The 144,179-nt window shown below is 42.9% G+C and overlaps 2 protein-coding genes across 2 annotated transcripts in view; both read left to right on the top strand.

Moving 5' to 3' along the window:
- The window catches only part of LOC126418220 (prostaglandin reductase 1-like), a 22,019-nt gene extending 1,200 nt beyond the window's left edge, over positions 1 to 20,819 (top strand). Inside the window, exons 2-3 of the mRNA XM_050085176.1 lie at positions 5,135 to 5,493; positions 20,367 to 20,819. Coding sequence (XP_049941133.1) covers positions 5,135 to 5,493; positions 20,367 to 20,819 — 812 coding nt within the window. The remainder of the gene's footprint in view (positions 1 to 5,134; positions 5,494 to 20,366) is intronic.
- A 4,842-nt stretch (positions 20,820 to 25,661) lies between these two features.
- On the top strand, positions 25,662 to 137,574 carry LOC126418203 (prostaglandin reductase 1-like). The gene is made up of 4 exons (XM_050085175.1): positions 25,662 to 25,975; positions 52,724 to 53,071; positions 127,965 to 128,312; positions 136,998 to 137,574. The coding sequence occupies exons 1-4, from the start codon at positions 25,775 to 25,777 to the stop codon at positions 137,448 to 137,450; spliced, it is 1,350 nt and encodes a 449-aa protein (XP_049941132.1). The 5' UTR covers positions 25,662 to 25,774; the 3' UTR covers positions 137,451 to 137,574.
- Positions 137,575 to 144,179: the final 6,605 nt, after the last annotated feature.

Here is a 144,179-nt window from a genome sequence, read left to right as displayed (position 1 = left end):
GTAGCCAAATAAAATAAGTTTGGGAACTAGACGGCTGAAAGGTGTTTGATTTGACATCGAAACTTTCAACATCGGCAACCATATGTCTACAGCCTGTAATCGTACATTAATTGTGTATATTCCCGTACAGGGGACACGGTTAACTTGAAAGTCACTTGCCCGATGTCGGAGGATAAATACGATACTGCGCAGCGATATCGAACTGTAGACATGTATTTAGTAACACATCTAAGCCACCTGAACGCTAGCTCGATTTTGATTTACATTAATATTTACTAAAAACGAGTTTTTCTGTTGTACGGGGGCTGGAACTTTGGTAGTGGCAACTAATTATTTATAATTCATATAGAACCGATACATTTTTTCAAAGTTTTACTGTTTTCAAAATTAGTCACCAGCATTGTAAATAACATGTTGCCAGCTATGTTGAAGTTGTAGAATACCCTTAGCATCTCTAGTAGCGTTGATAGAGTGGAGCGATCTATTGCCCTTCGATTTCTGAAGCGAGTGTCATGAAGCGCTTTCTTCAATTTGGAAACCAAGTTCAAGTCACAAGGGCCTAAGTCCGGGGAATTTGTTGTGTGCTACAGTACGTCCTAGCCCCATCGATCGAACAAATCGGTACCAACTTGCGCCATATGTGACCGAGCATTGTCGTGCGTAACGGTCGGCTGGTCGTACAGAAAGTACCACTGCTCCTTCCTCTCAGATGGCCGCAGGCCGTGTTCCAACAGCTTAGAAAAAGAAACGGCAACACTTTCTGTACGACCATCCCATCGTTTTGTACGACAAGGGTCGGGCGGGTATGGCAAAAGTTGTGACTGATTTATTCGGTCGATGGGACTGGAAAGTACTGCACTACCCAACACGTTCCCCGAACTTAGGCCCTTGTGACTTCAACTTGATTCCTAAACTGAGGAAAGCACTCCAAGAATGTTTCAGACCGCTCCACATAACTGGCGGCGTTTCTAAGTTATCCTACGACTTCCACATAGCAGACAATGAGTAATATTTAATACTGATGATTACTTAAGGGATAATAAAACTTTGAGAAATGTATCTAATTTATAAATTAATAGATATCCCAATTAAAGTTCCAAATATGATTTAGTGCTCATAAATGTGATAGCGACCATACTTCAGCCCGCTATTAAATTATCAAAACTCCAGCCATCTTAACAAAATAAAGTAAGTGACGTTTTTAAGAAATTTGAAAGTTTGAGAATATATGCTTGAAGTGTCTCATATTAAAAAAACTGCTCTAAGGATTTGCGAATCTATTCTGTTTCTGTCTTTCTTGATTGCTGTTGTATGTATAATAGAGATATTTTATCTCCATGTACCTGTTGAATAAATTTCTGCTTTCGTAACAGTCATTTTATTGCATCTGGATATCAGGCAACAGGTTCTTTCTTGTTATATGTGACACAATTTCCGAATCCGCCACATGACTTGATCTAACATTATCCTCCTAAAGTACTTAGTTGCAATCGATTTTTAAATCGATGTAGCAACTTGTGGTGCGATTAAATAAACTCGTTTCCACTTTTGTGAAATGGATAACTCACAGGAATTCGGAAATGCAATTACATATGCACTGTAGGAAGTGTTCCAGTATTTCTAGGGAATCCAAACTGATCTTCTCCGAGGTCGGCTTCAACTAGTTCTTCCATTCGTCTGTAAGGAATTCGCGATATTATTTTGCAGCTGTGACTTATTAAATGATAGTTCGGTAATTTTCACATCTGTCGACACCTGCTTTCTTTGGGATTGGAATTATTATATTCTTCTTGAAGCCTGAGGGTATTTCGCCTGTCTCATACATCTTGCTCACCAGATGGTAGAGTTTTGTCAGGACTGGCTCTCCCAAGGCTGTCAGTAGTTCTAATGGAATGTTGTCTACTCCCGGGGCTTTGTTTCAACTCAAGTCTTTCAGTGCTGTGTCAGACTCTTCATGCAGTATCATATCTCCCATTTCATCTTCATCTACATTCTCTTCCATTTCCATAATATTGTCCTCAAGTACATCGCCCTTGTATAGATCCTCTATATATTCCTTCCACCTTTCTGCTTTCCCTTCTTTGCTTATAACTGCCTGCAAAAGGTGTAATCAGCGTACAATGCCATCTTACTGCGACAACCTGTATGCCCCCATGGCACCACTCTACTGATCGACGTCGGAGTCATGGCTCGCTGCATCATACACTGACTGCTCCCCGTGGAGTGCGTCCTTCATTGGGCCAAACAGATGGAAGGTTCGAGATCCGGGCTGTAGGGTGGACGAAGAAGAACACTCCGATGAAGTTCTGTGACCTCCTCTCTGATGCGCAGATTTGACTGAGGCTCTGAATCACCATGGAGAACGAGAAGTTGGTTTTGATTTTTGTGGCCATAAACAGGCTGAAATAGTTTTTTCAATTTCCTGAGAGTAGCACAATACATTTGATCTCTGCACCGTGAGCACACATTTCCAGTGGTGCTGCAGGGAGTTTCATTGTGATCCATCAATAACCTCGAATGAGAGTGCCCACATGTTCCAACGTTGCAGAAGGCACAGCTGTGTGTGGCCGATTGGCTTTGCAGGCTTCGGACAGTGCTTTTGTTCAGTGATAGGTCTCCGTAGACATTCTGCAAGCGCCTATGAATATCTGTGAAGCTCTGGTTTTCCGCCACATGAAACTCAATGGCAGCTCTCTGTTTGGGACGCACCTCTGTTACAGACGCCATTTTAAAGGCTACTTGTAGCGCCGTCACGTGTGGAAGCTTCATGAAACCATATGAGCTGAAGAAGGGATTTTCCAAGATGTTCCACAGCAAATTTCGCTTTTTTTTTCAAACGTAATTGGCTGAGACAAAAAAGTGTTGCTTTACTTATTGCACGTCTGTCGTACATTAGTGCTGTGTCTGTGTTTGATACATCGCATTGTTCCTTCGGACGTGCAAGCATGCATGTCTGCAGCCCACATGTAAGGGATATTCCACCATCCTGCAGTAGTTCTGTGATACACTTATCAATCGTGGCTTCTCCTGGTTTTTGGAGTTTTTATATTTATTCAACTGACATTGAGTTAAAACTTAAATTGTGATTCTTCAATTTCTCCTTGCGTACTTTATGATGAAAGAGTTCACAGGTGAACAGCCGGGTGTTTGCGTCCAACGGGCACAATGTTTCGGCAAGCGACCATGTCGCCATCATCAGGTGCGGTGACGAACTGCCCGCCAAGGCACCGGCGCCAGGTTTATCTTCTGCCCCCGCTCCCTCTCCTACCGTCGAGGTGTTCCGAATGCGATCCACGCCCAGTTCTCGAAGTCTTTCGTAGTGGGGTCACTTCTTTCATTAAAATGAGAAAGAAGACGTACTACCACGAATTGTGTTCGGGCACAGGCAGAGATACTAACAAGACGCCGCCAGCACGCTCCCCTGCGCACTGACCGCGAAGTGGGGGGATGCTGGACGCCCCGCGCCTGGTCCTGAACCACGTTCGGAACACCTGGAAGGGGGAGGAGATAAAAGCCCGGCCCCGGCGCCTCAGCGGTCGGTTCGTCACTTACATCATCAATATAATAGACTGGCCCTGACGTCATTTTCGTGGCTCCAACATCTCTGGGCTAAAGTCACGTGAATGTTGGCACAACATGGTTGTTTCGTGTTGCGCTTATGGCTATACTCAGCGTTTTGTCGGGGGAAATGGCATTACATTTCACGTGTGTTTCTATGATAGTGCAGATGCGTTTAGTGACATCTGATGAAGTGACTTTTATATGATTTTTGCACTTGAAATAGAGTATCACGTAAATTAAAGTGTTGAAAGTGAGGCCTGTAAAGTCAGACTCATATTTCAGTTTGGAAAGTATCTGTGATAATTCGGTTACAGAAGTAAATATAACTGTTTATCGTTCCTATTCATAGGTTTACTAAGGATGAAAACCGAAGGCAGCTTTGGATACAGGCCCTAAAACGGAAAAACTTTAAGCCATCTGCACATATGCGTCTTTTTGTATATACAAGTGAGATTATAATAAGATAGGAGCACCTATAGTCGACACATGAAGAGAATATTTTTCTGTCTTCTAATACTATTAAATAAATGTAGGCTCCAAAATTATTTACTGAAACTTCAAAGTCTCACCTTTCATCTAAAACATCTTTTTTCTTTAAACTGATAGTTTAAACTTTTGTAAAAATAGTAGGAACTGAACCTTTGAAGTGCACCTAAAATTGATACTCTAAAATGGACCTGCTCCTAAAGTCGACAAATTTGCCACCTATAGTTGACATAATTCCCATATCTCATTTTCTTTTATAAGTGACTAGAGCTCAAAACGCGGCGAATCCAATATTTAAAGTTTTGACACGAGCCCACTCTTAGAGTTTAAAAGAATTTTAACGACATTTTATTTTAATCGATAGTTTATAGTAATTTCGTCCCGTTGCACACCAGAGGGGCGTTCGATATATTTGTTAGATTTTATAAATGGTACTGTGAACAGATCCAAGTCAAACGTAGTTCTAACATAAGTTTTCGCAAATAAAAAAGTAATTTATGTTGGAAGCGTTTGGTAGTCAATTGAGAAATGTGGGTAGAATATGATACAAACATAGGATGTCAGACCGCTGATTTGAAATCCCACCACGTTTTGCCAACAGTCACATGGTTTACGTTGGAGCCACACCAGCCCTATAGCTTCTGCACAGCAAGGCCAGTCTATTAGTGTCAATGGTCGAAGGTTCGTCAGCGCACCTGATGATGGCAGTGTAGTCGCTTGCCAAAATATTGTGCCCGTTAGATACTTACACCCGGCTGTTCACCTGGGCACTCTTTCGTCAACACTTAAATTGTTTGCACAAATCGAGTTTTCTCAATTTATAAGGTTCAGTCTTGCAACATCTCTTTCCGTTTCGTTTACATGTTTAATTATCTCATATGCAAGCTGCTGATGTCAGTGGAAACTATCAGGGTATGTCTAAGCAAATCAGCACACTCTCCCCATGATTAAATTGAGGCTATTACCAAGGCTACACAACATATTATGAAACATAGGAATGAGACCTCAGGGGGTGAAAATGTTCTCCTCATAGTGCTTAGAATGAGCGAACGTTTCCACTCCTGACTGATTGCTGATACATCTGCAGTCTGGTTACGGGTGGCACGTATAGTTGAGAGCCGATCGCCACAGCACCCGGCAGGATGGCATGTTGTCGGCACCTGGGGCTGGCGCGACCGCACAGTGGTGGATCCGACGCCGGCGCCTGACGACATCCTGCCACTGATGCTGGTGCCGGACTACAGGGACCTACCTATGTCACTGGCAGTGGGGGTGCTGGGAATGCCAGGAGCCTCCGCCTACTTCGGACTGCTCAACATCTGCCACCCCAAGCCGGGGGAGGTGGTGGTTGGCAGTGGCGCGGCGGGCGCCGTGGGCTCCATAGTGGGACAGATAGCGCGCATCAAGGGCTGCAAGGTCATCGGCATCGCTGGCTCTGACCAAAAGGTAATCTTTATGTGTGTTCTCCCCATTATGCCTCTTTCACTCAACATCTTCCAAAGACTAAACACTTCCTCATCGTGGATCACGGACCCTGAAGATTGATCATCGACCTTACTACATTTCTCCATAGATGATTTTGTGCGCTTTGGATCCGGTTCTCATGGAGACCCAACTGCTGAACGTCCTCCTCCAGTTCATCCTCCCATCACTTCCTTGGTCATCGAATTGGATGAGTTGTCATATTTTCCCACAACTACAGCTTCAACCTGGCATGTATATCCTTCACGGCTGTGTACTCTGCTAGCTCATTCTCTTTCACTTCCATTTTCTGTATGGTGTTCGTTAGTTTCATTAGGTATTACAGTTACTGATTCCTTCTATGTCTCCACATGTTCTCTTCGTGGACTAGTCCAAAAATCTTTCTCATCATTTTTCATCAAAAAGTCAACAGGTTATCATGCTTTTTGTGGTACCTAACGCTTCTGTTCAGCATAACAACACTAATACTATCACTTCATTATGGGCCTTATGTTTGGTGTTAACTGATAAATGGCTCTGAGAACTATGCGACTTAACTTCTGAGGTCATCAGTCGCCTAGAAAGTAGAACTAATTAAACCTAACTAACCTAAGGACATCACACACATCCATGCCCGAGGCAGGATTCGAATGTGCGACCGTAGCGGTCGCTTGGCTCCAGACTGTAGCGCCTAGAACCGCACGGCCACTCTGGCCGGCAACTTATAAATTTTTCGATTGCTACAAAATGAACTAAGTTTCAGATCTATTGAAAATATATTGATTAATTTCCTGTTTTAGGTTATGATGATGGTTGAACCAGGTGCCAAGGTTATTCAAATTTTCCATTCTGGTTATATTCCATATTTCAACCAATAATGGTGTGTTATTAGGGTCTCCTCTGGAAACTTCCATCATTAGGGGCTTCTCTGGATGCTTCTATCACTTCAATCTTCTCTACGTTAATCATCAGTCCAACATTACTGGCATTCTTTCGTAAGTACTCTTTGGTTTCCACCATCTCTTCCTCTGATTCCGATCTGGCTGCAATGCCGTCTGCATATCCCAATAAGTACGGTCTTAGACTTCACCCCTTTTCTGTCTTTATTCATTTCTCAATTTACTTTCTCCAGGAACAAATTATAAATAATTAGAAGGCAGCGGTGAAATGGCATCCGTTTGTCTGACACCTGTCCTGATGCTGAAGTCCTTGAAAAGCTCCCCTAGTATGTTACCATGCCTTTTGTCTTTGCTGAATACACCTTCATCAAGTTAATTAACTTCCTTGGTATGCGAAGCCCGCTAAGGATGTTGTACATACTTTACTGTGCATGTTATAATACGCCCTCTAAAAATTTACAAACCTTACCAGGAACCGATGGCTGAATTTCCAGCACTTGTCCCAGATTTGTCACATAGTGCAAATTTGATCCATGGTTGATCTTGCTGCCCAAAAATCACCGTGGAACTCTCCAACAATATCTTCAGCAAAATTCTTTGGCTTTTCAAGAATTATTAATGATAACACATTATATGGCAAGCATAACAGAGCAATACTTCTATAATTACAACAGTTCTTTTTAATGTCAGTTTTGGGCAGTGGGATAATTGTAGCTGAATTCCACTCTTCTGGGATCTCTTCCTTTTTCCATAATTATGATATCATATATCTCTTTCTGATGTGTGCCACCTCCTGCTTGCAACAGCTCTCCCGTTGCCCTGTCTTCTCCTGGTACCTTATTATTCGTCAGTTTCTTAACTGCTCTATCATGTTGATGTACCTCAATTTCTTCTTCCTTCTGGGAAGATATTTTCAGGATCCCAGCATTCGCCAAATACTCAAAATATTGTCTCTACCTGTCCACCTGTCCTGAATCCTGTGACTGCCCGTTAGCATGCCTCGTTACAGGGCCCAAAAAATTCCAAGCCTGGCGATGGAAGACGTAGTTCAAAACTGGTTGGGGCACATCAGCAGAAGGAAATTCATATCCTTACACTTACAGAATGAAAACAGAAACTTGAATCCACAGCATCGCTATGTCATTTTATTAAGTAATATATCCCTCGTAAATGGTTATTTTGTTCTGTAATATATCTCTTATAAAGGATTACACTAAACAAAAACACTCTGAAGAAGGTCGCTTGCAACAGGGATCGAAACGTCAGTAGTTTTATATACATTGACAATGTGGTAACAAACCCTGAAAAATTTAATCGCAGCATGAAGTTTCCAATTTATTGTCAATTACCAGATAGACACTTACTGCCAAATCGTAATACATTTTGAATTTTATAATGTCAACATTCACACATAATCACAGTCACTCTTAAAAGTAAGATGATGGTATGCGGCTTAAAAAGTCACCGGAAAGTAAAGATAGGATTATTTATAAGATAGAAAGCTCACTCAGTATTACACAAAGCTGTCACTGTGAACAGTGAGTTCTTCTACAAGACTTGTACAACCCGCTACGCCGATTTCAGTTGTTCAGAATGTGACGGTTCACAAACAATATCCGAAAGTTCCTCATCCGACTTTATTTTTAGCCGGTAAGCACTTTTCGACATTCGGCGATCGATTTTAGACCATAACTATGCAAAACTAAAATATCGTTTCAGAGCTCCATGTAAATGCTTCCGATCATGCTCCGAATCTGATCAAGACTATCCAAAGCAGCTATCTATCACAAAGGATGCGCACAAATGCTATTACTTCTGATTGGCAGACTACCGTGCGTCTTTTACTTTGAACCACTCAAAATATTAATATCTTTTAAACCTTTTTATTAAATGAACTATCTTTGAAAACCCGCACCTATCAAAACAATCCCCTCCTTGCCTAATTGAATTGTTGTCTGAGTATGCTTCTCGTTTCAGCACCACCGTAGGCTGCCGAATTACCCATACCAAATTTCTCGGCAGCGTATGACTCTCACATCATCCAGTCACATGTTCTCGCGCTATCATTCATTCATTTCATAGAAATGAAAATACAGTATACACATATCACGTTACCTCACATTTATAGCTTCTGTCATTCTAATAACAAAGCACAATAAATCAGCAAGAATTAACAGGACACATAATACTAGGAGCACATAAAAATTATTGACACAAATGCTCTGTTTTGACCTTTTAGAACTTCAGTGCTTGTATGATAGTGACATCTGTTAGCTAGAGCCGTAACTGATAGCACGTAGCAGGGTCCTAAGATCATATATCTGTCACGAGACAACCTTAAAATCGTCGTCTGTATGATGCTACTTGATATCGTCCGACTTCAGTAGGAATGATGCATGGCGCTCCACCATGGACTTAAATATATTTTCATATTTATTTCTGAAATTACGGCATTCACTTTATGTGCGCTGCAGTATTTTTTTCTGAAATTACAGATATTATTCCAGAAAGAAGATCGTGCAAGACCGAAGAAGTATGGCTTCACCTCCCACATGTTGTGTAACTAGTTGTAACCTAACCCAGACTTTTACACAACATACAACTCTGTTGCTGAAGAATTAACAATAACTTTCGAATAGATGGTAGAAATTAATCATGCGCGAGACCATAACTGTCTCTTCCGGGTTGGACATTTCCAAAGATTGCTACAGGGTGTATGCTTTCAGATGTTTCACACCGTACACCCAGAAATTCACCTGTCATCTGAAAAGGCCACTTGGCGGCACCCAGTAGATGTCCAGTTGGAGTAATGGCGTGAAAATTCCAACCTTCAACGGCGATGAACAACTGTGGATGCATGATCCAGATGCCTGCTGCGGAGGGCCGCACATACCAACATTCGCTGAACGGTCTTCGTGCAGTCACTGTTGGTAGTCCCTGGCTTCATCTAGGCGGTCATTTACTCAACTGTTGCACCGCTATTCTCCACTACACATCTCCGGAACCGTCGAATACCCCAGTTATCCATGGCCGGTGGTGCATTATAGTTTCTCAAATCACGTTTTTGATTAGCGTTGCCATGCTCCTTATACTCCGGATTACTACAACGACTGTACTGTTGGCCACGTCATCTGCAGCTCCCCATCCCCCCCCCCCCTCTCGACACGCTTTATACACTGAAGAACCAAAGAAAGTGCTACATCTCACTCATAGCGTGTAGGGCCCCGCGAGCACGCAGAAGTGCAACAACACGACGTAGCATACACTCGACTAATGTCTGAAGTAGTGCTGGAGAGAATTGCCACCAAGAATCCTGCAGGGCTGTCCACAAATCCGTAAGAGTGCGAGGGGTTGGCCATCTCTTCTGAACAGCACATTGCAAGGCATCCCAGATATGCTCAATAAGGTTCTTTTCTGGGGAGCCTGGTTGCCAGTGGAAGTGTTTAAACTTAGAAGAATATTCCTGGAACCGCTCTGTAGCAAATCCGTACGTTCAGGGTGTCGCATTGTCCTGCTGCAAGTTCTCATGTCCGTCGAAATGCGCCATGGATATGAATGGGTGCAGTTGATCAGTCAGGGTGGTTACGTGCATGTCAACTGTCACAGTCGTATTTAGACATATCAGGGATCCCATATCACTTCAACTGCACACGCCCCACATCATTGCAGAGACACCACCAGGTTGAAGGGTCCCTGCTGACATGCACGATCAATGAATTCATGAGGTTCTCTCCATACCCGTACACGTTCATACACTCGATACAGTTTGAAACGAGACTCGTCCAACGAGGCAACGTGTTTCGAGTCATCAATAGTACAATGTCGGTGTTGACGGGCCCAGGCGAGCCGTTCAGCACAGTGTTTTGCAGTCCTCAAGGGTACACGAGTGGGCCTTCCGCTCCGAAAGCCCATGTCAGGGAAGTTTTGTTGAATGATTCGCACGCTGACACTTTCTGATGGCCCAGCATATAAATCTGCAGCAATTTGCGGAAGGATTGCATTTCTGTCGCGTTGAACGATTCTCTTCAGTCGTCGTTGGTACCGTTCTTGCAGGATCATTTTCCGGCCACAGCGATGTCGAAGATCTGATGTTTTACCGGATTCCTGATATTTAGTGTACAGTCGTGAAATGGTCCAGGGGAAAACCCACACTTCATCGCTACTTTGGAGATCCTGTGTCCCATCGCATGTGCGCCGACTATAACGCAACGTTCAAACTCACTTAAATCTTGATAACCTGCCATTGTAGCAGCAGTAACCGATCTGACAGCTGCGCCAGACACTTTTCTTACATACACGTTGCCGACCGCAGCGCCGTATTCTGTCTTTTTATGTATCCCAGTATTTGAATATGTATGCGTATATCAGTTTCTTTGGCGCTTCAGTGCATAGCGTCCACTGCTAATGCTGCCAGAGGACGTCTGTGAATGGATATTGCACATTTATATCGCAGATAGACGGTAGTCACAATTAATGCGACTGAACAGTGTATTTATGAACGCTGCGCAACGCGTAACCTCACAACAACAAAAAGAGCGTAATATGCCGGGAACTCATTTTGGCTGTTTACAATATGCGTTTCTCGATGTGATGTCACCGACAAGGAAGCATCATATCTTCTTAGATTCACTAGCATCCATGTACAGCAGTTTCTCCTGCCTGCGAGGCACCAGAAAGCTCAGATAGAACTTCTTACTCCGATTCGTAACACTCGCCGTGGCGTAGTTGCGCTAGGTGGCAGGAGTGTCAGGACCTGTAGATGAATCTTCCACTCGGTCCTGTCGCGTCGAATTCGTTCGTCTCTACTGGCAGACAACACAGTCAACGGATTTTGAAAGTGGGTTAACTGTCGCACCTTGCCGCGCAATTCATGTCACAGACGTCAATGATTTTCATGCACGTTTTGACGCATACTGCGTCAGACACTGTAGCTGTATTTAGCAAATGTAACGTGAGTGAAAAAAAATAAGGATAAACTATAGGGAAAGGCGAACAATACACAGCGGAGAGGAAAATATGTGAAGAGTGGTAGTAATGGGATGGTCGTGTTTGACGGTCAACAACGCAGGTGAAGCACGTGTCACGTTGGACAGTGCGTGTTCAATACGGACTGGGCATCAATGCAGGTTGTTTACGAGTAGTGCACACTTCGTATATGCATTCAGACGAAGAGGTCAACGTGCAACGAAAGACCTAACACCGTTCCAAAGAGAGCGGATTGTGGGGGCCCGATTAGCTGGAGCACCAGTAACCAAGACAGCCAACTTTTTGGATGCTTCAAGAGCAACTGTTTCAACAGTCATGACAGTCTACACAAGACGTGGAAAGATATCATAGTGTAATCGTAATAGTGGGCGCAAATCAAAACTAAATTTTGTACTTCGTCTACATCCATAGTATGCATTCTGAATCGATAAAACGTCAAGGTACCTTAATCTGGGGCAGTCTTATGCATCGCCAACAAGAGAAATTCTTAGTCGTTGAAATGAAGAAACATAAATAATAAATTGTAGACCTATGATAATCGTACAATATTTTCCCGCCTTATTTTTTGAACTTTCTCTGTATTATTATTTTCACGCCACATATTTGTACATTCTCTGTATTATTCTGGCTGTTTCTCTCCTTTCACTAGATCCACTTTATGGTTCAAAAGTTTCCTAACGGTTGGATTATGTACTAAAGAGCGAAAGAAACTGGTACACATGCCTAACATCGTGTAGGGCCCCCGCGAGCGCGCAGAAGTGCCGCAACACGACGTGGCCTGGACTCGACTAATGTCTGAAATAGTGTTGGAGGGAATCGACACCATGAGTCCTGCAGGGCTGTCCATAAATCTGTAAGAGCACGAAGGGGTAAAGATCTTTTCTGAAAAGCACATTCCAAGGCATCCCAGATATGCTCAACAGTGTCATGTCTGGGGAGTTTGGTGGCCAGTGGAAGGGTTTAAACTGCGATGAGTGTTCCTGGAGCAACTCTCCAGCAATTCTGGACATGTGGGGTGTCGCATTGTCCTGCTGTAATTACCGAAGTCCGTCGGAAAGCAGACTGGACATGAATGGATGTAGGAGATCAGACAGAATGCTTACATACGTGTCATCTTGTCAGAATCGTTTCCATATCACTCCAACTGCACACGCCCCACACCATTACAGAGCCTCCACCAGCTTTAACAGTCCCCTGCTTATAACCTTACCACTACTATTGTCCTTTAGTATGCCTTTACCTAAGTAAGAGAAAACCCTTTCTTTATGTTGCCACGTATAGCCCTCTTATTACACTTAGTTTGGTTACCAAATAAACTACATTGCGTGAGGATAATCCTGTGAATAGGAAAAGCTAATCAGTAGAATTAATCTTTTCACCGGATTTGACCGTGTGTTGTGTCTAACAGATAAGTAAATGAGATTATTCTAGTCTTTTCCTAAGATCTTACCCAGCGGTTAGAAAGAAACGCAGTATGAATACGCGTAGTATTGTATTGAAGCTAGGACAACTCAGTTCCAACTTCATTTAGTGATTTCAGATATGTACTAATGGTCGCCAACCTATCCAGACAATGAAACAGTGAAGTTCTGGGAAAAGTATGTATTTTGCCTACTATCTTGGTACTGTTTAGGTTGCTTCTTCAAATAAATATAGCTCCAAGTAAACTTTGTTGGTGCAGACACTGGAATGTCTTTTTGACTACTACACCCTTATACATTACGTTTTCAAAAGAGAGAAAAGACTAGTAGATAATTTCAAGGAAGCCAAATTTTTTTCCAGGGGGGGACCTTTAGAAAAGCACTTTCTATAAACATCCAACTTAAAAACTAAAATACTTAGATACTAAAGCACAAATTTTTATGCTGCACATTTCATTTCAAGAAAACGTCTTTATTACTAGAATTTACTTTCATAAGCTATTGCTCTCATTATTTACACAATAACAATTTAAATTCAATTAATACCTCTTTATATTAAGCTGGCACTTCATAAGTCTGTAAAACAGGATTCTCGGGTTAATCAAACACCTGGAGCAACCCTATATAGGTGTAGGTGAAACAGTTTCCTTAAAGTTCAAGAATGATTATTCACTAGGACACACAATTTCAATTAATGGTTCACGCTCTACAAAAGTAGAATACCAAAAATATTTTATCTGGTGGCTGTTGGCTTGCGTGTGGCGAACAATTATGGCGGCTACACTACTAACAGTACGACATACAACTACCTTGCCGTATGGGCTCAATTTCTCTTCTTGACGTCGATCAGTTTCACATACAGTAGCCCAAAAACTCGCAGCTATGCCGTAAGCCGTTTGCAGTCTTCATCCGAGGCCTTTTTGTGCAAATTCGCAGGCAAAGATTCTCCTGCTCCACAAAGGTGTTGCCTCAATCACTGCCTACTGTGTGACTTACTTCCCGCGCTTGCTCTAGGTAGCGCGCCAGTTCGCCGTTTCCACCTTTTCCACTCCCCAGAACCACTTTCGTTTCAAACAAAAGCACACTGTCTTTTGCATAACACCTATTTCCTACAATGTTCCTAAGCGTGACCATTTCTTAAATTGTCAAATTTATATCAACATGAACAGTTTATAAACACAAATGTTTTTAAATAGGAAATGTCATCAGAAAATTGTTTAACGTAATAAACAGTGTACCTAGAAGGTTACATACATTATTCCCATACAATGCAAAGAACTTCAACCTCCGGTAGAGCTCACTTTACTTTACATATGCAGTAAATATAGTAGCAATATGCGAAAATTTTAAAGCAAAAAAATTAACAAAATTTAAACGAACTATAAACACACAGTGCTATATGCTGACTTGCAGGGTCCATGGATTCATAAGAATGTCTCCATACCCGTACACGTCCATCCGCTCGATACAATTTGAAACGAGACTCCTCCGATCAGGCAACATGTTTCCAGTCACCTACAGTCCAATGACGGTGTTGACGGACCCAGGCGATGCGTAAAAATTTGTATTGAGCAGTCACCAAGGGTACACGAGTGGGGCCTTATCGATGATGTTTCGTTGACGGGTTCGCACGAAGTTATTTGTTGATGGCACAGCATGATATCTGCAGCAATTTACGGAAGGGCTGCACTTCTGTCACGTTGAACGATTCTCTTCAGTCGTCGTTGGTCCTGTTCTTGCCGGATCTTTTTCTGGCCGCAGCGATGTCGGAGATCTGATGATTTATCGTATTTCAGATACTCACGGTACACTCACAAGATGGTCGTACGGGAAAATCCCCACTTCACCGCTGCCTCAAAGATGCTGTGTCCCATAGCTCGTGCACCGACTGTAACACCACGTTCAGACTCACTTAAATCTTGATAATGTGCCAGTGTAGCAACAGTAAACGATCTAACAACTGTGCCAGACACTTGTTGTCTTATATAGGCGTTGCCGACTGCAGCGCCGTGTTCTGCCTGTTTCCGTATCGGTGTATTTGAACACGCAAGCCTACACCAATTTCTTTGGCGCTTCAGTGTATATGCGGTTAACTTAGTGTCTATTTCACATTATTTGTGGTTTTATGACTGATTCGTCACGAATCCAGCTACTTTTAGTTAATTTTTTATTACTTTTAGTTCACGTTGTCTCCGTCGCCGTGCAAGATAGGAGTATCCCCTTTTCCTCCATTTGTATCTAACTGATTTCTTTCGTGTTCTTTTGAACAATCTGATGATGCCCCAAAAGGATGAATCACCTCATTGACATTAAATGATTTCTCAACCGAGAGTGTTTTTGTTCTGAAACATTTTATATTCTGTTGGTCGCGACGCGACGCGATTGTGCCTACAAAGAAACAGTAGGGGACCTTTTTGTAGGAATTTTAATGTAGTTAAATTTTGTACTGCCATAAATTTTCGCTGGAGGCCACGGTTTTAAAGTTATTCAAGATAAAACGTATAAAAAGGATCTTCAAACGCACCTAAACCCCTCACTCATCCCTCAAGATACGATTTCTGCTCTGTTGTTCGTGGGACTCCCTCCTACCACTGTACAAAAATTTCCGACTAGATAAACTATTACCGATATTCGACATTTTGTGAACTCTCTTGATTGGGCTATTATGCCACCACTATTGTCGGACGATTCGTTAACATGACCGTTAGAGCAGCTGAAGAAAAATTACTTCTTTAAACTTTCGGTAACGTACTGATGCGAGCCAGTTAAGACCAAAATAGGCCAAATATGGAAAATAATCCGTGCAATCTGAAATATTCATACAGTGGTTCAAAGGATTATCGTGAACAGCAAACTTGAAATTCTGACCAGTGGGGACGGAGTGCGTTTGGACGTCACTTTTGTTCGTTTGCCTCGAATAACTCGAAAACTACGGCCTCTGGCGAAAACACTGAATTTCCTACAAAAAGGTTTTGTTTCTTTTTTCCATAGGACTAATAGTTTCCGAGCAGCGAGCGAAAAAATATGAAAATCTCGTTCGTGGCTTACGAAGGCCTCCTATATCACATTGTGTATTTTTTAGTGTCAATGTATTAACGACCAAAACATAAAGGCAACAACCGTTAATCATCCTCAAGCTTCTACCCAGGTCAGATAGCTCAGGCCAGGTAATTCTCAGTCACTTTCAAGTAGTAATTATCGACAACAAAGTGGCTTCTTTTTTCTTCTTTGCCTGTTTCAGATTTCTGCCTATCGTAGAGGTCCCTTATGTGCAGCAAAAGTCAGTCAAGAGGGTTCTCGACTGGGTATATCTAGAAGATTCTCATGTTACCTTAGTACCTTGAAATTTTCCCCATAAATCGTTGTTAAAGGCGAGGCTAGGAAATGATTTTGATTTATAGCTAGAACAGTTTTCTTTCAGCTAAAAACACTTGCGCCTAGTTTATGGAGCTAGTAGGAGGGTGGGCAGATAATAATCATTGGTTTGTGGGGCTCTCAACTGCCCAGTCATCAGCGCCAGTACAAAGTCCCAATTTTTTCACAGTCCAAATTAGCCACTGTCACTAATGATGAGGATGATGATGAAATGATGAAGACAACACAAACACCCAATCCCCAGGCAGAGAAAATCTCCAACCCAGCCTGGGATCAAATCCGGGGCCCCGTGATGCAGAGGTAGCAACGCTAGCCACTTTTTTTATTATTCTGATTTTTGTGCGATTTGGTTCGTTGCATTTGTTCGGTGCGGATGTCCCATGACACCCTTTCAAGTTCAATGTTGCGCCGTTGACGTTGACTCAGTTTTTTATTACGGAAGGCAGCTAACCCTCTGACCGAACACGCTGAGCTACTGTGTCGGCGTCACTAGACCACGAGCTGCGGACTGCGTGGGGAGAGAGTTAGTGTGTTGCCTAAAGAGATGAGTCGATAGATTGTCCGACATGTTCTGGGCTAACGATTGGTGTGCAGTGTGGCTGTTTTTCATTACACATCCAATGACAGGTATCAATGATAGACGTTAGTATATGCAGATTCCTTGACAGATGATAATTATATGTGTAGCTTACAGTCTGTTAGAAATTCATCGATTATTTTGAAAGCTTTTTACATTTCTATATTCTCTGATACGAACCTTGCTTTGATATTGATATAGAAAATACGGGGTTGATAGAAGTCTGGAAACACCACAAACACAACACCTTATCATGTAGGAAACCAGTTGACATTCCATATAGCTTCCAGTCATCTCGGTATCGATAAATATAGGTCCTGTATGGTCCTCAAGGGAATCGTATACTATTCTTCCTTCAAAAAAGTGGCAACCCTAGATAGCGATGATGGAGGCAGATAGGGATCAAACACTTTTCTCTCCAAATGTAGGCCAAATTGGCTGTGGTGGCCAGGGGAGACGCAGCAATTCATGCTCTAGCTCACAAAACAAATCCTGGCCGATGTAAGCTGTGTGAACAGGGGCCCTGTCGTATTGGAACAAAGGGTCACTTGGTCCTCGGCAGTAATGCGACTTTTCAGAGTACACATATTACCCTCGGAATACAACGATGTTGTTGCCCAGGTCATCACCGACATCCCGCCATATTCCACTCTTGACATGTAAACTCGGTCAGAAGATGGAAACAGTGTGCCACAAGACTTCATCAGATCAAATGACTCTTCCATTACTCCAATGTCCAGGTTTTAAGGCTTCGGCACCACCTTTTCCTGTTATAGGCATTTGCATCACAGATGAATGGTTTTGGAATTCCAGCTCACCCAGCTTATGGAGCTCCCGTCGTATTGTTTTGATGTTGACAAACTTCATCTTTAGAAATTTCTCGGATGCCAGAAACACCGACTGTATCAGTTCATAACTGTTACTGGCTGGAGGCTGCTACGAAATTATACATCACCCCATCATATTCCAGATATGCTCTATGTTTGTTAGATCGAGGTTCTGGCATGACTATCAGGAATCCCCGCAGACCCCAGTGTTTTTGTTGTGTGAACCGCGCTGTTGGTTCCTGTTTTCTCCGCTGGAGTGTGTCATTTGGCACACTCATCCAGAATGGTATGACAGCAGATTTCGCCAATCAGGAAAAATACAGTCGAGCAGTAAGCAACCCCTTCAATGAATAGTAAATCAATTGAGTGCTTGTATCCAATAGCTGTTTCCTCACATATTTCAGCACATAGTCTACAGACACATTGATCTGACAGCCACAAGCAAGACTCACTGTTGAACAGCACAGAATGCGACTTATTCTTCTAGTTGCGTTTAGCTCTACATTATGGAAGACTGCGTTTTTTATGGTTTCGTGTAATCGATAAACGTCACGTGGCGAACCGAGATCTCAATCCATCTGCAAGCAATCGGTCCCCGAAGATTCGCAGTGACACTCTGCTAATACGTAACCTCCGCCTGGATTCATTACAGCCACCTCGCTATTCGGATCAAGTCGGATGCTATCACTACCTTGTCATGGTAATAGTCCTTCTGGTAGCACCGCTGATTAACTGCTATCATGATTCCATCTCCTCATCTCACATTCTGCAGTGTTAACAATGCAGCCAACTACCTGTGTAACCTTTCCGATACAGGTAGTGGAGAAAAATAATGAACCACCAAAAACACAGGATAATCTATGGCTAATGTGCTGTCAAGAAACCGCTGGCATTCGAAACATCATTGAGTCGTGTCGCAATGGATAAAAACTGATCCCCTATGGTTTTCAGCTGACAGACGTGGTCATGGGAGATCCGGCGATTTATTCTCGTGCCAAAATAACCAGTCCTGGACTACGCCAGCTGCGTGAAAAAGAACCCTCTCGTACTGGAACACATCTGTATCGGGGAGCAAACATTGTATCATGGGATGGACCTGATCAGCCAAAATGGTAGATAACCCTCGGCAGTAATGCGACCCTGTAAAGTAACCACGGTGTAGGTGGAATACCAGGATATCGCAGACCAAATCGTCACCGAACTACCGGCCTGTTTAAGTTTTGGGACGTAGACTCGCTCAGAAATTGGAAACAACTTTGGGAGAAAAATTTATCCTAAAACTTCCTGGCATATTAAAACTGCGTGCCGGACCGAGACTCTCACTCAGGATCTTGTCTTTCACGGGCAAGTGCTCTGCCATCTGAGCTACCCAAGCACAAATAACGCCCCGTTCTCACCTTCCATACTTCACAGAAACTCTCAAGCGGACCTTGCAGAACTAGCACACCTCGAAGCAGGAATATTGGGGAGACATGGCTTAGCCACAGCCTGGGAAATGTTCGAGTCAGTCCGGCATACAGTTTTAATCTGTAGGAAGTTTCATATCAGCGCACACTCCGCTGCAGAGGGAAAATTTCATTCTGAAAACTAATCCTACCAAGTAGCTTACTTCCATTGCACCATTTTTTCAGGTTATACGGTCTTGGTAATAAGTTTTCCTTTTAAGGACTTCCTGTTTTTTGCTGACAGGTTTCACAATGATTATGAAATTATTTCTACAGTGACATTTTCAGCCGTCATCCTCTTCCCTTTCGTCAAAATCCTCTTGAATGACCGTCTGTTATGGTCACTCGACACACACTTTCATCCGCATTGACTTAGCGGACGATCTTTTGCCGCTTTCCCTATATGTATTATAAATCTTCCACATCTACATCTACATCCATACTCCGCAAGCCACCTGACGGTGTGTGGCGGAGGGTACCTTGAATACCTCTATCGCTTCTCCCTTCTATTCCAGTCTCGTATTGTTCGTGAAAAGAAAGATTGTCGGTATGCCTCTGTGTGGGCTCTGATCTCTCTGATTTTATCTTCATGGTCTCTTCACGAGATATACGTAGGAGGGAGCAGTATACTGATCGACTCCTCGGTGAAGGTATGTTCTCGAAACTTCAACAAAAGCCCGTACCGGGCTACTGAGCGTCTCTCTTGCAGAGTCTTCCACTGAAGTTTATCTAACATCTCCGTAACGCTTTCGCGATTACTAAATGATCCTGTAACGAAGCGCGCTGCTCTCCGTTGGATCTTCTTTATCTCTTATATCAACCACATCTGGTACGGATCCCACACCGGTGAGCAGTATTCAAGCAGTGAGCGAACAAGTGTACTGTAACCCACTTCCTTTGTTTTCGGATTGCATTTCCTTAGGATTCTTCCAGTGAATCTCAGTCTGGCATCTGCTTTACCGACGACGCCTCTTCAAACATCAAATATTTGATCTACCTTATTTACGGAAGGATCCACCATACGAGGACCAACAAATTTCCCTCGTTGTATTTCACTTATCTCCGCCATAATGCACTCAAAAATACACTGAACACCTTTGTAATCACGACTGACAACTGCAGCGTATTGGGTACATTTCACACGTGCCATTCTCGGTCAAACACAACAGTGCAACATGCAGGCTTGGCTAGCATCCGAATTTATGATCAAGCACTCATTAGTGTTTTTCCCCCTCGTACGTACTTTGTGCTTCTAAGCATCAACGCACCATGTTTTCACTTTTACTGCAGTTTAATAATTTTCTCCCTGTGTCTTATCCCATTTGCAGGTCAAGTGTCTGAAGGAGGAGCTAGGTTTCCACCACGCCTTCAACTGCAAGACGGCAAACATGGACAAGGCGCTGAAGGAGGCCGCCCCGGACGGCGTCGACGTCTACTTCGACAACGTGGGAGGGGAGCAGAGCAGTGCGGTGATCGCCAACATGCGTCAGGGCGGCCGCATATCCGTGTGTGGCTGCATCTCCGTCTATAACGAGACGAAGGTGGCCATGGCACCCGTCGTCCAGATGCACATGGTCGGAAAGGAACTCGTACTGGAGGGTTTCATGGTGATCCGGTGGCTGGACCAGTGGGATAAGGCCTTCCTCGAGATGGCACAGTGGATCAAGAAGGGAAAGCTCAAATACAGGGAGGCCGTCGCGGAGGGCTTCGAAAACACCCCGAAAGCTTTCATCGGTATGCTCAGGGGTGAAAATCTGGGGAAAGCCGCCGTCAAGGTGTGACGTCATTCGTATGTTTGGCTGGAATTCGAGGATTAGATCGCCGATTTAAGGAAACTGAGAGGAAATACTTGTGCAAAATTAGGCACGTACTACAAATGGAAAGACAGTCGCCAGCTAATGTTACAGTGGGTTTTCAGCAACATTGTGAATTTTGTAAGTAAGCGACATAGGTCCGCAGCTCGTGGTTGTGCGGTAGCGTTCTCGCTTCCCGCGCCCGGGTTCCCGGATTCGATTCAAGGCGGGGTCAGGGATTTTCTCTGCCTCGTGATGACTGGGTGTTGTGTGATGTCCTTAGGTTAGTTAGGTTTAAGTAGTTTTAAGTTCTAGGGCACTGATGACCAGAGATGTTAAGTCCCATAGTGCTCAGAGCCATATGAACCATTTTAAGCGACATAGTTGATTACATTAGTCCTTTGTGAGGATGTAAATTTGTTATTTCTCTCTTAGAATAAAGAGTAACTTTGTAATAACAAGCGAGTCATTTCCGATTTGTTCCGCACATTATTTTGTCCCTCCGTTCTCCCTATCTAAAATTATTTACTTCTTTCCTGCCCATTTATATGCTCTTATTTTAGAACGACGTTTTCAGTGAAAGTGGAGAGTTATTACTTTTAAATGAACCATTGCTTACACTTTGTTTAAGAATCATCAAGGAAGATTTTATGTGTAGAAGAGACCTGGTGACACTGGAATGTTTCAGTTTGATCATATAAAGGTTCGACCGAGATTTCGAAATCACACTTTTAACTTCAAGATATTTTCAGGGGCAAATGTTGACTCTCACCATAATTTATCGCTCATTAACTGCACATCTGAACTGTGGAAATTGCAGAAACGTAGGAACGTAAGAAGATGAGACCTAGATAATGTGAGGGAAACGTTGTTGAGAGTTTCAGAGGGAGCATCAGGACAGGATGGGCTGAAACGGGGAAAGGAATACAAAAGAAGACGAAGGGTTGGTTATCAGAAATTAAATAGGAAAGTCAGCAGAGGACAGATGGAATCAAATCAATTTTTGGTTGAAGTCCACGACAACAATAACAGCATCTACAGTGGAAAACTATAGTATATGGTTTTACAATTTGTGTACAAATACTTCCAGATTTAGCAAACAAAAGTGAGACGAAAAAAGCCGCTACGGCATTACGCTAGTACCTGTTGTGACTCCCACGTGGTTCAAAAATGGTTCAAATGGCTCTGAGCACTATGGTACTTAACAGCTGTGGTCATCAGTCCCCTAGAACTTAGAACTACTTAAACCTAACTAACCTAAGGACATCACACACATCCATGCCCGAGGCAGGATTCGAACCTGCGACCGTAGCAGTCGCACGGTTCCGGACTGCGCGCGTAGAACCGCGAGACCACCGCGGCCGGCCCCACGTGGTCATTCACACATTTTTAGGGATATATTGCTCGCAAAAGGTATATCGAAAACAGAAAAATCAAGCAAAATAACGCTACTCTATCCTCTGAAGCTACTCATAGTATAAGGTTTCCCCATTTTAAGCACCCGATGTAAATAACTAACACTGGCAATAGTGCAAAAATGTCCTGTCACGCAGACACTATGAAGTTACCAATAGCACTGGACGAGAATGATGGTATACCCCTCCCATCCAAGAGATACGAAGCTCTCTGTTCAGCTCATTTCCAAAAAGTGTGCTTGGCCTACGAAGTTGAAGAAATCTGACTGGATGAGCTGTTGTTGGGATTTGTCTGAGGTAAACATATGCACTGGCTTAGAAGCTCTCTGACTGGTCTACTTCCAATGAAGAGTGCGGAGTCTAGAGCTAAGAAATGTAATTAAATAGTGAAATATTGAGATGTTATTGACAGAGCATACACAGGTACCAGGAAGGTATCTGCAAAGAAATAACACCGGTAACAGGAGAAATACTTCACTTGATCAAGGAACTACAATTACAAAAATATTGACTGAAATTCAGAAATACAGAAATATACGCTACTCAGGAATATAGTGTATACAAAATGAGGGAAGCTAAGGCTGAACGGCTAAGTGAAAAATGTGAAGAAATCGAAAAAGAAATAACTGTCGGAACGACTGACTCAACATAGAGAAAAGTCAAAGCAACCTTCGATGAAGCTAAATGAAAGGGCGGTAACATTAAATGTGCAATGGTATCTCCACTGTTAAATGCAGAGGAGAGAACGGATAGGTGGGAAGAGTGCACTGAAGACATGTCTATGACGGGGAGGGGGTGAGTGGAGGGGAAGACCCAACTGATAACGTGATATAAGAAGAAACAGGAGTCGACAGGAAAGAGGGAGGGGATATAGTATCATAATCGAAATTTAAAAGAGCTTTGGACGACATAAGATAAAACAAGACAGACGGGATAGATAACATTCCATTGGAATATCTAAAACCATTGGTGGACGTAGCAACCAAACGACTATTAATGATGAAGCGTAGAATGTTTGAGACTGTCGATATAACACGAGACTTCCGAAAAGGCACCATCCACACAGTTGCGAACATAGCAAGAGTCGGCCAGTGCGGAAAGTATCGCAGTCAGTGTAACACCTCATGCATCCAAGGTGCTGACAAGAATAATATACAGAAGATTGAAAAAAAAGAAAAAAAAACCACCGGTAACAGACAGTCAGTCCCGTCACTGCTCGTGATTGTGGTAAGGTAGGCGAATTGTCGACTTCGGATTACTGGGAGAATTGTAAGAAAGTTTGGTTTTTCGGTAAAGGATCCCGTTTATAGGACACTGGTGCGATCCGTTTGTAAGTACTGCTCGACGGTTTGAGACCGGCACCAGGTCCGATTAAAGAAAGAAATAAAAGAAACACACAGGCAGGTTGCAAGATTTGTACCGTACGTTCGGACAACACGAAAGTATTAAGGAGAAGCTTCGGGAGTTCAAACTGGAATGTCTGGAGGAAAGCGATGTTCTTCTCGACGACCACTGTTGAGAAAATGTAGATAACTGACGTTTGAATCTGACTGCAGACTGATACTACTGTCGCCAACATACATTTCACTTAAGGACCACGAATATAAGAGAAATTAGAGCTTGTACGGAGGCATAAAGGATGTTGGAACATATATTATTTTCGAACATTATGAATTACCTCGAAGTGAACGTTTATTGACACACAGTCAACACGAATTTATAAAACATCTTTCTTGTAAAACACGACTAGCCCTTTATACACACAAAGTGTTGAGTGCTATTGACAAGGAATTTCAAATTGATTCCGTTCTTATAGATTTCAGAAAGGCTTTTGACTCTCTACCGCACAAGCGACTTGTAGTGAAATTGCGTGCTTAGGGGAATATCATCTCATTTTGTGACTGGATATGTCATTTCTTGTCAGAGAGGTTACAGTTCGTAGTAATTGACGGAAAGTCATCGAGTAAAACAGAAGTGATTTCTGGCGTTCCCCAACGTATGTAACAGCCCTCTGCTGTTTCTTATCTATGTAAACTATTTATCAGGCATTCTGACCAGCCGTCTTAGGTTATCTGCAGATAATGCTGTCGTTTTTCGTCTAGTAAAGTCATCAGAAGATCAAAACAAACTGCAAAACGATTTAGAAAGAATATCTGAATCGTGCGAATACTGGCAAGTCACCCTAAATAATTAAAAGTGTGAGGTTATCTACATGAGTAACTTCGGTTACACGATAAATCAGTCTAACCATAAAGCCGCAAATTCAACTGAACACCTAGATATTACAGTTTCGAACAGTTTAAATTAGAAAGAACACATAGAAAATGTTGCGGGCTAGGCGAACCAAAGACTGCGTTTTATTGGCAGGACACTTAGAAAATGTAACACACCTAATAAGGAGACTGCCTAGACTACCCTTGTCCATCCTCTTTCGGAGTACTGCTGCACGGTCTGGGACCCTTATCAGATATGATTGACGGAGAACATCGAAAAAGTCCTAAAAAAAGCAACACGTTTTGCATTATCACGAGATAAGGGAGAGTGTGTCACGGACATGGTTCAGGATTTGGGATGTACGCTATCAAAATAAAAGGATTTTTCGTTGCGGCAGAATTCCCCACGAGTTTCCAATAACCAAGTTTCTCCTCTGAATGCGACAGTATTTGGTTGACACCGTTCTTCATGAGGAGAAATATTCATCATAATAAAATAAAGGTAGTCAGATTTCGCATGGAAAGGCATTTGTATCCGTTTTTTCCGTGGGCTGTTCGAGAGTGCAGTAATAGTGAATTGTTGTGAAGGTAGTTCGATGAATCCTCTGCGAGACACTTAAATGTGATTTGCAGAGTATCCACGTAGATGCACATGTAGTTGTAGATAACTACAGTCGTTTTTCCCTCACTCCAACTGAGAGTGGAATATCAGAGGAAATGACTACCTCAAAAGACATGACGTCTTAAGCATTGAGAAGCGTGAAAACTAGCTTCTCTTAAATCGAAGGGCGAATTACAAATACCATACTCATCCAGTGTTTAATAATGAGAGCACTTAACGACTTCCAACAAACTTTAGAAACGGTGTTTTATATATGGGAGATGGATTCTTTGAAGAACTGGCGGTGATGTGGTACTACTGCTAACAATACATCGGAGACTGAACGAGATATCATCACTGCGGTACAAGGAAGTTGTTCGAAATGTTACAGCGCTCAATACGGCACGTCGCAAGGGGACTTCGGCTTGTGTGGAGGACTTGGCTCGCTGATATGCTCGAATGACGCAGTGGTTCCTTCTCTGCCGGTCCGTACACAGATGGCGGGCGCCTCGCAGCTACCCTAGTGTCCTTGACTACTGCATCATCAAGCCACCTGATATAAGAGACCTGGCTCGGCGTATAACCTTGCAAAAGACTTGGCGTCGGCAGCAGCTGCGTGAGCGTCTCAGCTACGACAACATCCGATTCATTCCATCTTAAGGCCGCTAAAGAAATCGCGAATATTACCGTACTTAACTGACGAAGCAGCTACCTATGTCGAAGGCACGCAAGTTCGTCATTGCAAGGCTCTTCAAAGGAGAGCCGAAAGTTGACGACTTCAGTATCGAGAAAGAAGAACTGCCATCATTGAAGAATGGCCAGATACTGTGCGAGGCGGAGTACATCAGCGTCGACCCCTACCAGAGGGCGTACACGCAATGGCACAAGGTTGGGGCTACCATGATCGGATCACAGGTACGTACTATTTACACTTGTTTGTCAAACTCAGCTAACAGTAGCACTAAATTCCTATTCATTCTTCTGTCCCATCTGACGTCACCTACATAACTATTTCACAAGCCCACCTTAAGGTTTCCTCTTTCATAATGTGATGAATTCGATGGCAGCATTCGAATTCAGGTCCGTAATCCAGAAGTTCAATTGTGCTATGACTGTTGTCACACTTATCAGAATTTTCTGATTACTAATACTGGGTACGGAAACTATCAAAATTGACATTAGTCTCACCTCCAAATATCATGTGAGGGTTAGCCCGTTTACACGTGCATGCCTTCAATTATAGATCAGCCTGGCCTACCGCAACACTAACTCACTGTCAACTGAAGCTTGCCGTCTACAAAAAATGTTTTTAAAGACGTGTCTCTCCCCACCAGTTTAAGGAAAGCTTTGTCACAAAACAATGTAAAGACAAGTATTAAATAATATAATTAACCTACTTGAAGGCTTTTTTTATTTGTATTAATATTTACTTTAGTTTTTCTGTTGTATATTATTATTCATATATAATAATGTGGTAGTAACCATAGTTGATTCTCACTTGTCACGTTATATCAAAATTTAAGAAGTGAATATCTCTCGAAATTGAAAGGGATCCCAATTTACGACTGAAGTGCCTCATCTTAAACGAATTTCGGTGCTGATTCCAAAACAGCTCTTGGATTTTGAGAGGCGAAGCTATATTAATTCATCTAGTGTATTTGGATTACTAACAAATGTGCACTGCATGATCTTTTTGTCTTCCAGCATCTGCTGAGTAAATGTTAGGTTTCATATCAGGCTTTTAATTCAATTTGATATCATGTAATAATTTCCGTTGGTTTGTATGTGATATAATTTACAAATGAGCCAAATGAGTTGGTCTCACATGCAACTCATTATCATACTAAGGTGTTAGTTGCAGTTGATACTCAGTTCAAGGTAACAAGATATGGGGTGATGAATTAAACTCGTTTCCACTCTTGACATATGAACGCTAACCACTATTTCATAATAAATTCGTATAAATTCAGAAAATCTCGTAATGACTTTACCTAACAACAAACATTTCTACTATGCCAGTGTTACTAAAATCAAAACACATGAAATGCTTGCGAACAGGTTAAGAAGTTTGTAATAGTCACTTTAGTGAATTAAATGTTCAATTCACCAGCAATTTGAAATTATTACTATTTTGCTCATTTTTACTTAGCCCTGGGTGTCCCAGTATGAGCACTGCAATGCACATTGAAGTTTAGTTAGTTAGCACTGTATCTAGTTTTACGAACTGACTGAATTTAACTTAAGTGTGTGGAGAAAATGAGTCAGTAGTGTAACCAAATTAAGCCCTAACATGCTGCATTCCTTAGTCCTGTCGCAAACTGAGCCATATGTGAAGAAAATGGTTCTCGGGGATCTACTTTTCATGACTTTGACAGTGAATTTCGATAATTTAAACTAACAAAAAATCGTTTTCGTTTCAAACTTAACGAAAGTAACCACGCCAAAGTTTGGTAACAAACACCTAAATAACGTAAAACACGAAAACTCCCACAAATAAATTCGTATTAAATAAGGAAATGCCTATAATTTTTTACAGTTATAACTACAGCAGCCATTTAAATCCGCACTTGCTTATGAGTAGGTTGTAAAATACGGTCTTCTTGAATGTAAACAGCTGTCAGCTGTCAGATTGGAATGTCCCACCACTACCGTACTTCGCAACAATGGCGGACTAGCCGCCTAACCGGGACTGTTTAGCCGGCCGTTGTGACCGAGCGGTTCTAGGCGCATCAGTCCGGAACTGCGCTGCTGCTACGGTCGCAGGTTCGAATCCTGCCTCGGGCATGGATGTGTGTGGTGTCCTTAGGTTAGTTAGGTTTAAGTAGTTCTAAGTCTAGGGGACTGATGACCTCAGATGTTAAGTCCCATAGTGCTCAGAACCATTTGAACCATTTTTTTGGGACTGGTAGGGGCTCAGAATTTAATGGTAATGTCCAGCACAACATAGGCGGACATACCACAACAAAACACGTAAATGCGCCAGATGTGCTCGATAAAATGGATACACACAAGCATGAGAACACACCCCACGAAAATAATACATGATACACCTTCAGTAACAACCACAATAAAATTTATAAGGAAGGTGTTGGTAGTAAGTGGCAACAGCTAATATTAATTGTGGATCAAGAATGTCAGTCATAGATAGTAAACACACTTCACTGAAATTTCTAAGGAAAACAATATTGCGAAAAGTTTATCGCAACAGAGAAAGACATTACATTTGAAACTAAACGAAATTCTTTTTGTCTTTACAGGGACAGAGAGCTTAGCGTTGCAGCTTATCTTTTTGTAGACGATGCACTGTGACGTCAGCAGCCACTCGGTGATGCTGGCAGCCTAATTATTGTAGCCTCATCAGCAAAGAAATTTCAATGGATACATCTTCAGTTTATGATTATATTATCTTGTGCTGCATCTGTTTTATCATAAACCAGTTAGACGTATTTGTTGCTGTATAAATTGACATTAATATGTGTACGATTACAACATTCTTTACACCCGCGTTTCTGTTTCTAACGTTCCGTATACAGATTCAAAACAGTGTAGAAAGCACATTTACTCGCCGATGGCGAAGTTACAGTCCGTCCGATTTTAGCAGTAACAATCGCAAATTCAAGGTCCTGGCGGAAACAGTATCATACGTTATAAACACTTGAGAAGTCCCCACGACAAACAGCCCTGCTTTAACGCACGAGGCAGCTCATTAAGTTCCACACAAGATAATAAGTTCAAAGTACATTAACTCGTGGAAATCAGTTACGTGCAAAACAGTACTGTTCTAAGAGCGATATTTACATTTCATTCGCTTGAGTATTATCACTGCTGTTTATACACTCCTGGAAATGGAAAAAAGAACACATTGACACCGGTGTGTCAGTCCCACCATACTTGCTCCGGACACTGCGAGAGGGCTGTACAAGCAATGATCACACGCACGGCACAGCGGACACACCAGGAACCGCGGTGTTGGCCGTCGAATGGCGCTAGCTGCGCAGCATTTGTGCACCGCCGCCGTCAGTGTCAGCCAGTTTGCCGTGGCATACGGAGCTCCATCGCAGTCTTTAACACTGGTAGCATGCCGCGACAGCGTGGACGTGAACCGTATGTGCAGTTGACGGACTTTGAGCGAGGGCGTATAGTGGGCATGCGGGAGGCCGGGTGGACGTACCGCCGAATTGCTCAACACGTGGGGCGTGAGGTCTCCACAGTACATCGATGTTGCCGCCAGTGGTCGGCGGAAGGTGCACGTGCCCGTCGACCTGGGACCGGACCGCAGCGACGCACGGATGCATGCCAAGACCGTAGGATCCTACGCAGTGCCGTAGGGGACCGCACCGCCACTTCCCAGCAAATTAGGGACACTGTTGCTCCTGGGGTATCGGCGAGGACCATTCGCAACCGTCTCCATGAAGCTGGGCTATGGTCCCGCACACCGTTAGGCCGTCTTCCGCTCACGCCCCAACATCGTGCAGCCCGCCTCCAGTGGTGTCGCGACAGGCGTGAATGGAGGGACGAATGGAGACGTGTCGTGTTCAGCGATGAGAGTCGCTTCTGCCTTGGTGCCAATGATGGTCGTATGCGTGTTTGGCGCCGTGCAGGTGAGCGCCACAATCAGGACTGCATACGACCGAGGCACACAGGGCCAACACCCGGCATCATGGTGTGGGGAGCGATCTCCTACACTGGCCGTACACCACTGGTGATCGTCGAGGGGACACTGAATAGTGCACGGTACATCCAACCGTCATCGAACCCATCGTTCTACCATTCCTAGACCGGCAAGGGAACTTGCTGTTCCAACAGGACAATGCACGTCCGCATGTATCCCGTGCCACCCAACGTGCTCTAGAAGGTGTAAGTCAACTACCCTGGCCAGCAAGATCTCCGGATCTGTCCCCCATTGAGCATGTTTGGGACTGGATGAAGCGTCGTCTCACGCGGTCTGCACGTCCAGCACGAACGCTGGTCCAACTGAGGCGCCAGGTGGAAATGGCATGGCAAGCCGTTCCACAGGACTACATCCAGCATCTCTACGATCGTCTCCATGGGAGAATAGCAGCCTGCATTGCTGCGAAAGGTGGATATACACTGTACTAGTGCCGACATTGTGCATGCTCTGTTGCCTGTGTCTATGTGCCTGTGGTTCTGTCAGTGTGATCATGTGATGTATCTGACCCCAGGAATGTGTCAATAAAGTTTCCCCTTCCTGGGACAATGAATTCACGGTGTTCTTATTTCAATTTCCAGGAGTGTAGTACTCAATGACGCTCACAGTATTCATTGTCCACCACTTCGTTTCGTAACGTCCACGGCGAAATTTAGTTTATACAGTGATCGAAAAAATAAGAACGGAGCCATAGATTTTCAACTGTTTCTTTCTAGAACGATTGCACAACCCAGGCGCGCACACAACGACGATGCACTTAATGTCACTCTTCGATTGCAATCTATCGATATTGCTCCAGAAACACAGCGCACATAGCTGTGCTGCATATTACGTACGTTTTCACGCACAGCGCATTTCACAAAAGCATTACAAAGAAGACCAGATATATGTTGACACTTTTGCATACTCAGGTAAAAGAGACTGATGTAGCAATATTAATTTAAAAAATCAATTTTTCGTTTCGTATTATCGAAAAAGCAACAAATATTCTAAATCATCAAAGACTAAACGAAGTAGAAGGAAGAAAGAAGAAAAAGATAAAAATATATCTCTCGTAATTATCAATGCAAAATAAAATTACGGTCTTTGGTGCAGAGATTTTTATTTTCTAACTTCAGTTACTCGTTTCGCGAATGGTAGACATCTACCACACCCGTGGCCTAGGGGTAGCGTCTTTGATAACTCCTCGCTGCCGGCTTCGAAACCCCCCCCCCCCCCCCCGATAAAGTTTGATTAATACGAAGCATTGGCGACCGAAAATTTCCAGCATAAGAAGTCACCCTCATGCTGCCGTCGTCCTTGTCAAAGAGGACGGAGGAACGGACAGAGGTTCAGTGCACTCTCTTTTCCTAGGTGTGGGAGATTCCCCTTAAAAAGGGAAGAATCGGCAGTGATTAATTCGAAGCGGGTGCAGGAGGCTATGGGAACCACTGCAATAAAGACGCATAGTGCGTATCTACAGGACATTTGTGATTCGAAAACTATCATGATGATCTCTCCATTGGCAAAAGACAACGGAATAGTAGCCCATTCAGATCTTCGGCAGGGGCTTGTCAGCGGTGAGGTGACCATGAGAAAAAGATTGAATAACCAACGAAAGGATAACTTTCTACGAGTCGGAACGTGGAATGTCAGAAACTTGAACGTGGTAGGGAACCGAGAAAATCTGAAAAGGGAAATGCAGATGCTCAATCTAGATATAGTAGGGGTCAGTGAAGTGAAATGTAAAGAAGACAAGGGTTTCGGCAGATGAGTATAGGCTAACAACAACAGTGGCAGAAAACAGTATAACGGGAATGGGATTTGTTAACAATATTAACATAGGGCAGAAAGTGTATTACTGTCAACAGGTCAGTGATAGCTTTGCTCTTATAAGAATCGAAAGCAAACCAACACCGACGACAGCAGTTAAGGTACACATGCCGACGTCGCCAGCTGAAGACGAAGATATAGAGACAGTAAGGAGGATCTATTAAAAGGGTAATACAGAACGTAAAAGGAGATGAAAATCTAATAGTCATGTGGGACTATTGTAGGGTAAGGAGTAGAAAAAAGTTTACTGAAAAATTTGGCTTTGGGCAAGGAATGAGAGGAGAGAAAGAGTAATTCAGTTCTGTAATAAAATTCAGCCAGTAATAGAGAATACTCGGTACAATAACATCAAGAGGGGGAAGTATACTTGGAAAGCACTGGGTGATGAATGAAGATTTGAGTTAGATTATATCATGGTCAGACAGAGATTCCGAAATCAGATGCTGGATTGTAAGACGTACGCAGGAGCAGATACAGTCTCATCACAATGTAGCAGTGATGAAGAGTAGGCTGAAGTGATCAGTCAGGAAAAATCAGTACGCAAAGAAGTACTAAGGAACAACAATATACGCTTGAGGTTCTCCAAGACTGTAGGTACAGCAATAAGGAACAGCTGAGAAAGCAGTACAGTCGAAGAAGAAGGGACATCTCTAAAAAGAGGAATCACAGAAGAAGAAAAGTAAAACCATAGATACAAAGAAGGTAACTGCGTAAAATGGCTCTAAGCACTACGGGTCTTAACATCTGAGGTCACCAGTCCCCTAAACTTAGAAGTTCTTAAACCTAACTAACCGAAGGGCATCACACACATCCATGCCCGAGGCAGGATTCGAACCTACAACCGTAGCAGCAGCGCGGTTCCGGACTGAAGCGCCTAAAGCCGCTCGGCCCCAGCGGCCAGCAAACAGTGGGTAAGAGAAGAAATATTTCAATTGGTCGACAAAGAAAGGAAGTACGAAAATGTTCAAGAAATTAAGGAATACAGAAATACAAGTCATTGAGGAATGAAATAAAAAGGAAGTGCAGAAAACTAAGACGAAGTGGCCACACGAAAAACGTGAAGAAATGAAAAGAAATGGTTGTCGGAATGAGTGATTCAGTCTGTAGGAAAGTCAAAACAACCTTCGGTAAAATTAAAAGCAAAAGAGGTACCATTAGGAGCGCAACGGGAATTCCACAGTTAAATGCAAAGGAGAGAGCGGATAGGTGGAAAAATTACGTTGAGGGAATCTATGAGGGTGAAAAATTGTCTGATGTCATAGAAGAAACGGAGACGATTTGGAAGAGATGACGGGGTCCAGTATTAGAATCAGAATTTAAAAGAGCGTTGAAGGACTTAAGATCAAATAAGGCACAAGGGATGATAACATTCCTCCAGAATTTCTGAAATTATTGTGGAAGTAGCAATAAAACGAATATTCACGTTGGCGTGTAGAATGTATGAGTCTCGGGACGTGCCATGCGACGTTCGGAAAAATATCCACATAATCCCAAATACTGCAAGAGATGACAAGTGCGAGAATTATCGCACAATCAGCTTCACAGCTCATGCATACAAGTTGCTAACAAGAATAATATACATAAGAGAGGAAAAGAAAACTCAAGATGTATTAGACAGTTCGGCTTTAGGAAAGGTAAAGGCACTAGAGAGAGAATTCTGACTTGGCGGTTGATAATGGAAGCAAGAATAAAGAAAAATCAAGACACTTTCATAGATATTGTCGACCTGGTAAAATCGTTCGACAGTGTGAAATGGTGGAAGATGTTCTGAATTCCGAGAACAATAGGGGTAATCTATAAGGAGAGACGGGTAATAATATACAAAAAAGCCAAGAGGGAAGGATAAGAGTGGACGACCAAAAACGAAGCGCTCGATTAAAAAGGGTGTAACACAGGGATGCAGTCATTCAACCCTCCTACTCAATCTGTATATCGAAGAAGCAATGGTGGAAATAAAAGAAAGCTCCGGAGTGGGATTAAAATTCAAAGTGAAAGGATATCAGTGTTACGATTCGCTGATGACATTGATATCCTGAGTGAAAGTGAAGAAGAAGTACATGATCTGCTTAATGGAATGAGCAGTCAAATGAGTACGGAATATGGATTGAAAGTAAATTGAAGAAAGACGAAAGTAATTAGAAGCATCAGAAATTAGAACAGCAAAAACTTAACATCAAATTGAAGGGCAGGAAGTAGATGAAGTTAAGGAATTCTGTTATTTAGGCAGCAAAATAACCAATTACCGACAGAGCAAGGAGGACATGAAAATCAGACTAGCATTGGCAAAAAGGGCGTTGTTGGCAAAGAGACGTCTATTAATATAAAACATAAGCTTTAATTTGAGGCAGAACTTCCTGAGAATGCACGTTTGGAGCACAGTATTGTATAGTAGTGATGCATGGACTGTGGGAAAACTGGAAGAGAAGAGAATCGAGTCATTTGAGATGTGGTGCTACAGACGAATGTTGAAAATTAGCAGTATTGATAAGGTAAGAAATGAGGATGTTCTGCGCAGAATCGGAGACGAAAGGAATATGTGAAAAACACTGTGAAGAAGAAGAGGTAGGGTGATAGGACATTTGTTAAGCCATCAAGGAATGTCTTCCATGGAACTAAAGGGAGCTGTAGAAACCAAAACAGTACAGGAAGACAGAGATTTGAGTAAATGCAGCAAATAAATGACGTAGGTTGCAAGTGATACTCTGAGATGAAGAAGTTGACACAGGAGAGGAGTTTGCGGAGGGCCGATCAAACCAGTCAGAAGACTGATGACTCAAAAACAAGAAAAACAGAGAAAGGCATCTTCACATTACAGAAACTGGTCACTGCACACGCAGTCCATAAGAACGATTATACGATGCGAATAATTCGGCAAAATGTGATTAATATACAAAAAGATGAAATATAATCCTCCGCAACAAAGACCGTATTTTTATCTCAGTTCTTACACTGTTTACTGTATCAGCGGCAACGATGTAAATGAACGGATTATCAATATCTTCACAAATTTCAAGTGCTATTAAATATCTTCCAGTTGCAATAATATTATCCCTTACGTGGGGGAGTGTTGTGATCATACAGGTTGCGTGCCGTGTTAGTCACTTCGTCGTATAAAAGGAATCGTTAGCGCCGAAATACAGTGTCGAAGCTACGGTCTACATTTGGTTTCTTTTCTTATAAAAGACATCTCATTTCAGTTTGATTCTACACAACCAAATACTTGCGAATGTGATGGTGATTTGCATATTTAATCTTTAGTTTCTCTTCCTCGGTCTTTTCTGATACATTATTAAGTCGTCATCCTAAATAAAGTGGTGAACACGAAATTAAGTACCACCGAAAATGGGAACGTAGGTGGAGCTGGTTGTAATTTCAGCGCGATCGGGGTGGGTCTTTTTCCAAATTCTGTGAAATGCATTTGAAAAATAATATCGAAGCTCTGCAAGAAACTAGGAAAGTGTTCATTTCTGTACCTTTGACTAAATTCCTAAAAGCTACTGAAGCAGGGGAAAACTGGAAAAGCACACCAAGTCAGAAATACCTAACAAACCCTTTGCATCTGAAAATTCTGAATTACAGGGATTAAACGCTCCAATTCGTGAGCATATAATTAAATCAAATGAAACTGAGAAAGTGTTACATCGCCAAACAGTGTCTTCTTTAGTCCGAAACGTGTATCTTGCCAGTAAGGAAGAAATTCTCCACAAAACAAAATATAAACCTCCAGTTCTCAAGATAATACCAAAAAGCGACATTAATCTTGAAAAGTGAATTAAATTTTAAAATGAAAGATCGACGTATATTAGCAAATATTCTGTTTCAGAATTGGTAAACTGGATTGGTAATGTTGTAGATAACCAATATGAAATAATTCTCCATGATAAATACTTTTACTTAATGAAAAACGAATCAACAAGTGTTTCTAATCGGAGTGACCAATGTTTGATAGTTTCTTATCTTGTGCTGTCTCCGTCTTTTGAAGTGGAGTAGAGGTTTTAATCTCTGGTTTAATTGAAGAGTATTACAGTTGAATCTATGTTTACAGTAATTGTCAGTGAACTGCATTGAGGAAAATTTTCTAACGGTACACTAGTAACATGCCCTTCCGATGGTGCTGCTAACTTTAATGGATCTGCCGCTGGGGGTCCGTGTTCGGTTATACTAGAGAAAAGGAGGCACGAGCGCCGCACATTCACTGCGGAGCACACTTTTTCTCAGCTGCTGCCACCAACTGTAATAAGAAACCTCCTATAATAAAATGCTCATAACATATAGTAAGGTCATTTATTAAATTTTTTTTCATGTTTCTAAACGAGAAAATGTAACACATGAAATTCAGTGTGCTTGAGACCGAACTCTCTTCAAAGTACCGGAAGCTGTCGACATCCACTTGCTGACTACCAATCGGACATTTCATTCTATATTCCTATGCTACAAGTCAATTATCATCTCACGAGAATATATACACAAGGATGCGGATTTAGCAGGCATTGCGGGAGGAATCCTGTTAGAAATGATATGTTACAGTGTCACTGCAGCTTTAGTGAATTAGGGTAATACTTTAAATGCCGTTTCAAAGTAAAGTTTTGCAAAACAGTCACTCTCAAAACTCCGCAATTCCTTGTGCTTCTTTTCTACAACACTGGTACATTAAAGCCACATAAGCTCCCTTTGCTATTGCGATGAAGACAAAATGGGAAATGAGACACCAAACAAAATCAAAAATCTACATGTGGAGGCAACGGAAGTTGAAAGTGTGATATTCACGGAGAACAAGAATCAACCTATGAAAAATAAGGAAATCTGTGGAAAGTATGAGAAATAAAATTGAGCAACTGGTTAATGACAAGGATGTGAAAGTGACAGCACTAAGAACATGTTTTGAAATTTCAAGAATTCTGTGATAAAGATTGCAAAGAACGATGCTTGATGTTAGGACTTAAAAAATAAATATAAACGCTGTTAGTGCAGACTTGCGTTCTTTTAAGTATGTTGTTCATAACAAATCAGAGGAGTCGTCTTCTGATATTTCTTCTTTTATCTGAAAGTACGTCATCAGTTATGAAGTACCAAGCACAGTCTCTGAACGTGTTCTGTGTATTCCCATTTCCACTTCCAGTGCATCATTAATGATATCAACACATAAGCCGTAAGAATGCCTCAGCTCATTGTTGTTGTTGTGGTGCTCAGTCCAGAGACTGGTGTGATGCAGCTCTCCACGCTACTCTATCCTCTGCAAGCTTCTTCATCTCCCAGTACATACTGCAGCCTACATTCCTCTGAATCTGCTTAGTGTATTCATCTCTTGGTCTCCCTCTACGATTTTTACCCTCCACGCTGCCCTCCATTACTAAATTGGTGATCCCTTGATGCATCAGAACATGTCCTACCAACCGATCCCTTCTTCTAGTCAAGGTGTGCCATAAATTTCTCTTTTCCCTAACTCTGTTCAATACCTCCTCATTAGTTACAATGATCTACCCATCTAATCATCAGCATTCTTCTGTAGCACCACATTTCGAAAGCTTCTATTCTCTTCTTGTCCAAACTATTTATCGTCCACGTTTCACTTCCACACATGGCCACACACCGTACAAATACTTTCAGAAACGGCTTCCTGACAAATATATACTCGATGTTAACGAATTTCTCTTCTTCAGAAACGCTTCCCTTGCCATTGCCAGTCTATATTTTATATCCCCTGTACTTCGACCATCATCAGTTATTTTTCTCCCCAAATAGCAGAACTCATTTACTACTTTAAGCATCTCATTTCCTAATCTAATACCCTTTGCATGACCCGATTTAATTCGACTACATTCCATTATCCTCGTTTGGCTTTTGTTGATGTTTATCTTATATCCTCCTTTCAAGGCACTGTTCATTCCGTTCAGCTGCTCTTACAGGTCCTGAGCTGTCTCTGACAGATTTTCAATGTCATCAGCGAACTTCAGAGTTTTTATTTCTTCTCCATGGATTTTAATTCCTACTCCGAATTCTTTTGTTTCTTTTGCTGCTTGCTCAATATACAAATTGAATAACATCGGGGAGAGGCTACAACCCTGTCTCACTCCCTTCCCAACCACTACCTTCCTTTCATGCCCCTCGACTCTTATAACTGCCATCTGGTTTCTGTACAAATTGTAAATAGCCTTTCGCTCCCTGTATTTTACCCCTGCCACCTTCAGAATTAGGCTGTTGTAAATGCACATTACTGCAACAATAATCTTGTATTATTGATCTTTATGATTTTATTCTGTAAATAATTAACTGTTTAGTACTTATTCGTAATGGAATTAAATATCAGAGATTAAGGTACATTTTTACATATTAGTACCATTGCTGCTTTCTCTACCATCACAAAAGTTTGAATCTCTCTCTCCCCCCCGCTCCCCCCATCACACTACCGTCAGGATTAATAATGGTGGGAGGAGGAGATAAGTGTTTAGTGTCCCGACGACAACGAGGTCGTTGAAGTGGAACACGAGCTCGGATTAAAGGAGGATGGGCAAAGAAAGCGGCCGTGCTCTTTCGAAGGAAACATCCCGGGATTTGCCTTAAGCGATTTAGGAAAATCAGGCAACACCTGAACCAAGATAGCCGATCACCGGTTTTAACCGTCGTCCTCCCTAATTGCAGTCCAATAGTCCAATGTGCTAACCACTGTGCTACCCTGCTCGGTCGTCGAGCTTATTGTCTCTCCGCGCAGAAGAAAGCAGAAGCATTCATCGCTGCAAGCAGAACGCAGCACCTGGAAGTGGATTGTCCCACGTGCGGCTTCGTGGTGAAGCGTCGGGAAAGAATGATTGGTTCAGTAAAACGATGCCATCGTTAAGCACTTAGGCGAAGCAGTCTGGAGGAGGAGTGGTTCCAAATATTTCTTGTAAGTCCTGAAGTCGAACTTTGCTCGACACCCGCCTCCGAGATTGATGACGAAGGGCTCACGCCAGCGCACTTCCTACCATGGTAGATGGGAGAGTTAATATTTTCGCAAGAGGGATCGAGCTCTCAAACTCAATTGATTTGGTGAAAGAATTAAAGCTCCAGCAGAAACTAACAACAGACTTCTGGAATCTTTAGAGCAAATAGTAATTCATGAGCTACACAGGAACTCTCATTACGAGCAAGAGGATTAGAATAGTCGTCATCGACCAAGAAACGTTTCTCCAACATACGCAGCAAAAGACGAGGACAAAGGACTTACGAATTGCCCGGCAAGAAGTTTATCGGACTTTTATTCTCACTACTTCGGACCGAAGAGAGTTTTTGAGGCTAATCCAACAGATTATATCTTGCGAGTTGTCCAGTGTAACACGATAGCTTATTATAAAGGGGAGAGACACTTTATTCAGTAACAAACATGCGACCGTGGACCCACAGGCGGCGGCTAAGATCTGGTCATACTCGTGTTGACAGCTGAAATCAGCTTGGCGAGAAGCACGTGGAAGGCCAGTTTCACACTGTGGTCCACTGATAGGGTTATCTCTGGACGTCCACCGGCCGCTAAGGTGACCGCGTGACTGGGAAAACCCTTCTGTTGGGCAGCACAACGGCTGCTCGTTTCTCACGGCCGCTTTTCTAGTACAGCGAAAAAAATAAAATAAAAAAAAAAACACTTGCCCCAAAATTAATAAATATTGAACCATATACGTGTGAAGACGCGCCTTCGATATCTGCGCAGGTTTATAAGTTATTGCAAGTTAAATGCTATAAACAATTCCTGAACCGTGGAAGTGAATACCTCGGCAACGCATTATGCGACTGAAGCTAACGAGGTATCTACGGGTACATCTGATACAACTGTATCGGACTGTGATAGTAAATAGTGAAATTATTCACACATTTAGATGAGAGGCCGAAAAGTGGATTTCACACAGTTAAAAACAGCTTTTCTTACTGAATAAGCAGAGAAACATTAAAAGTAGCGGCAGTACTGTAAATTTTGGATACATGGGAAATTATTTAAAGAATAATTTAAATTGCTTGTTAATACTTACACTTATAAACTCGAAAACGGAGGAAAATCATAGAAATTGTTTATAAGCAAACTAAGGCAGACAAAAGATAACTGACAAGAGCATAATATTTATCGGAAAATTTCCGTGTGATCTGATGAGTTGTGTGTGTATAAAAGGTTAAAATTAAGAATTTCAGCAGTTTTTATGTTCAGTAGTTGAACCGACTACCTGGGTGACCAGCGGCATTTTGTAGGGCAGTCAAGCTTCGGACGCCGTTGGACGTTGTCAAGCTGTGTTACTCTGTGCTTCGAGAGAGTTTTATCTGATGAACTATAAAATAGTCACTAGTTCGCGTTTGTGAATTATTGAGAGTTCCTGCTTTCGAACATAGAAACTTTTCAGCATCTAATGGACTTGTCATTTTTCGGATTGCATGTGATACAAGCTACACTTAGAATGTTTCAGTGTGCAGCCATTGTGGAATTTATAGTTTGAGACACTGCGGAACTTCAACGGTTTTCTAAAGAAAACTCACGCAATTAGACGTGTTTTATTCAACCGCCTCCAAGATCTTAAGAAACGAAGTCAGGCTCTGAAATTAATTCACTGTGAACTGTGACTTCCGCTTTTCATGTGTCCTTATTGGAAATAATCTCGAAACTGTCATACTTTAAAAAATACGTGAACGTGTAAGTGAATTTTGCATAGCAAATTCCGCCTGCTTTCATATTAAATACTTTTGTCGAACATTGTGTACATTGCGACGAATGTGATTTGGTGCCCCATAGACAAAGCCTAGCCAAACTTCTGAAGTCCAACAACATCTATGGGGGCTCATTGAAGTGTTCGCGCTGTGTAGTTTGTGGGTAAATATTTTCGTGCAATAGCACGTGGGGGCTCAAAGCTCATAGATCACCTGTGAACAGTTTAGAAATTTTTCAACAACTTGGTGAGAGATATTGTGTTTTATTTCGTCACCCATACCACTTGCAGATTCCAATACAGCCCACCAGGGTGCGAAGGATGTCGCAGCCCATTGAGGTTAAATATTATTTTGCGTTACCCAGTATTGCACGGGTATGTACTTATTCAAATCTTCTAACCCATCTCCTTCTTCCCACTCTGTCCATATTCACTTCTCAGCTCTCTCTGTCCATTTCCTTCTGCCCTTCTCCCCGCTTATCTGCTCCCTCCTCCACTCTCTCCCCATCACCTCGATCCCACCTTTAAATTCATGTCGCCTTCAGCCCTCTTAAGTTCATCTCATTTACCCCTCACTAAGTTTCTCAACCTCAAATCCCTGCGTCACTCTTCTCCTCCCTCTTCTACCTATCAATCTCCTCCTCCCCCTCTTTCTGTCAGCCTCCTCATCCCCACCTCTCTCTGTCCATCTCTTTCTGCCCTCCCTCTGTTCATTTTCCACTCGCCCTCTCGCTGTGCGTCCCAACCTCTTCCCTATCACTGTCCACTTCCTCCTTCCCCTCTCTCTGTCCAACATCTCCTCATCCCTCACGAAGTTATCACACCCACCACAACCGCAGGCTTATGGTTATTACGCGGACAGTACATCTTTCCAGAAGTAAGTAATAGGTGTACCAACTTTGGTTCAAATCAATGGAGAACATTAGGAGGAGCTTCTTTCCCATACCTTGCCAAAGTGCACACATGCCACACATAGAGGATGACAATTACTCAATTAATCGTTTACGAAAAAAAACGTAAATTTGTAACAAACTACGGCGTGCACACATTTTATTCAGTATGTAAACGACATTACATATATTCGGATTTGGGTTATGACATGTTCGATATGGCTGCCAACATTGGCGAGTATGTGGCGCAGACGAATAGCGAAAATCTGCATGCCCTACGGAAGTATCAGAACATCGATGCTGTCGATGACCTCCTGAATAGCTGTTTGAAGCTCAGTAATACTTTTGGGGTTATTGCTATAAACCATGTCTTTAATGTAGTCCCACAAAAAAAAGTCACATACGTTCGGATCCGCAGAATATGGTGGCCAATCGAGGGCCATGCCAGTGGCCTCTGGGTACCACAAAGCCAGAATGCAGTCCCCAAAGTGCTCGTCCAGGACATCACTCTCCTGCTTCGATGGGGTCGAGCTCCATCTTGCGTGAACCACATCTTTGAGAAATCAGGGTCACTTTGAATAATGGGGATGAAATCATCTTCCAAAACTTCGCGTACCATTTGGTAGCAGCTGTGCCATCAAGGAATTTCCCACCGATTATTCCGTGACTGGACATCCCACACCACAGTCTCCCGTTGAAGGGAAGAGGCTTTTCGATCGCGAAATTCGAATTCTCAGTCACCCAAAAGCGCCAATTTTTTTTTACTGATAAACCCATCCGAATGAAAGTGGGCTTCGTCGCTGAACCCAACCATATTGACATCAAAATCTTGTTCGTCAATTCGGTGGACAACAGTGTTGGCTAAACACAACTGCTGTTCCATGGCCCTAGGGCTTAATGGCTGACGGATTTGAATTTTGTGTAGGAAGAGTTGCAGATCTTCAACAATAATTTGTCGCAGTGGCTCCCAGTTGATTCCAATCTGTTGTGCAATTCGTCTGATCAGTTTCCTAGGGCTAGTTTCAAACACAGCGTTTGTCTTCTCGATGTTTTCAGGCGTTTTCACCCTTTTTGGTTGACTGACCTTGCCAACACTGTCATCATGAACGCTACCCATTCTCTCAAACTTGATTGTTAGCACACTTGTACCGGTTGTCTTCAGCTTGAACTCGGTTGCAAATTTCCTTTGAGCCGCAATTAGTCTGAGGCGCGTTCTGCCGTGACACTTTCACGTTCAAATGGCCCAAACAACTAATTCCCATCGTGCCCTGCGGCCAATGGTATAGTTAGAACGTCCTAGTACACTGTTCAGAAGTTATAATGATTTTATTTCATATAGTTCAATAATTGTCACGCTATATACCTGATCCGTAGCGAATTTCACTGTGCTCTTTCGTCTTCGTTTGCTCAACATTTATGACGTCATATTTCCTGAACAATGCGTTGCACAATGATATACCATAAAGCCATGCATGATGTGCAGTTTTTCGTCCATTTCAATTTTTGCGACGTAAGATCTCCTGAACTAGGTGCCGTAAAATGACGTAATTTTGTTGGTACATCTAGTGGTATGTCTGGGTACCGTCTGAGCAGTGTGTTGGGAATAGAGTTAGTAGTAAACAAGTAATACATTAAAACGTTGTGCACGATGCCACACTTTGTCAAACATGTCTGTATTTGACGTCATATCTCCTCCACTACTCGTCGTACTATGATTACTTTCGTAGGTACATTCAGCGGTGGATGTGTATACTGTCTGCGAAAAACGTTGTGTATAGAGTAAGTACCAATGAAGTAAGAAATTTAAACGTCTTGCGTATTGCTGCAGTTTATCACGCGTCTCGGCGTTTATGAAGTCATATCTTCTGAGTTATATGCTGTTTAATGATATAACATTTCTGCTGCATTCAGTGGTATATGTGAACACGGCCTGCAAAACGTGTCACAAATATAGACAGTGGTAAAGAACTTATAAATTAAAACGTCAAGCATCATTCGGCAGTTTCGCTGCATGAACAGTGGAAATGTAGTGAGCGATAAACTTTTTCCTTTCATCATTTTGTGGAGGGTTTTCGGGGAGAAATAGTTTCCTAAACGTTTTAAATGTTGTACAAAGTTAGTTGCAAGTCACTAAGCGTTCTCATTCTCAAGTAATGCATGACCAAGTTAGGGATATATCCGCGTCGTGGGATACACTTGTTTTTCATCCTCATCCTAGACCCTCTGAAAGCTACATTGTTCTAACCCCCACAGCGGTTCTTTCCAGACAGTAAGTGATATCTGTACCAAGTTTGGTTGAAATCCGTTGAGTGGTTTAGGGGATGTGGAACATACAGACATACATACATATGTAGGATATTTCACAGCTAACTTTGTAGAGGGGACATAGCAGAGAAAGGTTGTCATACGAACCCACATCCAGAAACGTCATCCATCGATACTACAGAGCATCAAAGTTATTGGCCCAGTCGCCTGTAAATGTATGTATGTACAGGGTGATACTGTGATGATGTTATAAACTTTCTAGGATGATGGAGAGGGATAAATGCATCACTTTGAGGTAAGGGTCTCACTAATAGAAACGAACGAGGCGAGGGTTATAAGCGGAAACGTTGTCATACCTCTGACAGTGGAATACAGGGGATGGGCAAAATAATGTGAACACCTGTGCTTACTTGGGATGTTTTATTAACAGGCTGTTGGACCTCCATTTGCCCATAATACAGCTGCGATTGTTCTGGGAATACTGGCATATAGTGATTATATAATCTCTAGTGGAATGTTATGGTGCTCTTCAATCAGAACCTCCTGCGCTCCAATGTCATCCACAATGGTTCGATAATGTTCAAGTCCGGGAACAGTGCTGGCCAGAGAAGACGCTACAGTTCAGTTGCACGCCTTCATACCAAGATTGTACTGTCCTGCCTGTGTGAATGCGAGCATTATCGCCCTGAAATATGGCATCATTGTTGGGGAACAACATTTGAATCAAGGGGTGCACCTGGTCACCTAAAATGCTCACATAATTGCTGGCTGTAAAATGTCCTTGAGAGTAATGAGGAGACCAGCTAAATACTATGATATGGCCACACAATCACGCTTCCACCTCCATACTTCACCGTTGGAATCAAGGAATCAGGATGGATGGGATTTTTTGGCGTTCTCCAGACGTAAACCCGGCCAGATGTTGGAAATATCTAAAACGTTGACTCGTCGGACCGTATGAAGTGTTTCCACGAATCAGCTGTCCAGGATTTATGCCCCTGACACCATGTTTTACGCGTCTTTGCGTTGGTTGTCGTCGCTAATGGTTTCGGTATAGCAGCTCGTCCACGAATATTCGTTTTACGGAGTTCTCGGCAGACAGTGTCGTTAGGTACAGGGTCTCGAAAAAGGCTATTCAGTTATGCAGTCACTTTAGCCGCCGTAGTTTGGTGTCGTTTTCACACAATTCGTGTTAGCGTACGACGAACTATGTCATTTAGTTTTGATTTGCGCCAACTATTACGTTTACCTGATGATGTCTTTCCATGTTCTGAGTAGATTGTCGTAACTATTGAAACCGGTGCTCTTGAAACATCCAATAAGTTGGCTTTCTTGGTTACTGCTGCTCTAGCTAATTGGGGCCCCACAATCTGCCCTGTTTTTAAGTCTGTTAGATCTTTCATTGCACGTCGACCTCGGCCTCTGAATGCAAGTACGAAGTGTGCACTACTCGTAAACAACCTGCACTGATGCATAGCGTCTACTGAACTTACACAGTCCAGCGCGACACGTGCCTTACCCTCGTTGTTGACTGTCAATCACAACCATCTCATTGCTACCATTGTTTTTGCATTGTTTTGCATATCCCCTGTACATGTTACGGTACTGTTGTTGTTTATGTAAGGTATGCAACTTTCAGAGGTGATAGTATGGACCAAGCCAAGACAAAATATTTGGGAAACATGGGCTCTAAAAGACATACCTTAAAGAGCTATTTGCACTTCTTTAATAGAGATGTTTCACACTAGCGAAGATGATCAAGTGTTCCTCAGGTATACATTTTAGAGCGATGTTTACTGGACACCTTTTCTTCTTTTGGTCCATATTAGCACTTCTGAAAGTCTCATACCTTACATTCTTACTGACAACAGTAGCGGCGGTACATTGTCGATGACCTCCTAAATGGCTGTTTTCAGCTTATCAGTGGTTTTGGCGTTATTGCTGTACACCTTGTTTTTTAATACAGCCCCACAAAAAGGGGTCGTTATCTTCAAACCATCCTTCTCGACGAACATCCGCAACAGAACATTATTCTAGAGGTTGAAAATACCGCTTCAGTTGTAAATTACTTTTACGAGGGTGAGTCAAATGAAAACCTTGAATTTGTAATAACAAATTGAAATTTCATTCCGCTATCCTGTAAGTTGGTAAGCGTGCTACAAACAGCTTGCAGAATGGCCTGTAGGTGGCAGTATAGTGTAGATGCACACATACCGCCGCAGTGTCGGTATAAAGATGGCCGCCGCACTTGCGACTCTCACCAGTGAAGAACAGCGCTCTGTTATTAGGTTTTTGCGTAGTGAAGGTGTGAAACCTATTGAAATTCATCGACGAATGAAGGTACAGTACGGTGATGCATGCTTGTCACAGCAGCAAGCCTACACATGGAGTAGGGAGTTCGCAAACCCTGTGACTTCAGTGGAAGATGCTCCTCGTCCAGGTCAGGCACAACGAGTTGTGACTCCACAGAATATTGCAACAGTTGAAGTCATAGTGAAGGAAAATCGCCGAGTGACACTGAATGACATTGCAACATGTTTACAGATTAGTCGTAGGTCAGCACACCACATTGTGGATGATGTGCTCCAAAGTATCTGCAAGATGGGTGCCACGGCAGCTGACTCCTGAAATGAGAGAACGACGATGCTTGTGAAGAATTTCTTCGGCGCTTTGAACATGAAGGTGATGGCTGCCTTACTGGGGACGAAATCTGGGTTCACTTCCACCAGCCGGAAATGAGTGTCTTCCTCATCCACCATACTCACCAGACCTTGCCCCAAGTGATTTCCATATGCTTGGATCACTCAAAGACGCAATAGGAGGAAAGAAGTTCCGTTCTGATGAAGAGGTACGCCACGCGGTGCATGAGTAGTTGCGCGGACTACCAAAAGAATTTTTTTTCTAAAGGTACTGATGCACTTTGTAAGCGCTGGAGCACTTGCATTGAGAGTGGGGGAGATTGTGTTCAAAAGTGATACAGCTTTGTACCATTTGTGCGCAATAAATAATATTTAAAAAATATTTAAGTTTTTCATTTGAATCCACCTCGTAGTATCACGACCGGTTCCGGACTATCGTAAGCCCATCCTCAGGTGTCGCAACTGTACTATGGCCCCCGAGCCCCACGGTGGACGCGTAATAGGTGCGGCTTGCTACATATGAGCGCAGAACAGGCAGTCACTGTTCTGCAATCATAGGTAGCAAACCGCATACCATAGGATAGTCTTATGAGAGCCCGAAACCGGTAGTGATAATAAAGGAAATTTATTACTGAAGCGGTATTTTCAGCATCTAGCGCTTATGTTCAGTTCCGGAGAATACGGTGGCCAATCGAGGTCCATGCCAGTGGCGCCTGGGAACCCCAGAACAAAATTGCGGTCCCCAAAGTGATCCTCCAGGACATCCCTCTCCTCCATCGATGGAGTCGAGCTCCGTCCTGCATGAACCACATCTTATCAAAATCTGGGTCACTTTGGATAATGAGGATTATATTATCTTCCAAAACCTTCACGCACTTTTCGGTAGTCACCGTGCTATCAAGGAATATCGCGGCGATTATTCCGTGACTAGAAATTGCACACCACACAGTCACTCGTTGAGGGTGAAGAGACTTCTCGATGGCGAAATGCGGATTCTCAGTCCCCCAAATGCTCCAAATTGGCTTGTTTACGAACCCATCGAAATGAAAGTGGACTTCGTCGCTAAACCAAACCATAGAGCGCAGACTAATTCCCATCATGTGCTACTGCCAACCGTGCAGTTTTAATTCCCTAATGCAAACTGTTCAGAAGTTTTGACGATTTTTTTTTCATATTGTTCAATAACTGTCACCCTGTATATATCTGTGACGTTTCTGGACATGGGTTACTATGTACAACTTGATGTACTATGTCCTCTCTACAGCCTGGGTAAGTGTGTCGCATGAATTGTAAAACAGCCTGTTATAAATACATATGTACTTACTTTATTATTATTACGAGGGGCGTTCAGAAAGTAAGATCCGATCGGTCGCGAAATGGAAACGACTATGAAAATCCGATAAAGCTTTGCACAGATGTGTTGGGTAGTGTCTATAGTACAACCCCAGTTAGCATCACGTCGCTCTTCTCATTTCTGAGCTCGCAGTGAGTGCGTAAAGATGTCTAGAAAATAGTGTCTGCCGCCAAGTACGAGGGCCTGGTGAGAAATTTCGCCTGAAGCTATGCACCTAACATTACATAACTGTCGTGCTGTTTCTTCTTCAAGACAATTCTCAGCCGCATTCTGCAGGGGCAATGAAGATGGTCCTGCATCGTTTTCAAATGGAAATGTGAGATTACCCACAATACATTCCGCAATTGTCTCCCCCTGAGTTTCATCTCTGGTCACATGAACCGCTGTCTTTGAAGACAACATTTTGACACAGACAACGAGGTGTAGGCCAGCGTGGAGAATTGGCGGAAAGCACTGGCGGCTGCCTTCTATGATGAGGCTATTGAAAAGTTGGTACAACGCTATGACAAAAGTCTAAGTCAGAACGGTGACTACGTAGAGAAGTAGCTGAAAGGTGTAGCTAATTGTTACAAGTAAAACATTTCTGATGTTCACTGTGGTTTCAATTTGGCAATCAATCGGAGCTTACTTTCTGAACAGGCCGCGTATTATCGTATGCATCAATTACAGTAATACACATTTACCAAAACACACACACACACACACACACACACACACACACACATATATATATATATATATATATATATATATATATATATATATATATACAGGGTGAGTCACCTAACGTTACTGCTGGATATATTTCGTAAACCACATCAAATACTGACGAACCGATTCCACAGACCGAACGTGAGGAGAGGGGTTAGAGTAATTGTTTAATACAAACCATACAAATATGCACGGAAGTATGTTTTTTAACACAAACATACGTTTTTTTAAATGGAACCTCGTTAGTTTTGATAGCACATCTGAACATATAAACAAATACGTAATCAGTGCCGTTTGTTGCATTGTAAAAAGTTAATTACATCCGGAGATATTGTAACCTAAAGTTGACGCCTGAAACCTCCGACGTTCAGTTGCGTGTTGTTACAAACATGGACATCGTCAGCGCTTTCACCCGTTTCATGTGTCGCTACATCAGCAATTACATGGTGATGACTTTAATCATCGAGTGCAATTCTGCCAATGGGCATTAACAGAGAATGCGTTGCAGTTCTACCTGTTTACCGATGAAGCGGGTTTCACAAACCACGGGGCAGTGAATCTACGGAACATGCATTACTGGTCCGTGGACAATCCTCGCTGGCTCAGACAGGTAGAGCGACAGCGACCGTGGACTGTAAATGTATGGTGTGGAATCATTGGCGACCACCTTATTGGTCCTCACTTCATTGCAGGGGCCCAAACAGCCGCAACATACATCGAGTTTCTACAGAATGATCTGCCAACGTTGCTCGAAAATGTCGCACTGCAAACGCGTCGGCGTATGTGGTATCAGCATGATGGTGCACCTGCACATTCCGCAATTAACACTAGGCTGACCCTTGACAGGATGTTCGTCGGGCGTTTCATAGGACGTGGAGGACGCATAAATTGGCCAGCCCGTTCTCCTGATCTTACACCTCTGGACTTCTTTCTGTGGGGTACGTTAAAAGAGATATGCCTACAACCCCAGAGGATATGAAACAACGTATTGTGGCAGCCTGCGGCGACATTACACCAGATGTACTGCAGCGTGTACGACATTCATTACGCCAGAGATTACAATTGTGTGCAGCAAATGATGGCCACCACATTGAACATCTATTGGCCTGACATGTCGGGACACACTCTATTCCACTCGGTAATGGAAAACGGAAACCACGCGTTTACTTGTACCTCACCCCTCATGGTAATGTACATGTGCATTAGTGAAAAAGACCAATAAAAAGGTGTTAGCATGTGGACGTAATGTGCTGTTCCAGTCTCTTCTGTACCTAAGGTCCATCACCGTTCCCTTTGGATCCCTACGTAATTCTGTGTTCTCCGATACACCGAGTGGAATAGAGTGTGTCCCGATATGTCAGGCCAATAGATGTTCAATGTGGTGGCCATCATTTGCTGCACACAATTGCAATCTCTGGCGTAATGAATGTCGTACACGCCGCAGTACATCTGGTGTAATGTCGCCGCAGGCTGCCACAATACGTTGTTTCATATCCTCTGGGGTTGTAGGCACATCACGGTACACATTCTCCTTTAACGTACCCCACAAAAAGAAGTCCAGAGGCGTAAGATCAGGAGAACGGGCTGGCCAATTTATGCATCCTCCACGTCCTATGAAACGCCCGACGAACATTCTGTCAAGGGTCAACTTAGCGTTAATTGCGGAATGTGCAGGTGCACCATCATGCTGATACCACATACGTCGACGCGTTTCCAGTGGGACATTTTCGAGCAACGTTGGCAGATCATTCTGTAGAAACGCTATGTATGCTATTTGGGACCCTGCAATGAAGTGAGGACCAATGTGGTGGTCGCCAATGATTCCGCACCATACATTTACATTCCACGGTCGCTGTCGCTCTACCTGTCTGAGCCCGCGAGGATTGTCCACGAACCAGTAATGCTTGTTCAGCAGATTCACTGCCCCGTGGTTTGAGAAACCCGCTTCATCGGTAAGCAGGTAGAACTGCAACGCATTCTCTGTTAATGCCCATTGACAGAATTGCACTCGATGATTAAAGTCATCACCATGTAATTGCTGATGTAGCGACACATGAAACGGGTGAAAGCGGTGACGATGCAGTATGCGCATGACACTACTTTGACTCAGTCCACCGGCTCGCGCAAAGTCCCGTGTACTCATGTGTGGGTGCATGGCAACAGCAGCTAACACACCAACTGCACCCGCTTCTCCTGTGACGGGCCTCTTACGGACCCGTTTGCGTGCTACGACCATACATGTTGCATACAGTTGGCGGTAGATGTTTGCAATGTGCGGCACTTGGATGCTCTCTGTCCGGGTACCGTTCTGCATACACCCTGCGGGCTTCAGCTGCATTTCGTCGACACTCGCCATAGATGAGTATCATCTCCGCCTTTTCAGCGTTAGAATACACCATGGTCACAGTTCCTACAACACTACACTATCACAGACGTCTGGTAACACGGTGTACTACACTTGGTCCGCGTGCGGAGACGAATGCAGAATAACAATAGCAGCAAGCGCTACATGCGGACACTGCGAGATCTAGACCAAACCACAACAGTGCACTACAGCCACGGTCGTCATCGTAACCATGTCCCTGCAGATGTTGCTCGCCGACCGTGGCCCGTGTTTGTTACAACACACAACTGAACGTCGGAGGTTTCAAGCGTCAACTTTAGGTTACAATATCTCCGGATGTAATTAACATGTTACAATGCAACAAACGGCACTGATTACGTATTTGTTTATATGTTCAGATGTGCTAACAAAACTAACGTGGTTACATTTTAAAAAAACGTAGGTTTGTGTTAAAAAACATACTTCCGTGCATTTTTGTATAGTTTGTATTAAACAATTACACTAGCCCCTCTCCTCACGTTCTGTCTGTGCAACCGGTTCGTCAGTATTTGATGTGGTTTACGAAATATATCCAGAGGTAACGTTAGGTGACTCACCCTGTATATATATATATATATATATATATATATATATATACAGGGTGAGTCACCTAACGTTACCTCTGGATATATTTCGTAAACCACATCAAATACTGACGAACCGTACATAATTTTGCAGGTTCATATATATATATATATATGGACCTGCGAAATTATGTACGGTACACAAGTTTTAAAATGGCTCAGACAACACTCGGAGTTTGATGGACTCGATCCAGCGGAGTGCCTCGTGGGATGCTTGACGGAGCTTCTCAATGCCACCAGGGAAGCGTTTGATTGGACAGTCATTCACAATGTGGCTCATTGTTTGGGTGTCACTACAGTCACTCACACTGTCACTTGAAAAGCCCCACTTGTGCATGTTGTATCTGCACCTACCGTCTACAGTTTGATATCTGTTTAACTGCACCCACACCGTCCTTGGTTGGTGGAAGCCTGGAACTTGAACTGTTGGATTGTCTACAAGTTCGTTGTTTCAGGTTCTTGTAGCTTGCCACTCGCGTTTCCACTCTGCGTCCTGATCGAATTCTGTGGATAGCATTTGGACTCCCATTTCATATGCTGGTCTTCTACGTTTAAGGCGTTTCCTGGGCACTGATAGCAAATCGTCATGAAGAGGGAACGAGTTGTTTTCAGAAACTTGCTGACAGAGGTTGTAAAGAGCAGCCTTTCGACGGAGGTCTGGTGGACAGATGTTTTAAAGCAATGGTATCCGGCAAGTAGGTGTAGATCGGACTGTACCACTAATTACTCTCATAACTGAGTTCAGTTGGATGTCTACTTTCACTACGTGGGCGCTTCAGAGCCAAACTGGTGCACAGTATTCAGTTGCAGAATATACCAGTGCAAGGGATGCTCCTCAGAGGACTGATGTGGTTGCCCGCCATGTACTGCTTGCCAGCTTTCTCACATGGTTTACTCGTGTTTGCCAGGTTGGAATGGTGTTTTATGTACGTTAAAGTTCTGTCCAGAGTGCCTCCCAGGTATTCTGGGCTTTCGTTATATCTGACTGTGCCAAGAGGGCCGAACTGTGATCTTTGCTGATGAAAGGCGATTATAGAGGTGGAACAGGCTTACCTCGGTTTTAGAAACATTTGGTCTCAGTCGCCATGTCTGAGAATACCCATAAAGCTTAGTAAAGCTGTTCGTCAGGTGTTCTTCACATTCAGAAAGGTCTTCACTCTGATATGAAATTGCGAGGTCACCTTCATATTGAAATCTTCGGCGGGTCAAATTCGGCAGGTCAGCTGTGTAAAGGTTGAATAACACTGGCTCAAGAACACACCCCTGAGGTAGACCGTCACTGAGTACATGCCATCTGCTTTTCTCTTCTCCTTGATGTACTTTAAACCGCCTATTGCTTAACATGTTACTTAAGAGGTTGCCTAGAGTTCTGCAAGGTATTGATAATTCCAACAGTGATTACGAAATTAACAACAATATTAAAGTTATACAAATGGCACTGTTCAGGGCCAACTGGAAACGTACTTACTATATAACTGTTATAGTACGTATGGGTAATATGGTCTCAGTAAGCGAGCATGTTGTAAATGTAAGTGGCGTGTGTTACTTAACAGGGAGCTATATCAAACAGAGGCCATTTCAAAAGCCCAATACCGTATTATACAGATGTGTGGTCTCCTGCAGTTGAATTTTGTTTTTCAGGATTGGTTACACTGCTGTCAGACTGGCAGCTAGTTTTCGGTCTGGTTGGTTACAGGTGGCGCGCATCGTCGAGAGCCGTTCGCCAGAGTACCCGGTTGGACGTCACGTGGTCGCATCATTAGGATGGCGTGACCAAACAGTGATCAGCGTGGCGCCGACGGATGACGACACCCTGCCGCCGGTTCTGGTGCCTGACCTTGGAGACCTGCCACGGTCGCTGGCGCTGGGAGTATTGGGCGTGACGGGAGCCACCGCCTACTTCGGACTGCTCGACATCTGCGACCCCAAGCCTGGGGAGGTGGTGGTCGTCAGTGGCGCGGCGGGTGCCGTGGGCTCCATAGTCGGGCAGATAGCGCGCATCAAGGGCTGCAAGGTCATCGGCATTGCGGGCTCCGACGTAAAGGTAATCATTTAGTGTGAGTTTTCCCATTTACTTCTTTTCCCTTTTTATTTGGCAATTTCCTAAGAGTGAAGACTACTTCGTTAAGGGCCGAACAAATGACAGTACCATCCATGGAAGAGATATTTCCGGTGTGAAATTTTCACTCTGCAGCGAAGTGCGCTCTAATATCAAACCTCCTGGCAGATTCGAGCTGTGTTAGGGACTGAGACTCGAACTCGGGACCTTTGCCTTTCGCTGGCAAATACACACCCAGAAGGGCGTCTGTGAAGATCGGAAGGTAGGAGTCGAGGTACTGGCAGAATTGAAGCTGTGAGGGCGGGTCGTCGATCGTGCTTTGGTAGCTCAGTATGTAGAGCACTTGCCTGCGAAAGGAAAAGGCCCCGGGTTCGAGTTTCGGTCTCTCACACATTTTAATCGGCCAGGAAGATTCATTTCAGCGCACATCCGCTGCAGAGTAAAAATTTCATATTGGAAATGTCCCCCAGGCTGCGGATAAGCCATGTCTCCGAAATATTCTTTCTTCCAGGAACGCTAGCTGTGCAAACTTCGCAGAAGAGCTTCTGTGAAGTATGGAAGATATGAGACGCGGTACTGGCAGAATTGGAGCTGTGAGGGTGGATCGTGAGTCGTGATGGTGAGCTCAGTCGGTAGAGCACTTGTCCGCGAAAGGGAAAGGTCCCGAGTTCGAGTCTTGGTCCCTCACACAGTTTTAATCCGCTTTAACTATCATGGAAGAAGTACTTTAAAACAGGGTGGGGCATATCAGCAGTAGGGAGTTCGCATTCTGGTAATTACAGACTGGAAATGGAAACTTGATTCCATTGTATCGCTATGACGTGTGGCACACTGCGTATACCAGGAGGAATCAATAATATTCCGGGGTACAAAGGGACGACCATTTGAATCGAAAAACTTCACCTGGACATATGCCCAGTTCCGAATGGTTTCCAAGATTGAACACATTTATCGTCCATGTTTCGCTTCTATATATGCCTACACTCCTTACAAATACTTTCAGAAAAGACTTCCTGACACTCATGTCTATACTTGATGTTAACAAATTTCTTTTCTACAGAAACGATTTTCTTGTCATTGACAGTCTGCATTTTATCATTTTATATTCTCCCTACTCAACCTTCATCAGTTATTTTCCTTCCCAAATAGAAAAACTCGTCTTCTACTCTATGTACTTCATTTCCTAATCTAATTCCCTCAGCATCATTTGATTTTAATTCCACTACATTCCACTATTCTCGTTTTGCTTTTGTTCATGTTCATCTTATATCTTCCTTTCAAGACACTGTCCATTCCGTTCAAATGGTCTTCCCTGTCATTTGCTGTCACTGACAGAATTATGATGTCATCGTCAAACCGCAATTTTTTTTCTTCTTCCTGGACAATAATTCCTACTCCAAATGTTTGCTGCTTGCTCAGTATACAGATTGAATAACATTGGGGATAGACTACAACACTGTCACACTCCCTTGTCAACTACTGCTTTCCCTTCGTGCCCCTGAACTCTTACAACTGTCGCCTGGCTTCTATACAAATTGTAAATAGCCTTTCTCTAAGTCTACAAATGCTATAAACGGAGGTTTGCCTTTCCTTAACCTATCTTCGAAGATAAGTCATAGGGTCAGTATTGGCTCAAATGTTCTTACATTTCTACGGAATCCAAGCTGGCCTTCTTCGAGGTCGGCTACTGCCAGTTTCTCCATGCGTCTGTAAACAATTGGTGTTAGTATTTCGCAACGGTGACTTATTAAACTAATAGTTCGGCAGTTTCCACACCTGTCAGCACCTGCTTTTATTTGGAATTGAAATTCCAGTTATAATTTAAAAATATTTTGAGGCAGTACCTACTCCCAGGTAACATAAATTTCCATTTTCAGTACACGGAAAAATGGTTAGACATCGGAGAAACATAGTTCATTTCTAAGTATCATATGTTCCATGGTAAAAAGCCTACTGGCATTTCAACATAGAAGATGCTGCACGTCTGAGGAAGTATGGATTAACCACCCAAAATATGGCTGCCCAAATCATAACCGATCCCCACCATGCTCCACACCTGGGACGTAAACTTGGCCAGAAGCTGGAAACGATGTGCAACCAGACTCATCAGTCCGAATATCATTTTTATCTTGCTCTATTGACAGTGTTTTGAGGTTTCGGCTGCATATTTTCTGTTACGGTAATTTTATTGTGACTGATACCTGGTTTTGGAACTACGGCTCGCCCTACGAGTCCCTGAATATGTTGTTTTGGTACTGACAGGTTTCGCGAGTGGGACATGCAGTTCTGCAATCCATTTTCCGTCACAGTTTTCTTCAATATCACAAGCTGCGACATTGTCGCGAGTAAAACAATGATTCGAATATATAATAAATTTCCTTCACTTTAGAACTTTTAACATCGCAGCGCGTCAGCAATCGTGAATAATTTAATGATTATAAAGAATGCGCCTCGACTGCAAATTGAAACCGGATGTTAACCTAGGTTTCGGCGCGGATAACCACGGTTTCATCGGAACACGCTAAAACTACAAACTGCCTATAGAGGCATGGTCCAACATGAACACAGAACGCCCAAAAGGCAAAAGACTCGCATAAGATGTAAAATAAACGGTACGTGTGTACCATGTCAATAGCTGTACTTACAAGGGAACCTCTCCATCGCACCCCCCTCAGATTTAATTATAAGTTGACACAGTGGATAGGCCTTGAAAAACTGAACACAGATCACTCGAGAAAACAGGAAGAAGTTGTGTGGAACTATGAAAATAATAAGCAAAATATACAAATTGAGTAGTCCATGCGTAACATATGTAACATCAAGAAGGGTCTGAGCTCAGGAGCGCCGTGGTCCCGTGGTTAGCGTGAGCAGCGGCGGAAGGAGAGATCCTTGGTTCAAGTCTAACCTCGAATTAAAAGTTTCTTTTTCAGACAATTATTTTGTGAAGCTGCACAGGTAAACAAAGCAGTTTTGTTTACGTGATCGTGTGTCAATTATCAAACTTCAGGCACTCACACATAATCAACTTCGCTCTCCAAAATTCCAGGCCATGTTCAGATTTGCTTGGACATATGCAGCATTTGACGGTCTACACACGGAAAAATTTGAAAACGATAAAGACATATGTTTTGACAGAGCACAGGGAAAACTGTGCGACTGTGAAACTGTTGCTTTCATTTGTTGCAGTTTATGTGACAAACTCTTATGTTTTCATCACTTTTTTGGGAGTGATTATCACATCCACAAGAAAACCTAAATCGGGCAAGGTAGAAGAATCTTTTACCCATTCGCCAAGTGTACAAGTTACGTGAGTCGACAACATATTCCTGTCATGTGACGCACATGCCGTCACCATTTTCGTATAGAATATATCAGACGTGTTTTCCTGTGGAGGAGTCGGTTGACCTAGGATCTTGCAATCAAATGTTTCCGGTTCCCATTGGAGAGGCACGTCCTTTCGTCTACTAATCGCACGGTTTTGCGGTGCGGTCGCAAAACACAGACACTAAACTTATTACAGTGAAAAGAGACGTCAATGAACGAACGGACAGATCATAACTTTGCGAAAATGAAGAACGTAAATTTTTCACTCAAGGGTAGACTTGAACCAAGGACCTCTCGTTCCGCAGATGCTCACGCTAACCACGGGACCACGGCGCTCCTTAGCTCAAGGTATCCTTGTTTTTGCCTATCTTGCGCATGGACTACTCAGTTAGTATATTTTGCTTATTTTTTTCATAGTTCCACACAACTTCTTCCTGTTTTCTCGATTGATCTGTGTTCCGTTTTTTAAGGCCTATCCACTGTGCCAACTTACAACTAAATCTGAGGGGGGTGCGATGGGGAGGTTCCCTTGTTAGCTCAAACGTCAGAAGCGTGCTTCCTCACCGGAGCAAACGTTCGGTGGGCCGCGGGCTCTCAGGTAAACTCTACCTGAGAGCTAGTACAGCTATTGACATGGTACACACGTACCGTTTATATTACATTTTAAGCGAGTCCTTTACCCTTTTGGGCGTCCTGTATTATTGTTGGACCATGCCTCTTTAGGCAGTTTGTAGTTTTAGTGTGTTCCGAAGAAGGAGTGGTTATCCGCGCCGAAACCTAGGTCGACATCCGGTTTCAATTTGCAATCGAGGGGGATTCTTTATAATCCGTTACTTTACGTATATGATCACAAACTTTTTTTCAACAGATTACCGGTTTCGGTGTATAATAACCATCTTCTGATCTGTTTTATAAAAACAATGTCCTATGGCAGCAGTACATTAGGACACTGTTTTTATAAAACAGATCTGAAGATGGTCATTATCGACCGAAACTGATAATCTGTTGACAAAAAGGTTGTTACCAAAGACGTGAAGTAAGGAAATGTTTTCTTCAACGACCATTTGTCACGATCAGTCACCACATACATTAGTCCGCGTTGTCACTTAGCAGACGATGTTTCTCCACTTTCCTTGTATGCGGTATAAATCCAGAATACGGTACCTCTTGAAACTCCAGCAACTTTAAGTATGGAAGCACCCATCATACAACCACAAACAGTTTGCCCACTTTCAATTTTACTCATCTCCAGCACAATCCACTCGCAACTACACAGACCAGTGGTTGTGGTCACGACTGTCATTTGTAACGTTTTGAGGAGATTCACAGGTGCCGTTCGTGGCCAAATACAACAGCGCAACAAGCGGGTTTCGCTAGTACTTACACTTAAGTTCAAGTATATATATTTACATGTAAATAATTTTCTTTCTCTGTTGCATCCTATCTGCAGGTCAAGTGGCTGAAGGAGGAGCTAGGTTTCGACCACGCCTTCAACTATAAGACGGTGAACGTTGAGAAGGCGCTGAAGGAGGCTGCCCCAAATGGCGTTGACGTCTACTTCGACAACGTGGGAGGCGAACAGAGCAGTGCGGTGATTGCTAACATGCGGCACCGCGGCCGCATATCCGTGTGCGGCTGCATCTCTACCTACAACGCCACCAAGGTGGCCATGGCGCCCGTCGTCCAGATGCACATGGTCGGAAAGGAACTCAAGATGGAGGGCTTCATTGTGACCCGGTGGCTGGGCCAGTGGGACAAGGCGTTTAAGGAGATGGCACAGTGGATCAAGGAGGGAAAACTCAAATACAGGGAGACGGTCACAGAGGGCTTTGAGAACACGCCAGAGGCTTTCATCGGTATGCTCAGGGGCGAGAACCTGGGTAAAGCTGTCGTTAAAGTGTGACATCACTTGTCCGTGTATCTGGAATTCAAGAGTTGGAGCTCTACATTAAGGAAAGTCAGAGCAAACACTTCGCCAAAAGTGGCACATATTATAAATTGAAAAACAGTCGCCAGCTTATATTACAGTGGGTTTCCAGCCATATCACGACTTTTGTAAATAAGTGGGATTGTCGATTTCGTCAGACGTTTGTATCAGAATTAATTTGTTATTTCTGTGTGGATATAAATAGAAACTTTGTAATAACACAGGAGTCGTTACTAATTTACCCCTCACACCACTTAAACCTACATTCTACATATACTATAATTTATTTACATTTTCTTCACCATTTAAAAAATGGTTCAAATGGCTCTGAGCACTATGGGACTTAACATCTGTGGTCATCAGTCCCCTGAAACTTAGAACTACTTAAACCAAACTAACCTAAGGACATCACACATATCCATGCCCAAGGCAGGATTCGAACCTGTCCCCACAGCAGTCACGCGGTTCCGGACTGAGATTACTTTTTAAGTGCTTTATTGCCTGGCACAGCCACACGAGTTGTAAAACGAATTACGGAACAGTACAAAGCTTTATATTTGAGCTTTGTGTTAATTCTTCACAAATGCCATTATCAATGTGATTTATTAAGATACTTGCTGGTACGAATGAGTTTGGGCTTTTGCTCTGACTCCTTCCATTTTAAGTGGATAAGTTGCTAAACTGAATTTATTTTCGCTCACGTGGTTATTTTCATGATTTGAATCAGTTCCTTGTACTGGTATTTGGTGAATTAGGGTCTCTTGCCAGCTGCTTTTGTATGATGTTGATTGTGTGGGATTAATGTGTACATGTTGGGCATCAAAAGATATCAGTTTTCACATTTTAGATCTATACGTCTTATATATTGTGGCTTAATTCGGCAGAGTTTTAGATACTTCCGTTCTTCTCTATTTTTAATGTGCAGCTAAATTAAACAGTGGACTTTGCAATGTGGTGTGTTGGAGGATTACTGGATCTGATAAGTAGGCTCATGGGGCTATTGCTATCACGCAGTTTGGGCAGGTTTCTAAGTATTTGTGGTGTTGACCTTTATTTGTGACTGAGACACTTCCATTTGCTGTGTTTTTTGAGTTTCGTTTGGGCTCTAGTAATAGGATCAGAATTTATTTCTCAAACATTGTATTCTGAAACAATCTTTGTTTTAGTCATGTATTCATGTGTATTTATGAACAATTCTGTGTCATTTTGTCATATTCTGTGGCTGTTTACTCTCTTCCCTGTAGCTTACTTTTTCCTTATTAACTTTATTGTTAATGCTTCTTTGTTTATCTTCCTGAATTTTTATTTCAGTTTTCTTCCTTTTGATGAAGCCATTTGTGTTGACTATTTCAATGTACAGGTGTGAGGGTTATAAGTGCCGATATTTTTATTCATTACTGAGGACTGTGTAATGAACAGCATAACATCGGTATTTACTACATTCACAGACTAATAATTATAACTCTCAGGAGTAGTATGTTTTTAGGTTGGTTAGTACCTCTGAGTATATGTGGCAATATCAAGCCACCAGTTCTTATTTTCCCCTGGACAGCAGGTAAGTTCTTGAAGTGTGGTCACGTGCAAGCAAATATTGTGAGTCTATACTGCCAGGTGTCGTCCACTTAGTGGCGAAGTTATGTCCATGCAGAAAACATCAGGAAGTAGTGGCGAAGTTATGTCCACGCAGAAAATATCAGGAAGTAAATTATTTAACATGTTGGCAATAGAACTTTTAGACACAGAGAAGAAAGAGCTAACAAACTGAAGTGGGTACATATTAGCATCCCAATGATCGCAATATCTCGGCCTGTGCCCCAAACGCAAGCGCGCGCACGCGTGCGCGCACACACACACACACACACACACACACACATACACATACACACACATACATACATGTCTCTTCGAAAAAAAGTGTGGCCCGATGGCAAAATTTTGCCGTACACCTGCACCACAAAATGACCTTTTCAGGATGAAGTGGTACTGGTTGATTTGCGTTTGCATTTTCCGTTGCCCATATTCGAAAGTTCTGTTTGTTGACATATCCTGTCAGATGGTAGTGGGCTTCGCCTGTCCACAAAATCTTCAACGTCCCGTCATTATCCACTTCCACGCGAGCAAGAAATTCTGAAGCAAAGGTCTCTTGCTGGCAGGTCAACAGGAAGCAACTCGTGCACATGGGTAATTTTGAATGGATAGCGACGAAGGAGGTTTCGTAGGATTTCACGAACCGTGCTTACGGATGTGTCTAATGTTCGGGCAATTCTCCGTGCACTACACGTTTACACGTCACCATTCGTCTCCTCCTGCATTGCTGTAACCACTACTTACACTGACGTCGAATAAATTCGATTCCTCCCTCTATCAGGTTGCACACAAAATGAACACGTCATTTCTAATTTCCGAATCATTTCCTCCAGACCCACGGCAGTCATCGGGCAAACACCTTTTTTCATACCCTTTGCTGTCCGGAACTTCAGCAGAGCACGTGTACTCAGTCATCATTCTTGTAATACAACTTTACGAGCACAGCGCTATACCGCATTGAGAGAGTCATGGCGAACGTCACAGACGCGAAAGAAGGAAAAGCCTTGTACCTGGCGTGTTTATACCAACTTCAATGTTTCGTGCGCATGACAGGTGTTTTCGTTTACGTATTCTGACACATACAGCGCCATCTGTTGATCAATTTTCACGTTTTTTTTTCCTATGCCATATGTTTTCCACCTTCTCTTATAATATCCGTTGAAATTTGCCTTCATTGAGACCAGTGGTATTATCTCTACAGCGTTTCGAAAGTTTAACATTAATTATAATCACAAAGTTGATCTATAGATCTCTCTGCTCCTAACTTAGCTTTGTGATGCAGGGAAACGCTAATTACTTTTACGTAAGTACAAGTTGGATCTGAATGATTTTGATTGCACATTTCGTTGTTTTTTGCCCTGTGGAGTCTGATGATGATCTTCTTGTAGGTATTGTAGGGCGGCAACGGAAATGCTTGACAGGCAGTATTAACATTGTCAATTTCTGCATCTTCTGTTTCTTAGTTGCTACTTTAATTATGTATGTTTCTCATGTCGATAAGAATAAGACGTTAACCATCCTGGTGTTCCGTAACTTCAGGTCGGACTAAAATCGATAGTAACGAAGTAATATTAATGTGACCACCTGTCAAAAGCCTAAAAGCCACGTTTGTAGCGCCGATCACGGAAGGATGTTCAGGAAGAGAGTCAGTTAGGTTTTACAAGATACCAACTGGAATGTGAAGTCATGCCGATTCTAGTGCCGTGGTCAACTGCGCTCGATATCTCGGGTGAGGACCTATGTCGTGAACAACCCACCGAGGTGGTCTCAAATATGCTATTTATATCTGGGGAGTGTGGTGGCCAGGGTTGTACGGTACAACCACCCTAGTACTCTACGAACCACGCCAATACACTTCGAGAAGTATGACGTGTTGCACTGGGCCGCTTGCAGATGCCATCGTCCGGAAGAAAACAATCCGCATGTAGTGGTGGGTATGGTCGTGAAGGATAAGTGCATGCTTGTGTTGATCAACCGTATCTTCAGAATGACGACATCACCGACTGAACGCCACGAAAACATTCCCCAGGCCATAATTCTACCTCTTCCGCCATGGACCCCTCCGAAGGTTGTGGCGAGTTGTTTTCTTTTTCCGACGGAGCATAAAAAGTGAGTCAACTGAGAGAACCACCTGTCGCCACTCTGCGCTACTGGCGCGCAAATTCCAACCTTCGTCGGCGATGAACGCCAGTCAGCATGGGTGCATGATCCGTGTGCTTCCCGTAAAGGCCCGTGCGCAACAACATTCACTGATTTGTCGTTGAGGAGACATTGTTGGTAGCTTCTTGGTTCATATGGGCGTCACTTGCTCAACATTTGCTGGCCTCTTTTCGTGTACACATCTCCGCAGCCGTCATTCACTCTTGCCATCTTTGGTCCTCAGTGTTCCACAGTTGACTCGGTATCACTTCTGGACAGCGCCATTTCACCATGGACGGTATACTTTAACCATGGCTGTACGTGAACAGTTTATAAACTTAACCGTTTTGAACGTGCTTCCAGCCTTTGCCCGAAAGCCAATGATCAAGCCTTTTTGGGCTTCACATATATCGCTCATTTTCCACAATATCACAACGATTGCACTGTTTTACGTGTCGTCCAGGCACGCTTTATATTCTCCATTGCTAGTCCAGCCACCTGCCTTCTGTCAGTGGTTACTACACGCTGACGTCAAACATAGGCGGACTTCATATTAATGTTCCTCGAACTTGTATGTTAGCCAGTCAACAACGTCAGTTATATTTTTCTAATGTGGAACATGATGTATCAGCTTTTCTCCCATAAAATGATGTTTGGTGAAGTTAAACTCTCTTGGAAGACTTCTAAGAAATTCAGGCATTTATGGTTCCTTGAATATTACGGGGGCTATTCGGAAAGTAAAGTCCGATCGGTCGGGAAAAGGAAACCACTTTAAAAACGAAATTTGTTTTATTTGCAACAGTTAGCTACACCTTCAAATTACTTATCTACGTAGACATTTGTCGTAGCATTGTACCCACTTTGAAAGACCCTCGTCATAGAAGGCAGCCACCAGTGCTTTCTGCCAATTCTATATGCACGTCTACAGGTCTGTGCCAGAATGTTGTCCTCATAGCCAGCGGTACAATTACAGGCTGTATTGTGGGTGATCACACTTTCCCATCGAAAACGCTGCAATAACTTCTTCTACACGCCTAGAGCGTGGCCGAGAATTGGCAACATTTCACAGTTATGTTATGTGGGTTACAGAACATCAGGCGAAATCTCTCACCATGCCCTCATACAAGGTGGGAGACACTATTTTCTAGGCATGTTTACGTGCTCACTATGCGTTCAGAACTGAAAAGAGCGATGTGACGCTATCGACACATATACTGGAGACACTGCCCACCACATATGTGAAAAGTATCGTAGGATTCTCACAGTGGTTTCCATTTCGCGCCTGATTGGACCTTACTTTCCGAATAGCCCTCGTACGTGAAAGAACAGACTCTGCAAGCACATAGCAGACGACATTTTCATCAAATTTTATCGTATTTTACTTGGAATACAGTAACTTAACAGTGCTAATATGTGTTGGAAGTGCTCAATATTTGTGTGTGTGTGTGTGTGTGTGTGTGTGTGTGTGTGTGTTCTCCTGCATTTGTTCTGTCATGAGCCCATTTAAAATGTCTTTATGATTTCTACTGTTCTTTTGATATTTTCTTAACAATCTGTTCTGGTTCGTTTACCATGTATCATAGGATTATAGCACTGTTGCATGAACCATGGAACTTACTGAGGAGGGGACGCACACACATCTCTTTGACTCAGGCAACCATATCACAGGTGCATCTACATTAGTGGATTATCAGCAGATAACCCAGACACACCTGTGGTTCCTGAAGCAGGAGCCTTTTCAGGGGCTGCAGCGGCAACAGTCTGAATAGCTGATTGATCTTCTCTTGTAACATCAGCCAACATAGCCTTGCTGTGTTTGTACTGTGAAAGGAAGAAAGTAAGGGAAAACTGAACTCATTATTATTTTTCCCGAGAGCATGAAACTCTATCATATGGGTTAACGATTATGGCATCCTCTTTGGTAAAACTTTCTGGTGATTAAATAGCCTCAAATTAGGCTCTCCGGATAGGGACTACTATGGAATATGTCGTGACGAGGAAAAAATTGCCTTGTAAGGATCATGGCATGGAATTTTAGAACCCTTTATCGAGTAGGTAGGTTAAAGAATGGATTGGTTGAAGTTAGATATATTGAGAATCAGCGGAGTGTGGTTGGGGGGAGAATAAGTCTTTATGTCAAATGAGAAAAGGGCTATATACACAAAACCATACAGGGACAGTGCAGGAGTAGGCCTAAGACTGAATAAGAAAATGGGTAATCTACTAAGAACGGCATAGTGAATGCATTATCGTAGCCAAAATAGACAGGTAGCCAACACCCACCCCTACAGCACATGATTTTCCAGTATAAGTAGCTCTACAGAAGTTGAAGAAATTGACAATATGTATGATGAGATACAGAAAAATATTTATGTAGCTAAGAGAGACAATAATTTAATTGCGAGGGTGACTGAAATTCGATAGTAGGGAAAGGAGGAGAAGGAAAAATAATAGGAGAACGTCGCTTGAAGCAAAAAGAATAACAGAGGTAGCAACATCCTAGAATTTTGCTCAGAGCCTAAATTAATCATCCCTTATAAGAAACATAACGACACGGGAATGTTTCAGTTTGATTACATGACGTTTCGACAGAGATTTAGAAATCACATTTTGAACTCCAAGACTTTTCCAGTAGAAAATGTGGACTCTGACCATAAATTTTTGCTTATCAACTGTAGATTGGAACTGATGAAACTGCGGAAATAAAGGAACGTAAGGAGATGGGACCCATTATTAAGTTTTTGTCGCATTAGGTTGCTTCAGAGGGCCCATCAGGATAGGATAAGGTAAAACATGGGAAATGAATGCAAAATAAGTAGAAGAGGTAGATGTGAGAGACGAAATAGGAAACGCAGCAGAGGGATCACGGAAGTAAAGAAGCAGGGCATTTCAAAGCAGGAGATATTGAATTTAACTGATAAAAATCGGCAACATTAAAATGCAGCAAATGAGTCAGATGAAAGAGAATACAGCCGCCAAAAAAGTGAGATTGGCAAAAAGTGCAAAATGGCTAAGTGGGAATGTCCAGAGGAGATATGATAAACTGCAGGAGGATGCGTAAATAGGAGAAACATAGATTGTCCACGCACATTAGTGAGACCGCCGGCCAAAAGCTGAAAAACCACCCTCTGCAGCGCAAACAGCTGCGTGATGTGCAGGAAGAGAGTCATTGAGGTTGTGGAAGGTAACGACAGGGATTTGGAGCCATGCGGACTAGAGTACCGCGGCCAGATGAGATATTTTACTCGGTTGATAGTACGCGGCACGAGTGGCCCAATAAAGGATGTCCCACAGATCACGAATCTGGTGGATTTAGTGACCAGGGAAGCACTGTAAACCCACCCTGATGCTGCGAACTGTGACACGTTGCATAGTCCATCTTGCCAAGGAAAAATAAACTGCATGTCGGGGTGTCATAGTTCCAAAGGATAGACGTAGATTTGGGTTCATCCATTGTGCCATCCAAAATGGTATGATCTCTCAGGGAATGCCACGAAAACATTCTCCATACCATAGTGCCTCGTCCTTCGGCCTCGAACCTTACGACGATTGTTGTGGGATGTTTGCTTTCAGACGTTTCATGCTTTGCCCGCCAACGGCCCTCTGTGCCGTAGAGCATAAAACTTAATTTATCTGGAAATACCCCATGTCGCCACACAGTGGACTACCACTTGTGGTATTGGAGTGCCAATAACAGCTTTCATCACCGATGAATAGCATTCAGCATGAGTTCATCAGCCATGCACCTGCTTTGGAGGTCTGTATACAACATTCTTTCATCGGTCGTTGGGGAGATACTGTTAGTTGTTCCTTGGTTCATCTGGGTGGTCAGTTGTTCAACAGGTGCACGTCGCCTTTGTTCATCCTTGCCATCTATTGAGCGTGGTGCATCAGAATTGCCTAGCGCCGGTTTTGAGTAGCATTATTTGCCGTGTGCGGTGTATTTTAAGTACGGTGGCTGTGAACAGTTTAGAAACTTGGGCGATTCTGAACCTCTTGCACCCTCGGCCCAGAAACCAATCATCATGGCCCCTTATGCGTCAGATAAATAGCTCCGGTTCAGAATTACGACGACGGTTGTAGTGTTTTTCTGTTGCCTCAAACATGCATCATTAAATCTGGCAGAAAACCCAAAGAGATTCTCGTCATTCATAAAGCACAACAGTGGCAAGACGCAATCATTACCTTCACTGCGTTATAACAACGGTGAAGTCACTGATGTCACTAACACCAAAGCAGAGCTATTAAACACGGTTTTCCGAAACTCCTTCACCAAAGAAGACGAAGTAAATATTCCTGAGTTCCAATCCAGAACAACTGCCAAGATGAGAAACATGGAAGTAGATATCCTCGGTGTAACAAAGCATCTTAAATCACTTAACAAAAGGAAGGCCCCCGGTCCAGATTGTGTACCAGTCAGGTTCCTCTCAGAGTATGCTGATACAATAGCTCCATATTTAGCAATTACATGCAACCACACGCTCACAGAAAGATCCGTACCTAGAAACTGGAAAATTGCTCAAGTCACGCCAATACCCAAAAGGGAAGTAGGAGTAATTTGGAGTAGGGTTTTGCAACATACACTGCATTCGAACATTATGAAGTACCTCGAAGAAAACGATTTATTGACACATAGTCAGCACGGGTTCAGAAAATATCGTTCTTGTGAAACTCATGAATTAATAAGTGCTATCGACGGGGGATGTCAAATTCATTCAATATTTTTAGATTTCCAGAAGGCTTTCGACACCGTTCATCATAAGTGTCTTCTAACCAAACTGCATGCCTACGGAGTATCGCATCAGTTGTGCGACTGGATTTGTGAATTCCTGTCAGAAAGATCACTGTTCGTAGTAATAGACGGAAAGACACCGAGTTGAACAGAATTAATATCCGGCGTTCCCAAAGGAAGTTCCTGATTTATATTAACGACATAGGAGACAATCTGAGTAGCCTTCTAAGATTGTTTGCAAATGATGCTGCCGTTTACCGTCTTGTTAAGTCATCAGATGATCAAAACGACTTGCAAAATGATTTAGATTAGATATCTGTACGGTGCGAAAAGTGGTGATTGACCCTGAATAAAGAAAAGTGTGAAGTTATTCACATGAGTACTAAAAGAAATCAGCTAAATTTCGATTACGTGATAAGTCATACAGATCTGAAGACTGTAAATTCAACTAAATACTTGGGGTTTAAATTACAAATAACCTAAATTGGAACGATCAAATAGATAATATTGTGGGTAGCGCAAACCAAACACTGCGATTCATTGGCAGAACACTTAGAACGGTCAACAGGTCTACTAGAGAGACTGGTTACACCACGCTTGTCCGCAATATTCTGTAGTATTGCTGTGCGATGTGTGACCCGCATCAGGTGTGACTGATGGATGACATCGAAAAAGTACAAAGAAGGGCAGCTCGTTTTCTATTATCGCGAAGTAGTGGAGACAGTGTCACAGATATGATACGTGAATTGGAATAACAATCATTAAAACAAAGGCGTTTTTAGTTGCGACGGGACCTTCTCATGAAAGTTCAATCACCAGTTCTCTCCTCCGATTGCGAAAACATTCTGTTGCCACACACCTACATAGGGAGAAATGATCATCACGATAAAATAAGAGAAATCATGGCTCTCACAGACAAATTTAAGTGCTCGTTCTTCCCGAGTGTTGGTCGGGAGTGGAACGGTAGAGAGACAGCTTGAAGGTGGTTCATTGAACCCTCTGCCAGGCACTTTGTTGTGAATAGCAGAATAATCACGTAGATGTTTAGATGCATTATCTACGTTAATGACTGGACCATGTAGATGTCAGGTCTCGAAAAATTAATGAGACCTATGGAGAAAAGAAAAGCATCTGTACGAACATTTAGGGCTCAATCGACAAGCCAGTACCAAGCAAAGGAGGGAAAGCTGTAGAGAGAAAGGAATATATAGAGTCCATATAAGGGAAACAAATTTGAAGACAGTGTTGTACAAGAGGAAGCAGGTGACGATGAGAGGAGACACGATCGTACAAGGAGACTTTGAAAAAAGACCGAAAGATCTAAGTTGAAACAGGGCCCATGGGACAGATAACATTCCCTCAGAATTGTTGGGAGCGACGGCCGTAATAAAATTAATCCACATGGAGTGCAAGATGTGTGAGACAAACAATACACCCTCCGTCTTCAGGAAAAGCCTAATAATAGTAATTCCACAGAAGACTGCCGGTGAGAGGTGTTAATACAAGCAAACCATCAGTTTAGTAAGCTGTGGTAGCAAAATATTGACACGAATTACGTACAGAAGAATGGAAAAATTACGTCGAAGCAGAATTTGGGGTGTATCAGTATGGGGTCTGGATAAACATAGGAACACGAATGACGATACTGACCCTATGACTTATCCTAGAAGACACGTTGAAGAAAAGCAGACATTAGTCCACAGCATTTTGGAGATTTAGAGAAAGCTGTTGACACTGTTGACTGGAGTAAACTCTTTGCAGTTGTGAAGAGAGCAACAATAGAATGCAGGTAGCTAAGGATTATTTACAAATTGTACAGAAACCAGACTGAAATTATAATTGTCAAAGATGTTGCTAGTGAAGCGATAGTTCGAACGGAGTGGGACAGGCTTCTAGTCTACCAGGCTGCATGATCATAACTAACAGAACTGTAGGAGAGAAAAGCGTATTGTGACAGCAGCCACTGAAGAGGCTTTTTAATAAATAGAAAGGCGTCTGGTCTTGATAAGACTCTTACTACAGTTGCAAAAGACTGACATTAAGCTGTACAGACTGTCAATAGCACGAAATCATTCTAAGAAATATTACTTTAAATTTTTTTGTTAAAAAAAAATCATTACAGCCATATTTATGAATGTACAAATCTAAAATTTTGCTTATATAAAGCCAAAAATTTGTATCATAACGGAAAAATGTAATAAAATATGTAAGATTAATATTTTTCCCGCAATTCCAATTACTAATTTTTTTATTGTCTATTTCATAAACCCCCCCCCCCCCCCATGAACCATGGACCTTGCCGTTCGTGGGGAGGCTTGCGTGCCTCAGCGATACAGATAGCCGTACCGTAGGTGCAACCACAATGGAGGGGTATCTGTTGAGAGGCCAGACAAACGTGTGGTTCCTGAAGAGGGGCAGTAGCCTCTTCAGTAGTTGCAAGGGCAACAGTCTGGATGATTGACTGATCTGGCCTTGTAACAATAACCAAAACGGCCTTGCTGTGCTGGTACTGCGAACGGCTGAAAGCAAGGGGAAACTACAGCCGTAATTTTTCCCGAGGGCATGCAGCTTTACTGTATGATTACATGATGATGGCGTCCTCTTGGGTAAAATATTCCGGAGGTAAAATAGTCCCTCATTCGGATCTCCGGGCAGGGACTACTCAAGAGGATGTCGTTATCAGGAGAAAGAAAACTGGTGTTCTACGGATCGGAGCGTGGAATGTCAGATCCCTTAATCGGGCAGGTAGGTTAGAAAATTTAAAAAGGGAAATGGATAGGTTGAAGTTAGATATAGTGGGAATTAGTGAAGTTCGGTGGCAGGAGGAACAAGACTTCTGGTCAGGTGACTACAGGGTTATAAACACAAAATCAAATAGGGGTAATGCAGGAGTAGGTTTAATAATGAATAGGAAAATAGGAATGCGGGTAAGCTACTACAAACAGCATAGTGAACGCATTATTGTGGCCAAGATAGATACGAAGCCCACACCTACTACAGTAGTACAAGTTTATATGCCAACTAGCTCTGCAGATGACGAAGAAATTGAAGAAATGTATGATGAAATAAAAGAAATTATTCAGATTGTGAAGGGAGACGAAAATTTAATAGTCATGGGTGACTGGAATTCGAGTGTAGGAAAAGGGAGAGAAGGAAACATAGTAGGTGAATATGGATTGGGGGACAGAAATGAAAGAGGAAGCCGCCTGGTAGAATTTTGCACAGAGCACAACATAATCATAACTAACACTTGGTTTAAGAATCATGAAAGAAGGTTGTATACATGGAAGAACCCTGGAGATATTAGAAGGTATCAGATAGATTATATAATGGTAAGAGAGAGATTTAGGAACCAGGTTTTAAATTGTAAGACATTTCCAGGGGCAGATGTGGACTCTGACCACAATCTATTGGTTATGACCTGTAGATTAAAACTGAAGAAACTGCAAAAAGGTGGGAATTTAAGGAGATGGGACCTGGATAAACTAAAAGAACCAGAGGTTGTACAGAGATTCAGGGAGAGCATAAGGGAGCAATTGACAGGAATGGGGGAAATAAATACAGTAGAAGAAGAATGGGTAGCTTTGAGGGATGAAGTAGTGAAGGCAGCAGAGGATCAAGTAGGTAAAAAGACGAGGGCTAGTAGAAATCCTTGGGTAACAGAAGAAATATTGTATTTAATTGATGAAAGGAGAAAATATAAAAATGCAGTAAGTGAAACAGGCAAAAAGGAATACAAACGTCTCAAAAATGAGATGGACAGGAAGTGCAAAATGGCTAAGCAGGGATGGCTAGAGGACAAATGTAAGGATGTAGAGGCCTATCTCACTAGGGGTAAGATAGATACCGTCTACAGGAAAATTAAAGAGACCTTTGGAGATAAGAGAACGACTTGTATGAATATCAAGAGCTCAGATGGAAACCCAGTTCTAAGCAAAGAAGGGAAAGCAGAAAGGTGGAAGGAGTATATAGAGGGTCTATACAAGGGCGATGTACTTGAGGACAATATTATGGAAATGGAAGAGGATGTAGATGAAGATGAAATGGGAGATACGATACTGCGTGAAGAATTTGACAGAGTACTGAAAGACCTGAGTCGAAACAAGGCCCCCGGAGTAGACAATATTCCATTGGAACTACTGACGGCTGTGGGAGAGCCAGTCCTGACAAAACTCTACCATCTGGTGAGCAAGATGTATGAAACAGGCGAAATACCCTCAGACTTCAAGAAGAATATAATAATTCCAATCCCAAAGAAAGCAGGTGTTGACAGATGTGAAAATTACCGAACTATCAGCTTAATAAGTCACAGCTGCAAAATACTAACACGAATTCTTTACAGACGAATGGAAAAACTAGTAGAAGCCAACCTCGGGGAAGATCAGTTTGGATTCCGTAGAAACACTGGAACACGTGAGGCAATACTGACCTTACGACTTATCTTAGAAGAAAGATTAAGGAAAGGCAAACCTACGTTTCTAGCATTTGTAGACTTAGAGAAAGCTTTTGACAATGTTGACTGGAATACTCTCTTTCAAATTCTAAAGGTGGCAGGGGTAAAATACAGGGAGCGAAAGGCTATTTACAATTTGTACAGAAACCAGATGGCAGTTATAAGAGTCGAGGGACATGAAAGGGAAGCAGTGGTTGGGAAGGGAGTAAGACAGGGTTGTAGCCTCTCCCCGATGTTGTTCAATCTGTATATTGAGCAAGCAGTAAAGGAAACAAAAGAAAAATTCTGAGTAGGTATTAAAATTCATGGAGAAGAAATAAAAACTTTGAGGTTCGCCGATGACATTGTAATTCTGTCAGAGACAGCAAAGGACTTGGAAGAGCAGTTGAATGGAATGGACAGTGTCTTGAAAGGAGGATATAAGATGAACATCAACAAAAGCAAAACAAGGATAATGGAGTGTAGTCTAATTAAGTCGGGTGATGCTGACGGAATTAGATTAGGAAATGAGGCACTTAAAGTAGTAAAGGAGTTTTGCTATTTGGGGAGCAAAATAACTGATGATGGTCGAAGTAGAGAGGATATAAAATGTAGGCTGGCAATGGCGAGGAAAGCGTTTCTGAAGAAGAGAAATTTGTTAACATCCAGTATTGATTTAAGTGTCAGGAAGTCATTTCTGAAAGTATTCGTATGGAGTGTGGCCATGTATGGAAGTGAAACATGGACGATAAATAGTTTGGACAAGAAGAGAATAGAAGCTTTCGAAATGTGGTGCTAGAGAAGAATGCTGAAGATTAGATGGGTAGATCACATAACTAATGAGGAAGTATTGAATAGGATTGGGGAGAAGAGAAGTTTGTGGCACAACTTGACCAGAAGAAGGGATCGGTTGGTAGGACATGTTCTGAGGCATCAAGGGATCACCAATTTAGTATTGGAGGGCAGCGTGGAGGGTAAAAATCGTAGGGGGAGACCAAGAGATGAATACACTAAGCAGATTCAGAAGGATGTAGGTTGCAGTAGGTACTGGGAGATGAAAAAGCTTGCACAGGATAGAGTAGCATGGAGAGCTGCATCAAACCAGTCTCAGGACTGAAGACCACAACAACAACAACATTTCATAAAAAGTCGTAACTCAAATTGTAATCATGCAATTTCTCTGGAAATTATATTGAAGTTTCCTGAGAAGATTATAAGACTACAGTTATTAATTTACGGTACAAATTTTATCATTATCGGAGTTTTTAATTTTGCACATCCGAAATTGTCTGTTTTTTCTACAAACAATAATCTAAAAATCAGAATGTAATTGGAGAATCTCTTTTTTTAGTTCCAGGAAGACAGAAACACGTTGCGAATACGTCCTGAAAATTTCACATAATTACCGAATATACTTTTTGAGAAAAGGCTTCTAATGACGCAAAAACTGTAAAGCGGAGAAAATGAGGTTCAAAGATTTCCTTCTCATACTTCTATATGTAATGAGCTTACCTCAATTTCAAAAACCTGCATACTGATACTGATCGTCCAGGTTTCTCTTCGAATCTGCCTGGCCTGTATTTGGAAAAGACACTGATCTGTTAGCTTTTTTGACCCTTCTCTCGTCGATGGTGTTCAATGCTTCTGTCGTAAACACACCAGGATCTATACCAATTCTCATCAGCACTTCAATTCAGCCACTATTTCCGTTATTGTAACATATAACTGCATCATAGACACCTATTTTGAGTACTTCAAGTCCACGGAATATCCTTTTTGAATACCTAATCTAAATTAAATTATTGAGGCTTTCATTTGCATTATGTGTCTTTCTGTGAAGACACTTCGTCAATAAATCAGAGTTAGCAAGAAACCTGAATGTGGGCTTAATTGGATTCGTAATAGGTTCTGGTAATGACTGTTTATGTGATTATGTCTCATTTCTGTTGATGAACTTACGCCAATCGTCTTCCGGACACAGATTGTGCACTGTTGCCTTGTCAATGGATATTTTGTGGGAAAAAAATGCCCACACAACCCGCCTCATTACCTCTAAATTATGCTTTTACTGATAGATTCCCCATAAAATAATGAAGGGAATTAATTTCTTTCAGAGTAAGCCTGCCTTTTCCTCCTAGTGGTTTTCCATCCTCAAGTACTTCACCTCTCTTCTCTTTCAGCAAGTGACGAAGCGTGCAACCAAGCCTCTTTTTTATGTGACCAACACATTCCAACTTTTCTATTGTTGTACTGTACGCATTTTTCTCTGTTACAACTTTTAACGAAGAGGAGTCCCGGTCACTAAGGCATTTAGTATATCTAACACGATACTGATCTTCTGATCTGGAGAACATCCACAGAACTGTAGCTGCCTCCTTGCCCACACTTGAGCCACTATAGTTTGTAGAGCATGCTACTGCATGCTTTTGCTGCCACAGTTTCTCACTGTTTTCATTGTTCGACATTTTACTTGTTGCGCACTGATGGTAGTATTTAGACATAATTTCTACATCTAAAACTCAGCCCAATAACAGATGCAACTCCATACAGAGATGTGTGACCCATTTTCATCCAGGTCCAGTCTACAGACACACTCATGTCAGTAACATTTGTAGGAGCTTCACTCTCGCGAATATCTACCCCAGGATTTATTTCTTTTCTGTTTATTTCCACCAATTCTTCCACTGCTTTCTTCATAGAATCTTTGGTGGTATCGCATTCAGCATCAGACATTTCTTTATTTATTTTGTCAAATCTTGCACAAGGTAAAGAATGTTCAGGAAACCACACAATTAACTACCTCATTCCCCTTACTGTCGAAGGCATATCAGAGCTTATACTAACGTAAAATTCCTTTTATATGTACCAGTGACTGTCTATTTATTTATTTATTTATTTATTTATTTATTTTTTTTTTTGGAGTAGGAAAATGAAAATTCATAGGCACACGAATTACAAATTAATTTAAAATTACAAGCTATTCCCACTCTTCTTTCTTCAGCAATAATTATGCATGCTATATTTTTACAGCTAACAAATGAACATGAAAACTTCATAGCCTGTCAGAGAAGCTGTAAATCAATAAATCTGAATCCAATCGAATCCACATCAACATCATTCACACAACTGTACAGTTACCCTGTCCCAAGTTTCAATGAAGAAGCTGGGAGCTTATGTTCTTCACTTTGAGCTGCTTCCTCCTTTTTGTTGGCAAACCGATTTCCAAGAAACCTCAGTTTCCTAAACACAGTTTTTCCATCATCCATTATGCATAAATCTTGACTTCCAAGTAGAGATTTGAGAATTTAACCTTCCACCTAGTAATATGTACCAGTGTTATCACAACTTAAATAAACCACATGCAAGAAAGTTTTTCGACAAAGATATGGGTGCCAGCCAGAGATACAGATGTCAGCCAAAGATATCGAAATAAAATAGCCTACACACTGACCAAAATTCCTCTGAAGCAAGCAGTTTCCCAAATCAGGTTGTCCTCCATGGGGCAAATATCGGAAGAGGTGGAAGTGGCCGCCAGTGCACAGTTAATCAGTTTAACAATTCAAAGGCGTTTCTAAAGCTGCTATCACGATTAAATTCACACACAACATATGTTAAACTGTGTAGATCAAGAAAATAAATTTTTTGGAAAATCGTTTTTGGACCATAATCCATTACTATATATGAAGATAGTAACTGCTCTCGAAAGAACAGATACCATTGATGACCGTGCAGGTTCTTTAGAATAAATGATAATTAATTGAAACCGTCAGTTGCCGACAGGTGTTGTTGATATACCTCGATGGGAACAGCTGAAAATGCGTGCCCCGACAGGGACTCGAAACCGGGATCTCCTGCTTACATGGAAGACGCTCTGTCCATCTCAGCCACCGAGTACACATATGAATAGAGCGATTGCAGGGACTTATCACTTGCACGCTTCCCGTGAGACCGACATTCCCAACTGTCCACAATCTACATAAGTAATGTACCTAATACGCATTTTCAGCTGTACCCATCGAGGTATATCAACAACACCTCTTGGCATCTGAGGGTTTCAATTAATTATCATTAAAGATTCATTACATCCCCCCTTAAAGATATGAAAAATAAATTCTAAGAAATGTTGATGCCAGGCTCAGATTCACAGAATGTTAAGACATGTAACTGATCAACCAAAGCAAGTGACTTGCGAAACATTTGTTCGGCCGATTCTTAAATATTTTTCATCAGTGTGGGTCGCTAACAAAGTAGGATTAACGGAAGATACAGAGAAAATCGAAAGAAAAATGACACGTTTCGTCACGGAATGGTTTACTAAGGGCGAAATCGTGTTGGATATCCTCAACGAACTCCAATGCTAGTCGCTAGAATAAAGGCATTTGTTATAGCGGGGAGCGCTACTGATTAATTCCGAGATGAGTATGAGTCAATAAATACTGGGATAGCGACGTCAGAACCGCGCGTACCAGTCTGAAGATTGTTTTCCTTTACAGCATACTCCCATTGTAAAGTTAAACACTTATTCACCATTCGATAATGCGTTAAAAGCCAGCAGCTTAGAATTCCTGTGTCTGCGTTCGCATCTAACGAGTGACCTCTCGAAAAGGGTCAAATGCACTTGGTGCCTCACTTTGCTGCATCCTACAAGACCGATGTGTCCTGGAGGTAAAGAAATATCCCTAGACGGGAAAGCGATGTGCCATCACGTTCCAGGTCGTCCCTTGTTTTTCGACTTTTCTTATCCTTTGCTGAATTCTTTTATCCAGTTGAACACAAATTTCCATGAAATACAGCTCTAATCAGACACGGGAGAAATTTCACTATATGCTTGCTCTGCGGACATTCCCTCGTCTCACAAAAATCGCGTTGTTCTAGACGGGTGCACACACATTGAACACCTGCTCTGTTGGTCTGGCTGCAGGACATCAACCATTGGCCGCGGTATTCTGTGTATCAGCTACATTCCGTGTGACATTTGCTGCCACCTTTCATAAATGTATAAACACGAAATTTAACACGTTATGTAGTACTGTGGAATTCGCGGCTTATTTATTGACTCACTCTCGTCCTTTGGAAGAATAGTTGGCCAACGTAGTAATTCCTCCAACATACCTTTCGCGAAATGACCACGACGAAAAAAAAAAAAAAAAAAAACAGTGAAGTTAAGACTCATATGGAAATTTGTGCACAGCGTTCTACATCTACATCTACATGATTACTCTGCAATTCACATTTAAGTGCTTGGCAGAGGGTTCATCGAACCACAATCATACTATCTCTCTACCATTCCACTCCCGAGCTGCGCGCGGGAAAAACGAACACCTAAACCTTTCTGTTCGAGCTCTGATTTCTCTTATTTTCCTTTTCAAACACCATTATCGAAGGGTGCAGATAGTCGGGGAAATGACAATGGTGCAGAATCAGCCTCATCCAACTATCGCCATGTATCTTGCGGAATATCGATGTAGATCCACAGAAATAATCTATGTTACCAACTACCACAACACTTTCTGTTAGTCAGCAGGGACAGAGCTACTTTGAAAGCTGAACCATTGTCGGAGTCTTCCTCATGCAGTGACTCCACTGATTCTGAGCTATATGTATCTCATCAGTGTCGCCCGGCAGGATATGTCAGATGCTCGATAAACCCTAATAGCGATAACAAGAAAGGCCATTCGGACACGTCGCTCTGGAAACTCCACATTGTAACACAAACTCATTGCGCTATATCAGAACACGACTGAAGAGGAGTTTTGGAACTTGACCTCGGAATATCTCACTCCGCTGTGAGCGTGTGTAATCCTTACTGAGCAGTTTTTGTGCGGTAGTGGAACATCCGCTTGCGCCACTATACGTAATCCGTGTCCAGATTCGATGCTTACTGTTTGTTTGTACTGCGACGATACGACGAATTGCTAACTTATTGGTTACGTAGTCGAACTAAATTTCAGATTGAAACCAATACGCGATTTCAATGTACTGAGGTGTTGTCGCACCAACAATAGGTGCAATAATGCCTTCTTCGAAGGCATCAAATCTAGATGCGTTCGAACATATCTTAACCTGGATTAAGAGAAATTCTTAACTCTTTATCTAACCAGAAATAGTTACACTGTTATACTGTTATACCCGATACCTGGCTGATTAGATGTTCCACTTGTAGAGCAGGGTTTATTGCAGCATTTCTAGAGTTAACAAGTCTCCAGTGAAATCTTCAAGTTGATTTCTATTTTGTTTTCAATATACAGACAATACGCTGCTAATACTCACCTCATATTTGAATTCTATCGCTTGCGCCTTGTCCTGCGGTCACGCAGGGTCGGCCATGGTTAACCGGATTTGGCATCTTAATTGTAAGGGGTGGCCGGATGCCCTTCCTGCGTCCACCCCGCACCCATAACCTCCCTCCCACCCCCCTCCAGGACGGAATTAGTGTACCCCAGCTGTCTGCGTCTAGTGGAAATCGTGAAATAGTGTGAATGTGTTTCAAATATCTGTGAGTCGTATAACTGAGGCGTGACGTGGGACCAGCCCAGTATTCACTTAGTAGGATGTCGAAAACCGCCTAAAAACTACATCCAGGCTGGCTGGCACACCGGCCGTCGTCGTTAATCCGCAGGGCGGATTCTATCCGGGGCCGGTGCGCCTACCCGAGTCCAGGAAGCAGCGCTTAGCGCTCTCGGCTATCCTGGCGGGTCACTTACCTCATATTTGAATACACATCTACATCTACATCTACATCTATACTCCGCGAGCCACCTTACGGTGTGTGGCGGAGGGTACTTATTGTACCACTATCTGATCCCCCCTTCCCTGTTCCATTCACGAATTGTGCGTGGGAAGAACGACTGCTTGTAAGTCTCCGTATTTGCTCTAATTTCTCGGATCTTTTCGTTGTGATCATTACGCGAGATATATGTGGGCGGTAGTAATATGTTGCCCATCTCTTCCCGGAATGTGCTCTCTCGTAATTTCGATAATAAACCTCTCCGTATTGCGTAACGCCTTTCTTGAAGTGTCCGCCACTGGAACTTGTTCAGCATCTCCGTAACGCTCTCGCGCTGACTAAATGTCCCCATGACGAATCGCGCTGCTTTTCGCTGGATCATGTCTATCTCTTCTATTAATCCAACCTGGTAAGGGTCCCATACTGATGAGCAATACTCAAGAATCGGACGAACAAGCGTTTTGTAAGCTACTTCTTTCGTCGATGAGTCACATTTTCTTAGAATTCTTCCTATGAATCTCAACCTGGCGCCTGCTTTTCCCACTATTTGTTTTATGTGATCATTCCACTTCAGATCGCTCCGGATAGTAACTCCTAAGTATTTTACGGTCGTTACCGCTTCCAATGATTTACCACCTATGGCATAATCGTACTGGAATGGATTTCTGCCCCTATGTATGCGCATTATATTACATTTATCTACGTTTAGGGAAAGCTGCCAGCTGTCGCACCATGCATTAATCCTCTGCAGGTCCTCCTGGAGTACGTACGAGTCTTCTGATGTTCCTACTTTCTTGTAGACAACCGTGTCATCTGCAAATAGCCTCACGGAGCTACCGATGTTGTCAACTAAGTCATTTATGTATATTGTAAACAATAAAGGTCCTATCACGCTTCCCTGCGGTACTCCCGAAATTACCTCTACATCTGCAGATTTTGAACCGTTAAGAATGACATGTTGTGTTCTTTCTTCTAGGAAATCCTGAATCCAATCACAAACCTGGTCCGATATTCCGTAAGCTCGTATTTTTTTCACTAAACGTAAGTGCGGAACCGTATCAAATGCCTTCCTGAAGTCCAGGAATACGGCATCAATCTGCTCGCCAGTGTCTACGGCACTGTGAATTTCTTGGGCAAATAGGGCGAGCTGAGTTTCACATAATCTCTCTTTGCGGAATCCATGTTGGTTATGATGAAGGAGATTTGTATTATCTAAGAACGTCATAATACGAGAACACAAAACATGTTCCATTATTCTACAACAGATTGACGTAAGCGAAATAGGCCTATAATTATTCGCATCTGATTTATGACCCTTCTTGAAAATGGGAACGACCTGCGCTTTCTTCCAGTCGCTAGGTACTTTACGTTCTTCCAGCGATCTACGATCTACATACGTAAACAAAAGTTTTGCATCAACCCCAATTTCGAAATTCATGCTACAGGAAACGAAACTTGGCTCTGAGACAATCTTAACAATGTGGCCAGATTACCAGGTCGTAACAAAGCAAACATTTGCGTGAAGACAAAAACATCAGTTTCCCATCGTAGGCTTTTCAGAACACTTCTGAGTAACTCGAATACGTAAAGGAACGTCCTCTTGCTCGGATGGGACTTTGAATCCGTCGTGACATACCATTAATGAAATGAGTAGTTGTCCAGTTTTTCAATGGCAGCTCTACACAAGTTGCCCAGAGTGCGTCGTCGTTGTCGACATCCAAACACAGCTTGTTTCAATCGATTACGCAGATGTTCCATTGGGCTTATAACTGAGGACTTGGCAGATCAGTCCAATCTGGTGATCCTAGCATGCTGAAGGAACGTGCTCGCGAAAACAGTACGATGAGAACTCGAGTTGTCATCTGTCAAGATGAAATTTTCACCATAATATCGGTGATATGGTCCCAATATTTGTTTAGAATCTCGTCCCTGCACCGTAGAGCAGTCAGGCTTCCCTCAAAAATTAGACGTCTACAATCGCCTCGTAATAGCACACAAGAATATCGTTCGACTATACCCCCACCACCACTTTGTTCGACATATATTCGTTAGAGGCTTACGATAGTACGACGTTGTCTCCAAACAGGTTATTTGCCCTTATCGCCGTACAGTCAGATCCGAGTGTCGTCCGCAAAGAATACCTGGCGCCAATCCTGGTGTGTCTATTCTGCATAATTTCCTGCCCATGGGTCAGTGGTGTTGTGGTGTACAAAGTAACGACGTGGGGCTCGTCTTGGTCGTCGGAAACAGAGATTCGCGGCATTCGGTTCTCTCCTAACGGTTTGATCCGATGACGTCTTGTAGCCTCTTCGAAAGTCCCATTCAGTTCTGGAGCTTTCAGCTCACTGTTCCTGTGGCTAAAAAGTGCTAGATTTCGATTATCCTGTGCACTTGTCGAACGTGGATGACCATAGCTATTTAAATTCTACATTACCAGACAAATGGAACCGATTCCATGATCGTAACACGTCATTTTCACTCCAGACCAAACATAGACTAAATTCCATGGTTGAAAAGCCATCTGTGCCGAACCTGTTAATATGGGCAATGACCACATGTCGCCGTTGTCCTTTGTGGCGTGATGGGTGTTCATTCTATTGTTCTACAGTGTCTGTACTGCGTCACTACTGGTGCTTTACTTTCAGCTGAAATGCTGCAGTCCTTCCGAGAGTGGCGTTTTTCGCGTAGGTTGCGCCCATGCATGCATGTTTGCAAACAATCACAATAGCAACATCCCTTCACGACAAATCGCAGTGGCGCAAAACTTCTGTGTAGCGTCAGTCGCATTTTGGATTACACAGCTATCATTAAGAATTTTGTCTTTTATTTATTGTGTAAATAACTAAAAGTGGCTAATTCATGGATGCACTCACGTGTTCCGGGGAGAACCAGGGGAAGACATCACTAAAGAGGTATAACTGCACGTGTTGGTAAAGTATGCGTAATGTACGTAACTAGCCCTTAACTCGCTTGGTGACTTTTCTGTAAGATTTACTACGAGGTGGGGTCTCTGCGACCCCATATTTAAACAAAGATTTAAGGCCAATATCATACGAAATTTTTAATTTATGCTATAAAAGATTTATTTTTACAATTATTTACGTGTTGTCTAAATGCTCCTAGTTTATTTTATTGCAATAAACAAAGCTTGCAGCATTTTACTAGTTATAACACAAAAGCACATAATTTTGTGTGGTTCTGTTAAATAGTACACGTAAATGGACTACTAGAGTACTAAATTTTACATTCTGAAAAATTATATAATCTCTGTAGGAAATAAATGTAAATTGCAAGGCTTAATTTCAGCATAAAAATTCCATCCGATGGGTGCAAAAAGAAAGTGTATCAAATTGACATTCATTGCTGGGAACTACATTTTTCTTATCATCACTCAGAACACATTCGATTTTAACAGACACTCAAAGTATTTCATTGAAGAAACAGACAGATCTCCACCACAACTTTCCTGGAGTTCTTCCTCTGAACTCTGGTTAATGTAAAATCTTCGTCTTTTTCGTTTATTTCTTCATCTATATCACTGACACTTTCCTCCATAGATCGACTAACAATTTGATCGAAGTCGGAAAAGTTAAAACTGACACATTCGTGCCAACACATTTTGAGCTAGACAGTCCGTACTGAAGAAAACAGCTACATGGATCACGCGGCGCGGTTTGCGGGACTCCAACACGTATCAGTAACACGTGTCAACAAGAAACACAGAAGGCGATAACGCAACCGACAGCAAAATATCGTAGGATTCGCAATTTAAGGATGGTAGGGGGAGTACAGAAGCATTCCACCACAACAGGCCTTGGGGAGCGAGTTCGAAAATTTTCGCCCGGTCTGAAACACCACACTTTATGAATTAAGGGGTATAAACCCTGTGACAGTTTTTCATCCTGTATAGGACACAGGCAACCATAAACACAAGAAAGGTGTTTATTCCAGGTATTGCTTATCATCTGAGACTTTATGGTCATCATTCTTCCGATTGGTTTCACGCAGCCAGCCACTGTTCATTTTTTGTAGCTTGGTCACCTCCCTACTTGCTGAAGACAGACCGTTATGACATTTTTCTTCAATTATTAGGCACACCTATCTTTTGTGGATATACATTACGTGACTTTAATTTAATACTTTACATTATTTTCTAAACCATCATGCTGCTGATCATAGATCCGAGCTAGGAGAATTATATCTACCCTACAACACTATCCGTCCTGTGCGCTCTTTGAACAGTCCGTTTACAGAAGGATGGTGGTTCGTAATATTGGAAGGCTTCGGTCACAATTTATACCTACTTAGTAATCTAATCTAATGTGAATTTGATAAGCGTCAACGAACCATTCAGTAAGCTTTTCATTGCGAACAAAGCTAATATATCTCAGATTTGCTTTGTTTTGTCTTATAACGCCATAAATGAAAATGAGAAAATTCACGCAGAGTTCCGTTTTACACCCTTCAGTGTCGAAACTAGCGAACATTCGCGTTATGGATCTGCTCCACTTACTCCAATACACCACAAAATACTTATATTCTAGTTCAATAAGAAAAATATTGTATTCCACATGACATGTGCCGCAAAGTCAGCCAAAATATCGCGATAGAGGCAAAAAAGAAGGAAAAAAACACAATGTTCTTCTTAGATGTCGTCGATAGCGCGTAGTGTTGGAGGATCGGAAGGCCGGGCAGCCACGGCGGCAGGTTCCGTTCCCTAACTTCAGGCGTGTGGTTATCTAGCGGGAACAGGAGTGAATCAACGCACATCCGAGTTGGAACTAGTTGATTTATTTCTTACGTTCGGCATACATGAGAGAATGAATGTCCACGGCGGTAATGCAGTGTCGTATCCTCGACAGGGGCCGCCACATCTCAGGCACAGCTATGGATTGGAGCACTTTTGCACTGCAATCATTCCTGGCTAACAGCATCAGTTGCTGGGATGACGGTTCTTTCCAGACAGTAAGTGATATCTGTATCTAGTTTGGTTGAAATCCGTTGAGTGGTTTAGGGGATGTGGAACATACAGACATACATACATATGTAGGATATTTCACAGCTAACTTTGTAGAGGGGACATAGCAGAGAAAGGTTGCCATACGAACCCACATCCAGAAACGTCATCCATCGATACTACAGAGCATCAAAGTTATTGGCCCAGTCGCCTGTAAATGTATGTATGTACAGGGTGATACTGTGATGATGTTATAAACTTTCTAGGATGATGGAGAGGGATAAATGCATCACTTTGAGGTAAGGGTCTCACTAATAGAAACGAACGAGGCGAGGGTTATAAGCGGAAACGTTGTCATACCTCTGACAGTGGAATACAGGGGATGGGCAAAATAATGTGAACACCTGTGCTTACTTGGGATGTTTTATTAACAGGCTGTTGGACCTCCATTTGCCCATAATACAGCTGCGATTGTTCTGGGAATACTGGCATATAGTGATTATATAATCTCTAGTGGAATGTTATGGTGCTCTTCGATCAGAACCTCCTGCGCTCCAATGTCATCCACAATGGTTCGATAATGTTCAAGTCCGGGAACAGTGCTGGCCGGAGAAGACGCTACAGTTCAGTTGCACGCCTTCATACCAAGATTGTACTGTCCTGCCTGTGTGAATGCGAGCATTATCGCCCTGAAATATGGCATCATTGTTGGGGAACAACATTTGAATCAAGGGGTGCACCTGGTCACCTAAAATGCTCACATAATTGCTGGCTGTAAAATGTCCTTGAGAGTAATGAGGAGACCAGCTAAATACTATGACATGGCCACACTATCACGCTTCCACCTCCATACTTCACCGTTGGAATCAAGGAATCAGGATGGATGGGATTTTTTGGCGTTCTCCAGACGTAAACCCGGCCAGATGTTGGAAATATCGAAAACGTTGACTCGTCGGACTGTATGAAGTGTTTCCACGAATCAGCTGTCCAGGATTTATGCCCCTGACACCATGTTTTACGCGTATTTGCGTTGGTTGTCGTCGCTAATGGTTTCGGTATAGCAGCTCGTCCACGAATATTCGTTTTACGGAGTTCTCGGCAGACAGTGTCGTTAGGTACAGGGTCTCGAAAATGGCTATTCAGCTATGCAGTCACTTTATCCGCCGTAGTTTGATGTTGTTTTCACACAATTCGTGTTAGCGTACGACGAACTATGTCATTTAGTTTTGATTTGCGCCCACTATTACGTTTACCTGATGATGTCTTTCCATATTCTGAGTAGATTGTCGTAACTATTGAAACCGGTGCTCTTGAAACATCCAATAAGTTGTCTTTCTTGGTTACTGCTGCTCTAGCTAATCGGGGCCCCACAATCTGCTTTGTTTTTAAGTCTGTTAGATCTTTCATTGCACGTCGACCTCGCCCTCTGAATGCAAGTACGAAGTGTGCACTACTCGTAAACAACCTGCACTGATGCATAGCGTCTACTGAACTTACACAGTCCAGCGCGACACGTGCCTTACCCTCGTTGTTGACTGTCAGTCACAACCATCTCATTGCTACCACTGTTTTTGCATTGTTTTGCATATCCCCTGTACATGTTACGGTACTGTTGTTGTTAATGTAAGGTATGCAACTTTCAGAGGTGATAGTATGGACCAAGCCAAGACAAAATATTTGGGAAACATGGGCTCTATGATCAAGTGTTCCTCAGGTATACATTTTAGAGCGATGTTTACTGGACACCTTTTCTTCTTTTGGTCCATATTAGCACTTCTGAAAGTTTCATACCTTACATTCTTACTGACAACAGTACCGGCGGTACATTGTCGATGACCTCCTAAATGGCTGTTTTCAGCTTATCAGTGGTTTTGGCGTTATTGCTGTACACCTTATTTTTTAATACAGCCCTACAAAAAGGAGTCGTTATGTTCAAACCATCCTTTTCGACGAACATCCGCAACAGAACATTATTCTAGAGGTTGAAAATACCGCTTCAGTTGTAAATTACTTTTACGAGGGTGAATCAAATGAAAACCTTGAATTTGTAATAACAAATTGAAATTTCATTCCGCTATCCTGTAAGTTGGTAAGTGTGCTACAAACAGCTTGCAGAATGGCCTGTTGGTGGCAGTATAGTGTAGATGCACTCATACCGCCGCAGTGTCGGTATAAAGATGGCCGCCCCACTTGCGACTCTCACCAGTGAAGAACAGCGCTCTGTTATTAGATTTTTGCGTAGTGAAGGTGTGAAACCTATTGAAATTCATCGACGAATGAAGGTACAGTACGGTGATGCATGCTTGTCACAGCAGCAAGCCTACAAATGGAGTAGGGAGTTCGCAAACCCTGTGACTTCAGTGGAAGATGCTCCTCGTCCAGGTCAGGCACAACGAGTTGTGACTCCACAGAATATTGCAGCAGTTGAAGTCATAGTGAAGGAAAATCGCCGAGTGACACTGAATGACATTGCAACATGTTTACAGATTAGTCGTGGGTCAGCACACCACATCGTGCATGATGTGCTCCAAAGTATCTGCAAGATGGGTGCCACGGCAACTGACTCCTGAAATGAGAGAACGACGATGCTTGTGAAGAATTTCTTCAGCGCTTTGAACATGAAGGTGATGGCTGCCTTACTGGGGACGAAATCTGGGTTCACTTCCACCAGCCGGAAATGAGTGTCTTCCTCATCCACCATACTCACCAGACCTTGCCCCAAGTGATTTTCATATGCTTGGACCACTCAAAGACGCAATAGGAGGAAAGAAGTTCCGTTCTGATGAAGAGGTACGCCACGCGGTGCATGAGTAGTTGCGCGGACTACCAAAAGAATTTTTTTTCTAAAGGTACTGATGCACTTTGTAAGCGCTGGAGGACTTGCATTGAGAGTGGGGGAGTTTGTGTTCAAAAGTGATACAGCTTTGTACCACTTCTGCGCAATAAATAATATTTAGAAAATATTTAAGTTTTTCATTTGACTCCACCTCGTAGTATAACGACCGGTTCCGGACTATCGTAAGCCCATCCTCAGGTGTCGCAACTGTACTATGGCCCCCGAGCCCCACGGTGGACGCGTAATAGGTGCGGCTTGCTACCTATGAGCGCAGAACAGGCAGTCACTGTTCTGCACTCATAGGTAGCAAACCGCATACCATAGGATAGTCTTATGAGAGCCCGAAACCGGTAGCGATAATAAAGGAAATTTATTACTGAAGCGGTATTTTCAGCATCTAGCGCTTATGTTCAGTTCCGGAGAATACGGTGGCCAATCGAGGTCCATGCCAGTGGCGCCTGGGAACCCCAGAACAAAATTGCGGTCCCCAAAGTGATCCTCCAGGACATCCCTCTCCTCTATCGATGGAGTCGAGCTCCGTCCTGCATGAACCACATCTTATCAAAATCTGGGTCACTTTGGATAATGAGGATTATATTATCTTCCAAAACCTTCACGCACTTTTCGGTAGTCACCGTGCTATCAAGGAATATCGCGGCGATTATTCCGTGACTAGAAATTGCACACCACACAGTCACTCGTTGAGGGTGAAGAGACTTCTCGATGGCGAAATGCGGATTCTCAGTCCCCCAAATGCTCCAGATTGGCTTGTTTACGAACCCATCGAAATGAAAGTGGACTTCGTCGCTAAACCAAACCATAGAGCGCAGACTAATTCCCATCATGTGCTACTGCCAACTGTGCAGTTTTAATTCCCTAATGCAAACTGTTCAGAAGTTTTGACGATTTTTTTTTCATATAGTTCAATAACTGTCACCCTGTATATATCTGTGACGTTTCTGGACATGGGTTACTATGTACAACTTGATGTACTATGTCCTCTCTACAGCCTGGGTAAGTGTGTCGCATGAATTGTAAAACAGCCTGTTATAAATACATATGTACTTACTTTATTATTATTACGAGGGGCGTTCAGAAAGTAAGCTCCGATCGGTCGCGAAATGGAAACGACTATGTAAATCCGATAAAGCTTTGCACAGATGTGTTGGGTAGTGTCTCTAGTACAACCCCAGTTAGCATCACGTCGCTCTTCTCATTTCTGAGCTCGCAGTGAGTGCGTAAAGATGTCTAGAAAATAGTGTCTGCCGCCAAGTACGAGGGCCTGGTGAGAAATTTCGCCTGAAGCTATGCAGCTAACATTACATAACTGTCGTGCTGTTTCTTCTTCAAGACAATTCTCAGCCGCATTCTGCAGGGGCAATGAAGATGCTCCTGCATCGTTTTCAAATGGAAATGTGAGATTACCCACAATACAGTCCGCAATTGTCTCCCCCTGAGTTTCATCTCTGGCCACATGAACCGCTGTCTTTGAAGACAACATTTTGACACAGACAACGAGGTGTAGGCGAGCGTGGAGAATTGGCGGAAAGCACTGGCGGCTGCCTTCTATGATGAGGCTGTTGAAAAGTTGGTACAACGGTATGACAAAAGTCTAAGTCAGAACGTCGACTACGTAGAGAAGTAGCTGAAAGGTGTAGCTAATTGTTACAAGTAAAACATTTCTGATGTTCACTGTGGTTTCAATTTGGCAATTAATCGGAGCTTACTTTCTGAACAGGCCTCGTATTATCATATGCATCAATTACAGTAATACACATTTACCAAAACACACACACACACACACACACACACACACACACACACACACACACATATATATATATATATATATATATATATATATATATATATATATATATATATATATAGGGTGAGTCACCTAACGTTACTGCTCTGCTGGATATATTTCGTAAACCACATCAAATACTGACTAACCGATTCCACAGACCGAACGTGAGGAGAGGGGTTAGAGTAACTGTTTAATACAAACCATACAAAAATGCACGGAAGTATGTTTTTTAACACAAACATACGTTTATTTAAATGGAACCTCGTTAGTTTTGATAGCACATCTGAACATATGAACAAATACGTAATCAGTGCCGTTTGTTGGATTGTAAAAAGTTAATTACATCCGGAGATATTGCAACCTAAAGTTGACGCTTGAAACCTCCGACGTTCAGTTGCGTGTTGTTACAAACATGGGCATCGTCAGCGCTTTCACCCGTTTCATGTGTCGCTACATCAGCAATTACATGGTGATGACTTTAATCATCTGGTGCAATTCTGCCAATGGGCATTAACAGAGAATGCGTTGCAGTTCTACCTGTTTACCGATGAAGCGGGTTTCACAAACCACGGGGCAGTGAATCTACGGAACATGCATTACTGGTCCGTGGACAATCTTCGCTGGCTCAGACAGGTAGAGCGACAGCGACCGTGGACTGTAAATGTATGGTGCGGAATCATTGGCGACCACCTTATTGGTCCTCACTTCATTGCAGGGGCCCAAACAGCCGCAACATACATCGAGTTTCTACAGAATGATCTGCCAACGTTGCTCGAAAATGTCCCACTGCAAACGCGTCGGCGTATGTGGTATCAGCATGATGGTGCACCTGCACATTCCGCAATTAACACTAGGCTGACCCTTGACAGGATGTTCGTCGGGCGTTTCATAGGACGTGGAGGACGCATAAATTGGCCAGCCCGTTCTCCTGATCTTACACCTCTGGACTTCTTTCTGTGGGGTACGTTAAAAGAGACATGCCTACAACCCCAGAGGATATGAAACAACGTATTGTGGCAGCCTGCGGCGACATTACACCAGATGTACTGCAGCGTGTACGACATTCATTACGCCAGAGATTACAATTGTGTGCAGCAAATGATGGCCACCACATTGAACATCTATTGGCCTGACATGTCGGGACACACTCTATTCCACTCGGTAATGGAAAACGGAAACCACGCGTTTACTTGTACCCCACCCCTCATGGTAATGTACATGTGCATTAGTGAAAAAGACCAATAAAAAGGTGTTAGCATGTGGACGTAATGTGCTGTTCCAGTCTCTTCTGTACCTAAGGTCCATCACCGTTCCCTTTGGATCCCTACGTAATTCTGTGTTCTCCGATACACACGATCGAACAGCGGAGGAGTGGTACTCAAGCGTCAACTTTAGGTTACAATATCTCCGGATGTAATTAACATTTTACAAAGCAACAAACGGTACTGTGCTAACAAAACTAAGGGGTTTCCATTTTTAAAAAACGTAGGTTTGTGTTAAAAAACATACTTCCGTGCATTTTTTATAGTTTGTATTAACCATTTACACTAGTCCCTCTCCTTACGTTCGGTCTGTGGAATCGATTCGTCAGTATTTGACGTGGTTTATGAAATATATCCGGCGGTAATGTTAGGTGACGACCTTAGGTACAGAAGAGACTGGAACAGCACATTACGTCCACATGCTAACACCTTTTTATTGGTCTTTTTCACTGACGCACATGTACATTACCATGAGGGGTGAGGTACACGTACACACGTGGTTTCCGTTTTCAATTACCGAGTGGAATAGAGTGTGTCCCGACATGTCAGGCCAATAGATGTTCAATGTGGTGGCCATCATTTTCTGCACACAATTGCAATCTCTGGCGTAATGAATGTCATACACGCCGCAGTACATCTGGTGTAATGTCGCCGCAGGCTGCCACAATACGTTGTTTCATATCCTCTGGGGTTGTAGGCACATCACGGTACACATTCTCCTTTAACGTACCCCACAGAAAGAAGTCCAGATGCGTAAGACCAGGAGAATGGGCTGGCCAATTTATGCATCCTCCACGTCCTATGAAACGCCTGACGAACATTCTGTCAAGGGTCAACTTAGCGTTAATTGCGGAATGTGCAGGTGCACCATCATGCTGATACCACATACGTCGACGCGTTTCCAGTGGGACATTTTCGAGCAACGTTGGCAGATCATTCTGTAGAAACGCTATGGATGCTGTTTGGGCCCCTGCAATGAAGTGAGGACCAATGAGGTGGTCGCCAATGATTCCGCACCATACATTTACAGTCCACGGTCGCTGTCGCTCTACCTGTCTGAGCCAGCGAGGATTGTCCACGAACCAGTAATGCTTGTTCAGCAGATTCACTGCCCCGTGGTTTGAGAAACCCGCTTCATCGGTAAGCAGGTAGAACTGCAACGCATTCTCTGTTAATGCCCATTGACAGAATTGCACTCGATGATTAAAGTCATCACCATGTAATTGCTGATGTAGCGACACCTGAAACGGGTGAAAGCGGTGACGATGCAGTATGCGCATGACACTACTTTGACTCAGTCCACCGGCTCGCCTAATGTCCCGTGTACTCATGTGTGGGTGCATGGCAACAGCAGCTAACACACCAACTGCACCCGCTTCTCCTGTGACGGGCCTCTTATGGACCCGTTTGCGTGCTACGACCATACATGTTGCATACAGTTGGCGGAAGATGTTTGCAATGTGTGGCACTTGGATGCTCTCTGTCCGGGTACCGTTCTGCATACACCCTGCGGGCTTCAGCTGCATTTCGTCGACACTCGCCATAGATGAGTATCATCTCAGCCTTTTCAGCGTTAGAATACACCATGGTCACAGTTCCTACAACACTACACTATCACAGACGTCTGGTAACATGGTGTACAGTTGGTCCGCGTGCGGAGACGAATGCAGAATAACAATAGCAGCAAGAGCTACATGCGGACACTGCGAGATCTAGACCAAACCACAACAGTGCACTACAGCCACGGTCGTCATCGTAACCATGTCCCTGCAGATGTTGCTCGCCGACCGTGGCCCGTGTTTGTTACAACACGCAACTGAAAGTCGGAGGTTTCAAGCGTCAACTTTAGGTTACAATATCTCCGGATGTAATTAACATTTTACAATGCAACAAACGGCACTGATAACGTATTTGTTTATATGTTCAGATGTGCTAACAAAACTAACGAGGTTCCATTTAAAAAAAACGTAGGTTTGTGTTAAAGAAACATACTTCCGTGCATTTTTGTATGGTTTGTATTAAACAATTACACTAGCCCCTCCCCTCACGTTCTGTCTGTGCAATCGGTTCGTCAGTATTTGATGTGGTTTACGAAATATATCCAGAGGTAACGTTAGGTGACTCACCCTGTATATATATATATATATATATATATATATATATATATATATATATGAACCTGCGAAATTATGTACGGTACACAAGTTTTAAAATGGCTCAGACAACACTCGGATGTTGATGGACTCGATCCAGCGGGGTGCCTCGTGGGATGCTTGACGGAGCTTCTCAATGCCACCAGGGAAGCGTTTGATTGGACAGTCATTCACAATGTGGCTCATTGTTTGGGTGTCACCACAGTCACACACACTGTCACTTGAAAAGCCCCACTTGTGCATGTTGTATCTGCACCTACCCTCTACAGTTCGATATCTGTTTAACTGCCCCCACACCGTCCTTGGTTGGTGGAAGCCTGGAACTTGCACTGTTGGATTGTCTACAAGTTCGTTGTTTCAGGTTCTTGTAGTTTGCCACTCGCGTTTCCACTCTGCGTCCTGATCGAATTCTGTGTATAGCATTTGAACTCCCATTTCATATGCTGGTCTTCTACGTTTAAGGCGTTTCCTGGGCAGTGATAGCAAATCGTCATGAAGAGGGAACGAGTTGTTTTCAGAAACTTGCTGACAAAGGTTGTAAAGAGCAGCCTTTCGACGGAGGTCTGGTGGACAGATGTTTTAAAGCACTGGTATCCGGCAAGTAGGTGTATATCGGACTGTACCACTAATTATTCTCATAACTGAGTTCAGTTGGATGTCTACTTTCACTACGTGGGCGCTTCAGAGCCAAACTGGTGCACAGTATTCAGTTGCAGAATATACCAGTGCAAGTGATGCTCCTCAGAGGACTGATGTGGTTGCTCGCCATGTACTGCTTGCCAGCTTTCGCACATGATTCACTCGTGTTTGTATCTTCTTTGCCAGGTTGGAAAGGTGTTTTATGTACGTTAAAGTTCTGTCCAGAGTGCCTCCCAGGTATTCTGGGCTTTCGTTATATCTGACTGTGCCAAGAGGGCCGAACTGTGAACTTTGCTGATGAAAGGCGATTATAGAGGTGGAACAGGCTTACCTCGGTTTTAGAAACATTTGGTCTCAGTCGCCATGTCTGAGAATACCCATAAAGCTTAGTAAAGCTGTTCCTCAGGTGTTCTTCACATTCAGAAAGGTCTTCACTCTGATATGAAATCGCGAGGTCACCTACATATTGAAGTTTTCGGCGGGTCAAATTCGGCAGGTCAGCTGTGTAAAGGTTGAATAACACTGGATCAAGAACACAGCCCTGAGGTAGTCCGTCACTGAGTACATGCCATCTGCTTTCCTCTTCTCCTTGATGTACTTTAAACCACCTATTGCTTAACATGTTACTTAAGAGGTTGCCTAGTGTTCTGCAAGGTATTGATAATTCCAACAGTGATTACGAAATTAACAACAATATTAAAGTTATACAAATGGCACTTTTCAGGGCCAATCTGGAAACGTACTTACTATATAACTGTTATAGTACGTATGGGTAATATGGTCTCAGTAAGCGAGCATGTTGTAAATGTAAGTGGCGTGTGTTACTTAACAGGGCGCTGTATCAAACTGAGGCCATTTCAAAAGCCCAATACCGCATTATACAGATGTGTGGTCTCCTGCAGTTGAATTTTGTTTTTCAGGATTGGTTACACTGCTGTCAGACTGGCAGCTAGTTTTCGGTCTGGTTGGTTACAGGTGGCGCGCATCGTCGAGAGCCGTTCGCCAGAGTACCCGGTTGGACGTCACATGGTCGCATAATTAGGATGGCGTGACCAAACAGTGATCAGCGTGGCGCCGACGGATGACGACACCCTGCCGCCGGTTCTGGTGCCTGACCTTGGAGACCTGCCACGGTCGCTGGCGCTGGGAGTATTGGGCATGCCGGGAGCCACCGCCTACTTCGGACTGCTCGACATCTGCGACCCCAAGCCTGAGGAGGTGGTGGTCGTCAGTGGCGCGGCGGGTGCTGTGGGCTCCATATCTACATCTACATCTACATCTATACTCCGCGAGCCACCTTACGGTGTGTGGCGGAGGGTACTTATTGTACCACTATCTGATCCCCCCTTCCCTGTTCCATTCACGAATTGTGCGTGGAAAGAACGACTGCTTGTAAGTCTCCGTATTTGCTCTAATTTCTCGGATCTTTTCGTTGTGATCATTACGCGAGATATATGTGGGCGGTAGTAATATGTTGCCCATCTCTTCCCGGAATGTGCTCTCTCGTAATTTCGATAATAAACCTCTCCGTATTGCGTAACGCCTTTCTTGAAGTGTCCGCCACTGGAGCTTGTTCAGCATCTCCGTAACGCTCTCGCGCTGACTAAATGTCCCCATGACGAATCGCGCTGCTTTTCGCTGGATCATGTCTATCTCTTCTATTAATCCAACCTGGTAAGGGTCCCATACTGATGAGCAATACTCAAGAATCGGACGAACAAGCGTTTTGTAAGCTACTTCTTTCGTCGATGAGTCACATTTTCTTAGAATTCTTCCTATGAATCTCAACCTGGCGCCTGCTTTTCCCACTATTTGTTTTATGTGATCATTCCACTTCAGATCGCTCCGGATAGTAACTCCTAAGTATTTTACGGTCGTTACCGCTTCCAATGATTTACCACCTATGGCATAATCGTACTGGAATGGATTTCTGCCCCTATGTATGCGCATTATATTACATTTATCTACGTTTAGGGAAAGCTGCCAGCTGTCGCACCATGCATTAATCCTCTGCAGGTCCTCCTGGAGTACGTACGAGTCTTCTGATGTTGCTACTTTCTTGTAGACAACCGTGTCATCTGCAAATAGCCTCACGGAGCTACCGATGTTGTCAACTAAGTCATTTATGTATATTGTAAACAATAAAGGTCCTATCACGCTTCCCTGCGGTACTCCCGAAATTACCTCTACATCTGCAGATTTTGAACCGTTAAGAATGACATGTTGTGTTCTTTCTTCTAGGAAATCCTGAATCCAATCACAAACCTGGTCCGATATTCCGTAAGCTCGTATTTTTTTCACTAAACGTAAGTGCGGAACCGTATCAAATGCCTTCCTGAAGTCCAGGAATACGGCATCAATCTGCTCTCCAGTGTCTACGGCACTGTGAATTTCTTGGGCAAATAGGGCGAGCTGAGTTTCACATGATCTCTGTTTGCGGAATCCATGTTGGTTATGATGAAGGAGATTTGTATTATCTAAGAACGTCATAATACGAGAACACAAAACATGTTCCATTATTCTACAACAGATTGACGTAAGCGAAATAGGCCTATAATTATTCGCGTCTGATTTATGACCCTTCTTGAAAATGGGAACGACCTGCGCTTTCTTCCAGTCGCTAGGTACTTTACGTTCTTCCAGCGATCTACGATAAATTGCTGATAGAAAGGGGGCAAGTTCTTTAGCATAATCACTGTAGAATCTTAAGGGTATCTCGTCTGGTCCGGATGCTTTTCCGCTACTAAGTGATAGCAGTTGTTTTTCAATTCCGATATCGTTTATTTCAATATTTTCCATTTTGGCGTCCGTGCGACGGCTGAAGTCAGGGACCGTGTTACGATTTTCCGCAGTGAAACAGTTTCGGAACACTGAATTCAGTATTTCTGCCTTTCTTCGGTCGTCCTCTGTTTCGGTGCCATCGTGGTCAACGAGTGACTGAATAGGGGATTTAGATCCGCTTACCGATTTTACATATGACCAAAACTTTTTAGGGTTCTTGTTTAGATTGTTTGCCAATGTTTTATGTTCGAATTCGTTGAATGCTTCTCTCATTGCTCTCTTTACGCTCTTTTTCGCTTCGTTCAGCATTTCCTTATCAGCTATGATTCGACTACTCTTAAACCTATGATGAAGCTTTCTTTGTTTCCGTAGTACCTTTCGTACATGATTGTTATACCACGGTGGATCTTTCCCCTCGCTTTGGACCTTAGTCGGTACGAACTTATCTAAGGCGTACTGGCAGGCGTAGTCGGGCAGATAGCGCGCATCAAGGGCTGCAAGGTCATCGGCATTGCGGGCTCCGATATAAAGGTAATCTTTTAGTGTTAGTTTTCCCATTTACTTCTTTTCCCTTTTTATTTGGCAATTTCCTAAGAGTGAAGACTACTTCGTTAAGGGCCGAACAAATGACAGTACCATCCATGGAAGAGATATTTCCGGTATGAAATTTTCACTCTGCAGCGAAGTGCGCTCTAATATCAAACCTCCTGGCAGATTCGAGCTGTGTTAGGGACTGAGACTCGAACTCGGGACCTTTGCCTTTCGCTGGCAAATACACAACCAGAAGGGCGTCTGTGAAGACTGGAAGGTAGAAGACGAGGTACTGGCAGAATTGAAGCTGTGAGGGCGGGTCGTCGATCGTGCTTTGGTAGCTCAGTAGGTAGAGCACTTGCCTGCGAAAGGAAAAGGCCCCGGGTTCGAGTTTCGGTCTCTCACACAGTTTTAATCGGCCAGGAAGATTCATTTCAGCGCACATCCGCTGCAGAGTAAAACTTTCATATTGGAAACGTCCCCCAGGCTGCGGATAAGCCATGTCTCCGGAATATTCTTTCTTCCAGGAGCGCTAGCTGTGCAAACTTCGCAGAAGAGCTTCTGTGAAGTATGGAAGATATGAGACGCGTTACTGGCAGAATTGGAGCTGTGAGGGTGGATCGTGAGTCGTGATGGTGAGCTCAGTCGGTAGAGCACTTGTCCGCGAAAGGGAAAGGTCCCGAGTTCGAGTCTAGGTCCCTCACACAGTTTTAATCCGCTATTAACTTTCATGGAAGAAGTACTTTAAAACAGGGTGGGGCATATCAGCAGTAGGGAGTTCGCATTCTGATAATTACAGACTGGAAATGGAAACTTGATTCCGTTGTATCGCTATGACATGTGGCACACTGCGTATACCAGGAGGAATCAATAATATTCCGGGGTACAAAGGGACGACCATTTGAATCGAAAAACTTCACCTGGACGTATGCCCAGTTCCGCATGGTTTCCAAGACTGAACACATTTATCGTCCATGTTTCGCTTCCATATATGCCTACACTCCTTACAAATACTTTCAGAAAAGACTTCCTGACACTCATGTCTATACTTGATGTTAACAAATTTCTCTTCTACAGAAACGATTTTCTTGTCATTGACAATCTGCATTTTATCATTTTATATTCTCCCTACTCAACCTTCATCAGTTATTTTCCTTCCCAAATAGAAAAACTCGTCTTCTACTCTATGTACTTCATTTCCTAATCTAATTCCCTCAGCATCATTTGATTTTAATTCCACTACATTCCACTACTCTCGTTTTGCTATTGTTCATGTTCATCTTATTACCGAGCGAGGTGGCGCAGTGGCTAGCACACTGGACTCGCATTCGGGAGGACGACGGTTCAATCCCGCGTCCGGCCATCCTGATTTAGGTTTTCCGTGATTTCCCTAAATCACTCCAGGCAAATGCCGGGATGGTTCCTTTGAAAGGGCACGGCCGACTTCCTTCTCCGTCCTTCCCTAATCCGATGAGATCGATGACCTCGCTGTTTGGTCTCTTCCCCCAAACCAACCAACCAACCATGTTCATCTTATATCCTCCTTTCAAGACACTGTCCATTCCGTTCAAATGGTCTTCCCTGTCCTTTGCTGTCACTGATAGAATTATAATGTTATCGTCAAACCGCAATTTTTTTTCTTCTTACTGGACAATAATTCCTACTCCAAATGTTTGCTGCTTGCTCAGTATACAGATTGAATAACATTGGGGATAGACTACAACACTGTCACACTCCCTTGTCAACTACTGCTTTCCCTTCGTGCCCCTGAACTCTTACAACTGTCGCCTGGCTTCTATACAAATTGTAAATAGCCTTTCGCTCCCTGTATTTTTGCCCTGCACCGTCAGAATTTAAAACAGACTATTCCAGTCAGCATCGCCAAAAGCTTTTAAGTCTACAAATGCTATAAACGGAGGTTTGCCTTTCCTTAACCTATCTTCGAAGATAAGTCATAGGGTCAGTATTGGCTCAAATGTTCTTACATTTCTACGGAATCCAAGCTGGTCTTCTCCGAGGTCGGCTACTGCCAGTTTCTCCATGCGTCTGTAAACAATTGGTGTTAGTATTTCGCAACGGTGACTTATTAAACTAATAGTTCGGCAGTTTCCACACCTGTCAGCACCTGCTTTTATTTGGAATTGAAATTCCAGTTACAATTTAAAAATATTTTGAGGCAGTACCTACTCCCAGGTAACATAAATTTCCATTTTCAGTACACGGAAAACTGGTTAGACATCGGAGAAACATAGTTCATTTCTAAGTATCATATGTTCCATGGTAAAAAGCCTACTGGCATTTCAACATAGAAGATGCTGCACGTCTGAGGAAGTATGGATTAACCACCCAAAATATGGCTACCCAAATTATAACCGATCCCCACCATGCTCCACACCTGGGACGTAAACTTGGCCAGAAGCTGGAAACAATGTGCAACCAGACTCATCAGTCCGAATATCATTTTTATCTTGCTCTATTGACAGTGTTTTGAGGTTTCGGCTGCATATTTTCTGTTACGGTAATTTTATTGTGACTGATACCTGGTTTTGGAACTACGGCTCGCCCTACGAGTCCCTGAATATGTTGTTTTGGTGCTGAAAGGTTTCGCGAGTGGGACATGCAGTACTGCAATCCATTTTCCGTCACAGTTTTCTTCAATATCACAAGCTGCGACATTGTCGCGAGTAAAACAATGATTCGAATATATAATAAATTTCCTTCACTTTAGAACTTTTAACATCGCAGCGCGTCAGCAATCGTGAATAATTTAATGATTATAAAGAATGCGCCTCGACTGCAAATTGAAACCGGATGTTAACCTAGGTTTCGGCGCGGATAACCACGGTTTCATCGGAACACGCTAAAACTACAAACTGCCTATAGAGGCATGGTCCAACATGAACACAGAACGCCCAAAAGGCAAAAGACTCGCATAAGATGTAAAATAAACGGTACGTGTGTACCATGTCAATAGCTGTACTTACAAGGGAACCTCCCCATTGCACCCCCCTCAGATTTAGTTATAATTTGACACAGTGGATAGGCCTTGAAAAACTGAACACAGATCACTCGAGAAAACAGGAAGAAGTTGTGTGGAACTATGAAAATAATAAGCAAAATATACAAATTGAGTAGTCCATGCGTAACATATATAACATCAAGAAGGGTCTGAGCTCAGGAGCGCCGTGGTCCCGTGGTTAGCGTGAGCAGCGGCGGAAGGAGAGATCCTTGGTTCAAGTCTAACCTCGAGTTAAAAGTTTCTTTTTCAGACAATTATTTTGCGAAGCTGCACAGGTAAACAAAGCAGTATTTTTTACGTGATCGTGTGTCAATTATCAAACTTCAGGCACTCACACATAATCAACTTCGCTCTCCAAAATTCCAGGCCATGTTCAGATTTGCTCTGACATATGCAGCATTTGACGGTCTACACACGGAAAAATTTGAAAACGATAAAGACATATGTTTTGACAGAGCACAGGGAAAACTGTGCGACTGTGAAACTGTTGCTTTCATTTGTTGCAGTTTATGTGACAAACTCTTATGTTTTCATCACTCTTTTGGGAGTGATTATCACATCCACAAGAAAACCTAAATCGGGCAAGGTAGAAGAATCTTTTACCCATTCGCCAAGTGTACAAGTTACGTGAGTCGACAACATATTCCTGTCATGTGACGCACATGCCGTCACCATTTTCGTATAGAATATATCAGACGTGTTTTCCTGTGGAGGAGTCGGTTGACCTAGGATCTTGCAATCAAATGTTTCCGGTTCCCATTGGAGAGGCACGTCCTTTCGTCTACTAATCGCACGGTTTTGCGGTGCGGTCGCAAAACACAGACACTAAACTTATTACAGTGAAAAGAGACGTCAATGAACGAACGGACAGATCATAACTTTGCGAAAATGAAGAACGTAAATTTTTCAGTCAAGGGTAGACGTGAACCAAGGACCTCTCGTTCCGCAGATGCTCACGCTAACCACGGGACCACGGCGCTCCTTAGCTCACGGTATCCTTGTTTTTGCCTATCTTGCGCATGGACTACTCAGTTAGTATATTTTGCTTATTTTTTTCATAGTTCCACACAACTTCTTCCTGTTTTCTCGATTGATCTGTGTTCCGTTTTTTAAGGCCTATTCACTGTGCCAACTTATAACTAAATCTGAGGGGGGTGCGATGGGGAGGTTCTCTTGTTAGCTCAAACGTCAGAAGCGTGCTTCCTCACCGGAGCAAACGTTCGGTGGGCCGCGGGCTCTCAGGTAAACTCTACCTGAGAGCTAGTACAGCTATTGACATGGTACACACGTACCGTTTATATTACATTTTAAGCGAGTCCTTTACCCTTTTGGGCGTCCTGTATTATTGTTGGACCATGCCTCTTTAGGCAGTTTGTAGTTTTAGTGTGTTCCGAAGAAGGAGTGGTTATCCGCGCCGAAACCTAGGTCGACATCCGGTTTCAATTTGCAATCGAGGGGGATTCTTTATAATCCGTTACTTTACGTATATGATCACAAACTTTTTTTCAACAGATTACCGGTTTCGGTGTATAATAACCATCTTCTGATCTGTTTTATAAAAACAATGTCCTATGGCAGCAGTACATTAGGACATTGTTTTTATAAAACAGATCTGAAGATGGTCATTATCGACCGAAACTGATAATCTGTTGACAAAAAGGTTGTTACCAAAGACGTGAAGTAAGGAAATGTTTTCTTCAACGACCATTTGTCACGATCAGTCACCACATACATTAGTCCGCGTTGTCACTTAGCAGACGATGTTTCTCCACTTTCCTTGTATGCGGTATAAATCCAGAATACGGTACCTCTTGAAACTCCAGCAACTTTAAGTATGGAAGCACCCATCATACAACCACAAACAGTTTGCCCACTTTCAATTTTACTCATCTCCAGCACAATCCACTCGCAACTACACAGACCAGTGGTTGTGGTCACGACTGTCATTTGTAACGTTTTGAGGAGATTCACAGGTGCCGTTCGTGGCCAAATACAACAGCGCAACAAGCGGGTTTCGCTAGTACTTACACTTAAGTTCAAGTATATATATTTACATGTAAATAATTTTCTTTCTCTGTTGCATCCTATCTGCAGGTCAAGTGGCTGAAGGAGGAGCTAGGTTTCGACCACGCCTTCAACTATAAGACGGTGAACGTTGAGAAGGCGCTGAAGGAGGCTGCCCCAAATGGCGTTGACGTCTACTTCGACAACGTGGGAGGCGAACAGAGCAGTGCGGTGATTGCTAACATGCGGCACCGCGGCCGCATATCCGTGTGCGGCTGCATCTCTACCTACAACGCCACCAAGGTGGCCATGGCGCCCGTCGTCCAGATGCACATGGTCGGAAAGGAACTCAAGATGGAGGGCTTCATTGTGACCCGGTGGCTGGGCCAGTGGGACAAGGCGTTTAAGGAGATGGCACAGTGGATCAAGGAGGGAAAACTCAAATACAGGGAGACGGTCACAGAGGGCTTTGAGAACACGCCAGAGGCTTTCATCGGTATGCTCAGGGGCGAGAACCTGGGTAAAGCTGTCGTTAAAGTGTGACATCACTTGTCCGTGTATCTGGAATTCAAGAGTTGGAACTCTACATTAAGGAAAGTCAGAGCAAACACTTCGCCAAAAGTGGCACATATTATAAATTGAAAAACAGTCGCCAGCTTATATTACAGTGGGTTTCCAGCCATATCACGACTTTTGTAAATAAGTGGGATTGTCGACTTCGTCAGACGTTTGTATCAGAATTAATTTGTTATTTCTGTGTGGATATAAATAGAAACTTTGTAATAACACAGGAGTCGTTACTAATTTACCCCTCACACCACTTAAACCTACATTCTACATATACTATAATTTATTTACATTTTCTTCACCATTTAAAAAATGGTTCAAATGGCTCTGAGCACTATGGGACTTAACATCTGTGGTCATCAGTCCCCTAGAACTTAGAACTACTTAAACCTAACTAACCTAAGGACATCACACACATCCATGCCCAAGGCAGGATTCGAACCTGTCCCCGTAGCAGTCACGCGGTTCCGGACTGAGATTACTTTTCAAGTGCTTTATTGCCTGGCACAGCCACACGAGTTGTAAAACGAATTACGGAACAGTACAAAGCTTTATATTTGAGCTTTGTGTTAATTCTTCACAAATGCCATTATCAATGTGATTTATTAAGATACTTGCTGGTACGAATGAGTTTGGGCTTTTGCTCTGACTCCTTCCATTTTAAGTGGATAAGTTGCTAAACTGAATTTATTTTCGCTCACGTGGTTATTTTCATGATTTGAATCAGTTCCTTGTACTGGTATTTGGTGAATTAGGGTCTCTTGCCAGCTGCTTTTGTATGATGTTGATTGTGTGGGATTAATGTGTACATGTTGGGCATCAAAAGATATCAGTTTTCACATTTTAGATCTATACGTCTTATATATTGTGGCTTAATTCGGCAGAGTTTTAGATACTTCCGTTCTTCTCTATTTTTAATGTGCAGCTAAATTAAACAGTGGACTTTGCAATGTGGTGTGTTGGAGGATTACTGGATCTGATAAGTAGGCTCATGGGGCTATTGCTATCACGCAATTTGGGCAGGTTTCTGAGTATTTGTGGTGTTGACCTTTTTTTGTGACTGAGACATTTACATTTGCTGTGTTTTTTGAGTTTCGTTTGGGCTCTAGTAATAGGATCAGAATTTATTTCTCAAACATTGTATTCTGAAACAATCTTTGTTTTAGTCATGTATTCATGTGTATTTATGAACATTTCTGTGTCATTTTGTCATATTCTGTGGCTGTTTACTCTCTTCCCTGTAGCTTACTTTTTCCTTATTAACTTTATTGTTAATGCTTCTTTGTTTATCTTCCTGAATTTTTATTTCAGTTTTCTTCCTTTTGATGAAGCCATTTGTGTTGACTATTTCAATGTACAGGTGTGAGGGTTATAAGTGCCGATATTTTTATTCATTACTGAGGACTGTGTAATGAACAGCATAACATCGGTATTTACTACATTCACAGACTAATAATTATAACTCTCAGGAGTAGTATGTTTTTAGGTTGGTTAGTACCTCTGAGTATATGTGGCAATATCAAGCCACCAGTTCTTATTTTCCCCTGGACAGCAGGTAAGTTCTTGAAGTGTGGTCACGTGCAAGCAAATATTGTGAGTCTATACTGCTAGGTGTCGTCCACTTAGTGGCGAAGTTATGTCCATGCAGAAAACATCAGGAAGTAGTGGCGAAGTTATGTCCACGCAGAAAACATCAGGAAGTAAATTATTTAACATGTTGGCAATAGAACTTTTAGACACAGAGAGGAAAGAGCTAACAAACTGAAGTGGGTACATATTAGCATCCCAATGATCGCAATATCTCGGCCTGTACCCCAAACGCAAGCGCGCGCACGCGTGCACGTGCACACACACACACACACACACACACACACACACACACACACATACACACACATACATACATACATACACAAAAGCGTGTGTGCACTTGTTCTCTCCTGAAAACATTCATATTTTTTGTTTTTTCTGCTGTTGTGCTGATATATTCATAGTTACCTCACCTTCTTTCCCGTTCTTATGGAATAAGAAAGTAATGTTCTTATGGTAAGATGCTACATGTAGATTCGAACTATATAGTTTTTATAGTTAAAATTTTTTTTCATACTATTGGCTAATTTGTACATTTAATATACAGGGTGACTATCATTAAAGTTTAACTTTCAAAACGCTGTAGAAATAACACCACTGGTCAGAATGACGTCAAATTACAACAGAATATTATCGGAGGAGGGGGAAAAAATTATGACATAAGAAAAGTAAATAGTTCCAAAATTCAGCAATAGATGACACTGTAAGCATCATAATTTGATAGTGGTCGACCCCAGACGGCAAATGAATTATACAACAATGTCGAAGGTGTACGTTTGACGTTAAACAAAACTCAGTGTGCATGGGTGTGCAGGTGAGAAACTGGTAGTTACGTATGCCAATCCAACACGGCAAGGTCATATCACATCGGATGGGAAAAATCCATTTTTGATTGTCCTGAGGCCAGGAACATCATCAAAGGCATCATTCACATCGGTTTTTAATTGTAATGAGACCGAAAACCGCATAAAAAACATCTGTCAAAATTAAATCGGATTATTAATTTCCGTGTGACCGACGCAAAACATGTTCAATATTCTGTCCACTGTTCTTTGTAACAACTTGAAATCGAGAAACAGTATGTTCCACAACTGAGCGAAGTGTTTCCGGGTTCACGTTCAGAATGTGTTGCGCAATACGTGCCTTGAATGTAGCTGTTTTTAATCGGACACTGAAAACAACATCTTTCAGTTCGCTAAAAAGTCAGAAGTCACACGGATGATGATCAGGTGATCGGGACGGCCAGGCTGTAGGGAAACTGCGGCTGGTAATTCTAGCATTTCCGAAATGGCCGTGGTTGCACAAAGGTCACTCGTTGCGTTGCTAGTGTCGGTACAGGTAACAGGACCGGAAGCACATGTCTCTTCGAAAAAAAGTGTGGCCCGATGGCAAAATATGCCGTACACCTGCACCACAAAATTACCTTTTCAGGATGAAGTGGTACTGGTTGATTTGCGTTTGCATTTTCCGTTGCCCATATTCGAAAGTTCTGTTTGTTGACATATCCTGTCAGATGGAAGTGGGCTTCGCCTGTCCACAAAATCTTCAACGTCCCATCATTATCCACTTCCACGCGAGCAAGAAATTCTGAAGCAAAGGTCTCTTGCTGGCAGGTCAACAGGAAGCAACTCGTGCACATGGGTAATTTTGAATGGATAGGACGAAGGAGTTTTCGTAGGATTTCACGAACCGTGCTCACGGATGTGTCTAATGTTCGGGCAATTCTCCGTACACTACACGTTTACACATCACCATTCGTCTCCTCCTGCATTGCTGTAACCACTACTTACACTGACGTCGAATAAATTCGATTCCTCCCTCTATCAGGTTGCACACAAAAAGAACACGTCATTTCGAATTTCCGAATCATTTCCTCCAGACCCACGGCAGTCATCGGGCAAACACCTTTTTTCATACCCTTCGCTGTCCGGAATTTCAGCAGAGCACGTGTACTCAGTCATCATTCTTGTAATACAACTTTACGAGCACAGCGCTATACCGCATTGAGAGAGTCATGGCGAACGTCACAGACGCGAAAGAAGGAAAAGCCTTGTACCTGGAGTGTTTATACCAACTTCAATGTTTCGTGCGCATGACAGGAGTTTTCGTTTACGTATTCTGACACATACAGCGCCATCTGTTGATCAATTTTCACACTTTTTTTCCTATGCCATATGTTTTCCACCTTCCCTTATAATATTCGTTGAAATTTGCCTTCATTGAGACCAGTGGTATTATCTCTTCAGCGTTTTGAAAGTTTAACACTAATTATAATCACAAAGTTGATCTATAGATCTCTCTGCTCCTACTTTAGCTTTGTGATGCAGGGAAACGCTAATTACTTTTACGTAAGTACAAGTTGGATCTGAATGATTTTGATTGCACATTTCGTTGTTTTTTGCCCTGTGGCGTCTGATGATGATCATCCTGTAGGTGTTGTAGGGCGCCAACGGAAATGCTTGACAGGCAGTATTAACATTGTCAATTTCTGCAGCTTCTCTTTCTTAGTTGCTACTTTAATTATGTATGTTTCTCATGTCGATAAGAATAAGACGTTATCCATCCTGGTGTTCCGTAACTTCAGGTCGGACTAAAATCGATAGTAACGAAGTAATATTAATGTGGCACCTGTCAAAAGCCTAAAAGCCACGTTTGTAGCGCCGATCACGGAAGGATGTTCAGGAAGAGAGTCAGTTAGGTTTTACAAGATACCAACTGGAATGTGAAGTCATGCCGATTCTAGTGCCGTGGTCAACTGCGCTCGATATCTCGGGTGAGGACCCATGGCGTGAACAACCCACCGAGGTGGTCTCAAATATGCTATTTATATCTGGGGAGTGTGGTGGCCAGGGTTGTACGGTACAACCACCCTAGTACTCTACGAACCACGCCAATACACTTCGAGAAGTGTGACGTGTTGCACTGGGCCGCTGGCAGATGCCATCTCCCGGAAGAAAACAATCCGCATGTAGTGGTGGGTATGGTCGTGAAGGATAAGTGCATGCTTGTGTTGATCAACCGTATCTTCAGAATGACGACATCACCGACTGAACGCCACGAAAACATTCCCCAGGCCATAATTCTACCTCTTCCGCCATGGACCCCTCCGAAGGTTGTGGCGAGTTGTTTTCTTTTTCCGACGGAGCATAAAAAGTGAGTCAACTGAGAGAACCACCTGTCGCCACTCTGCGCTACTGGCGCGCAAATTCCAACCTTCGTCGGCGATGAACGCCAGTCAGCATGGGTGCATGATCCGCGCGCTTCCCGTGAAGGCCCGTGGGCAACAACGTTCACTGATTTGTCGTTGAGGAGACATTGTTGGTAGCTTCTTGGTTCATATGGGCGTCACTTGCTCAACATTTGCTGGCCTCTTTCCGTGTACACATCTCCGCAGCCGTCATTCACTCTTGCCATCTTTGGTCCTCAGTGTTCCACAGTTGACTCGGTATCACTTCTGGACAGCGCCATTTCACCATGAACGGTATACTTTAACCATGGCTGTACGCGAACCGTTTATAAACTTAACCGTTTTGAACGTGCTTCCACCCTTTGCCCGAAAGCCAATGATCAAGCCTTTTTGGGCTTCACATATATCGCTCATTTTCCACAATATCACAACGATTGCACTGTTTTACGTGTCGTCCAGGCACGCTTTATATTCTCCATTGCTAGTCCAGCCACCTGCCTTCTGTCAGTGGTTACTACACGCTGACGTCAAACATAGGCGGACTTCATATTAATGTTCCTCGAACTTGTATGTTAGCCAGTCAACAACGTCGGTTATATTTTTCTAATGTGGAACATGATGTATCAGCTTTTCTCCCATAAAATGATGTTTGGTGAAGTTAAACTCTCTTGGAAAACTTCTAAGAAAATCAGGCATTTATGGTTCCTTGAATATTATGGGGGCTATTCGGAAAGTAAAGTCCGATCGGTCGGGAAAAGGAAACCACTTTAAAAACGAAATTTTTTTATTTGCAACAGTTAGCTACACCTTCAAATTACTTATCTACGTAGACATTTGTCGTAGCATTGTACCCACTTTGAAAGACCCTCGTCATAGAAGGCAGCCACCAGTGCTTTCTGCCAATTCTATATGCACATCTACAGGTCTGTGCCAGCGGTACAATTACAGGCTGTATTGTGGGTGATCACACTTTCCCATCGAAAACGCTGCAATAACTTCTTCTACACCCCTAGAGCGTGGCCGAGAATTGGCAACATTTCACAGTTATGTTATGTGGGTTACAGAACATCAGGCGAAATCTCTCACCATGCCCTCATACAAGGTGGGAGACACTATTTTCTAGGCATGTTTACGTGCTCAATATGCGTTCAGAACTGAAAAGAGCGATGTGACGCTATCGACACATATACTGGAGACACTGCCCACCACAAATGTGAAAAGTATCGTAGGATTCTCACAGTGGTTTCCATTTCGCGCCTGATTGGACCTTACTTTCCGAATAGCCCTCGTACGTGAAAGAACAGACTCTGCAAGCACATAGCAGACGACATTTTCATCAAATTTTATCGTATTTTACTTGGAATACAGTAACTTAACAGTGCTAATATGTGTTGGAAGTGCTCAATATTTGTGTGTGTGTGTGTGTGTGTGTGTGTGTTCTCCTGCATTTGTTCTGTCATGAGCCCATTTAAAATGTCTTTATGATTTCTACTGTTCTTTTGATATTTTCTTAGCAATCTGTTCTGGTTCGTTTACCATGTATCATAGGAATATAGCACTGTTCATGAACCATGGTTCTTACTGAGGAGAGGACGCACACACATCTCATTGACTCAGGCAGCGATATCACAGGTGCATCTACATTAGTGGATTATCAGCAGATAACCCAGACGCACCTGTGGTTCCTGAAGCAGGAGCCTTTTCAGGGGCTGCAGCGGCAACAGTCTGAATAGCTGATTGATCTTCTCTTGTAACATCAGCCAACATAGCCTTGCTGTGTTTGTACTGTGAAAGGAAGAAAGTAAGGGAAAACTGAACTCATTATTATTTTTCCCGAGAGCATGAAACTCTATCACATGGGTTAACGATTATGGCATCCTCTTCGGTAAAACTTTCTGGTGATTAAATAGCCTCAAATTAGGCTCTCCGGATAGGGACTACTATGGAATATGTCGTGACGAGGAAAATAATGGCCTTGTAAGGATCATGGCATGGAATTTTAGATCCCTTTATCGAGTAGGTACGTTAAAGAATGGATTGGTTGAAGTTAGATATATTGAGAATCAGCGAAGTGTGGTTGGGGGGAGAATAAGTCTTTATGTCAAATCAGAAAAGGGCTATATACACAAAACCATACAGGGACAGTGCAGGGGTAGGCCTAAGACTGAATAAGAAAATGGGTAATCTACTAAGAACGGCATAGTGAATGCATTATCGTAGCCAAAATAGACAGGTAGCCAACACCCACCCCTACAGCACATGATTTTCCAGTATAAGTAGCTCTACAGAAGTTGAAGAAATTGACAATATGTATGATGAGATACAGAAAAATATTTATGTAGCTAAGAGAGACGATAATTTAATTGCGAGGGTGACTGAAATTCGATAGTAGGGAAAGGAGGAGAAGGAAAAATAATAGGAGAACGTCGCTTGAAGCAAAAAGAATAACAGAGGTAGCAACATCGTAGAATTTTGCTCAGAGCCTAAATTAATCATCCCTTATAAGAAACATAGCGACACGGGAATGTTTCAGTTTGATTACATGACGTTTCGACAGAGATTTAGAAATCACATTTTGAACTCCAAGACTTTTCCAGTAGAAAATGTGGACTCTGACCATAAATTTTTGCTTATCAACTGTAGATTGGAACTGATGAAACTGCGGAAATAAAGGAACGTAAGGAGATGGGACCCATTATTAAGTTTTTGTCGCATTAGGTTGCTTCAGAGGGCCCATCAGGATAGGATAAGGTGAAACATGGGAAATGAATGCAAAATAAGTAGAAGAGGTAGATTTGAGAGACGAAATAGGAAACGCAGCAGAGGAATCACGGAAGTAAACAAGCAGGGCATTTCAAAGCAGGAGATATTGAATTTAACTGATAAAAATCGGCAACATTAAAATGCAGCAAATGAGTCAGATGAAAGAGAATACAGCCGCCAAAAAAGTGAGATTGGCAAAAAGTGCAAAATGGCTAAGTGGGAATGTCCAGAGGAGAAATGATAAACTGTAGGAGGATGCGTAAATAGGAGAAACATAGATTGTCCACTCACATTAGTGTGACCGCCGGCCAAAAGCTGAAAAACCACCCTCTGCAGCGCAAACAGCTGCGTGATGTGCAGGAAGAGAGTCATTGAGGTTCTGGAAGGTAACGACAGGGATTTGGATCCATGCGGACTACAGTACCGCGGCCAGATGAGATATTTTACTCGGTTGATGGTACGCGGCACGAGTGGCCCAATAAAGGATGTCCCACAGATCTGGTGGATTTAGTGACCAGGGAAGCACCGTAAACCCACCCTGATGCTGCGAACTGTGACACGTTGCATAGTCCATCTTGCCGAGGAAAAATAGACTGCATGTCGGGGTGTCATAGTTCCAAAGGATAGATGTAGATTTGGGTTCATCCATTGTGCCATCCAAAATGGTATGATCTCTCAGGGAATGCCACGAAAACATTCTCCATACCATAGTGCCTCGTCCCTCGGCCTGGAACCTTACGACGATTGTTGTGGGATGTTTGCTTTCAGACGTTTCACGCTTTGCCCGCCAACGGCCCTCTGTGCCGTAGAGCATAAAACTTAATTTATCTGGAAATACCCCATGTCGCCACACAGTGGACTACCACTTGTGGTATTGTAGTGCCAATAACAGCTTTCATCACCGATGAATAGCATTCAGCATGAGTTCATCAACCATGCACCTGCTTTGGAGGCCTGTATACAACATTCTTTCATCGATCGTTGGGGGGAAACACTGTTAGTTGTTCCTTGGTTCATCTGGGTGGTCAGTTGTTCAACAGGTGCAGGTCGCCTTTGTTCATCCTTGCCATCTATTGAGCGTGGTGCATCAGAATTGCCTTGCGCCGGTTTTGAGTAGCATTATTTGCCATGTGCGGTGTATTTTAAGTACGGTGGCTGCGAACAGTTTAGAAACTTGGCCGATTCTGAACCTCTTGCACCCTCGGCCCAGAAACCAATCATCATGGCCCCTTATGCGTCAGATAAATAGCTCCGGTTCAGAATTACGAGGACAGTTGTAGTGTTTTTCTGTTGCCTCAAACATGCCTCATTAAATCTGGCAGAAAACCCAAAGAGATTCTCGTCATACATAAAGCACAACAGTGCAAGACGCAATCATTACCTTCACTGCGTTATAACAACGGTGAAGTCACTGATGTCACTAACACCAAAGCAGAGCTATTAAACACGGTTTTCCGAAACTCCTTCACCAAAGAAGACGTAATAAATCTTCCTGAATTCCAATCCAGAACAACTGCCAAGATGAGAAACATAGAAGTAGATATCCTCGGTGTAACAAAGCATCTTAAATCACTTAATAAAAGGAAGGCCCCCGGTCCAGATTGTGTACCAGTCAGGTTCCTCTCAGTGTATGCTGATAAAATAGCTCCATATTTAGCAATTACATACAACCACACGCTCACAGAAAGATCCGTACCTAGAAACTGGAAAATTGCTCAAGTCACGCCAATACCCAAAAGGGAAGTAGGAGTAATTTGGAGTAGGGTTTTGGAACATATACTGCATTCGAACATTATGAAGTACCTCGAAGAAAACGATTTATTGACACATAGTCAGCACGGGTTCAGAAAATATCGTTCTTGTGAAACTCATGAATTAATAAGTGCTATCGACGGGGGATGTCAAATTCATTCAATATTTTTAGATTTCCAGAAGGCTTTCGACACCGTTCATCATAAGCGTCTTCTAACCAAACTGCATGCCTACGGAGTATCGCATCAGTTGTGCGACTGGATTTGTGAATTCCTGTCAGAAAGGTCACTGTTCGTAGTAATAGACGGAAAGACACCGAGTTAAACAGAATTAATATCCGGCGTTCCCAAAGGAAGTTCCTGATTTATATTAACGACATAGGAGACAATCTGAGTAGCCTTCTAAGATTGTTTGCAAATGATGCTGCCGTTTACCGTCTTTTTAAGTCATCAGATGATCAAAACGACTTGCAAAATGATTTAGATTAGATATCTGTACGTTGCGAAAAGTGGTGATTGACCCTGAATAAAGAAAAGTGTGAAGTTATTCACATGAGTACTAAAAGAAATCAGCTAAATTTCGATTACGTGATAAGTCATACAGATCTGAAGACTGTAAATTCAACTAAATACTTGGGGTTTAAATTACAAATAACCTAAATTGGAACGATCAAATAGATAATATTGTGGGTAGCGCAAACCAAAGACTGCGATTCATTGGCAGAACACTTAGAACGGTCAACAGATCTACTAGAGAGACTGGTTACACCACGCTTGTCCGCAATATTCTGTAGTATTGCTGTGCGATGTGTGACCCGCATCAGGTGTGACTGATGGATGACATCGAAAAAGTACAAAGAAGGGCAGCTCGTTTTCTATTATCGCGAAATAGGGGAGACAGTGTCACAGATATGATACGTGAATTGGAATAACAATCATTAAAACAAAGGCGTTTTTAGTTGCGACGGGACCTTCTCATGAAATTTCAATCACCAGTTTCCTCCTCCGATTGCGAAAACATTCTGTTGCCACACACCTACATAGGGAGAAATGATCATCACGATAAAATAAGAGAAATCATGGCTCTCACAGACAAATTTAAGTGCTCGTTCTTCCCGAGTGTCGGTCGGGAGTGGAACGGTAGAGAGACAGCTTGAAGGTGGTTCATTGAACCCTCTGCCAGGCACTTTGTTCTGAATAGCAGAATAATCACGTAGAGGTGTAGATGCATTATCTACGTTAATGACTGGACCATGTAGATGTCAGTTCTCGAAAACTTAATGAGACCTATGGAGAAAAGAAAAGCAGCTGTACGAACATTTAGGGCTCAATCGACAAGCCAGTACCAAGCAAAGGAGGGAAAGCTGTAGGGAGAAAGGAATATATAGAGTCCATATAAGGGAAACAAATTTGAAGACAGTGTTGTACAAGAGGAAGCAGGTGACGATGAGAGGAGACACGATCGTACAAGGAGACTTTGAAAAAAGACCGAAAGATCTAAGTTGAAACAGGGCCCATGGGACAGATAACATTCCCTCAGAATCGTTGGGAGCGACGGCCGTAATAAAATTAATCCACAGGGAGTGCAAGATGTGTGAGACAAACAATACACCCTCCGTCTTCAGGAAAAGCCTAATAATAGTAATTCCACAGAAGACTGCCGGTGAGAGGTGTTAATACAAGCAAACCATCAGTTTAGTAAGCCGTGGTAGCAAAATATTGACACGAATTACGTACAGAAGAATGGAAAAATTACGTCGAAGCAGAATTTGGGGTGTATCAGTATAGGGTCTGGATAAACATAGGAACACGAATGACGATACTGACCCTATGACTTATCTCAGAAGACACGTTGAAGAAAAGCAGACATTAGTCTACAGCATTTTGGAGATTTAGAGAAAGCTGTTGACACTGTTGACTGGAGTAAACTCTTTGCAGTTGTGAAGAGAGCAACAATAGAATGCAGGTAGCTAAGGATTATTTACAAATTGTACAGAAACCAGACTGAAATTATAATAGTCAAAGATCTTGCTAGTGAAGCGATAGTTCGAACGGAGTGGGACAGGCTTCTAGTCTACCAGGTTGCATGATCATAACTAACAGAACTGTATGAGAGAAAAGCGTATTGTGACAGCAGCCACTGAAGAGGCTTTTTAATAAATAGAAAGGCGTCTGGTCTTGATAAGACTCTTACTACAGTTGCAAAAGACTGACATTAAGCTGTACAGACTGTCAATAGCACGAAATCATTCTAAGAAATATTACTTTAAATTTTTTTATTTAAAAAAAATCATTACAGCCATATTTTTGAATGTACAAATCTAAAATTTTGCTTGTGTAAAGCCCAAAATTTGTATCATAACGGAAAAATGTAATAAAATATGTAAGATTAATATTTTTCCCGCAATTCGAATTACTAATCTTTTTATTGTATATTTCATAAAAAGTCGTAACTCAAATTGTAATCATGCAATTGCTCTGAAAATTTTATTGAAGTTTCCTGCGAAGATTATAAGAATACAGGTATTAATTTACGATACAAATTTTATCATTATCTGAGTTTTTAATTTTGTACATCCAAAATTGTCTATTTTTTCTACAAACAATCATCTAAAAATCAGAATGTAGTTGGAGAATCTCTTTTTTTAGTTCCAGGAAGACAGAAACACGTTGCGAATACGTCCTGAAAATTTCACAGAATTACCGCATATACTTTTTGAGAAAAGGCTTCTAATGACGCAAAAAATGTAAAGCGGAGAAAATGAGGTTCAAAGATTTCCTTCTCATACTTCTATATGTAATGAGCTTACCTCAATTTCAAAAACCTCCATACTGATACTGATCGTCCAGGTTTCTCTTCGAATCTGCCTGGCCTGTATTTGGAAAAGACACTGATCTGTTAGCTTTTTTGACCCTGCTCTCGTCGATGGTGTTCAATGCTTCTGTTGTAAAACACCAGGATCTATACCAATTCTCTTCAGCACTTCAATTCAGCCACTATTTCCGTTATTGTAACATATAACTGCATCATAGACACCTATTTTGAGTACTTCAAGTCCACGGAATATACTTTGTGAATACCTAATCTAAATTAAATTATTGAGACTTTCATTTGCATTTTGTGTCTTTCTGTGAAGACACTTCGTCAATAAATCAGAGTTTGCAAGAAACCTGAATGTGGGCTTAATTGCCGGCCGCCGTGGTCTAGCGGTTCTGGCGCTGCAGTCCGGAACCGCGGGACTGCTACGGTCGCAGGTTCGAATCCTGCCTCGGGCATGGGTGTGTGTGATGTCCTTAGGTTAGTTAGGTTTAAGTAGTTCTAGTTCTAGGGGACTTATGACCTAAGATGTTGAGTCCCATAGTGCTCAGAGCCATTTGAACCATTTGAACCATTTTTTTTGGGCTTAATTGGATTCGTAATAGCTTCTGGTAATGACTGTTTATGTGATTATGTCTCATTTCTGTTGTTGAACTTACGCCAATCGTCTTCCGGACACAGATTGTGCACTGGTGCCTTGTCAATGGATATTTTGTGGGGAAAAAATGCCCACACAACCCGCCTCATTACCTCTAAATTATGCTTTTCCTGATAGATTCCCCATAAAATAATGAAGGGAATTAATTTCTTTCAGAGTAAGCCTGCCTTTTCCTCCTAGTAGTTTTCCATCCTCAAGTACTTCACCTCTCTTCTCTTTCAGCAAGTGACGAAGCGTGCAACCAAGCCTCTTTTGTATGTGACCAACACATTCCAACTTTTCTATTGTTGTACTGTACGAATTTTTATCTGTAACAACTTTTAACGAAGAGGAGTCCCGATCACTAAGGCATTTAGTATATCTAACACGATACTGGTCTTCTGATCTGGAGAACATCCTGAGAACTGTAGCTGCCTCCTTGCCCACAATTGAGCCACTATAGTTTGTAAAGCATGCTACTGCATGCTTTTGCTGCCACAGTTTCTCACTGTTTTCATTGTTCGACATTTTTCTTGTTGCGCACTGGTGGTAGTATTTAGACATAATTTCTACATCTAAAACTCAGCCCAATAACAGACGCAACTCCATACAGAGATGTGTGACCCATTTTCATCCAGGTCCAGTCTACAGACACACTCATGTCAGTAACATTTGTAGGAGATTCACTCTCGCGAATATCTACCCCAGGATTTATTTCTTTTCTGTTTATTTCCACCAATTCTTCCACTGCTTTCTTCATAGAATCTTTGGCGGTATCGCATTCAGCATCAGACATTTCTTTATTTATTTTGTCAAATCTTGCACAAGGTAAAGAACGTTCAGGAAACCACACAATTAACTACCTCATTCCCCTTACTGTCGAAGGCATATCAGAGCTTATACCAACGTAAAATTCCTTTTATACGTACCAGTGACTGTGTTTTTTTTTTTTTTTTTTTTTTTTTTGGAGTAGGAAAATGAAAATTCATAGGCACACGAATTACAAATTAATTTAAAATTACAAGCTATTCCCACTCTTCTTTCTTCAGCAATAATTATGCATGCTATATTTTTACAGCTAACAAATGAACATGAAAACTTCATAGCCTGTCGGAGAAGCTGTAAATCAATAAATCTGAATCCAATCGAATCCACATCAACAACATTCACACAACTGTACAGTTACCCTGTCCCAAGTTTCAATGAAGAAGCTGGGAGCTTATGTTCTTCACTTCGAGCTGCTTCCTCCTTTTTGTTGGCAAACCGATTTCCAAGAAACCTCAGTTTCCTAAACACAGTTTTTCCATCATCCATTATGCATAAATCTTGACTTCCAAGTAGAGGTTTGAGAATTTAACCTTCCACCTAGTAATATGTATCAGTGTTATCACAACTTAAATAAACCACATGCAAGAAAGTTTTTCGACAAAGATGTGGGTGCCAGCCAGAGGTACAGATGTCAGCCAAAGATATCGAAATAAAATAGCCTACACACTGACCAAAATTCCTCTGAAGCAAGCAGTTTCCCACATCTGGTTGTCCTCCATGGGGCAAATATCGGAAGAGGTGGGAGTGGCCGCCAGTGCACAGTTAATCAGTTTAACAATTCAAAGGCATTTCTAAAGCTGCTATCACGATTAAATTCACACACAACATATGTTAAACTGTGTAGATCAAGAAAATAAATTTTTTGGAAAATCGTTTTTGGACCATAATCCATTACTATATATGAAGATAGTAACTGCTCTCGAAAGAACAGATACCATTGATGACCGTACAGGTTCTTTAGAATAAATGATAATTAATTGAAACCCTCAGTTGCCGACAGGTGTTGTTGATATACCTCGATGGGAACAGCTGAAAATGCGTGCCCCGACAGGGACTCGAAACCGGGATCTCCTGCTTAGATGGAAGACGCTCTGTCCATCTCAGCCACCGAGTACACATATGAATAGAGCGACTGCAGGGACTTATCACTTGCACGCTTCCCGTGAGACCGACATTCCCAACTGTCCACGATCTACATAAGTAATGTACCTAATGCGCATTTTCAGCTGTACCCATGGAGGTATATCAACAACACCTCTTGGCAACTGAGGGTTTCAATTAATTATCATTAAAGATCCATTACATCCCCCCTTAAAGATATGAAAAATAAATTCTAAGAAATGTTGATGCCAGGCTCAGATTCACAGAATGTTAAGACATGTAACTGATCAACCAAAGCAAGTGACTTGCGAAACATTTGTTCGGCCGATTCTTAAATATTTTTCACCAGTGTGGGTCGATAACAAAGTAGGATTAACGGAAGATACAGAGAAAATCGAAAGAAAAATGACACGTTTCGTCACGGAATGGTTTACTAAGTGCGAAATCGTGTTGGATATCCTCAACGAACTCCAATGCTAGTCGCTAGAATAAAGGCATTTGTTATGGCGGGGAGCGCTACTGATTAATTCCGAGATGAGAATGAGTCAATAAATACTGGGATAGCGATGTCAGAACCGCGCGTACCAGTCGGAAGTTTGTTTTCCTTTACAGCATACTCCCATTGTAAAGTTAAACACTTATTCACCATCCGATAATGCGTTAAAAGCCTGCAGCTTAGAATTCCTGTGTCTGCGTTCGCATCTAACGAGTGACCTCTCGAAAAGGGTCAAATGCATTTGGTGCCTCAGTTTGCTGCATCCTACAAGACCGATGTGTCCTGGAGGTAAAGAGATATCCCTAGACGGGAAAGCGATGTGCCATCACGTTCCAGGTCCCCCCTTGTTTTATGACTTTTCTTATCCTTTGCTGAATTCTTTTATCCAGTTGAACACAAATTTCCGTGAAATACAGCTCAAACCAGACACGGGAGAAATTTCACTATGGGCTTGCTCTGCGGACATTCCCTCGTCTCACAAAAATCGCGTAGTTCTAGACGGGTGCACACACATTGAACACCTGCTCTGTTGGTCTGGCTGCAGGACATCAACCATTGGCCGCGGTATTCTGTGTATCAGCTACATTCCGTGTGACATTTGCTGCCACCTTTCATAAATGTATAAACACGAAATTTAACACGTTATGTAGTACTGTGGCATTCGCGGCTTATTTATTGACTCACTCTCGTCCTTTGGAAGAATAGTTGGCCAACGTAGTAATTCCTCCAACATACCTTTCGCGAAATGACCACGACGAAAAAAAAAAAAAAAAAAAAAAAAAAAATCAGTGAAGTTAGGACTCATATGGAAATTTGTGCACAGCGTTCTACATCTACATCTATATGATTACTCTGCAATTCACATTTAAGTGCTTGGCAGAGGGTTCATCGAACCACAATCATACTATCTCTCTACCATTCCACTCCCGAGCTGCGCGCGGGAAAAACGAACACCTAAACCTTTCTGTTCGAGCTCTGATTTCTCTTATTTTCCTTTTCAAACACCATTCTCGAAGGGTGCAGATAGTCGGGGAAATGACAATGGCCCAGAATCAGCCTCATCCGACTATCGCCATGTATCTTGCGGAATATCGATGTAGATTCACAGAAATAATCTATGTTACCAACTACCACAACACTTTCTGTTAGTCAGCAGGGACAGAGCTACTTTGAAAGCTGAACCATTGTCGGAGTCTTCTTCATGCAGTGACTCCACTGATTCTGAGCTATATGTATCTTATCAGTGTCATCCGGCAGGATATGTCAGATGCTCGATAAACCCTAATAGCGATAACAAGAAAGGCCATTCAGACACGTCGCTCTGGAAACTCCACATTGTAACACAAACTCATTGCGCTATATCAGAACACGACCGAAGAGGAGTTTTGGAACTTGACCTCGGAATATCTCACTCCGCTGTGAGCGTGTGTAATCCTTACTGAGCAGTTTTTGTGCTGTAGTGGAAAATCCGCTTGCGCCACTATACGTAATCCGTGTCCAAATTCGATGCTTACTGTTTTTTTGTACTGCAACGATACGACGAATTGCTAACTTATTGGTTACGTAGTCGAACTAAATTTCTGATTGAAACCAATACGCGATTTCAATGTACTGAGGTGTTGTCGCACCAACAATAGGTGCAATAATGCCTTCTTCGAAGGCATCAAATCTAGATGCGTTCGAACATATCTTAACCTGGATTAAGAGATATTCTTAACTCTTTATCTACCCAGAAATAGTTACACTGTAATACTGTTATACCTGATACCTGGCTGATTAGCTGTTCCACTTGTAGAGCAGGGTTTATTGCAGCATTCCTAGAGTTAACAAGTCTCCAGTCAAATCTTCAAGTTGATTTCTATTTTGTTTTCAATATACAAACAATACGCTGCTAATACTCACCTCATATTTGAATTCTATCGCTTGCGCCTTGTCCTGTGGTCACGCAGGGTCGGCCATGGTTAACCGGATTTGGCATCTTAATTGTAAGGGGTGGCCGGATGCCCTTCCTGCGTCCACCCCGCACCCATAACCTCCCTCCCACCCCCCTCCAGGACGGAATTAGTGTACCCCAGCTGTCTGCGTCTAGTGGAAATCGTGAAATAGTGTGAATGTGTTTCAAATATCTGTGAGTCGTATAACTGAGGCGTGACGTGGGACCAGCCCAGTATTCACTTAGTAGGATGTCGAAAACCGCCTAAAAACTACATTCAGGCTGGCTGGCACACCGGCCGTCTTCGTTAATCCGCAGGGCGGATTCTATCCGGGGCCGGCGCGCCTACCCGAGTCCAGGAAGCAGCGCTTAGCGCTCTCGGCTATCCTGGCGGGTCACTTACCTCATATTTGAATACACATACGTAAACAAAAGTCTTGCATCAACCCCAATTTCGAAATTCATGCTACAGGAAACGAAACTTGGCTCTGAGACAATCTTAACAATGTGGCCAGATCACCAGGTCGTAACAAAGCAAACATTTGTGTGAAGACAAAAACATCAGTTTCCCATCGTATGCTTTTCAGAACACTCCTGAGCAACTCGAATACGTAAAGGAACGTCCTCTTGCTCGGATGGGACTTTGAATCCGTCGTGACATACCATTAATGAAATGAGTAGTTGTCCAGTTTTTCAATGGCAGCTCTACACAAGTTGCCCAGAGTGCGTCGTCGTTGTCGACATCCAAACACAGCTTGATTCAATCGATTACGCAGATGTTCCATTGGGCTTATAACTGAGGACTTGGCAGATCAGTCCAATCTGGTGATCCTAGCATGCTGAAGGAACGTGCTCGCGAAAACAGTACGATGAGAACTCGAGTTGTCATCTGTCAAGATGAAATTTTCACCATAATATCGGTGATATGGTCCCAATATTTGTTCAGAATCTCGTCCCTGCACCATAGAGCAGTCAGGCTTCCCTCAAAAATTAGACGTCTACAATCGCCTCGTAATAGCACACAAGAATATCGTTCGACTATACCCCCACCACCACTTGTTCGACATATATTCGTTAGAGGCTTACGATAGTACGACGTTGTCTCCAAACAGGTTATTTGCCCTTATCGCCGTACAGTCAGATCCGAGTGTCGTCCGCAAAGAATACCCGGCGCCAATCCTGGTGTGTCTATTCTGCATAATTTCCTGCCCATGGATCAGTGGTGTTGTGGTGTACAAAGTAACGACGTGGGGCTCGTCTCGGTCGTCGGAAACAGAGGTTCGCGGCATTCACTTCTCTCCTAACGGTTTGATCCGATGACGTCTTGTAGCCTCTTCGAAAGTCCCATTCAGTTCTGGAGCTTTCAGCTCACTGTTCCTGTGGCTAAAAAGTGCTGGATTTCGATTATCCTGTGCACTTGTCGAACGTGGATGACCATAGCTATTTAAATTCTACATTACCAGCCAAATGGAACCGATTCCATGATCGTAACACGTCACTTTTACTCCAGACCAAACATAGACTAAATTCCATGGTTGAAAAGCCTTCTGTGCCGAACCTGTTAATATGGGCAATGACCACATGTCGCCGTTGTCCTTTGTGGCGTGATGGGTGTTCATTCTATGGTTCTACAGTGTCTGTACTGCGTCACTACTGGTGCTTTACTTTCAGCCGAAATGCTGCAGTCCTTCCGAGAGTGGCGTTTTTCGCGTATGTTGCGCCCATGTTAGCTGCATGCATGTTTGCAAACAATCACAATAGCAACATCCCTTCACGACAAATCGCAGTGGCGCAAAACTTTTGTGTAGCGTCAGTCGCATTTTGGATTACACAGCTATCATTAAGAATTTTGTCTTTTATTTATTGTGTAAATAACTAAAAGTGGCTAATTCATGGATGCACTCACGTGTTCCGGGGAGAACCAGGGGAAGACATCACTAAAGAGGTATAACTGCACGTGTTGGTTAAGTATGCGTAATGTACGTAACTAGCCCTTAACTCGCTAGGTGACTTTTCTGTAAGATTTACTACGAGGTGGGGTCTCTGCGACCCCATATTTAAACAAAGATTTAAGGCCAATATCATACGAAATTTTTAATTTATGCTATAAAAGATTTATTTTTACATTTATTTACGTGTTGTCTAAATGCTCCTAGTTTATTTTATTGCAATAAACAAAGCTTGCAGCATTTTACTACTTATAACACAAAAGCACATAATTTTGTGTGGTTCTGTTAAATAGTACACGTAAATGGACTACTAGAGTACTAAATTTTACATTCTGAAAAATTATATAATCTCTGTAGGAAATAAATGTAAATTCCAAGGCTTAATTTCCGCATAAAAATTCCATCCGATGGGTGCAAAAAGAAAGTGTATCAAATTGACATTCATTGCTGGGAACTACATTTTTCTTATCATCACTCAGAACACATTCGATTTTAACAGACACTCAAAGTATTTCATTGAAGAAACAGACAGATCTCCACCACAACTTTCCTGGAGTTCTTCCTCTGAACTCTGGTTAATGTAAAATCTTCGTCTTTTTCGTTTATTTCTTCATCTATATCACTGACACTTTCCTCCATAGATCGACTAACAATTTGATCGAAGTCGGAAAAGTTAAAACTGACACATTCGTGCCAACACATTTTGAGGTAGACAGTCCGTACTGAAGAAAACAGCTACGTAGTTCACGAGGCGCTGTCTGCGGGACTCCAACACGTATCAGTAACACGTGTCAACAAGAAACACAGAAGGCGATAACGCAACCAACAGCAAAACATCGTAGGATTCGCAATTTTTTAAGATGGTAGGGGGAGTACAGAAGCGTTCCACCACAACAGGCCTTGGGGAGCGAGTTCGAAAATTTTCGCGCGGTCTGAAACACCACACCTTGTGAATTAAGGGGTATAAACCCTGTGACAGTTTTTCATCCTGTGTAGGACACAGGCTACCATAAACACAAGAAAGGTGTTTATTCCAGGTATTGCTTATCATCTGAGACTTTATGGTCATCATTCTTCCGATTGGTTTCACGCAGCCAGCCACTGTTCATTTTTTGTAGCTTGGTCACCTTCCCACTTACTGAAGACAGACCGTTATGACATTTTTCTTCAATTATTAGGCACACCTATCTTTTGTGGATATACATTACGTGACTTTAATTTAATACTTTACATTATTTTCTAAACCATCATGCTGCTGATCATAGATCCGAGCTAGGAGAATTATATCTACCCTACAACACTATCCGTCCTGTGCTCTCTTTGAACAGTCCGTTTACAGAAGGATGGTGGCTCGTAATATTGGAAGGCTTCGGTCACCATTTGTACCTACTTAGTAATCTAATCTAATGTGAATGTGATAAGCGTCAACGAACCATTCAGTAAACTTTTCATTGCGAACAAAGCTAATATACCTTAGATTTGCTGTGTTTTGTCTTATAACGCGATAAATGAAAATGAGAAAATTCACACAGAGTTCCGTTTTACACCCTTCAGTGTCGAAACTAGCGAACATTCGCGTTATGGATCGGCTCCACTTACTCCAATACACCACAAAATACACAAAATACTTATATTCTAGTTCAATAAGAAAAATATTGTATGCCACATGACGTGTGCCGCAAAGTCAGCCAAAATATCGCGATAGAGGCAAAAAAGAAGGAAAAAAAAGACAATGTTCTTCTTAGATGTCGTCGATAGCGCGTAGTGTTGGAGGATCGGAAGGCCGGGCAGCCACGGCGGCAGGTTCCGTTCCCTAACTTCAGGCGTGTGGTTATCTAGCGGGAACAGGAGTGAATCAACGCACATCCAAGTTGGAACTAGTTGATTTTATTTCTTACGTTCGGCATACATGAGAGAATGAATGTCCACGGCGGTAATGCAGTGTCGTATCCTCGACAGGGGCCGCCACATCTCAGGCACAGCTATGGATTGGAGCACTTTTGCACTGCAATCATTCCTGGCTAACAGCATCAGTTGCTGGGATGGCAGACTGGTGAAAATATGCCGCGAAAGAGAGTGTGCAGGCGGCTTGCAGAAGCAGCAGCTGGTGACAGAAGCGATGGCTTCCTCGCACCGAATCCTGGTCAACAATAACCGGCTGGTGGTGCCAGTAAACGATTAGGGATTGGTGACCAGAAGGGCTCTAGTTGCACCTTCTGCCCATAGGAGCCGATGCTAGTGCGTATACAGCAGGTGGTCCCGTATGATGACGGACGATGATGGCTGCTCCAATGGACGGTGGTGGAGCGACAGTGGATCTCCAGGCCACGTACCTGTAACATGCTCCGCAGCGGTAGGCGATTTGGTGCCTCTTGCCGGCCAAGTGGACAGTCTTCTTCAGTAATAATCGCTTGCCTACTCTCGTAAATAATTTATTTGACGACCGGATTCGTAGCCTGGGAGCCGCAACATCATATTAAATCCGTCGAATTACAATAATCATTGTGCACAGTTGCCATAGAATTACAGTTACAATCAACAGTGAGAGATAAAATTACTTACACGTTGAATAATGACATTGATGTTGGAACATGGACAGGACTGAATATTTCTTGCTATGAATAAATGACGCAGTTAGCTGATCGTCACCCTTTAAAAACCGTCAAGAAATACCCTTCCAACCTATCGCAATAAAAAACAATAAATAGCTAGAACACCAAGCCAAAAATTAAAAATTAATAGCTACCAAGAATCCTAACAGACGACAAATGGCCGATCATAACAGGTTAACTATTGGATATACAAGCACAACCCATCCAGAGTGCCTAAGAATTAACAAAATGTGAAAGTACGAACAAGAGCCCACACAGTAACAGTGACAGTATGAAATTAGAATTATATTAATACCTTCAGCTGCTGACGGTCATTGATATATTATCAACGGGGACAGGTGAAAATGTGTGCCCCGACCGTGACTCTAACGCGGGATCTCTTACTTACATCGCAGACGCTCTATCCGGCTGAGCCACCGAGGCCACAGAGGATAGTGCGACTGCAGGGACTATCTCGCGCACGCCTCCCGCGGGACTCACATTCTCACCTTGTATGTTCACACACCACATTCGTAGTGTCCTACCCCAATACACTCATTACCCGTGGAAGACATTCTTACCAAGTCCCATAAGAGTTCGGGAAATTTGTGTGCATCCGCACAGAAGAAGAAATTCATGACCGGTGTTGCCAGAACTATATACTTATATGGATATAGTATCTGTTCTTTCGGACATGTCCGAAAGAACAGACACCATATCCATAAAAGTATATAACAGTATGAATATGAATCTATTGGGGAAATTTGTGTGATAATGACGTACCATAAATATAGCAGACTGCAGTGCATTGACAAGCAGAAGGGAAAGTGGCCAGTTATGGAGTGAGGGATAAGCCATGTCGGTGGCGGAAAACGGTTCTACGCATGCGAAGTGGGGCAATATACCAATAAAAAATTCGCGTGCCGTTGTCACATTCACCGACAAAAACTGTTAGGATTCTGCCCCGAATAATGTTACTCAATTACGGGCAACAAAGAAACATGAGCAGAAAATACACTGATACAAAAACATTGCAGCACCAAGAAGGAGTTTCGTGACAAAAACGAAAGTTGGTAGCCGGTCTGTACACCTGAAACACGATGTCATTTCCGATTTTGCTTCAGTCGCGTAAGAGGGACTCTAGTAACGCCTCTACGAGGATGCAAATCATGTATGCTTGAAATACACTTTTTAACGGTTGCGCGAGTCACTTACCTTCGACACTGAACGTGGTGAGTCGATTTTAGTCAAGAAAGTCTTTAAGCCGCTATTATCAACACCCCACTGAGTTTGAACGAGGCCTACGCGGAGCTGGAAGTTCCTTCTGCGATTTTGCAAAAAGATATGGCAGTAATGTAACCACTGAACATCATTGCCGATAGCGGTTGTCACTAGAATGTACGGTAGCAAGAAGACCGAGCTCTGGATGGCCAAGTGGCACTATCCAGAAGGAAGCCGTAGTATTCGGCCTATGGCTCTGCCGCATCGTACTGCATCTGCAGCAGGAATTTGAGCAGTTGTTGGCATCAAAGCGACACAACGAACTGTTTCAAATCGTCTGAGCCAAAAGCTTTGTAGCGTGCATTGTACTGACCCCAGACCATCGCCACTCACGAATACAGTGGTGTCAAGTGAGAGCTCATTGGAGAGCAGGATGGGCATCTGTCGTGTTTTCTGATGAAAACTGATTCCGCCTCGGCGCTAGTGATGGCTGTGTGTTGTCTAGAAGGAGGGCCTGGAACCAACCTGTCTGCTTTCTAGACACACTGGATCTACAGCAGGAATTGTGGTCTGGTCTGCGATTTCTTATTACATCAGGACCACTGTCGTGGCTATCCCACTCACCCTGAATTTGTAGGCCACTCTGCTGATTCGACCTCTTGTACTGCCATTCGTGATCAATATTCCAGAGAGTTTTTTTCCAACAGGATAGCGGTCGTCCACACACCGCCGTTCAAGCCAAACATGCTCTGCAGAATTTATGGACGTCCATTTTATTGCAAGGACGAGGGATTTCAGCTGACGATATACGAGGCCTGTTCAGAAAGTAAGCTCCGATTGATTGCCAAATTGAAACCACAATGAATATCAGAAATGTTTTACTTGTAACAATTAGCAACACCTTTCAGCTACTTCTCTACATAGTCGCCGTTCTGCCTTTGACTTTTGTCATAGCGTTGTACCAACTTTTCAATATCCTCATCATAGAAGGCAGCCGCCAGTGCTTTCCGCCAATTCTCCACACTGGCCTACACCTCGTTGCCTGTGTCAAAATGTTGTCTTCAAAGACAGCGGTTCATGTGACCAGAGATGAAACTCAGGGGGAGACAATTGCGGAGTGTATTGTCGGTAATCTAACATTTCTATTTGAAAACGATGCAGGAGCATCTTCATTGCCCCTGCAGAATGCGGCTGAGAATTGTCGTGAAGACGAAACAGCACGACAGTTATGTAATGTTAGCTGCATAGCTTCAGGCGAAATTTCTCACCAGGCCCTGGGGTACTTGGCGGCAGACACTATTTTCTAGACATCTTTACGCACTCACTGCGAGCTCAGAAATGAGAAGAGCGACGTAATGCTAACTGGGGTTATACTAGAGACACTACCCAACACCTCTGTGCAAAGCTTTATCGGATTTTCATAGTCGTTTCCATTTCGCGACCGATCGGAGCTTACTTTCTGAACGCCCCTCGTATATCAGAAGACGTTCTACCACAGCTATATCTTGAGAATGTCTTTATTATACCACACGACTGGTTTCTGCGGCACATTACCGCCATCCCCAGGTCCCACCACTAAAAAAAGAGTGATTTACTTGTAGCATGTACTGTGGGACCCTCGTTACTAGCACACGTGCACTAGCTTTTATCAGCAGTCTAAACCCAATACAGTGTCACGTATAGAGTCCTAATAGGACTTAGCGAACGTGTGCTAGTAACGAGCATCCCACAGTAAATGCGTCAAGGGTATCACTCTTTTGGTAGTGGTGGGAACTGGAGATGGCGGTAATGTGTCGCCGAAACTATTCGTGTGGTACAATAAAGACAGTCTCGAGATACAGCTGTTGGTACTTTTCCTCATACGCTCTGCAGAGTTTAAATGTAACGCCTTGACCTGCTCGATCACCAGATCTACCTGCAATAAAGCACATATGGATCATTGTAGTACGGCAACTCCAGTGTCATCCACAACCAGCATTAACCGTCTCTGTACTGATTGACCAAGTGCAGCAGGCGTTGAATTCCACCCCACAGACTGACATCCCGTACCTGTACAAAACAATGCATGCACGTTTGCATGCCTGCATTTAACATTCTGGCGGTTACAACGGTTATTAATGTACCATCATTTCGCTTTTGCAGTGGCTTATCTCACGCTTACACTAACTTCTGATCTTGCAGTGTTAATCATTTAAATTATTATCTGGGCAGACGTATTTCATAAACTTCGTTACTCTACATTAACTACTTTTTGGTACGAACTTACAGCATGCTTTGGTGCTCCGTTTCTTCCGTCAGTGTAATTCGATTTATCATATGTCCATTAAGCACCTACTGAGAATAATACTGAAAAAAATTGTTATCACAATGTTAACGTTAAAATTATTTGAAGCGTCCTTACTTGACCATAATGTACGAAATAAGCGAGAGGTAAACAAGGCTATTACAGAACATTTTAGTGGGCAACGGTAATATGTTGCTTAAATAGTGTAAACCTGTCTGAAAGTACTTTATGTTATAAAATCTGTGTCTACAGAAAACCAAACATTAAACAAACAATCCTGTTGTAAAAACACCCGCAACTGAGCGCTATAGCAGAGGTTGAAAATATCGCTTCAGTTGTAAATTACTTTATTTTTACACGACCGGTTTCGTTATAAGCCCATCCTCAGGACTCACTGTTCTGCGCTCGTCGGCAGCACACCGCACCTAGTACACGTGGCGTTCGGGGTCCACAGCACAGCTACGACACCTGAGGATGGGCTTATATCAGTCCGAAACCGGTCGTGTGATATTAAAGCAATTTACAACTGAAGCGGTATTTTCAACATCTGCAAACAATAAACGAAAATGCAAGTATGGTGAAGCCATAGTACCGGAACAGTGATTCCGTCCTTTTTATTTATTAACAGATTTAAACTGATGAAGTGGTTCCTAAGCAAAGAAAGCGGCCGTTAAATAAATTATTTGCAAAGAGCTGCCAAGCGATCATTATTCAATACGACTACCTCTGGCTGCGGTTGTCCCGCATTACAAGATAGGTTCGAGCACTTACATACGTCAGGGCCAGGTTAGCCGACATGCAAATGCCCCAGGTGTCACGCACCTTACCCCTTGCAGTGCTGCAGAAGTGCCCTGGATTTTGATAACACCGCTGGTTGCCGATCGATTGGTCGTACAAACTTACCGAGTCTGACAATGATGGCCTAATGTTGCGACAGCTGGCCACCGTCTCTACACAGAGTAACCAACGCATGGAGGTAACTCACTTGCTGACAGACCGTCACTGCGGCCTTTACTAGTTAATAATAAATAGACAAATGAATAGATGTTTATTTGCAAACTAACGATTAATTCGTGAATTTGATGGCCAGAACATAATGGTGAAGCGTAAGTACGTTGGGCTAAACAATTATCTAAAGGAAAGCTGTGACATTCATTCACTTGGTGGAATCTTACAACAGAAACATTCTCGACTATACGTTTCCAGAAGTTATACAGGCCGCCGTGCTGCTGATGCGCGTACAGAGATAAGCGGACTCACCTAGGCAGGCGTGACTACCGACTTATCTGCACCCAGGTGCGGGACGTTATCGTCTTATCGCAGCAGACCCGGGCATAAATAACTGGGCAGCAGCTGGCGAGCGAGTACTTCACGCAACACGACACCGCACTGTTAGTCGGTTGAGAGCTGCTTGACATTGTCGTTATTCCTACTGCAGACGCCAGAGGCCGTCAATCATGGTGAATGGTCGGAAAATCGTCATCACGAGCCCCTTCAAGGGAGAGCCCAAAATTACTGATTTCAAAATTGAGACCGAAGAACTCCCGGCGTTGCAGGATGGCCAAATACTGTGCGAGGCAGAATACATCAGCGTGGACCCATACCAGCGGGCGTACTCCCAGAGGCATAAGGTCGGCGCCACCATGTTAGGATCACAGGTATGAGTCATCAAGAAGATGATACGAAGCGATGGCCGGCCGGAGTGGCCGAGCGGTTAAAGGCGCTACAGTCTGGAACCGCAAGACCGCTACGGTCGCAGGTTCGAATCCTGCCTCGGGCATGGATGTGTGTGATGTCATTAGGTTAGTTAGGTTTAAGTAGTTCTAAGTTCTAGGGGACTTATGACCACAGCAGTTGAGTCCCATAGTGCTCAGAGCCATTTGAACCATTTTGAACGAAGCGATGCACATTCGTATTTCATCCTCACCACTGGATCTGACTTGTACGTCTTTTGGATATACTTCCTGTTGCGTCATTCACGCTGTATACTTTCAGCAAATAAAAGAAAAATCACCATCAGTATACGTGCAGTAAGTATTCTTCTATTTCTGCCACATGAAAGCTGAGCGGATATCTCTAACCCTTCAGGAAGATATTTGAAAGGGATCATAGAATGAGTATCGGGAAGCCGTCTCTGGCCTAAGACCCTAATTTCTTTCTCAGACTTGTCTCGACCCACTTAACTGGTACAGTTCATGAGTGCCTTCCAGTCTGATGACATTCCACTGAGTCGTCGTTTACGTGTATCTGCAAGTGTTTCAGAGGACAAGGTTTGCAATACTGTTTCTTTGCTGTATTACAGGTGTCGCGGATAGTGGAGAGCCGGTCACCGGACTACCCAGTAGGACGCCATGTCGTCGGCTACTGGGACTGGTGCGACCGCACCGTGGTGAACCCAACAGCGAAGGCTGGAGAAATTCTGCCACCGATGCTGGTGCAGAACTACGGAGACCTGCCGCTGTCTCTGTCGCTGGGAGTGTTGGGCATGCCTGGAGCTACAGCCTACTTCGGACTGCTGGACATCTGCGACCCTAAGCCTGGAGAGACGGTGGTCGTCAGTGGCGCGGCCGGCGCTGTAGGCTCCATAGTCGGGCAGATAGCGCGCATCAAGGGCTGCAAGGTCATCGGCATAACAGGCTCTGACGTAAAGGTAATCACCAGACACTCCCACTGCCTGTCGTCCCCTTTCCTTGAATTAACCTTTTGGTCTTACCACAGTCACCTCCCATACTTCATTAACCTTTGATGCATTCCATCCATCAGTTGAGGTTGCCCTTCTTCCTCTCTGTCACTCTCTTTCTGCACATCCCCGTTCTCCGCCCACTGTTTCGCTCCATCGCGCTCTCCCCCCCCCCCCCCCCCCACAAACTCCTTTATGGAATATTTCCAACCACATCTTAATGACTGTGAGAAAATGAAACACCTACAGCTATCCTTATGATCTTATTTATTCTGTAGCTATCAGTTCCGAAGCTCAGTGAGCCATCATCAGGTCTTAACTTGTTTCTGAAGGGGTTATCACTATCCATATGTACTACGCGTCAGTGGCCAACATAGGTTTACGCAGAATATCAGTAACTGTGATGTCGTCTCTCCAACCATCAACTGTCAAGTGTTGAACAGATAGTCTGCGTAGACCAGTTATATCAGTCTGTGATGCGTCGTACACTATGTGATCAAAAGTATCCGGACACCTGGCTGAAAATGACTTACAAGTTAGTGGCGCCCTCCATTGATAATGCTGGATTTCAATATGGTGTTGACCCACCATTACCCTTGATGACAGCTTCCACTCTCACAGGCATAATTTCATTCACGAGGTGGTATGTTTCTTGGGGAATGGCAGATCATTCTTCACGGAATGCTGCACTGAGGAGAGGTATCGATGTCGGCAGGTCAGTCCATTACAGGACGTTATTGCCGTGTAACCACTCCGCCATAGGCCGTGCATTATGAACAGGTGCTCGCTCGCGTTGAAAGATAAAATTGCCACCCCCAAATTATTCTTCGACAGTTGGAAGCTAGAAGCTGCTTAAAACATCAGTGTAGACCTGTGCTGTGATAGTGTCACGCAAAACAACATGGGGTGCAAGTCCCCTCCATGAAAAACACGACCACATCATAACACCAACACCTCCGAATTTTACTGTTGGCACTACACGTACTGGCAGAAGACGTTTGCTGGGCATTCGCAAATACCCACACCCTGTCATAGGATCACCACATTGTGTACCGTGATTCGTCACTCCCCACAACGTTTCCCCACTGTCCTACCGGCCAATGTTTACGCTCGTTACAACGAGCGAGGCGGCGTTTGGCTTTCACCGGCGTGATGTGTGGCTTATGAGTAGCCACTCGACCACGAAATCCAAGTTTCCTCACCTCCCTCCTGACTGTCACAGTTCTTGCAGTGGATCCTGTTGCAGTCTGGAATCCCTGGGTGATAGTCTGGATAGATGTCTGCCTATTAAACATTACGACCTTCTTCAACAGTCGGCGGTCTCTATCAGTCAACAGACGAGGTCAGCCTGTACTCTTTTGTGCTGTACGTGCCCCTTCATGTTGCCACTTCACTATCACATCGGAAACAGTGAATCTGGGGATGTTTAGGAATGCGGAAATCTCGCGTGGAGACGTATGATTCAAATGACACCCAATCACCTGACCACTTTCGAAGTCCGTGAGTCCTGTGGAGCGCCCCATTCTGCTCTCTCACGATGCCTAATGACTACTGAGGTCGCTGATACGGAGTACCTGGCATAAGGTGACAGCACAATGCACCTAACCTATGTTTTGGGGGGGTGTCCAGATGCTTTTGATCATATAGTGTATATATGGATTGTGATAATCCCTTTAGCATCAAATAGGACCTGCAAATGGTGCACTGAAGCGCCGAAACTATAGCTACACAATAAATAAGATCACAAGGACGCCTGTGGGCGTTTCAATTTCTTACAATAGTGAACGGTCGTGGTCCCCAAGATCTCCAGGGAAACGGATGGGTGGCCGAGCGGTTCTAGGCTCTACAGTCTGGAACCGCATGACCGCTACGGTCACAGGTTCGAATCCTGCCACGGGCATGGATGTGTCTGATGTCCTTAGCTTAGTTAGGTTTAAGTAGTTCTAAGTTCTAGGAGACTGATGACCTCAGAAGGTAAGTCCCATAGTGCTCAGAGCCATTTGAACCATTTCTTTGAAACTGATGGCCATACAAAAACAACTCCATGATATTCTCAGATTCCTGCTTCTTTCAGTTTTCTGCCTCTGAACTTAAGGTTAGAGTGACGTTAATTTTGCTGCTGAAAAGGAAATTCTGTATCTGTGAATGTCATCATACAAGCGCACGATTCCCTCTGCACTCCTTGGATCATTAATTACTTAGGACAGTGATAACCATTTAGAATGATGTTGCCAATATAAGTTGTTTTTCTGCGTTTCTTTATGGATTTCAGACTGTTGCCAGAATCTTACTGGTGATTATCGTAAACCACACTAACCAGTCATCAGATTGAGATAAATGACATGATATCAAGAAAAAATATGTGACGGTTTGTAGCCAGTACCATGAACACTCCGGGGACCTTTGATGTCTATGTGGATCGAGATACAGAATGCTTACAACTAACAATCTAATAGAAACAGTCTAGACCGCATAAAATATTCCATTTAAGAAAATGTTGACCGGTTTCGATGAATAGCTGATAATCACGAGACCGGTACATACGTACTCTTTGCTGACTGCTGAAGCTAGTGGCATGGAGTTGGTGTGAATCTAGCTTTCGCTACTTGAAGCAGTGTAGATGGAATAATGTTGAGACTGTGCGGTGCAGGATTTGCGTCGTTAGCAATTTTAGTGCCATAATCTGCCGTTAGGTGCCGGTACTAGTATGGCCACGCGGGGTTGGAACACAGGCACCAGGGTGCGTTACAGTTCCAGACAGTCAACGCGGATCTGGACCGGTGAGCATGGCTTTACTCGTAAAAATCAAATAAGAAACAGTCTCGATAGCGTTTTCAAGTTTTTTATTTATTAGAAACCGGCTTCGGTCCTTTCCTCTGACAATTTTCAGGCTTTTGACCGTCATTATGGTTGCTGGGGTAGGCAGACAAAGCGAGATCCTTAGAAGTAAAGTTGTCACCGCTTTACTCTTAAAGCTGTTTTATCAAAACAACAGCAAGAGAGCTGCCGATCTTTCGCAGCACCGACGCATTAAAGGAATACGGAGAGGTCCTCTTTCTGCACCGGAGCTGAAGAACATGATTCGTAAGTTCTAATTAACTGGCATTCAGGTCACAGCTTCTGTGAGATGCCGATGGCCAATTGTTCCTCAAGTTGTTAAAGAATACACTGTTACCATTCATGAGAAAGCTGAACATTCCGTGACCTACGGTTCGAGAAACTGTTGCGAGAAATTGTGAAATGGTATCTGTACGAACTTCACAATACTCCCCAACTTATACCACGTAACGCAGACATTCGAGTAGACTTTGCTCTTACGTTTATTACGTAGATTGAAGTTATCGACACATCGCCTTGAAATGTTTTGTGACCTGATGAAGCACACTTTACGCTCGCTGTGACAATGAACGCTCACAGTTGTTGCATCTGGGGTTGAAACCCACCAACGAACGTTCAGGAAGTTGTTAAAAACCTTTAAAAAGCCAAAATCGCACTGAATATTTTTTTTATTCAAGACAACAGTTTTCGACCGTCTTAGCTGTAATCTTCAGGTCTTAAACATTCTTTTTGTAGTAAAATATGCTCATTTTACGCTCACCTCATGCACAAGACGTCAAGTGGATAAAACTCAGCACATTATAAACGTCTGTCATCGCTAAAATATTTGAAAACACACAGCAACTTGTCCAAAACACCATGTCCACATACATATTGTTCACAGATGCTTGTTACAGAGCAAAATGTATGTGGACATGGCCATTTCAACAATACGTTGTGTGGTTTTAAATATTTTAGCTATGATAAACTTCTATAATGTGCTAACTTTTATCTATTTGACATCTTGCGCAAGAGGTCAGCGCAAAATGAACATGTTTTATTACAAAAAGAAGTTTAAGACCTGAAGATGACAGCTAAGACTGTTGAAACCGATTGTCTTTAATAAAAAAATATTTTGTGCGATCTTGGCGATTCAATGATTTTAACAAACAAAGCAGATCGCCCTTCAGTACTCTTATAATGCGAAGCTACAGTGCATAATTTTCTCCTGCACAGCGAAAGTGTCGTTGTTTGCTGTGGCTTCATGCATCGGTTCGTGATTGCTCCACTCTTCTTTGAGGAACTCAGATCCCAAGGACATGCAGCGTGAACGGCGCACATTCCTTTCATCTGTCTCGCCAACATGTGATTCCTGCGCTACAGGACACCGGTGCTTTGGTCTCAACTGTTTTGATGTACGGAGTTCCATCTCATATTGCTCGTGAAGACACTCGGTTACTTCGTACAGCATTTTGAGAAAACCAAATTTTAAGCCTACCGTTTCAAACTGCGTGGCCAGCAAGATTCTACGTTATTCTCTGTCGTCTACATCAATTATAGATATAATAGAACCATTGTCATTATATGATACATTGAACTTTTACTTAGTAGTTCTGTGTATTTTATTAACTAACAATTCTAGCCAATGTACATACTATTTGACTGTAGGATCATAGTTACAGATTACGAACCTTTCTTCTAAACAGAGCGCTGCGTAGACCAAGTACCTAACGTAAGAGCAAAGACAGGTAAACAAGCAACTGGTTTGGTCGTATGGACGCTGTTTAGAAGACCAACCTCAGTAGCAGTAACCCCTAGGTGTCGTCACAAGTAGCAAAATTTTATTATAACCACTTTCAATAATACAGAACCAACTGAAAATGGTTCAAATATCTATAAGCATTATGGGACTTAACATCTGAGGTCATCAGTCCCCTCGACGTAGAAATACTTAAACCTAACCTAAGGACATCACACACATCCATGCCCGAGGCAGGATTCGATCATGCGACCGTAGCAGCATCGCAGTTCCGGACTGAAGCACCTGGAACTGCTCGGTCACAGCGGCCGGCGAGCTAACTGAATTTTCACTTTGCAGGAGTATGAGCGCTATTGTTTCGAAACTTCGTGGCGTATTAAAATAATGTGCCTGACCCCGACTTGAGCATAAAATTTTTCTGCAGCAAAACTTGTTACAGACTGAACTATCTAGACTTAACTAATGACTTGTAATCACAGCTTCAATTCTCGCAGCATCACCATCTCTCTTTCGAAGCTTCACCGTAGGTCCGCTGCAAAAATGGAAGTTTTCTACTGCTCAAAGAAATGGTATCATGGAAAAATGGCATGAGACAGCCATTTTTTTTTTTTTTTTCCTTTTGAGAATGGATCATTCATTCTCAACGGATAAAATTTTCTCTTTTCTATTTCCCTTCTGTTTTTTATGCTTCATGACATTTATCCCCACTCCTTTCAATCAGAAGAATTAGGCATTGAGGTGTACAGCCAATCTTCCAAGTACCTTGGAATGTAGGACAGATGTACTGGTGTAATTTAAGCTGTACTCGGATAGTCTCTTCAGTACAAACATTGTTTCTGAAGGGCAATGTTGTTGGTTAGAAAAGTGACTGCTACACATTAGTTTGGTTTAAGACTAAATGATCGTATATGAAATGATGAGGACGAAAACCTAATACCCAGTCCGCGAGTGGAGAAAATCTTCGGCACGGTCGGGAATCGAACTCGAGCCCACTGCAGGGCTGTCAGGTGCGCTGACCACTCAGCTAAATAGGCGCACGTTTGTTTGATGTAGGATTTATACAAGAAACGAGTGGAACCTACTGGTCCTTCATGAAGGTAATGAACCAATGGCGATGAGCTCTGCTGGTATTCGACTTCAGAGCACTGCGTGTTCTATTGTTAGTAGTTCGGGTCTTGTAAGATAAAGCCATCTAGACATCATACATGTTGGTAGCATTCGCTTCCTCGGTCCTTGACACGTTCAGTAAAACTTTATATCACCGCCTAGTGATGTTAGTACGTACATAAAATTTTTTTCTACTGTTTTCAGTGTCCTCCTTAAGAGGAGGAGATAAATTGTTTCTATGAAAATAACAGAGGAAAAGGTGCACTTCTACATCTACCTCCATATCTACGTAGATATTCCGCACGCCACCGCAAAATGCGTGTCGTCGGATGCCCTGTACCACTGCTAGTCCTTCCATTTCCTGTTCCACTCGCAAGTAGGACGAGAGAGAAACGACTGTCTATATGCCTCTTATCTGACGTTCATGGTTCTTACACACAATATATGATGACGGGAGTAGAACAGTTTGGCAGTCAGCTTCAAATGCCGGTACTCTAAATTTTCTCAACAGTGTTTCTCGAAAGGAACGTCGCCTTCGCGCCAGGGATTTCCATTTGAGTTCCCAAAGCATCTTCTAACACTTACGTGTTGCTCTAACCTATTGGTAACAAATCTAGCAGCCCGCCTCTGAATTGCATCAACGTCTTTCTTCAATTAGATCTGTTACAGATCCCAAAGCGTCGAGCAGTATACGAGAATAGGTCGCACTAGCGTCCTATATTCGGTCTCCTTTACAGGTGAGCCACTCATTCCTAAAATTCTCCCAATAAACCTAAGTCGACGATCCGCCTTCTCTGTCACATTTCTGATACGCTCGTTCCATTTCATATCGTCTTGCGACTTTACACCTGGATATCTACACGACTTGACTGTGTCAAGCATGACACTAGCGATACTGTATCCCAACATTACAGGTTTGTTATTCCTACTCATCCAAATTAACTTGCATTTTTCTACACCTAGAGCTAGCTGTCATTCATCACACCAACTGAGAATTTTGTCTGAGTCATCTTGCAACTTCTTCCTGCCTCTCAACTTCGACACCTACCTTACACCACAGCATGATCAGCAAACACGGGTAGATTTCTGCCCACAAAGTCCGCCAAATCATTTGTGTACATAGTGAACAACAGCAGTCCTAACACACTTCCTTCACGTATACTGAGCTATCAGTAATAACACATGATATTATTTCACCTTTTTCTATTTCATCTTGTAACCTCCCCCTCACTTATCGACCTTAATGACAGTGAAGAATTAAACCGCATGTACCTAATGGAAATTTGGGAAAGCGATCGTCACCGAAGTTAATCTGTCGGTAAAGAGGGAGGAAAGGGTTACATCTAAATGAAAGGAAAAATGCAAATGAAACTGGTGGAAATTAATTTTGAAAAGGGGTAAAGTTAATGAAGAAAGTAAATGTGCGGCCGTTACGTTAACAATTAACTAGCGGTAATTAGATATTTGAGATTTGGGGGAAATTACGGTCGCCAGTCCTAAGGACAATTACTATAGTAACTGAAAAAGAAAGGTAATTACACATATAATTAGCACTAGAAGTGTGGCAACTGAAGGTTGACACGTGTAGTGTGAAAACTGAAAGTTTGTCAGAAGTAATAACTTTCGCTGCACTCTGACTTAATTTAGCAAAAGAATTAATAAAACCGGAAAACTGAAAGTTAATTTAGTGACTGAAATTAATAAGAAGCTTTCTTTCTTAAGCACATCGAAATTCAGTAAAATACGGTTAGTCTTGGAGTACCTCAACAATCATTTCAAAAGCTACTTGAATCTACGCAATTTAGAAATAAGAGATTTAGCTTTGAACTTGAATTATATGATTCTGAACAATTAACAATAGTAAAATTTAGTACGTACCAAGCTGAGCTGCAGTCACAGGTAAGCTAAAATACGGTAACAAAACTCGCACTCTTAATTTGTGCTTGCGTAATCTAAATATTGTAGCCAGCTATGAATACTTAAACTGAACTTTGAGATTAAAGCAGTGAAATTGAATTATATTATTTTAATGCTGGCGTTTGAATTTCAACGACACTCGGGTTCATTTCGGAAAAGGAAGGGACCCTGCTTGGTAATGCACTTGGGACAATGAGCAACAAAGGTTCATGCTAAGTAGCTGTAATTTTGTGATGCAACAATTTTAAAAGTTTGAAAAGCTGAGGTCTGCCATACAGTTCTAAATCTTTACGTGCTTCCAGTCTTCCTTGTTGGTTGATTGAAGGTTTGAAGCCGTCGATCGAGGATGTGGCGACAGTCACTCATTGTCGGGCGTCGCTGTTGCAGAAGCTGGATGTTGGCGCGCCTTCTTCTCGACACGGTCACCAGACGAAACGGGCTCTTGATGTGCGCCAGCTAATGCTTCCCGTCCGCGACACCATGTCAGAAACTATCATCGCAAGTCGAGCGCCATTACATGCTGCCAAACCCCGAAAGCGCGGCAACTCGCGGGAGCTACACACAACACACCTGCTCCACTCGCTACTCCAGCCAGACCTCCTCTGCCCGCGCACCACGCGACCGAGTTAACACTACCAAAGATCCTACACACTTTGATTCTTCACACGACCCATCGATGTAATCGTTCGATAGCAGTTTTCCCTAGGCAAGACCCAGCGTAAAAATACAAATAATATTTACGAAACAAACCAATTATACATCGACATAAGCGCATAAATATATATATACAAACAGTAAAACAATTACAATATATGAAGAGACAGAAATGTCATATCTTGAGGTAACAAAACAAGGAAAAAAATAATAGTACAATAGATGGAAATAGGAGGATATGCATTTCCGGCGTTACAATCTTCGTTCTTTCTATTCTGTCACTGTCATTACCTATAAAAGGTTGTGTTTTTAATGTCAAATATTTTGTTCTTTCCAGGTGGCGTCAGTGTGCCACATGAGCGTGGGACGTGAATACGTAATTTTTCTCTGTACATTCACAGGTTAAGTGGCTGAAGGAGGAGTTAGGTTTCGACCACGCCATCAACTACAAGACGGTGAACGTTGAGAAGGCTTTGAAGGAGGCTGTCCCAGATGGCGCGGACGTCTACTTCGACAACGTGGGAGGGGAGCAGAGCAGTGCGGTGATCGCCAACATGAAGCACCGCGGCCGCATCTCCGTGTGCGGCTGCATCTCGTCCTACAACGAGTCGAAGGTGCCGCTGGCGCCCGTCATACAGATGTACATGGTGGGAAAGGAGCTCAAGATGGAGGGGTTCTTCGTGGGGCGCTGGTTGGACAGCTGGGACCAGGCGTTCAAGGAGATGGCGCAGTGGATCAAAGAGGGCAAACTCAAGTACAAGGAGACCGTCACGGAAGGCTTCCAGAACACGCCGAAAGCTTTCATTGGCATGCTCAGGGGTGAGAACTTGGGCAAAGCGATTGTCAAAGTGTGAGTTGATTTTCACGCGTGATAAATGCTCCTCGCTCCACTGAAGATATGAAGGATTCTGGTGATTCAACGAGGTAAAATAGTACATGTTAAATCATCAGTACAAAGAATAGCATTTGCCGAACATGTTTCGTTGTCTTAGCAATAAAATGTTGTTTCTGTATAATGATTGTGTAGGCCTTCACTCCATAAACAATAATTTTTACGTATATTATCCTCCTATGAGCTAGCCAACTACAATGGTGACACTGGTGCTTATTATTTCATCAAATTCGTCAAGTAGCCATCACATTCAGCGACCATCTATTTCTGATACATTACTATTGCACCATATCAACGAATAGTGTGAGGTCAATCACATGAGTGCTAGAAGGAACTCGATAAACTTCGGTTACACGATAAATCAGTCTAATCTAAAACCCGTAAATTCAACTAAATACATAGGTATTACAATTATGAACAAATTAAATTGGAAAGAACACCTAGAAAATGTTGTGGGGAAGGCTAACCAAAGGCTGCGTTTTATTGGCTGGACACTTAGAAAATACAACAGACCTTCTAAGAAGACTGCCTACACTACGCTTGTCCGTCTTCTTTTAGAATACTGCTGCACGATGTGGGACCCCCACCAGACAGGACTGACAGAGTTCATCGAAAAAGTTCAAAGAAAGGCAGCGCGTTTTGTTTTATCGCTAAATATGGGAGAGAGTGTCACAGATATGACACAGGATTTGGGCTGGGCATCACTAAAAGAAAGGCGTTTTTCGTTGCGACGGAATCTTCTCACGAAATTCCAATCACCAAATTTCTCCCCCGAATGCGAAAATATTTTTTTGACAACGACCATATAATGGAGGAACGATCACCACCATAAAATAAGGAAAATGAGAGCTCGTACTGAAAGATATAGGTGTTCATTCTTTCCTCGCGCTATACGAGATTGGAATAATAGAGAATTGTTAAGGTGGTTCGATGAACACTCTGCCACGCAGTTACATGTGATTTGCAGAGTATCCATGCCGATGTAGATGTAGATGTATTACATCACCAATGTCTGAAGAACACATTATGATCAAGAGATGGTTTCACTTTGCTCACATTTCCACGCTGGAAGTCGAAACCACCTGTACATCCAGAGGGATCCACAGTATGCTAAGAAAGCACAAGTAAGTCAGTAGGGAAGACACTGAGCCCGAAGCAGAATCACCAGTTCTGCTTGAACCTGAAACTATACTACGATTGAACCACATCTAAACAAATAAAAATATCATGACACTGTTGTTACTGCTTTAATATAAAGTGGGAACATATCCTGTATTGAAATATACTTTCTAGGTGTACTGTGTATTGTGTATTGAACCACGGACCTAGAAACGACGGAGAGGCTTCGTCTCCACCGTAGCCCTCAGTGGTACACAACCCCACGACAGGCTACAGCGGTCCACTCATACCAACGCCGCCCCACAACGAACCCACGATCAGTGTGCGGTTCGGCCCCCACTGGATCCTCCCAGATAGACTCATACCAGACGAGTGTAGCCCCAAATTTTTGCGTGGTAGAGTACTTATGGTGTACGAGTACGTGGAGACAGTGTTTGTGCAGCAATCGCCGACATATTGTATATAAGGGGAATCAACCCGCATTCGCCGAGGTATATGGAAAACCGCCTTAAAAACCATCCACAGACTGTCCGGCACACCGGACCTCGACACTCGACACTAATTCGCCGGGCGGATTCGTGCCAGGGGCCGGCACGCCTTCCCGCCAGGGAAGCAGCGCGTTAGACCGGGCGCAAAGCCGGTGGGGGTGGGCGGGCTTATTTTCTAGTTACTTCAAACAACAACAATTCGTTCTTGAAGTTACAACAAATTTGTGAAATGGTATTTACATTCTTGTGCTCCAGATTTTCCCGCTGAAGATTTCCTATTTCACATGATAGCAACAAGCTTGGGAATATAGTAACCTTCAGATCCTGTGTTCCTTGTATGCCGAGTTAAGAACAAGCAGAACAAGAGACGAGGTTAGAAGTATATAAACAACTCCTCCTTCTACTAAATTATCAGTAACCCTGGGATGTTATTAATATTTTATATATTACGTTTAAAGTATATTAATGAATGATACGAAGAAACAGTAGATGACGTTAGTATGGAATTTCAGATTGTGTCTAAGGCGACAGCCAATATTGCTTTCAGAAATCTGACTGTTTCTTGGTGGGAATCATAGACTGGAGCGACCCAACAAAGTATTAACTTCGCACAAAACAAAAATTAATGTCGAGGGAACTTGTGCGCAACATTAGGAAACGAGGGAACAGATAATTGTTTGTATCAAATAATATTAATTTTTTAGTTTATTCTAGGTCCCATTAAGACTTTTACAGTCTGCTATCGATTTGATTGAACACAGTAGCAGTTAACCATCGATCTATGCTCGAAAAATACGACATAGTCCATTCTAAAAATACCTCATTACTGCTTTGAAGACTGGAGACGTAAAACATTTAGAAGACAACACTGAAATAAAAATATGTTATTTCACTGGAACACTTATTTCTGTCGAAAAATGATTGATGAACACATGTCCTTTTGCGCTTCTCAGTTTGCTTACAACTGTGGGACATTTTGCACTTCAAACAATCAGAATTACTGTGTTCGCCATGTTATCTTCAGCTACACTGAACGTAATTCTAATCAGACTAAAGACACAGTAATCTTCCATTTCTCCATTAAGTCTTTTTCCACAGTAAAGCAAAATTTTGGAACACAAAGAGAAGGGAGATAAACCCTTTAAGTCAGAAAAGTGTAAATCCCAAGGCATAGGAAAGAACAACCAATAATGAAGCAACATTTTTACAATATCATTGCAACATTCATTCGTCACTCAAATATGTAATAGAACAACATAATACGTGCATGTCAAGGTCCCTTCAGCAAGAAATAGTATCAGCTATTAAGAACTATGCAAAACCAGCAAGAAATGTATATAATGTTGATAATTAGTGCTTTGCACGAATTGTTTGTTTATTGTACTGAAGGTTCTAAGCTGTATCTTCAGAAGTGTTCCTTACTGAATTTAACCTATCATTAAATTCTCATTCTCGTATGCTATCTAAAATCACTGTTACTTTAACAGTTTACTGAAATATAAAATAAACGAAAATTGGAAAATACCTTTTTTCACCAGAATGAGGCTCTGACTCTGCAGCGGAGTGTACGCTGATATGAAACTTCCTGGTGGATTAAAAGTGTGTGCCGGACCGAGCCTCGAACTCGGGACCTTTGCCTTTCGCTGGCAAGTGCTCTACCATTTGAGCTACCCAAGCACGACTCACGTCCTATCCTCACAGCTTTATTTCTGCCATTACCTCGTCTCCTACCTTTCAAACTTCACTTCACAACAACCCATACTCATTCCCACTACATTAAACTCTACAATTCCACTCTTAACCTCTACAATGTGATTGTTGTGCGTCTTGCGTAAATCCTCAGGAACTCGTTTCAAGACACCATCTACAAATACCTCAGTCTTCCCACTGAAAAGACCATCCATCCAGGATCGATTTAACTACACTAACAGAAGTCGGACGTTATGCAGGAACAAGCAAACAATACATAAGCCTACTCTTCCCCTTCTCAGCTTCCGCTTTCTCGGTACACTCTACTTCTTGTCATTCCCTCCTTTCCATCCTCTGCGTAATCCACATATCCTTGACCTCCCAATCGTTATCGATAATCCATTAACTGTGCTCTCTCGACAACTTCTGTCTATATGCCTAAATTTTCGATAAACTATTTCCTTCCCCTCAGCCTGAATCGCATCCCATCTCTTTGACATCTTTGGATGGTCCCGTTGCATCTTATCTACTTCGTCTCTCAAAATTCTCAATCCCCCTTCTGCGGTAACCTATTCTGGTATCGAGAACGGCGCTCCCTGTGGTACTGGTCAGGACATGACTACCTCTTATTAATTACGCAAACAGAACAGGAAAGAAACAAACATGCCACTATTCCAACAGTTCCTACTACCTTACATGCTTGAACACCTACACATACTCTTTGCTCTGCACAAAACAAAATCAAGTTAAGAAAAGACTTCACCACAAAGGTAACATAGTATTTCTTACTCGAATAGATTTCGCTGTTGCACCTGGTCGTCGTAAACTTCACTCCACGATATTTCGACTGGACGCCTGGCGGTCATCTTAAGATGATCCATCGAAGCTGACGAAGTTTGAAGGGAACTCTCTCTCAGTCTCCAAATCTCTTCGAACATCGCCGGGAAAATTTTAAATTTCACATGGTATTTCTCACTGTAAGTTAACTACAACCCCTGAATGGCTGCTCATAATTAGGTCCACAGATCGAAACAACGAATAAACTTAGCTTCACCTCCTGAATCACTACTAATGGTTAACAACTTGTATGCTACCAGACAGCGAGCTACACCTCTTGGTCATGACACCAATAGTGCCCATATCAAATGAGTGAAAATTAACACTCATATTTACGCTATCTCAAAAATACTGTCTGCGTTCACCTGACACATACTGAATCTACAAGCACAACATCAGCGCCAGGCAAAAACTACTGATTTGCCATGATCTTGCACTCAAACGGAAACAAAACAAATGGATTGCACCCGCCCTAGCACGAGTCGATGAAACTGCACAGCTGCAGTAGTTCAGTCATCTTTCTAGTTCATTGATGGAGATTGTAAGCGTTGTCTGTCTCCAAATGGCTTGGTGACAGACTTGAAGATCCCTCTGGAGACACCACTGAAGAGCGACAAATGTTAATGCACAGAGGGATGCGTTGGGGGGATCCTGACATATGTTGTTGACAGAGATATGTTTTATTGAACCACAGATGTACATTACAACATTAATACTGCTAGGTCAACAAGCCCCTGACCGAGTCGGTGGTTCACGGATGGGTGCTTGTGGGCAGCCAGGGACGTGTACGCATTGGTGTTATGTGCTACTGGCCTCAGGACAGGAAGCGGTCGTTGGTCTGACAACAGGCCATGGCGACACGTTCCCTCTCCTTCTGCGAATCTGTTCTGCTGCGGAACGGCAGCAGACGGTAAGTCAGGTCCCGCACACGTCGACTGCACATACCGGTGCAGACTGTCATGCGTGGGAGATGAACTGTTGCTCTGTAGCAGGATCAGATGGAAGGTCAGCGGCACTTTGGCACCAAGACCTGCAAGGAGACATAAAGTGCACGAGGAGGCTGGCCCGACCCAGTCTCGAACCCATAGCTGCAGCTGGCGGAACCTAGTCGTCCCGTTGTCCGGCAGGGGCTTGCATCGTGATCTGATGCTATACTTAGAATGAACCTGGCTCAAAATTTAGACACTGCAGCATGTAAAGACGCAGAAAATGTCAGTTTGACTGCTACACAACGAAAATAATAACTACAATGAATACTGCAAGCTCTGGACAGGTTTGCCTCATAAGAGAAAGCTGTTTGCCTTACAGATAATGATTTAGAAGCTGACGTAACATCCACAGAGAATTGTGTAAATAAGGTGAAATGCGTGCGGATCCTCAAGTCAAATAAAAAAAGGACTTGATGTACAGCATCCAAAACGACTTTTTTTCTTTTAAACTACTGTAGTTACCCAGGATGAAATTTTCACTCTGCAGCGGAGTGTGCGCTGACATGAAACTTCCTGGTAGACTAAATCTTTGTGCGGGACCGAGACTCGAACGCAGGACGTTGTCTTTTGCACGCAAGTGCTCTTCCATCTAAGCTACCAAAGCACGACTCACGACTGGTCCTCAGAGCTTCAATTCCGCCTGTGCCTCGTCTCCTACCTTCCAAACTTCACAGAAGCCCTCCTGCGAACCTTGCGAAACTAGCACTCCTGGAAGAAAGCATATTGCGGAGACATGGCTTAGCCACAACTTTGGGGATCTTTACACAATGATATTTTCTGCAGTTGAGTGTGCGCTAATATGAAACTTTCTGGCAGATTAACTGTGTGCCGGATTCGGGACCTTTGCCTTCGGGTAGCTCAGTAGGTAGAGTACTTGCACCCAATTTTGGTAACTGAGTCGGCGAAGCCTAGGAAAGGCAAAGCCCCCGAGTCCGAGTCTTGACCGGCACACAGTTTTAATCTGCTGGAAGTTCCAAACTGCTATTATATTTCGCTTCACTGAACTGCTTGTAAGTGAGATTCATTACTCGGGGAAAATGTGTGTTGGAAGCCTGAATTGGGCGACTTTCTGTAAGTGCAAGTGTGTGTGTGTGTGTATGTGTGTGTGTGTGTGTGTTTTTGTGTGTGTGTGTGTGCGAGAGAGAGAGAGAGACAGAGAGAGAGAGAGACAGAGAGAGAGAGAGAGAGAGCGTGAGAGATAGAGAGAGAGAGATAGAGAGAGAGACTATTTCTGTGTTTTTCCCTAATAAACAGCTTTAATTTAGCTTGTATTTTCTGCTATTTTCTTAGCTCTGTGTCCTCTCAGTATAACATGTTCCATAGGACTGTAGGATTGTTCAGACCCATTTGGAAGTGTGAATTGTATAGGTGATTGTTTAGTTAGAGTTGTTTTAAATACTGTTGCGTAATTTCATTATTCAACCAAGATCTCTGTGCTCGATCACATTTTGCGCTGTTTGAGAATTCCTACTAAACTGTTCATAAATGAAATTTGGAGTCAAATGCTATTCATTACACTTTTTGGCGTTTCTTACCCTCTTGAGCTGAATGTTCTTCTTTTATGTATTT

The sequence above is a fragment of the Schistocerca serialis genome, chromosome 1, assembly GCF_023864345.2.
Source record: "Schistocerca serialis cubense isolate TAMUIC-IGC-003099 chromosome 1, iqSchSeri2.2, whole genome shotgun sequence".
Lineage (NCBI taxonomy): Eukaryota > Metazoa > Arthropoda > Insecta > Orthoptera > Acrididae > Schistocerca > Schistocerca serialis.
This window is presented reverse-complemented; position numbering and strand designations above follow the sequence as displayed.

Bases quoted from the DNA above. Each gene is read 5' to 3' on its own strand.
- LOC126418203 (XM_050085175.1), top strand. From the start codon at position 25,775: ATGTCGAAGGCACGCAAGTTCGTCATTGCAAGGCTCTTCAAAGGAGAG. The intron at 53,072-127,964 runs GTAATCATTTAG...GCTGTATTACAG, and splicing joins TTGCGGGCTCCGACGTAAAG to GTGTCGCGGATAGTGGAGAG. The intron at 128,313-136,997 runs GTAATCACCAGA...GTACATTCACAG, and splicing joins TAACAGGCTCTGACGTAAAG to GTTAAGTGGCTGAAGGAGGA.